This window comes from Orcinus orca, chromosome 6 (genome assembly GCF_937001465.1).
Source record: "Orcinus orca chromosome 6, mOrcOrc1.1, whole genome shotgun sequence".
Classification (NCBI taxonomy): Eukaryota; Metazoa; Chordata; class Mammalia; order Artiodactyla; family Delphinidae; genus Orcinus; species Orcinus orca.
This window is the reverse complement of record NC_064564.1, coordinates 101,536,151-101,680,329: the sequence shown is the minus strand read 5'-3', so window position 1 is coordinate 101,680,329 and position 144,179 is coordinate 101,536,151. Positions and strand designations below refer to the sequence as shown.

General features: G+C 42.1%; 1 protein-coding gene and 2 long non-coding RNA genes across 7 annotated transcripts; 2 read left to right on the top strand and 1 right to left on the bottom strand.

Moving 5' to 3' along the window:
* Nucleotides 1–33,524: 33,524 nt before the first annotated feature.
* On the bottom strand, nucleotides 33,525–67,613 carry LOC117201084 (uncharacterized). The gene is made up of 3 exons (XR_004483035.2): nucleotides 65,801–67,613; nucleotides 38,696–38,790; nucleotides 33,525–34,176 (listed from the first exon to the last, which is right to left on the bottom strand). It is a non-coding gene; the product is annotated as an uncharacterized LOC117201084 (long non-coding RNA).
* On the top strand, nucleotides 61,627–86,739 carry TNFSF15 (TNF superfamily member 15). Of its 3 annotated transcripts, XM_033427363.2 has the most exons (5): nucleotides 61,627–62,258; nucleotides 76,681–76,723; nucleotides 77,678–77,725; nucleotides 81,159–81,406; nucleotides 83,111–86,739. In XM_033427363.2, the coding sequence occupies exons 1-5, from the start codon at nucleotides 61,977–61,979 to the stop codon at nucleotides 83,201–83,203; spliced, it is 714 nt and encodes a 237-aa protein (XP_033283254.1). In that variant the 5' UTR covers nucleotides 61,627–61,976; the 3' UTR covers nucleotides 83,204–86,739. The 3 variants fall into 3 exon arrangements, with proteins under 3 accessions (XP_033283254.1, XP_004269344.1, XP_033283252.1); XM_004269296.4 differs by having other exon boundaries at nucleotides 61,634–62,258; nucleotides 81,159–86,739; XM_033427361.1 differs by lacking the exon at nucleotides 61,627–62,258 and adding an exon at nucleotides 73,484–76,119 and having other exon boundaries at nucleotides 81,159–86,739.
* Nucleotides 86,740–110,527: 23,788 nt separating this feature from the next.
* Nucleotides 110,528–128,840, top strand: LOC117201085 (uncharacterized). Of its 3 annotated transcripts, none has more exons than XR_004483036.2 (3): nucleotides 110,528–110,952; nucleotides 117,759–117,832; nucleotides 128,706–128,840. It is a non-coding gene; the product is annotated as an uncharacterized LOC117201085 (long non-coding RNA). The 3 variants fall into 3 exon arrangements; XR_004483037.2 differs by lacking the exon at nucleotides 128,706–128,840 and adding an exon at nucleotides 125,081–125,807 and having other exon boundaries at nucleotides 110,530–110,952; XR_007477934.1 differs by lacking the exon at nucleotides 128,706–128,840 and adding an exon at nucleotides 118,748–120,949 and having other exon boundaries at nucleotides 110,530–110,952.
* Nucleotides 128,841–144,179: the final 15,339 nt, after the last annotated feature.

Sequence of the window (144,179 nt, the reverse complement as noted above, 5' to 3'; positions counted from 1 at the left end):
TTGTGCCAGTACCATGCTGTCTTCATTACTGTAGCTTGGTAGTATAGTCTGAAGTCAGGGAGCCTGGCTCCTCCAGCTCCATTTTTTGTTCTCAAGATTGCTTTGGCTATTCGGGGTCTTTTAGGTTTCCATACAGATTGTGAAATTTTTTGTTCTAGTCCTGTGAAAAATGTCAGTGGTAGTTTGATAGGGATTGCATTGAATCTGTAGATTGCTTTGGGTACTAGAGTCATTTTCACAATGTTGATTCTTCCAATCCAAGAACATGGTATATCTCTCCATCTATTTGAATCATTTTAATTTCTTTCATCGGCGTCTTATAATTTTCTGCATACAAGTCTTTTGTCTCCTTAGGTAGATTTATTCCTAATATTTTATTCTTTTTGTTGCAATGGTAAATGGGAGTGTTTTCTTAATTTCACTTTCAGATTTTTCATCATTAGTGTGTAGGAATGCCAGAGATTTCTGTGCATTAATTTTGTATCCTGCTACTTTACCAAATTCATTGATTAGCTCTAGTAGTTTTCTGGTAGCATCTTTAGGATTCTCTATGTATAGAATCATGTCATCTGCAAAGAGTGACAGCTTTACTTCTTCTTTTCCGATTTGGACTCCTTTTATTTCTTTTTCTTCTCTGATTGCTGTGGCTAAAACTTCCAAAACTATGTTGAATAAGTGTGGTGAGAGTGGGCAACCTTGTCTTGTTCCTGATCTCAGTGGAAATGCTTTCAGTTTTTCACCACTGAGGACGATGTTGGCTGTGGGTTTGTCATATATGGCCTTTACTATGTTGAGGAAAGTTGCCTCTATGCCTACTTTCTGCAGGGTTTTTATCATAACTGGGTGTTGAATTTTGTCGAAAGCTTTCTCTGCATCTCTTGCGATGATAATATGGTTATTCTCCTTCAATTTGTTAATATGGTGTATCACGTTGATTGATTTGAGTATACTGAAGAATCCTTGCATTCCTGGAATAAACCCCACTTGATCATGGGGTATGATCCTTTTAATGTGCTGTTGGATTCTGTTTGCTAGTATTTTGTTGAGGATTTTTGCATCAATGTTCATCAGTGATATTGGCCTGTAGTTTTCTTTCCTTGTGACATCTTTTTCTGGTTTTGGTATCAGGGTGATGGTGGCCTCGTAGAATGAGTTTAGGAGTGTTCCTCCCTCTGCTATATTTTGGAAGAGTTTGAGAAGGATAGGTGTTAACTCTTCTCTCAGTGTTTGATAGAATTCGCCCGTGAAGCCATCTGGTCCTGGAATTTCGTTTGTTGGAAGATTTTTAATCACAGTTTCAATTTCAGTGCTTGTGATTGGTCTGTTCATATTTTCTATTTCTTCCTGGTTTAGTCTCAGCAGGTTGTGCATTTCTAAGAATTTGTCCATTTCTTCCAGGTTGTCCATTTTATTGGCATAGAGTTGCTTGTAGTAATCTCTCATGATCCTTTGTATTTCTGCAGTGTCAGTTGTTACTTCTCCTTTTTCATTTCGCATTCTATTGATTTGAGTCTTCTCCCTTTTTTTCCTTGATGAGTCTGGCTAATAGTTTATCAATTTTGTTTATCTTCTCAAAGAACCAGTTTTTGGTTTTATTGATCTTTACTATCGTTTCCTTCATTTATTTCTGACCTGATCTTTATGATTTCTTTCCTTCTGCTAACTTCAGGGTTTTTTCTGTTCTACTTTCTCTAATTGCTTTAGGTGTAGGTTAGGTTGTTTATTTGCGATGTTTCTTGTTTCTTGAGGTAGGACTGTATTGCTAAAAACTTCCCTCTTAGAACTGCTTTTGCTGTATCCCATAGGTTTTGTGTCATCGTGTCTCCATTGTCATTTGTTTCTAGGTATTTTTTGATTTCCTCTTTGATTTCTTCAGTGATCACTTCGTTATTAAGTATTGTATTGTTTAGCCTCCATGTGTTTGTATTTTTTACAGACCTTTTCCTGTAATTGATATCTAGTCTCATAGCGTTGTGGTCAGAAAAGATACTTGATACTATTTCAATTTTCTTAAATTTACCAAGGCTTGATATTTGACCCAAGATATGATCTATCCTGGAGAATGTTCCACGAGCACTTGAGAAAAATGTCTATTCTGTTGTTTTTGGATGGAATGTCCTATAAATATCAATTGAGTCCATCTTGTTTAATGTATCATTTGAAGCTTGTGTTTCCTTATTTATTTTCATTTTGGATGATCTGTCCATTGGTGAAAGTGGGGTGTTAGAGTCCCCTACGATGATTGTGTTACTGTCGATTTCCCCTTTTATGGCTGTTAGTATTTGCCTTATGTATTGAGGTGCTCCTATGTTGAGTGCATAAATATTTACACTTGTTATATCTTCTTCTTGGATTGATCCCTTGGTCATTATGTAGTGTCCTTCTTTGTCTCTTGTAATAGATTTTATTTTAAAGTCTATTTTGTCTGATATGAGAATTGCTACTCCAGCTTTCTTGTGGTTTCTATTTGCATGGAATATCTTTTTCCATCCTCTCACTTTCAGTCTGTATGTGTCCCTAGGTCTGAAGTGAGTCTGTTGTAGACAGCATATATATGGGTCTTATTTTTGTATCCATTCAGCCAGTCTGTGTCTTTTGGTGGGAGCATTTACTCCATTTACATTTAAGGTAATTATCGATATGTATGTTCCTATTCCCATTTTCGTAATTGTTTTGGGTTTGTTATTGTAGGTCTTTTCCTTCTCCTGTGTTTCTTGCCTAGAGAAGTTCCTTTAACATTTGCTGTAAAGCTGGTTTCATGGTGCTGAACTCTCTCAGCTTTTGCTTGTCTGTAAAGGTTTTAATTTCTCTATCAAATCTGAATGAGATCCTTGCTGGGTAGAGTAATCTTGGTTGTTCGTTTCTTTCCTTCATCACTTTAAGTATGTCCTGCCTGTCCCTTCTGGCTTGCAGAGTTTCTGCTGAAAGATCAGCTGTTAACCTTATGGGGATTCCCCTGTGTGTTATTTGTTGTTTTTCCCTTGCTGCTTTTAATATGTTTTCTTTGTATTTAATTTTTGATAGTTTGATTAGTATGCGTCTTGGCGTGTTTCTCCTTGGATTTATCCTGTATGGGACCCTCTGTGCTTCCTGGACTTGATTAACTATTTCCTTTCCCATATTAGGGAAGTTTTCAACTATAATCTCTTCAAATATTTTCTCAGTCCCTTTCTTTTTCTCTTTTTCTGGGACCCATATAATTCAAATGTTGGTGCATTTAATGTTGTCTCAGAGGTCCCTGAGACTGTCCTCAGTTCTTTTCATTGTTTTGTCTTTATTCTGCTCTGCAGTAGTTATTTCCACTATTTTATCTTCCAGGTCACTTATCCGTTCTTCTGCCTCAGTTATTCTGCTATTGATCCCATCTAGAGTATTTTTAATTTCATTAACTGTGTTGTTCATCATTGCTTGTTTCTTTAGTTCTTCTAGGTCCTTGTTAAATGTTTCTTGCATTTTCTCTATTCTATTTCCAAGATTTTGGATCACCTTTACTATCATTATTCTGAATTCTTTTTCAGGTAGACTGCCTATTTCCTCTTCATTTGTTAGGTCTGGTGGGTTTTTATCTTGCTCCTTCATCTGCTGTGTGTTTTTCTGTCTTCTCATTTTGCTTATCTTACTGTGTTTGTGGTCTCGTTTTTGCAGGCTGCAGGTTCGTAGTTCCCGTTGTTTTTGGTGTCTGTCCCCAGTGGCTAAAGTTGGTTCAGTGCGTTGTGTAGGCTTCCTGGTGGAGGGGACTTAGTGCCTGTGTTCTTGTGGATGAGGCTGGATCTTGTCTTTCTGGTGGGCAGGTCCACGTCTGTTGTTGTGTTTTGGGGTGTCTGTGGACTTATTATGATTTTAGGCAGCCTCTCTGCTAATGGGTGGAGTTGTGTTCCTGTCTTGCTAGTTGTTTGACATAGGGTGTTCAGCACTGTAGCTTGCTGGTCATTGAGTGAAGCTGGGTCTTGGTGTTGAGATGCAGATCTCTGGGAGATTTTCGCCATTTGCTATTACGTGGAGCTGGGAGGTCTCTTATGGACCAGTGTCTTGAAGTTGACTCCCCCACCTCAGAGGCACAGCACTGACTCCTGTTTGGAGCACCAAGCGCCTTTCATCCACACGCCTCAGAATAAAAGGGAGAAAAAACAGAAAGAAAGACAGACAGAAAGAAAGAAAGAAAGAAAGAAAGAAAGAAAGGAAGGAAGAGGATAAAATAAAGATAACACAAAATAAAGTTATTAAAATAAAAAATAATTATTAAGAAAAAAAATTTTTTTAAAGTAAAAAGAAACACAAAAAAATGGATGGACAGAACCCTAGGACAAATTATGAAAGCAAAGCTATACAGACAAAATCTCACACAGAAGCATACACATACACACTCACAAAAAGAGGAAAAGGGGAAAAAATAATATATCTTGCTCCCAAAGTCCACCTCCTCAATTTGGGATGATTCATTGTCTATTCAGGTATTCCACAGATGCAGGGTACATCAAGTTGACTGTGGAGATTTAATCCACTGCTCCTGAAGCTGCTGGTAGAGATTTCCCTTTCTCTTCTTTGTTCATATAGCTCCCAGGGCTCAGCTTTGGATTTGGCCCTGCCTCTGCGTGTAGGTCACCGGAAGGCGCCTGTTCTTGGCTCAGACAGGACGTGGTTACAGGAGCTGCTGATTCGGGGGCTCTGGCTCACTCAGGCCGGATGGAGGGAGGGGTACAGATGCGGGGCGAGCCAGCGGCGGCAGATGCCAGCGGGACGTTGCACCAGCCTGAGGCGCGCTGTGCCGCTGTGCGTTCTCCCGGGAAAGTTGTCCCTGGATCACGGGACCCTGGCAGTGGCGTGCTTCACAGGCTCCTGGGCGGGGCAGTGTGGATAGTGACCTGTGCTTGCAGGTCACTTGGTGGTGGCAGCAGCAGCCTTAGCGTCTCATGCCCGTCTCTGGGGTCCGCGCTTTTAGCCGCGGCTCGCGCCCGTCTCTGGAGCTCCTTTAAGCAGCGCTCTTAACCCCTCTCCTCACACACCAGGAGACAAAGAGGCAAGAAAAAGTCTTTTGTCTCTTCGGCAGGTCCAGACATTTTCCCGGACTCCCTCCCAGCTAGCCGTGGTGCCCTAATCCCTTTAGGCTGTGTTCACGCAGCCAACCCCAGTCCTCTTCCTGGGATCCCACCGAAGCCCGAGCCTCAGCTCCCAGCCCCGCCCACCCGGGCGGGTGAGCAGACGAGCCTCTCGGGCTGGTGAGTTCAGGTCAACCCTGTTCCTCTGTGCGGGATCTCTCCGCTTTGCCCTCCGCACCCCTGTTGCTGTGCTCTCCTCCGCGGCTCCGAAGGTCCCCGCCGCCGCCACCCACAGTCTCCGCCCGCAAAGGGGCTTCCTAGTGTGTGGAAACCTTTCCTCCTTCACAGCTCCCTCCCACTGGTGCAGGTCCCGTCCCTATTCTTTTGTCTCTGTTTATTCTTTTTTCTTTTTGCCCCACCCAGGTACGTGTGGAGTTTCTTGCCTTTTGGGAGGTCTGAGGTCTTCTGCCGGCATTCAGTGGGTGGTGTTCTGTAGGAGCAGTTCCACGTGTAGATGCATTTCTGATATATCTGTGGGGAGGAAGGTGATCTCCGCGTCTTACTCTTCCACCATCTTCCTCAACTCCCTATGCCTCTTCATCTTTACTTCTGTATCTACTGGATCTGCCGAAGTTCCAAAGGTGTATAACAAATGTTCCCACTACAAATTTGATTCTGTCAGGGGTTTTGCTCTTGTTGTTGTTGTTTGTATTTTCTGATGATTTTGTTTTCTATATTTTAGTGCCATGTTCATTGGTGCATAACTATTCATGCCAGTATATTTCATTATGGATCACACACTCCATCGCTATAAAAGGTTCCTTTTTGACCTGTTTAACACCTTGTATTCCAATTTCCTGACATTAATACTAAGATCCCTCTGGATTCTTTGGGGTTTCCTTGGCCTGTATACCTCTGCCCAGTCTTATACTTTCACCTCTCCATGTCACTTCATTTTAAATCTGTTCTCTGTTATCACTTTAGTAAGCTCAGTAGTGAATCTGTGGGCCTACAGGCTCTGATGAAAGAATCTTCTCTCTTCTACACTGTATCTACTGAGCCTTGTCTTCTTAATAACATTAATTCCCTATATATTTATAGCACACTGCGGCCTGAAAAATCACTTCCTTACCTATTATCCCCTTAATCTTCCCAACCACCTTTAAAGTAGAAAGAACAGATATTGTCACTCATGGTGAATCTGAACATACAGTGCAAGCTGCTCAAGTGTTATAGTCCCAGGTGTAAATTAGCTCAGGTGCTTCAGCAACAAACTATTTCAGTGGAAGGAAGGTGGGTCAGACAAACATGCAGATCGGGGAATAGGGTGACTCCTAGAGTGTTGTACCTTTCCTCTATTTTCTTAAGTATAGAGAGGTTTGGCTTTTTATTCATTCAGAAAACATGTATTGAGCACGCTGTATATTTAGAACTTTGTTAGGCAGTGGGAACACAGAAATTGAACAAGACATCGCCCCTGCTCCATGGCACTCACAGTAGTTTAGTGGTTCTCAAATTTGGCTGATTGTCAGAATTGACTAGAAAAAATATTTTTGATTATGGGCTCCCTTGGTGCCCCTCAAGACACTCTCAACAACCACAGGGCTAGAACCCAGAAACCTGTTTTAAAGCTCCACAGTCCCAGACAGAATTGAGAACACTGGACATGCAAGTGAAACAATAAACTACCGGTTGGTTCACTTAGAAATTCTTACAGTATTTTTCCTTATAGCAAGTCATTTAAGTCTCACAGAGAGGCAGAAGTGGGTTATATTCTCTTATAAAATTGTAAAGCAAAGTCATTTCCCAAATCCACAGCCAGTGAATGATGAAGTTGAGCCTGGAACAGAAGTTCATTTCTCCAAGTCCTATACTCTTTACTCTCCATCACACCTTATGAAACCAAAGAAAGGAATGGTGGTACATAAACAAAGAGCTGAGGAGGAAAGAGAGAGATTCCTATTCTTATTACCAAGAGCCTGGCCAAGAGCCACAGATACCACAGTATCTGGCTATAATAAGAGCTCAATAAATGTTTTTCAATTGAAGTGAAGGTCTTGTGCCTACTACCAATGGAAAAAGGCCAAGCTAGATTAATGCTGCAACTTCCCAAGCCCAGAACCCAAGCCCTGGGATGATGATAAGAGCCAGTCAGTCAGTCCAGCTCACCAAATGCCAGGTACTGTTAAAATGTTACATTAAATATTAAATACACGTTACATTAAATATATATGTTACATCAATATATATACATACATACAAACACAAATGCACATACACAAATAAAGTTTAATCCTCACAATAACTTTATGAGATGGGAAACATTATTAACCCCATTTTCTAGGTGAGAAAACTAAGGGACAGAGAAGTTAATTAATTCACCCACGGTCACAAAGCTAAAAACTATTAGAGGCAGAATTTGAAGGCAGCTAGTCTCGGCCCAGACACCACGTTTTTAACCATTTCACCATACAGGAGCTCTGTACTATATTGGATTTCCAGACTTCAGCCATTTTCACGGTTAAATTAAATTAAGGCAGTTTCAGGGTCTATAATTTTTTTTCAGTTGTACCATACTCTCCACAACCCTGAATCATCACTCAGCTAGGAGAATCACATTTAGTCACATCCCTTTGACCTTGGCCTGATTTCAGTACACAACAGGCTATGGCATGCACACGGGCAGGGTCCCACCTACGTGTCATGTAATCTCTCTGCTTTTTTGCCTCAGGGATTTCTCCAAAACCACAGAAGGCTGCTCAGCCTTAATTCAAGTGCAGCCTACTGGTCTGAGGACATTCACACTCCCAGAGGTAACCTTTATCCGGTGGGGGGGGGGGGCCGGTGAGAGTTGATGGACAGATGCCAGGCACATCTCCATAAGAGGGAGAATTCTGAGACAGGTTTCTCAACATTAGCCCTACTGACATTTTGGGCTGAATAATTCTTTCTGTTGCAGGGTCTGTCCTGGGTATTGCAGCATGTTTAGCAGCACCCTGGAAGCCAGTAGCCCTTCCCGGTTATCTCCATACACCGCCAAATTCCACTGCGAGATAAACCACGCAGTTGAGAACCACAAACTACGCAGATTGACAGAGGGTCCCCAAGGCATTAAGCCCAGCTGCCCACAACAGTGAGTAATTCAGTGACATAGTCTTTATTGGCTTTTCTCCCATCCCTCCTTTCGATAATACTTCATGGGGTCACCTTCCAAATAAACTTCTCACCTAAAAACTTTGCCTTAGGTTTGCTTTCAGGGGAACCCAAACTCAGATATTAGATTAACAGGTAGTCTTTAATTACATAAAAGATCCCAACCTATGGAAATTTATGTCACTAACCTCCTAAAAGTAAAATAAGACTCACATGTGATTCTAAGACCTTCAGGTAAACCCTCATGGCTCACTGGAGACCTGGAGACCACACTTCCAGAACCACGGCCTGGATGGCGACACTGTGCAAGAGGAAACTTGCTTGAGTTCTCTCACTTCCATCAGGAGGGTGAGTCATGCCACATACCATGAATGGAGGACATCTAGGATTTTACGGGGTCAGGAGCAGTGGCTCTCAACTCATCTTTGACTTTTCTGAACCAGGATCACTGAGAGTGAGGTCTGAAACTGTGTAGTTTTAATAAAATATTCTTCGGTAGTCCTGATGTATGGAAGCTCACATCCATTCCAACCTGCCCATTCACAGGTGCAGATTCTGAGTGAGGCTGACGGGGCAAGCAACTCACTCAAGGACCCACAGAAAAGATGAAGCTGAAGAATCAGCACTAAATCCCAAATCTGGACATCGAGGCCCAGCACGTGGCAGCTGTGTTGCAGCTGTGGACTCCCTGCTATCATTGCTCCATTCCAAGGGACTGGGGCTGGGAAGGTGAGAGGTGGAGAAAGACGGCAGGAAGGTCCTGACTGCTGCCCTGCTCTGGAAGCTGCCCTTAGCAAGAACCCAGATGTTCTTTGATTCATGCCAGTGGTTTGCACAGAAAGTTCCTGCTCAGGAAATGAAGGTCATAAAAGCACAGTGCTAGGAGGCAATCCTTCACCCAGAGACCTGTTCCCCTGCCAAAATTCTGGACTCTACTTCCGTCTCCATTTCATAGCACTAAATACAGGTAATTTTTCACCTTCTTTGATCTTACCATCCAGGTATACTCTTTGTTCTTTAAAACTTGACTTCATAAAAAACATTTCCTTTCTTCTTTCCTTAGGTGAACCAGGCCAAAATAATTATAGAGTAGAAAGAGAATAAAGATGCATTAACAAAACTAATCTAGAACAGTACCAAGGGATACACCAAGGAAAGGAGAAAACATCCACTGCAACCAAATTATAAAGGGAAAATAATGAAAGCTAGTTTTTATTGAGATACTAAGTAGATACATCTTATCTACTTGTCAGAACAACTTCATGACACAAGTTATTATTATCATTCCTATTTTATAAATGAAGAAAACGGATCCCATAGAGAATAATTCACAAGCTCAAGACCATACAACCCACCAGGGAGATGAATCAAGAAGGTCAAGTTTCAGAACCTTACTTTCTTCAGAATTTCAGATATGCTTTCCTGAATACTCAGACTCTTTTCTAAGTCCCTGCACAGATCCTGTTCCACTGGGACACATTACAAGCATAGTTCTTTCTAGATGCAGTTCAACCCTTTGGCTCTATAAACTGGGTGTCCTTTTTCTAGGAAGGAGCCAGAAAAATGTCATAATTGAGGCTTATATTTTTCCAAAGATGCAGCTAGAAGGGCTCAACAGATTAAAGCACACCTTTCTTCAAACAGATATGGAAGCTGAGGCCCAGAGGGTGCAAGAGCTTTGCTCAAGGTCACAGAGCAAGCCAGTGCCAGAGGCAGCTCAAAGTTCACTGTCTCCTGGTACCCAATCCAGCTGCATGAGGAAGAGCAGAGAGAGACAGAGTAAGCAGTAGAGCCAAGTGGCCTCTCGCATATTTTGTGGCTCTGTGACCTCCCAGAACTTGGAGTCCATGATTTCATAAATGGAAATATACACACACTTTCTCAGTAAAACTAAATTGATTTCCTGTGGGATCAAATGGCACGCACTTTGCATTTACTCATAAAGTTCTCAGGAACAATGAGAGCCCTGGTGTGATTTGTTTCTCTGCTTCCTCCCAAAGGTTCCAGTGAAGTGGAACCGGGAGGATAATTTCCCACGTGGCCTCAGTGGGATGCTTTTAACTTTTGCTGTGACCTGAACAGACACTGACAGCCCAAAGCAACCATAAATGTTTTTATTTTTCTTCAAAGCAAGTGATGTAACTCCCCTGCCTCCACCCCACCAATAAACACACCCCTAGTTCGCAGTGCTGTGTTCTTGGCCTGTTGAAACTAGAAAAACACTGTTAATGAAGCCAGATGTGATTTTCCTAGCTGATTCTGGGATTAAGGGAAATATGGTGCCACTGAAGGAATAATTATGGACCCCAAAACTCTCCTAATTTAATTCCAATTATTATTAGTCTATCTTTATTTTTATCATTTTGTTGTTATTAACTAGGTCACTGTGGGTAGGGCCTCAGCAGTAGTATTTTTTTTAAGTTTCCCAGTGTGCACCATCAGGGTTGGAACCATTGGTAATGAGATGAGTTACATTTCCCAAACTTGCATATAATTAAAAAAAAGAAAATCACCTTGTATACCTAATAAAAATTCAGAACACTAGGCCCCTGTCCAGATCAGCACATCTTGGATGAAGCTCTGGAATCCGTGTCCTTAACAAGTACTTCCAGATAACTATGCCATTTGGGAAAGTTTCAGATCTGGCAAGTTTGGGAACACCGAGTGATGGCACAGATTTGTAAGTACACCCAAGAGAGACATCTGATGACCAGCAGCTTAGAAGACATAAGGAGGTTTCCATCAACTACAGAAGCAAACCCAGTCCTAGACCAGGAGTTCCCCTCCATAAGACTCTTCCATTAGGCAAGCCCCTTTCCTTCCCTACATGCCGACAGTGAGCAATGATTCACCTCCACAACCCAGCCTGGCCCCTTCCTCTCAACTGAACTCTCTTAAGCCTGCCTATCCTTCTGGGTTTAAGTCCAGTCCCAGAATCCCTTATTATACCAACCCACACTGATTTCTCCCTTCTCTGAGCTCCTACATCATGAGAACTGCTAATGATGACGTCGTAACTGTATTCATCCTGATTTGCTTAAAGATTCCACACAGGTGTCTTGCCTTCCTAGATTATAAATCCTTTGGGGGCTCTTCTAAGACTAGAGTAGACCCTGGGTATCACTGACAAAGGGAAAGCTGCATGAATGAATGCCAAAGTTAAGCTTTGGGAGGGTAGGCTATCTTGCTCCCCACTATATCCTCAATGCTTCACCCAGCACCTGGCACACAGAAAGCGTTCAACAGATAGCCACTGTATACGTGAACAATTAAATGAATATATTTCAAGCTTTAAATATTTCAGCACATACACAGAGTTGAAATCATGATCTTAGAATCTAACCTAAATATAACTCATGACTTGGATCTGTTCTAGTCTCTTTATGCCCGTGGTTCTCACACTTTGTGGTCTCAGAACCCTTTTCCATTCCTAAAATGATTGACGATCTTAAAGAGCTTCTGTTTATGTGGGTTACACCTATTGATATGCACTGTGTTATGAATTAAAACGGATCACTTGAGAATATTTATTTTAAAATAACAGTAATAAACCCATTACATGTTAATGGGTTAACACAAACACCATTTTTATGAAAAATATTTTTCAAAAACAAAAATAACGAGAAAAATGGCAGTGGTTTCTGGTTTTTTTTACATTTTAGAAATTTCTTTGATGTTTGGCTTAATAAAAGTAATTTATATTGAATGGCTTCGAAATGACTATTTATCTCCTTAGTGGTCAGTAAAAATATAGCTCAGAGTTCACTTCGGGGTGCAAGTTCAGAAATTCAACTGCCTGAATTTAAATCCTGGTTCCTCCACTTACTAGCTTTGTGACTTAAAGCAAGTTACTTAAACTCCCTTGCCTCAGTTTCCCATATCTATGATGAAAATGATCATTGTACCTATCTCTTAAAAGTGTTATGAGGATTAAATTAATTCACACATGTAGAGTGATTAAAACAGTGCATGACGTATAGCAAATTGTCAATAACTACCGGTTATTATATACCTATTAAAGTTTCTTGAAAGGAACTAGAAAAGTAAATTTCTACAATTGATCCCATTCCCCATAACTTAGCATGACTTATAAAGACCTGTTTGTAGTTGTAATTTCCAGGCTGAATTCACTTAAAATAGCCGTATGCTAAAAGGATCGACTGATTGAAGTACCGTCATGGAGCCGTCTGCTAACGAATCGAAAATGCGGCTTGAAAATCCACACTACAGACAGACTGTGGAAACACCTCCTCTTGCAAAAGTGTTCTTGCATGCAGTGGTCATCAGCCTTGCTCCAGCAAGTGCTAAATGGCAACTAAATTTAAGTTCACCCCTAGGGTAACTGCACGCCAAGAGGAACTGTTAATGTCAAGCATTTCCTGAGCACTCACAGATTCAGCAAGCTCACACTGAACACCACTCCACGTAAACTCTAGGAGGTGATGCGGACTGGTGGAAAGCCCCACACGTGTGGGACAGTGATGCAGGTAAGATGTCCTACACACTCAGACACACACAGTAAAAATGCTTATGAAAGAGGAAGGAGAAGGTCATTCTGTCTTGAGGAATCTGGGAAGACTTGGCTTAGGTGGTAGCTCTGAGGTGGGTGCTGAAAAATGGGTGAGATTTCACCAAAAGGACATGACAGAAAGGGAAACGGCACTGGCAGAAAGCAGGATTAGGCATGGTAAACCGATATAATAAGAGCACAAGGCAACAGTGAAAAGGGATTATTTGGAAATGAATGGAGCAGGTCTTATATGCTACGCTTAGAAGTCTAGACTTTACTGAATAAGCAAAAGGGCAGCCTTAGCAACAAAGGGCGGAAAGCCGTGTCATCCACACCTTGGTGTTTCTTCACTGAGATACTGCAGGACGGAGGAAAAGGAAGGCACTAGAGGAGAGGAAAACAATTATGAGGCCATGGCAACAGTCCAAAGGCACATATACCTTCCTTCTATAGGGTGGGAGTGGGACAGGCCAGACGCCTTTCCTTATTTGGGACAGGTCCCGGTGCCCAGGTGGGCGTTGCCATAACCATGGCAACATGGTGGCGAGGTCGAGGAGGGAGATTAACAGTCCAAAGGGAGAAGTGGTTGGGGCATTTTCAATTGAAACAGGATATTTATTCTAAAAGAAGAATACAGTAGACTGGGGACTAACTAGATGGTGGTGGGAAACTATTCTGTGCTAGACCAGGGATGTGTGCATTATAAAGGTAAGAATTTTTGAAACAGCTCCAAGAAGGTAAATTTGGAAGGTATACGGGACTGCGGAAAAGAAAGAACTCAGCATTGCCTGACTCAGAGTGAAGGAATGGGGAAGGAAATAATACTCCCACTAGAAAAAAAATAAACAAAAAACTCTTACAAATCAATAAGAAAAATGAACATACCAGTAGAAAAACAGGCCATAGATATGAACAGGCTAATTATAAAAGAAGAAATAAAAATGGCTAAGAAATATGGAAGAAATGCCTAACTGAATAAAAAAGTAAACATAAACAAAAATATAAGATATCATTTTTTGCCTCTAAGATTGGCAAAAAATATAAAGATTGGTAAGGCAAACACTTGGTTGCCTACCCAACAGCATCCTTCCTTGCCAACAGAACTCTGGATCTGTTGAGTTATCCAGACTCTTCAGACTGCCTTTATTTTCCTAGATCCCAGCCAAGCCCCATCCAAGTAAGGAAGAACTTTGCTACAGTATGAGCCGAAACTGGTGATTCCATTCACTTTATCAGTGATTGACTTGGGAAGGGACATATGTTCCAATTCTGGCTAATGATATTTGACAGAAATGTCGTGGTCCAAACGCGGGTTGGAAAAGAATTTCCAGACACAAGGCAGAATGTAAACAAGACAGAATTCATTAGAGGGAAGGGTGGCTGCCAGAACAGCAGGCCGACTTCCTAGTAGTCTGGGAGAGTCGAGCCCAAACATGTGATATCGATTAGCTTTCACAGCCAGAAAACAAACGAATGGTCCAAGGTGAAAATTTTGTTTACTGACTGGTCGAGGCACATGTACCTTCCTTCTATAGGGTGGGAGTGGGACAGGCCAGATGCCTTTCTTTATTTCGGACAGGTCCCATTGCCCAGGTGGGCTCAGGAATTTCATAACCATGGCAACATGGTGGGGAGGGCAGGGAGGGCGATTAAGAGTCCGGTAGGGGAATCAGGAAGATGGTGGAAGAGTAAGACGCGGAGATCACCTTCCTCCCCACAGATACACCAGAAATACATCTACACGTGGAACAACTCCTACAGAACACCTAGTGACGCAGGCAGAAGACCACAGACCTCCCAAAAGGCAAGAAACTCCCCACGTAACTGGGTAGGGCAAAAGAAAAAAGAATAAACACAGACAAAAGAATAGGGACGGGACCTGCACCAGTGGGAGGGAGCTGTGAAGGAAGAAAGGTTTCCACACACTAGGAAGCCCCTTCGCGGGAGGAGACTGCGGGTGGCGGAGGGGGGAAGCTTCGGAGCCGCGGAGTAGAGCAAGGCAACAGGGGTGCGGAGGGCAAAGCGGAGAGATTCCCGCACAGGGAATCAGGGCCGACCAGAACTCACCAGTCTGAGAGGCTTTGTCTGCTCACCCGCCGGGGCAGGCGGGGCCTGGAGTTGAGGCTCGAGCTTCGGTCGGAGCGCCGGGAGAGGACTGGGGTTGGCGGCGTGAACACAGCCTGCAGGGGTTTAGTGCGCCACGGCTAGCCGGGAGGGAGTCCGGGGAAAAGTCTGAACCTGCCGAAGAGGCAAGAGACTTTTTCTTCCCTCTTTGTTTCCTGGTGCGCAAGGAGAGGGGATTAGGAGCGCTGCTTAAAGGAGCTCCAGAGACGGGCGCGAGTCGCCGCTAACAGCACGGGCCCCAGAGATGGGCATGAGACGCTAAGGCTGCAGCTGCTGCCGCCACCAAAAAGCCTGTGTGCGAACACAGGTCACTATCCACACCTCCCTTACGGGGAGCCTGTGCAGCCCGCCACTGCCAGGGTCCCGGGATCCAGGGACAACTTCCCCGGGAGAACGCACAGCGCGCCTCAGGCTGGTGCAACATCACGCCGGCGCAACATCACGCCGGGTTCTGCCGCCGCAGGCTTGCCCCGCCAACCGTGCCCCTCCCTCCCCGCGGCCTGAGTGAGCCAGAGCCCACGAATTAGCGGCTCCTGTAACCCCGTCCTGTCTGAGCGAAGAACAGACGCCCTCCGGCGACCTACACACAGAGGCGGGGGCACATCCAAAGCTTAACCCCTGGGAGCTGTGAGAACAAAGAAGAGGAAGGGAAATCTCTCCCAGCAGCCTCAGAAGCAGCGGATTAAAGCTCCACAATCAACTTGATGTACCTGCATCTGTGGAATACCTGAATAGACAACGAATCAACCCAAATTGAAGAGGTAGACTTTGAGAGAAGATTTATTATTTTTTCCCCTTTTCCTCTTTTTGAAAGTGTGTATGTGGATGCCTCTGTGTGAGATTTTGTCTGTATAGCTTTGCTTTCACCATTTGTCCTAGGGTTCTATCCGTCCGTTTTTGGGTTTTTTTTAAATTTTTTTTCTTAATAATGATTTTTTTATTTTAATAACTTTATTTTATTTTATCTTACCTTCTTTTCTTTTCCTTCCTTCCTCCCTCCCTCCCTCCTTTCTTTTTTTCCCTTCTCTCTCTCTCTCTCTCTCTCTCTCTCTCTCTCCCCCTTCCTCCCTCCCCCTCTCTCTCTCTTTCTTTCTTTCTTCCTTTCTACTTTTTCTCCCTTCTATTCTGAGCCGTGTGGATGAAAGGCTCTTGGTGCTCCAAACAGGAGTCAGTGCTGTGCCTCTGAGGTAGGAGAGACAACTTCAGGACACTGGTCCACAAGAGACCTCCCAGCTCCACATAATATCAAACGGCGAAAATGTCCCAGAGATGTCCATCTCAACACCAGCACCCAGCTTCACTCAACGACCAGCAAGCTACAATACTGGACACCCTATGCCAAACAACTAGAAAGACAGGAACACAACGCCACCCATTAGCAGAGAGGCTGCCTAAAATCATAATAAGTCCACAGACACCCCAAAACACACCACCAGATGTGGACCTGTCCACCAGAAAGACAAGATCCAGCCTCATCCACCAGAACACAGGCACTAATCCCCTCCACCAGGAAGCCTACACAACCCACTGAACCAATCTTAGCCACTGGGGACAGACACAAAAAACAAGGGGAACAACGAACCTGCAGCCTGCAAAATGGAGACCCCAAACACAGTAAGATAAGCAAAATGAGAAGACAGAAAAACACACAGCAGATGAAGGAGCAAGGCAAAACCCCACCAGACCTAACAAATGAAGAGGAAATAGGCAGTCTACCTGAAAAAGAATTCAGAATATGATAGTAAAGATGATCCAAAATCTTGGAAACAGAATAGAGAAAATGCAAGAAACATTTAACAAGGACCTAGAAGAACTAAAGATGAAACAAACAATGATGAACAACACAATAAATGAAATTAAAAATACTCTAGATGGGATCAATAGCAGAATAACTGAGGCAGAAGAACGGATAAGTGACCTGGAAGATAAAATAGTGGAAATAACTACTGCAGAGCAGAATAAAGACAAAACAATTAAAAGAACTGAGGACAGTCTCAGAGACCTCTGGGACAACACTAAATGCACCAACATTCGAATTAAAGGGGTTACAGAAGAAGAAGAGAAAAAGAAAGGGACTGAAAATATTTGAAGAGATTATAGTTGAAAACTTCCCTAATATGGGAAAGGAAGTAGTTCATCAAGTCCAGGAAGCACAGAGAGTCCCATACAGGATAAATCCAAGGAGAAACACGCCAAGACACATAGTAATCAAACTGTCAAAAATTAAATACAAAGAAAACATATTAAAAGCAGCAAGGGAAAAACAACAAATAACACACAGGGGAATCCCCATAAGGTTAACAGCTGATCTTTCAGCAGAAACTCTGCAAGCCAGAAGGGACTGGCAGGACATACTTAAAGTGATGAAGGAAAAAAACGTACAAACAAGATTACTCTACCCAGCAAGGATCTCATTCAGATTTGATGGAGAAATTAAAACCTTTACAGACAAGCAAAAGCTGAGAGAGTTCAGCACCACCAAACCAGCTTTACAACAAATGCTAAAGGAACTTCTCTAGGCAAGAAACACAAGAGAAGGAAAAGACCTACAATAACAAACCGAAAACAATTAAGAAAATGGGAATAGGAACATACACATCAATAATTACCTTAAATGTAAACTGATTAAATGCTCCCACCAAAAGACACAGACTGGCTGAATGGATACAAAAAGAAGACCCATATACATGCTGTCTATAAGAGACCCACTTCAGACCTAGAGACACATACAGACTGAAAGTAAGGGGATGGAAAAGGATATTCCATGCAAATAGAAACCACAAGAAAGCTGGAGTAGCAATTCTCATATCAGACAAAATAGACTTTAAAATAAAGACTATTAGAAGAGACAAAGAAGGACACTACATAATGATCAAGAGATCGATCCAAGAAGATATAACTATTGTAAATATTTATGCATTCAACATAGGAGCACCTCAATACATAAGGCAAATACTAACAGCCATAAAAGGAGAAATCGACAGTAAAAAAATCATAGTAGGGGACTCTAACACCCCACTTTCACCAATGGACAGATCATCCAAAATGAAAATAAATAAGGAAACACAAGCTTTAAATGATACATTAAATAAGATGGACTCAATTGATATTTATAGGACATTCCATCCAAAAACACCAGAATACACATTTTTCTCAAGTGCTCATGGAACATTCTCCAGGATAGATCATATCTTGGGTCACAAATCAAGCCTTTGTAAATTTAAGAAAATTGAAATTGTATCATGTATCCTTTCTGATCACAATGCTATGAGACTAGATATCAATTACAGGAAAAGATCTGTAAAAAATACAAACACATGGAGGCTAAACAATACACTACTTAATAACGAAGTGATCACTGAAGAAATCAAAGAGGAAATCAAAAAATACCTAGAAACAAATGACAATGGAGACACGACGACCCAAAACCTATGGGATGCAGCAAAGCCAGTTCTAAAAGGGAAGTTTATAGCAATACAATCCTACCTTAAGAAACAGGAAACATCTCGAATAAACAACCCAACCTTGCACCTAAAGCAATTAGAGAAAGAAGAACAAAAAACCCCTGAAATTAGCAGAAGGAAAGAAATCATAAAGATCAGATCAGAAATAAATGAAAAAGAAATGAAGGAAACGATAGCAAAGATCAGTAAAACTAAAAGCTGGTTCTTTGAGAAGATAAACAAAATTGATAAACTATTAGCCAGACTCATCAAGAAAAAAAGGGAGAAGACTCAAATCAATAGAATTAGAAATGAAAAAGAAGTAACAACTGACACTGCAGATATACAAAAGATCATGAGAGATTACTACAAGCAACTCTATGCCAATAAAATGGACAACCTGGAAGAAATGGACAAATTCTTAGAAATGCACAACCTGCCAAGACTGAATCAGGAAGAAATAGAAAATATGAACAGACCAATCACAAGCACTGAAATTGAAACTGTGATTAAAAATCTTCCAACAAACAAAAGCCCAGGACCAGATGGCTTCACAGGCGAATTCTATCAAACATTTAGAGAAGAGCTAACACCTATCCTTCTCAAACTCTTCCAAAATATAGCAGACGGAGGAACACTCCCAAACTCATTCTACGAGGCCACCATCACCCTGATACCAAAACCAGACAAGGATGTCACAAAGAAAGAAAACTACAGGCCAATATCACTGATGAACATAGATGCAAAAATCCTCAAGAAAATACTAGCAAACAGAATCCAACATCACATTAGAAGGGTCATACCCCATGATCAAGTGGGGTTTATTCCAGGAATGCAAGGATTCTTCAATATATGCAAATCAATCAACATGATACACCATATTAACAAATTGAAGGAGAATAACCATATTATCATCGCAAGAGATGCAGAGAAAGCTTTCGACAAAATTCAACACCCAGTTATGATAAAAACCCTGCAGAAAGTAGGCATAGAGGCAACTTTCCTCAACATAGTAAAGGCCATATATGACAAACCCACAGCCAACATCGTCCTCAGTGGTGAAAAACTGAAAGCATTTCCACTGAGATCAGGAACAAGACAAGGTTGCCCACTCTCACCACACTTATTCAACATAGTTTTGGAAGTTTTAGCCACAGCAATCAGAGAAGAAAAGGAAATAAAAGGAGTCCAAATCGGAAAAGAAGAAGTAAAGCTGTCACTGTTTGCAGATGACATGATACTCTACGTAGAGAATCCTAAAGATGCTACCAGAAAACTACTAGAGCTAATCAATGAATTTGGTAAAGTAGCAGGATACAAAATTAATGCACAGAAATCTCTGGCATTCCTATACACTAATGATGAAAAATCTGCAAGTGAAATCAAGAAAACACTCCCATTTACCATTGCAACAAAAAGAATAAAATATCTAGGAATAAACCTACCTAAGGAGACAAAAGACCTGTATGCAGAAAATTATAAGACACTGATGAAAGAAATTAAAGATGATACAAATAGACGGAGAGATATACCATGTTCTTGGATTGGAAGAATCAACATTGTGAAAATGACTCTACTACCCAAAGCAATCTACAGATTCAATGCAATCCCTATCAAACTACCACTGGCATTTTTCACAGAACCAGAACAAAAAAGTTCACAATTTGTATGGAAACACAAAAGACCCCGAATAGCCAAAGCAATCTTGAGAACGAAAAACGGAGCTTGAGGAATCAGGCTCAAAGCTACAGTAATCAAGACAGTATGGTACTGGCACAAAAGCAGAAAGATAGATCAATGGAACAGGATAGAAAGCCCAGAGATAAACCCACGCACATATGGTCACCTTATCTTTGATAAAGGAGGCAAGAATATACAGTGGAAAAAAGATAGCCTCTTCAATAAGTGGTGCTGGGAAAACTGGACAGGTACATATAAAAGTATAAGATTAGATCACTTCCTAACACCATACACAAAAATAAGCTCAAAATGGATTAAAGACCTAAATGTAAGGCCAGAAACTATCAAACTCTTAGAGGAAAACATTGGCAGGACAGGACACTCTATGACAGAAATCACAGCAAGATCCTTTTTGACCCACCTCCTAGAGAAATGGAAATAAAAACAAGAATAAACAAATGGGACCTAATGAAACTTAGAAGATTTTGCACATTAAAGGAAACCATAAACAAGTTGAATAGACAACCCTCAGAATGGGGGAAAATATTTTGCAAATGAAGCAACTGACAAAGGATTCATCTCTAAATTAGACAAGCAGCTCATGCAGCTCAATATCAAAAAAACAAATAACCCAATCCAAAAATGGGCAGAAGACCTAAATAGACATTTCTCCAAAGAAGATGTACAGACTGCCAACAAACACATGAAAGAATCCTCAACATCATTAATCATTAGAGAAATGCAAATCAAAACTACAATGAGATATCATCTCACACCAGTCAGAATGGCCATCATCAAAAAATCTAGAAACAATATAAATGCTGGAGAGGGTGTGGAGAAAAGGGAACACTCTTATACTGCTAATGGGAATATGAATTGGTACAGCCACTGTAGAGAACAGTATGGAGGTTCCTTAAAAAACTACAAATAGAACTACCATGTGACCCAGCAATCCCACTACTGGGCATATACCCTGAGAAAACCATAATTCAAACAGTCATGTACCAAAATGTTCATTGCAGCTCTATTTACAATAGCCAGGAGATGGAGACAACCTAAGTGTGCATCATCGGATGAATGGATAAAGAAGATGTGGCACATATATACAACGGAATATTACTCAGCCATAAAAAGAAACAAAATTGAGCTATTTGTAATGAGGTGGATGGACCCAGAGTCTGTCATACACAGCGAAGTAAGTCAGAAAGAGAAAGAGAAATACTGTATGCTAACACATATATATGGAATTTAAGAAAAAAAAATGTCATGAAGAACCTAGGGGTAAGACAGGAATGAAGACACAGACCTACTAGAGAATGGACTTGAGGATATGGGGAGGGGGAAGGGTGAGCTGTGACAAAGCGAGAGAGTGGCATGGACATATATACACTACCAAACGTAAAATAGATAGCTAGTGGGAAGCAGCCGCATAGCACAGGGATATCAGCTCAGTGCTTTGTGACCACCTAGAGGGGTGGGATATGGAGGGTGGGAGGGAGGGAGGGAGACGCAAGAAGGAAGAGATATGGGAACATGTGTATATGTATAACTGATTCACTTTGTTATAAAGCAGAAACTAACACACCATTGTAAAGCAATTATACTCCAATAAAGATGTAAAATAAATAAATAAAGTTATGGTAAAAAATTTTTAAAAAAAGAGTCTGGTAGGGGGTATAACTCTGAAACTTTTTCAGGCAGGGTTGTCCTTTGTCCTTGAAGCAACATTGTCCTTGGAGCACCACAAGAAATATATTGAGAAAGATGAGAAAGGCTTTAGGAACCGTTTCTTAGATCTTAAAAAGAAAGTCAAGGCATTTCAATACCCACTCTGTTTGCCCCTAGATACATGGGGATACAATGAGCTGCTGCAGCTATACTGAGAAAATTAGGGACCCAACTAACATGTTGAAAGAGGAACAGGGGAAATGCAGAAAGAGCCTGGTATTTGATGTCATTCAGCAGCTGAATTAACCTATTTTTAATCTTCCTATCTTGCGACATCTTGTTATGTAAGATTTTTTTTAAGTCTTATTATTTAAGCAACTTTTATGTGGGTTCTCGTTTTCCTGAAGGGCTTTCAATACATTTCATTTCAGTTAATTGTGAGAACAATTTCTATATATACAGTAGGTGTTTAATAAATATTTGATGAATGGATGAATGCCTGAAGGTCACAATGGGAAGTGCCCAGAAGGATCATGAACTTGAAGTTGGAAAGGATCTTAGAGATCCTGTAGAATTTGAGTATGTTCAAATTCACCCAGGGAATCAGTAAGAAAATGGAAATTAGAACAGGTTTTGGACTTCCCCCGACCAGCCTCCATCTAACTCCCCACTTTCCCCCAGGACTGTGGCTCCCAAGGTCCAGTTTCCATCTGGCACTGACTGAGCCAAATAAGGTTATGGAGTCAAGATTTCCATCATGGGTCCCAGGATTGGCTATTTGCCAAAGGCCTTAGTTACACTAATCATGAGAGGGGATGGACCTCCACTCAGGAAAATTGAGAAAGTCCCCAAACTTGCTATGCATAGGAGAACCCCTTGAAGGAATGAAGGAAAGGGTTCCTTCATTCTTCCCTGGGAGTTGCAGCAGAATATGGTGGCAGAAATCCAACTGGTAGAGTCTGCTGGGAGTGGCCCTGTGTGTTCCTCTTTCATCACATAAATTTGTTCAAACCAGTTCTGTTAAAAGTTGTGGATTCCACTGGTGAGATCATGAGTGCATTCACTTTCCCTCAGAAGCAGTTCTTTCTTGTGACATCCTCCGCATCCCCTCCAGATGTGGAAACTTCTCTTTTTATTATTGCATAATTAATTCTCTTGGATTCTGAAATTGGACATGAAATATGCTCTGTCTTCCCTCCAAATTTAAAATTCAAATGTAAGTAAGTTAACTACTCAGAAGAAAAAAGAACCTTATTTTATGCCATAAGTAAAAATAAATTCCATGGATTTAAAAATCTAGATCTTAAAAAACTATAAAAGCTGTAAGAAAAATATAAATGAATATTCATAACATCTTGTAGTGATACACTTCCTATTTAATACAGTATTTAAGGTAGAAGTCACAAAAGAAAAATGAATGGATTCAGCTATAATTTTTTTTTAACTCCTGGGGTAGAAAACTGAAGCCTTGGTCCAAGAGTGAGAAAGTGACTAACTTGTCACTGTGCTGCTTTTATGCCTGTAGATTAGCTTTTTGAATGAAATAATTATGCAAAAATTTAAACTTCCAGAGTCAAAAAATTAAAGACAAATAATATACTGAAAAGAAAATGTATTTGCAACATCTACCACAGGCATAGGCTACTATATTTAATATATGAACTAATAAATATTAATAATGTCATGTAGCCTTTTGTTCAGAAATGGGCTTTGCAGACAGACAGATCGAATCAGCTCCAAGGCTCCCTCTTGCCAAATGTATGACTTAGGCCATGTTCTCTCTTTGCCTCAGTTTCTTTCTCTGCAAAATGAGGATAATACCCTCCTGTAATATAACAAGTAAAATATCTGATCTTTGTCCCCAAGTCCTGGTACAGAGCTCCTTAAACCCTGAGTGATAAGGGTGAGAGAAGCATCTCTTGTTCTAATGAGGTGACTCTGGGTGGGCTCCTCGATGAGGATGGGGGATGGTCACTAGAAAGATCAACACTTAATTAGAAGTTTGAAACTTTCAGCCCCATCCCCCAATCTCCAAGGAGAGTGGGGATGGAGATTGAGTTATCACCAATGACCAGTTATTTAATTAATCATGCCTATGTAATGAAGCCTCCATAAAAACTCCTGAACAACAGAGCTCTGAGAGATTGAGAACTGGTGAACACATCAAGGTCTGTCCACGGGCACAGAGGCACCCGCACTCAGGACCATTTTGGACTTCACTCTATGTACCTCTTCATCTGGCTGTTCACTTACATCTTTCATAATAAACCTGTAACAGTAAGTACAGTGCTTTCCTGAGTTCTGTGAGCCATTCTAGCAATCCATCAAACCCGAGAAGGGGGTTGTGGGAAACCCCAATTTATAGCCAGTCTCTCAGTGACGTGATACTTGTAATTAGTGTCTGAACTGAAGGCAGTCTTGTGAGACTGAGCCCTTAAATCTGTGAGTCTGATGCTAACTCTGGGTCATTAGTGTCAGAATTGACACCTAGTTGGTGTCAGAGTTAGAGAGGTGGCCTTGGAAAAAACATCACATATTTGGTGTCAGGAGGAAAAAATTCTCTTACCTCCTCATAGAGTAACTGTGTGAATTAGATGAGATAACTGATGCAAGACATTTAGCAAAGAGTGGACGTCAATAAAATATTAGTATTATCATTGCTACTAGAAAAAAAAAGATGAACCCAGAAATTGGAAAATGGATGAAAATCATTAATAGGTAATTCTCGAAAGAAGAAAAACAAGTGATCAATCAACAAATAGGATGCTGAACCTCATCAATCATCAAAGAACTGCATCTTCAAATAAGATACCATCTTCTACTTGTTTAATTGCCAAATATTAAAACTAATGGCAATGCCCATTGCTGGGGTCACTTCAATGGTATGAACTTCCTCAACTGCAAAGAGGCAACATGTGTTAAAAGTCTTAAAAGTTATACACATACTCTTTGACCCCAGTATTTTACTTCTGAGAATGTATCCTAAAGCAGGAAAGCAAAACATAAATGTGCACAAATATTTAGCTGCAAAAATGCTCCTTATGGCACTAGTCATAATAGCAAATAAAGAAAACAACAGAAGCCATCTAAAAGGCCTGCATCCAGGCAAATAAGTGAACAAAGTATGATTCATCTTTAGCAGAATATCATGCAGCTATTACAATAGAAATATTTAATGGCAAGAAAGATTTCCATGATATAGAAGGTGATTAGAGGAAGGTTATATAACACTTTATATGGTATTTAAAATGATATACATATTTGAGAAAATGTAAAGGTATATATGAAAATATTACAGAATTATGGCAAAATTATAGGAGGCTGTACTTTGCTCCTTACTGGTAAATTCTGAAGTATTTACAATAAACAGCTATTTTTGAAATGATTTTTTTAAACAATAAACTTTTTAAGGCAACTTTTACTAAGCTATTATAAAGAGTGAAAATCTATCAAGACTATTCTCTTTAAAGTATTCTAAAAAACTAAGAAAAAACAATTACTCAGATGGGTTTTCTCAGCCTACTCCCAGTTTTTTTTCACTAATTCATTTATTTATGTATCACATTTTCTTTATCCATTCATCCATTGATGGATACTTAGATTGTTTCCATATCTTTACCATTGTAAATAATGCTGCAATGAACAAGGGGGGGGGTACATATATCTTTTCAGATTAGTGTTTTTGTTTTTTTCAGATAAATATCCAAAAGTGGGATGGCTATAAAGAAATAGCCAGAAAAGCTGGTTTGGTCAAGAGCTGGTTTGGCATTTTTCTTAATTTATAGAGAGAAGTAATGAAGCTTTACAGAGCTCCTACTATCCTATTCATGTTTGTGAGTAGGGTACTATTACAAACTGCTTACCTAGTAGTCTGACCCTAGTGCCCTGAGCTGAGGCTCCAAACCCCTTCAGAGAAGAGCCATAGAGGCCTCAGTGGGCTAAGTGAACACTAACAGTGGATAGCAAGTGTCTTTGTCTGGGCCGCTATAACAAACTACCGTAGACCGGGTGACTTATAAACCACAGCTACTTATTTCTCACACTTCTGGCAGCTGGAAGTCCAAGCTCAGGGTGCCAGCAGTCGGCTTCTGATGAGAACCCTCTTCTGGGTTGCAGAATTATTGCATCCTGCCATGGCAGAAAGAGGGCACGAGCTCTCTGGAGTCCTTTTATAAGGGTCCTTCCACCCACATGAACTAATCACCTCCCAAATGCCCCACCTCCTAATACATCACGTTGAGGGTTAGGATTTTAACATATGAATTTTGGAGGGACACAAACAACATTCAGTCTACTGCAGGCAGGTTCCCTCTCTAGGTTCTTTCTCTCTTGTAAAGGTTAAAAGCATCTCGTTAAACATTCTACACCCCCAGAGTCAGCCAATTAATAACTGAAAAGGTGAAAACCACAAGTTGAATTTGTGGCAGAGCAGTACTTTACTAAATGAAAAACTATTGCCTAACGCTCTTTCCTACCACCATCACTCCCAACATGCACATTTTTATTCTAGGGGAAAAGAACTGAGGAGAGGGGATTAAAATTGGAATAAGAACTGACAGTAGCCTTCAAGGACACATGTCTATCTGAAATCTCTCAGTCCAGGGTGAGGAACACCTCCCGGTGGGGGCCAAACCCCCATGTAGCCTTCTGGTCTATTTCACTTGAACCTGGGCAGGGCTAAGGCAGGGCTGAGGTTCATCCCTGTGGCTGAAACCTAGAGAATAATCTCCCTTCACCTCTATGCCTAGCCCTTGACTGCCAGGAATGGGCCAGGCCCTCTGCCCCGCCAAGGCTCTGTCCCGGAGAATTTCAGGACCCCCCAGTAGCAAACAGTGGCTACTGATCAGTGCATTAACAATTCAAAGGTAATGAATGGTAATGAAATCTGCCTCTTTCTGAGCTCTCTCTACTGTGCCAAGCACTGTGCTAGATGGTCTGCAGGCTTATCTCATTTAATACTCACAACAATGCTATGGAGCAGGGTCTATTGTTGTTATTGTTTGTTGTCCCCACTTGAAGACAAAAAGACTGAGGCTCAGAGATGAGATCTCAAGGCTAGTGAGTGGCAGACCTGAGACTTGTCACCTGCCCGCCTCCCCTCCCTCCGTACCCTCCTCCCTCCAATCTATTTTCTGGTCTGGCTGAGCTAGCTGTAGTTTCCTGAAGATACCAGGCAGGTCACCTCCTCTATGCCTTTGCTGGGCTGTGGTCCCCATTCAGAGAGTCCTGGCCTCCCACCCCTTGGTTTGGCTTGCTGTCTCCCACCCATCATTTAAGGCCAGCTCAGCAGTTCTGCAGCCAGGAAACCCTCCTAAACCAAACTCCTCAGATTACATTAAACACAGAGATATTCTTGGGCTTCTCTGAACATGCCACAACCATGCTTATTTCTAGGTTTTATGGACATGATCTTCCCTCCACCTAAAACAGTCTTTATTCACACGTGCAAGCATGCACATACACACACACACAAATAGCATGTACATGCATGCTCACATACGTACACACAAATGCGTCTTTCCCCTAATCCTACTCCTCCTTCAGGTGTCCTAGAAGTCAGGGACTCTGAGAAACCTTCCCTGAGCCATTGCCCACAGACGCCCTTCCCAGAAGGCAGCGCCTCTGCTTTGCAGCCCCGCACAGGGGACTTCTTTCATATCACACTCTTCATACTGGCTTTTCATTGTTTCCACATTGCAACTGAACTCCTTCAGGGCAGTGACCGTCTCACTGTCCTCTGGGTGAGAGCCAGGCACAAAACAGGTGTTCAATAAATTTTAGTTGGCTCAGTGAATGCTCCCCCTGACTGCTTCCTTCTTGTTTGTGCCCCTAGACTGTGGAAATAGAGAATTATATGTCCCAATATCTTGTTTCCACTTGGGTTGAATTGTTATTGAAACCAGAGGCCCCTTGCTTTTATGGCAGGAAATGAAGAATCCTGCAAGAATATAAAGAAATTCTTGCCAGGAGTTCTTTTGAGAATGAAACACTCTGGGGTAGACAATATCATTTTTCCTAAGACTAGAAGTAACCTGGGTGGGGGAAGGTGGACAGCATTAGTCAAGAGGAAGAAAGAAAGATCTTCCTGAAAATTAAAGCTCTGATCCTATATCCAATCATCATGGAAAGGAGTTGTTTATTTCCAGGAAACTCATATATGAGATACTCCTTCAACTGCATTGGTTCATAGTGACACTAAGATGCTTCCTTTGTTCCTTTGCTTTGGGGAATTGTATTTACTCACCTTGTATTTGTCATGAGAAATTAAACTTATTTAACACGCTTGTAACAGTTAACCCACTGACTTAAGTTCTCACTCATCTTGCCATATTTAATCCAAATGGTAGCTAAAATGGCACAAATTCTCTTAGAATTAGAAAAAAACATTGGTAAGTTTGTTCTTTATATAGTTTATGTACTTAAAAACAAATTATTATATATAAGATTCATTTTTAAAACTCAATGCAGGTTAATACCAACAGTGTGATAAGTTATATTGATAGCATGAACCCTTGATATGATGTGGTGAAGATGACACTACCTCTGTGGTTTTCCTCCCCCAAACCCATAACTCTAATCATGAGAAAAATATCAGACAAACTCCGATGAAGGCTATTCTACAAGACACCTGACCCTTCACCTCAAAACTGCCAAGGTCATCAAAAACAAGAAAAGTCTGAGAAACTGTCACAGCCAAGAGGAGCCTAAGGAGATATGATGACTAAAATGTAATGTGATACCCTGGAGAGGATCCTGGAACAGAAAAAGAACTTTAGGTAAAAACTGAGGAAATATGAATAAAATAAGAAATTTTGTTAATAATATTAAACCAATATTGGTTCATTAATTATGGCAAATGTACCATACTAATGTAAGATGTTAGTAAGATGGGGAAATTGGGTACAGGTATATGGGAACTCTCTGTACTATCTTCGTAATTTTTCTGTCAATCTAAAACCATGCTAAAATTCCTAAAATAAAAGGTTTTTTAAAAAAAACCTCAATGTAGAATTATGACATTTTTCTATGTCTTTCTTTCTTCCCGCTCCAAAATGATCACTGTCCTGTTTTTCTTCTCTTTGCTCTTCCTCTCCTTGCTTTAACAAGCACACTCCTCAAGCACGTCCTCCACGTGATCCTGTAAATGGCTTGTAGCAATTGACTGAGAGCACGTGAGTGTATATGGCAGACTGATTGGCTTAATGATCCACTTCTTCTCATGTTCATATATCATGCCCTTTGTCACATGCTTCTTAGTTTATTTCTCCACTGCTTGAATACTGGCTGGCCTACTGACATGCTTTGGCTAATGAGATGTTAGCAAACAGGATGCAATCAGAGACGTGAAAAAGGGCTTGAACATTCCAACTTGCTTCTTTTACTTCTGCCACTGCCATGTGACCTGTCCTGAGCTAGACCGCTGGAGGATGAAAGTCATGTAGAGCAGAGCAGAGGCACCCCAGCACAGATGACCCAACAGCCAGCCTACTCCCAGACATGTAAGCAAGCTCTTCCAAGTTCAGTAGAGCTACCTGACTGATTCACCGCTGTCCACAGTTGCACGAGCAAACCCAGATCAAGTCTAACCCAGATCATCTGAATTGCACTGACTCCTGAGCTAAATAAACATTTTGTGGTCGGTTGTCACATAGCATTTTTGTGGCAAGAGACAACTGATGCAACACCAACTAACATGCAAGTATTGGTCCATCTCAACTGGAAAGAGGTTCCTTGGCAGAAAAGAGAGATGAAAGGGAAAATTCCAGGAACCCCTTCCCACAGAAGAAAAGAGCAATAGAACCCCATGACCAGGCCTTTAATTACCAACTCCAGCTTCATCTCTAACCCCTTCCAGCATTTATCCTTATACTCATTAATACCAAACTCCCTAAATTTCCCTACCAGTATGGGGAGTCACTCTCAAATAACACTTAAGCTTATCAGGTCCTGGTGGCAGACTGTCTGGGTGCAGCTCACCACTACTCACTTGGTTGTGTGACCCTGGGCAGGTCACCTGATCAGCTCCTTCATGTGTAAAATACTGACAATAACAGTACATATCTCATAGAGTTGTGAGGTTCAAATGAGTTGGTAGATCTAAACTGCTAAGAACAATGTTTGGTACATATAGTATGTACTCAGTAAATGTTAGCTAGAGGTAGTGGTAGTAGCAGCAGCAGTATTCTGACTAATCTGTCTACCCAGAAAGTTCTTTCCACTCTTCTTCACCTAGATAATCTCTAGTCCTCCTTGAAGGCTCTTGCCTTCTCCTCCAAGAAGCCTTGCTTGGCCCTAGCACAACCCATCCTTGCACCCTTCCTTTGAACTCACAGAACTCAGGACTTTTACCTTCCCCTGAAGCTTGAGACATGATTTTCAAACGACCTCTATGTAACTGCCTTTCCCTCTAGACTGTAAGCTGCTTAAGGACAGAGTCTATACCTTGCTGTTCACTGAGCAATCCAAATATGAGGCTCAGAGCTACAGGCACTATGCCTCTTAAGACCTAGATAAGCTTGTCTTGAATCCCCATCACTCAACTTGAGGAAAGCTTGGGCAGCTCCTCAAGTTTTCCGACAATTCCCAGGGAACTGACATTGTCATGAACCCTCTGAGCCCCAGCTTCTACCAACTGAATCAGTTCATTTATGCCTGTCCTGCTTGCCGTATGCACTCCCTCACTTCCTTAAAAGTTGATGCAGATCTGGAATTTGCCTCATTTTCTTATTTGCAGTACATGAGCTCAAAGGACCCTGACACATGCAGCAGACTCTACAAGAGGTTTGCAGAAATTACAGGAATGAAGATGGTGTTGCATTACAATAGCCCAAGCATGTTAAAATTCTGTGGTAGACAACCCTGGTCTTCAAGAAGTCCCTCAGCTGCTGCTTCCCCTACCAACATCAGCCCTCATGCCTCTCCTCTCTCCTCACCCTCCATACCCAAATTCCTGATGATTTGTTACCCTGACTGCTTCAGCTCCTGCCTCCTTATCTCTAACCAGAGCCCTTGGGGAGGGCTCACTCACAACCCCAGGTGCTACTCATTAACTACTTTCCCCAGGAGGAATTCTGGGGCTAGTTTTTAATTTGCCTTTTACACTACTAGCCAGCACAGTCCCCAGCTCATGGTAGCTACCCTACCCTACCATAAGTATCAACTGAAGTCAAATTTTCAGGCGACATCTAGACAGACTCAGGTAAGAATGGACTCAGATAAGACATATGAGAAAGGAAACAAAAGGCCAAACAATAGACTGAGAGTTTTGCTTATGATTCTTACAAACCTTAGTCTTATTAAATTTTTCATCATCAAAAGGGAAAATTCATACCAAGCTACAGGCAATGGAGAGCAGGAGTTAAAAGCAAGGTCTTTGGAGTCTAGATGACCTGGGATCAAATTCTAGTTTTCTAACTAACCATCACCATCACCAAGTAATTAACTTCTCTGAGCTCCAATATCCTTAGCCTTAAAATGCAAATAATGGTACACAGGTCATGGCCTTGTTGGAAAGAGTAAATGAGAAGTATACAAAATGTCCCACACAGTCCTAGCCCATAGTAAGTGCTGCGACAATAGTTTCTCTCATCTAACGAGGAAATGGGTCTTCATATCTAGGAATCCTGGGAAAGAAAGAAACCCAAAAAGATAGAATAGAGGCCCTAAGGTATCTATCTGCTTCTCTCCTATGCATCCAGAATTGTGCTAGTTACGAACCACCCTTGGAAGAAATGAGAAAATCATTGCTCAAATCATTTTCTGTGTTCTGTGGCACGGATGAGGCTCCCAGTTGAGAAAGGCTGGGATAGAGGGAGGCAGGACTAAGGAGCTGGATTCCTAGAAACATGATATGAGAAGGAGGATTTCTTGGATATTTTAGGGGCCTGGGAGGAAAAGAATGATCTAGAACTTTAAATAGTTGAAGACCCCCTGTGATCTCCTCACCTAAGCCTCTCCTATGGCTTCTCTTCTCTCAGAAAAATCACATCAAGGTCCCAGCATGAAGGATCTCAGATAAATGGCAGGTCTCAGATTCATGAAGACTTTCTGACCTTTATTTCAATTATGGTTGTATATCACAGGATTAAATAAGGCACTCATTATGCAACTTTTAACTTGTGCCAGTAACCAAAATCTCTGCTTCCTAGGGAGCTCAATGAGTGCCATATATGACCACATATAAAGCAACCCCATATATAGGGAGAGGCCTTACTATCCCTGACAAAATATCAATAAAAAAGATTTTTGATCAAGCTGAATATACAACCTTTTAGGGTTATACAAGAAATAGTCATATTTCTACTCATAATATTTAGTACAGCAGTTAAGTTATACAAACACATCTAAGACAACCCAGTACATAAAATTATATTAATGTGGAAATATACTGTTTTCACCCACTCTCATGTATATTGTAATAACTTTATTCAAAGTCTTCATGTGCATCTTCATTGTCTTTGTCACCATCAGAGCCATTTTTTGAGTCATCTAACTCAGTTTTTCAGAGTGTATCATCTGTACTTCTGCTTCAGGACTATAAGTTGGCCCACAAATCATACTCACATCTCAAATGCAACCCAAAGCAACAATTCCCATTTTCAGAACTCTGGAAAAGTTTGTTTTTATTTGTCTTCTGGTGTATATTTGTGATGCTCAAAGCATAACCACTTTAATTCTCTTGGTTCATGAAAACATCTGTTTAACTTTCACCCATCACTTACGTTTGGGAAGGCAGAACCCAAGAAAATTTATTGAATTTGGGTTAGATTCCTTTGCCTATCATTCTAAACGACTATATCCGGTTGTATAATATTTGGGCATACAGAGTAATACTTTTTATGGAGTCTGTTTCATCTTATGAATAGCACAAATACATTGCAATATATTTTTGGTACTACAAGTTCTAAGTTGTTCAATATTTACAATTAATATAACACATAAATCCTGTATTTTTGCTTTTTAATCTTTGCTTAAACTATGAGGCCCTCACCACTGTAAATAAAACCTGCCTACATCATTCATTCTCCCCAAATACAAAGATCTCCATCCTTCTTGTCTTGCCTTTTTGCTTTCTCATTCACAACTCTGAAATTCATTCATTCGTTCATTCACGGAACTCATCAAGTGTCTTAGCTCATGAACATCAAAAGAAAGGCTGACCTCATGCTGTCACAAGTCCACGGCATGGGACGCAAATTCATTTCATAACACTTGTCATTTTCACTAAACTTATGTTTTTTTCTTGTTCTAATTCAAGTACAGTTCAGCAATTTCTCTTGTTCTCTAAATAGTACTTAAGTCAGGTTCCTTTAACAGTCTCTTGACTTTTCAGATAGCTCTCCTAGGTCTTTGATTCCTAGGTCTTTGATTCATATAAACTAGGGAAATAAATTATTGGTAGAAAACATCTTTCAAAACATAGAGTTTTTAAAAAAAAAAACATACAGTTTTGTTGGGCAGCAGAACTGCAGAGAAATAAAACTGTCCCTGAAGGGGAAGAGTTGGGAGCTGCTTGTGGCAGGGATTTCAAAGGAGAAGGGATGCATGCAGTCAAAAGCAACGAAATGGTCAAGAACTCTAGAGGACAAACACTGCCCCTCCCTGTGTGTGTGATTCCAGCTTGGGGAAACAATCCCATTTGCCTGAATTACTAAAACAGGACCCCGTTGGGATGGGGGGAGGGGTCTATCAAAGAGGATTTAGCCCATGTTCTTTTTTTTTCCCACACATACACACTGTATTTTTACAAGAGATAAACAGACTGACACCAAGCATTGTAAATGGATGACCATAACAAAAGCAACAATGACTGCAATTACCAAACAGGAAGCACTCATACTACAGGAAGCACTCATACTATGTCATAATATTGACATTCAGTCCAGTATTAGCCCTTTTTTTTTTTTTTTTTTTTTGCAGTACGCGGGCCTCTCCCGTTGCGGAGCACAGGCTCCGGACGCGCAGGCTCAGCGGCCATGGCTCACAGGCCCAGCCGCTCCGCGGCATGTAGGATCTTCCCGGACCGGGGCACGAACCCGCGTCCCCTGCATCGGCAGGCAAACTCCCAACCACTGCGCCACCAGGGAAGCCCTAGCCCATGGTCTTGACAGAAGGGAGATGAAGGCAGGCTGAGGCGGAAGATCAGTTCGGCTCCGACCACACCTGCCTCTGCAGCCCCTCCCCGCCAGGCTGGGAATCTCTGAGCTCACACTTCACCAGCTTTGCAGGGTGCTTTCCTTTCTTTCATTTCTCGACTCCCAGCCTGACATTTCCTAGTACCAATGGGCCACTCTCATCATTCCATTGGAATGAAGGCCATCTTCTGGGTATACTTTTCAAGTAGAATCAATACTCACCTCTCTTTACAAATGGCAAGAGGGGAAGATGATGCAGCCACGGAAAGCCCAAATCTTCTGATAACTGAAAACCAATCACAGTTGGATGAGGCTGTGGTCAGATATGTTCAACAATCAAGCTTCCTGAGGGACTTTCCTCCGTAGGTTTCTAGGCTTTTCAAGATGTTTCTATCATCATCACAACAGGAGAAATGACTCCAGGTAGCCTAAGGAAATCAACATTACGTAGATCAAAATGACTGCATCCCTTCTACCTACCAAAACAGTGCTATTGTATGTTTCCCAGCCAAAATATAGGCTTCAGGAAATATCTCCGTTAGTAACTTCAGTGTGGCTGCAGTAAAGCACTCTAGAATGGCCTGACCTTGCCCATGAAGAAGAAGAAAAAAATTCCCGAAACAACTAGCTTTGCTTCTCCTCCCCCAAAAGAAGGATGAAATAATAATAAATCACACACCTCTCCCCTCTAACATCAAAATCTGTCCCAGGGGGTGTAGAACTGACTCACCTGTGTGACTAGCTGGTCTATAGCTGACGTAACTGCCAAACATAGGGATTTAAACCACAAACCCAAACAGGAAACCACGATTTGAGGAAACCATGGACACATCCCTCTCTGATCCCCTCACCCGGAAAGGGAAACGATCTTCAGACAGTGTCCAGGGCCACTTTTCCTATTCTGCAGCAGTACCAAATTTGACAACTGGTGACCAAGCTTCTTTCGAAAGAGGGGAGAGAGAGGGAGTTCTGCTAACCCCAAAGGCGGATATTGCCAGATGTAGGCAAGGCCTGGTGACGGCAGGAGAGCACATGATTGTTGCCCAGTTTTCTGAACACAATAACCTCAGAATAAGACCTGTGTGTCACCAGGCCTAAAGTTGACTCTTTGCTGGTCCATTAGCTCCTCAAAAGCACGGATATTGTCTGTCTTGTCCACTGCTGGCTCCCAAGCCCCTAGATAGTGCCTGGTACACAATATGCACTCAAAAACTTGTTTGGATAAATGAATAGATGCCTCAAATTTGGCTTCTATTTGGAATTAGTGATTAATCTTAATGAAAGACACCTGAAATATCATTGATCCACAGCAACAAAAGAGCTTCTAGAGGCAAGAACAGATGTATAGGGTGGTCCCTAGGGTGTCGATGACTTCCCTCCTATCAGCATTTCAGAAAAAGCACTGATTTGGGATCAGACCAACCTGGCCTCAAAGCCTGGCCCTACCTCTTTCACTCTGGGTATATTTGGGCAAATTATTCCACTTCCCTGAACTGTGGGTTTCCATCGCTAAAATGGGAACAGTAATATTCACCTCATACGGCCTTTGTGAGATTTAAACAGTCTAGGGTGTGTCAAACGGCTAACACAGTACCTGGCCCATAGCAGGTGTTAAATGTTATATACCTTTGCTGGTGTTATTATTACCACCAAGGTAGAGGAAGGAAGGGCAAACAGTGAGTGACCGCCTAATGTCTATTTTCTCCATTCTTCTCCATTCCTCTCTAGACATCATTACCCTTCTGCCCAAGTTCCTGCTGTCAGGGAGGAAGACCAAGCTGGGCACTCAGGATTCTGGAGGCCCACTTACCATAAACTTTCACCTATCCTAGCCAGTGCTGGGCTAGTACATGTTTAATAACTGGTTCTCTAAGGAAGAAAAAGGGCCTTGATTTGTAGCTTTTGCCAATTTCCATGGTGTAAATATTCCCATGGCCAATTTCAAGCTGCCAAGGTGATGATATGGAGCACAGAGTTGGTAAGAGATGAGTAATATCATTATATCATATTTTTACCATTCAGCTACAACAGACGTAAATAACCTCAAGAGTAAAATAATCATAGTAACAGTAAAATGTAGTAAAATAATTAAGAAGTGCTGTCTTGAATATTCCCTTACCTTTGTTTTCATTATAATTCATTTGATTATAAGTTTATATAATTTTCAATAATGGCTGTGTTTCACAACCAGCTTGCAAAATTCCTGAAAATTTAACAAACAGACCAGTATGAACTGGCTCCAGCACAATGCTGATTCTAGTCTACTTCTGCCCACAGTGTCAGTATCATCAGAATGGAGTTTGGGCAAATGCAGTGGGCCTGGACATTAAAAGACTCCGATGGCCAGTGAGACTTCCGCAGAATTCAAGAAAACTTTCAGGGAGACAAATTCTCCTTTGACCTTCTCTAAAAATCTCTCCAGAAGAAAGCAATCATCCTTTGGGGTCTTTAAATGAGGAGATCATTCGGTTTCTTATGTTCAGGGAAGATCCAGCATAAGTCAGCACACTGGAATACCAGAGACTTAATCTATAAAGTTGGCGTGATGGAGTGACATCTGGAGAAAAGAGCAGGAGTCATCACCTGCCTCTGGCCACCACATGGCTATGCGTCTTTTGGCAAGTGACTTCATCTCCCATAGCCTCATTTTCATCATCTGCAGAATGGGGACAGCACCTTCCTATAAGTGTGGCTGTGAGGTTTTTGAGATCATGTATTCCAACTGACTCTGTGAACTGCAAAGCATCATAAACACATAAGGCATTGCCTCTATATGAGGAATGAGACAGAGACCTGGAGTGAGAAAGAGCTGGATGGGAAAAGGAGGGAGAAGTTAGCCAATTTAGACAGGGGACTATGGGGAAAAAACAGGAAGAAGAGGTTGGGAGTAGGAGGAAAATAAGGGAAGTAGGGGTGAGAGATGGCAGTAAGCAGTCCGTTGCGTTTGGAGTCATTGCCTCAATGGTTTTCCCACCCTCTAGTCACACTCACTGCAGCAGGTTCTTCCTTATTTCTTAACAGTTCCCATGTTCATCCTAGGACAGGGCTTTTACACCATCCCTAAAATACCAAGAATGGATTCTGGCTTTCTCAGCCTGTACCCTGTGGCCTTCCTGACCCACGTGTACTCCTTCCTCATCACAGATGGACCCACCTCAGCTACAGCTGGCATTAGAATTATCTAACACCCAGAGCTCTATTTTGACAAAAATCCTCCTTGAGCTCAACCATGTTTCTGTCTCTCTCTGACATGAAGCTAGAAATACTACTGGGTCTCAAAAGAGAAAAAAATGAAAATCAATTTCAATCAAGGCAATGGCTTGCTTTTGTAATGCCTTTGTTAATCAGGCATTTTTGTGCAAGGATTCTTAAGAAAGTCTCTTTCAAAAACACTCCATTCCCTGGCCAAGGCGGGGTAGAAATGGGATAGATGGGTTGATGTTCAGTGTTGAGACTTTTCAGCAATGAAACAGGCAGTTCAGGAGGTGAATATCTTCTCATTACAGGAAGGACCAAGAGGAGGTTGGGCAATGTCTTTAGTAATCATGTCGTAGAGAGGTTGAGAGCACTCAACAGGTTGTCTTCTCAAGATTCTTCCAAACTTAGACTCTCCTACAATCGTTCAAATATACCCAGCCTCAGCTCCCATTCTTCGAGTTTCACAGCATGGTTTCCCCACCCTTTAGCAGGGCTGTTATGAAAACTGGAGCACTCCCTCCCCCCAGTACACTCAGCCAATGGAATTATGGAGTCTACAAAATGATATTCCTCCTGAGGACACTCATTTCCCAGGTATCTCCAACCTCCAACACTTTATTTTTGTCTTTGAGGCTACCATAGAAACTTGGGTTCAAAAGTATTTAACTTTATTTGACTTTATATATGGGGAATCTGAGGCCCCCATCCCATATCCCTGGCTGCTGCCTTAATCATCTCTCACCTGGACAAGTGCCACAGGCACTGGTGGCCCTCCTGCCAGCCTCTCTCATTCCACCTCATCCTCCACACAGCAGTGGAATGATCGTTTTGAAATGTAAATGTGACCGTGTTCCTCTTCTGCCTACAATTTTTCCATAGCTTATCACTGTCTACAGGTACAAAAGTCCCAGTGAGCCTGGTTTCACTGGATCTTTATGATCTGTGCCCTCCCTTCTTCCCTGCTTTCTTCTCCGTATTACCTATGATGGAGCTGTACCCAATCGCAATCGATTGCCCAAAGACACCATGCTACCTCCTGCCTCCAGCTTTATGCAAGTAATTCTCTCCTTTGAGAACAGTGCCACCTGGCCCATCATCACTCCTACTCCACCTGGTAAAGGTCTCTTCTTCCCGTAATGCCTATCTCAAACACCACCTCCTCTTTAATACCTTCCCAGAACCACTTAAGAAGGTTTAATTCCCTCCCGTTTTTCTATTCCCACAGAATCTTATACATCCTTTAGCTCTGCAGTCATCACTCATCTTTGCCTTGCCTGCCTGCATCTCCGGGGGCTGTGAGGGCTGAGACTGAGTTATACTCATCTCTACCCCCCAGAGGGCCTGAAACAACACTTGGCTCTTCTCAAAATGGCTTGTCCAAGGTCATACAACTAGAAGAGGTCAAGTGTGAATCAACTCTTGATAACCTCATTTCCTTACTTGCTTTCTCTCGGTCTCTCAGCCCTATATTATTCACCTTTCCTCATTTTTTCTCCCACCCTTTTGTGGATACAAATCTGACCTGAACAACCCGAAGTTTCAACTTTAACTTTTACTGATATGCTTTTCCAAAGCAGCTCAACGAACTTCTGTGCTGCTCTCTCTGCCTCTCCAGCTTCCTCGATGGTTTCTGGATGCAGCTCTGAGCATAACCCATCAGGGAGGCACACAACACTACCCCCAGTACAAACTTCCAGAAAATACCTCAGTCTTTGCCACTTACACATACTTGATCTGATTATAACACACCTGCCATAAACCATCCAGCAACGTCTTCACAATCCACCCTGGTGCACAGCTGGTTGTCCACAAGAGTCCAAAAATAAACATATCTGGAGAGTCTCCTATAGAGAAAGTTTTAAGAAAGGAAAATGATGAAAGCAAAGTATTTTTCCCAAATACTTTCATATCCATTACTGAACTCAATCCTCTTCATATCCACTCATCCCACCCACTTCATTTTACAGACCAATCAGCAATCCAGAGACGTGAGGATGCTTGCCCAATGCCGCACAATTAGTTATAAGCAAAAGTACAGATGTCTTCAGGATCTCTCAGCACCAGTCTTTAAGGTTCTTCTGCACGCTCAAGGAACAGCAGATTCATTCACTCATTCATTCATTCATTTCTTCCTTCCTTTCTTTCTTTCTTTCAACTCCCACCAACATTAGGGCCACTATTCTAGGTACTGGGGACACAGTAGCAACAAAACAAAGTTTCTGCCCTCATGAAGCTTACATTCTAGTTTCTTATGTAATTCTTTATGGACCCATCTGAATCACAGGAAAGACTTATTTTTCAGAAAAGCCATGAAGAAAAGGAAACAAAGTGAGTTCAGAATTAGAAAACCAAAACAGAATTTGACTCTAACTAACTATTGTGTTGGGCCACACAACATACCTTGATGCTTTGTAAGGCAAGACTCTGGTTCCCAAGGAGAATGTGCCTAACTAGCATAACTAGATGGTTTAGCACAACTTGGGGGAAAAAAAAAAGAGGCAGAATCTGGTTGTAGAACTCCACATGGTAAAAGTCAAGGCACACAACGAAAAAATAACCAAGACTCAGTTTGATTTAGGAATGCACTGAATCTCAGCCCAAAAAGAACCCCTCGAATGCTTTAGTCCCCTTTATCCTCTGGTTTGTTCAGCTCCTGCCAATCACTGAAGCGCATGAGAATTAAGCTAGATTCAGTTCTGACTGGCCACACAGAGTCAGTCTTTGTCAACCAAGAGCTATGGCTGTACCAGGTTATAGAAAATCTTATATGCCAGGTATTCTAAACTACCTGCTGCTGAGTCCCTGTGTGAAACTGGGCAGTCCTTCCCCTTCCCTGGGCCTCAGCTTCTCCTTCTGAGACTAGGTAGGCATCAGTCCAAGTGAGCTCCATGGACTCTGATAAGTTAAATATTCCTGGACCCCATATTCATTTATTCAGTAGGCGTTTGTTAAACTCTGGCTATCACCTGTCCCTGTGCCAAGTGATGAGGACACAGCTGTGGACCAAGGTAGACTTGATCCCAACCTTCAGAAGGTGATTATCACAAATTCCTCTTTGGAGCAAATTTCTCTTTCATCTATTCTGTTTCTTAATGAACTATTTATTAACCACTTCTATATAAGGCATGGCCCTGGTGGACCAGGAAGTCAAAATCGAGTCTGCTATGAGGCCTCTCTTCAAGGAGCTCAGAGTAGCAGGAGAACATCTGTACACATCCAGTTTACCACAACCAAGGTGGAAAGTGTTCAGTGGCTGGAAGAGATATAGAGAAAATGCCGTGAGGTCAGATCAGAGAAGAGCAACTCATGGTCCCACTATGATTTAGCAAACATCTGCTCCGATCAAATACAGCAGTGTCAAGTGCTTTTACAGATGACAGATGTGGCCTTTTTGGATCTTAACAACAACCACATTGCTGTCCCTACTTTACTGGTAAGGAAACTGAGGCACAGAGAGGTTCAGTATAACTTGTTTCAGACCAGAGAGATAAGAAGTGCTGGGATTCACACCCAGGTCTGTCTGCCTCCATACCTTGCTTGTGTGCCATGTGAAGTTTCCTCTTTTATCACCAGGCACTTATTAGGGCCTACAGGTTTTGGCACCATAGTGAGCTCTTACAGATAAAGAATGAAGAGAAAATTGGCTTCCAGTCTCATCATTTTGGTCTGAAAAAAAATGTGACTCTGACCCTACCCAACTTTTTCACACTTGCAGGCATGGGTTTGGAGAGAAGAAGTTTGAATCAAATGAAGACAGGTTTGTTCCGAGCAGAGGAACAGGGATCTGACAGGTTAAAGGGCTCAGAGGAAGCTAGGATTCGCAAGGGGGCTCCAGGAGGAGAGAGTATGTTGGGAAATGAGGCTGGCTGGGTGAGCTGGGTGCAGACCATGAACGGTTTTAATTAGATCTCACTGCAATTTGGCTGAAGATTAGTCTGAAGTCCCTGAGGCCATATTGGGCAGGATGGAAGAGGGATGGATATGAGTCTGAATTAGACATTCACCGAAGATAAAGCAAGAATTGACTCCAGTATCCTCAAGGCTTAATAGAGCTCAGGGCTTCCCTGGTGGCGCAGTGGTTGAGAGTCCACCTGCCAATGCAGGGGACGCGGGTTCGTGACCCGGTCCGGGAAGATCCCACATGCCGCGGAGCGGCTGGGCCCGTGAGCCGTGGCCGCTGAGCCTGCGCGTCCGGAGCCTGTGCTCCGCAACGGGAGAGGCCACAACAGTGAGAGGCCCGCCTACCGCAAAAAAAAAAAAAAAAAAAAAAAAAATAGAGCTCAGATGGTCCTCAAGGCACCAACAGTAAGAGATCTACTAATTAAGATGAAATTTGCATTTATTTTAGTCTCACAAGGTGAAAAGCATGCCAAGGGGACAGCTTGGGGCATCTGAGATTTTCTGAAGCTCAGGTGTGGCTTTGAGCAGTTAGAAGGGTGAGCATAGCCAAGGGGGCAAGAGCACTGCTTTGGAGTCAGCCAGGCCTGAATGCGAATCTTGACTCTGCCATTTCCTCACTGGTTGACTCTGCAGTTTCCTTCATGTCTCTGTGCCTCAATTCATTCAGTGGGAATAGGGGGAAATGATACTAACCTCCTTCACATAACTTTTGCAAAATTTAGTGAAATTACGTCTGTAAACTTACTTAGCACTTTGCCCACGCCAAGTTAGCACTTCATAAATCATAACTGACATTAAACTAACATGAGCTAAAGAGAAGACTAACCATCTATCAAGCACTCAGTGGGTACCGGGTGCTATACAGGCATTATTTTATTTAATCCTGCCAGCAATACTTCTAAGGAGACATTATCAATGCAATTTAGCATATTAAGAAACTAAAGTTCCAGGAAGTTATGTTATGCCTAATCATTTGTTTTTAATCTCAGTTTGGTCATTTATAATTTGGACCCGGATTGCCCTGGGTTAAACTCCTCACACCACCACTTCTAACTTTGTTAGTCAATGTACCTTTGTATCTTAAATCATCTGAGACTCAGTTTTCTCACCCATAAACTCTGAACCCTTCTGCCCACAGCTGTCATAAGAATTAATAAAATAATATATGTAGGGGCTTCCCTGGTGGCGCAGTGGTTGAGAGTCCACATGCCGATGCAGGGGACACGGGTTTGTGCCCTGGTCTGGGAGGATCCCACATGCCGCGGAGCAGCTGGGCCCGTGAGCCATGGCCGCTGAGCCTGCGCATCCGGAGCCTGTGCTCCACAACGGGAGAGGCCACAACAGTGAAAGGCCCATGTATTGCAAAAATAATAATAATAATAATAGTAATAATAAATGTAACGTGACCAGCCCACACGTGCCATTCAAAACTGGTGTTATCCTTGTGATAAATTCACACAGCTATGAAGAGGTGGAGCTGGAATCTGAACCTATGTCCACAGCCCAGGTTCTTTCCTCTAAATCACATGATGGGAAACAACCCCAGTGTGCAGCTCTATGTGAAAGGGTAGACTACATGACCTCCAAAGATGGGGAATTTCCCAAAAGGATCTAGCTGTTCCAAAAGTCTTTCTAAACCTAGCCCAGTGCCTCAAATTCCTACTATTAGTTTCATTTCATTAGCTCAAATTTGAGCTTTCATTTCAAAGCTCAATTAAAAGCCAAATGTTTCTGCTGGAGGTAAACACATTATTTCTTGCTAAAGCGTTATGGTCCTATGTTTGCATTAGATGGCTATCACCAAGCAGAAATCAGGATATAGGAAGCATAAAACCAAAGACATGTTAAGTTTCAATGAAATAAAGACTTCCACCAAGAGTTGAACAGACACGGGTAAGCTCCCAGAGTTAGCACAGAGCGGGAGAAGGAAACTTGGGTCATAACTGACACTGACAAGTAAGTTTTAGAGCTCTACTAGTTCTAGAGCAGAGCACCTATGGCTAACAATGCTGTATTGTATACTTAAAATCTGCCAAGAGTATGGATCTTAGTTAAGTGTTCTTACCACCAAAAAATTTAATAATAATAATAAAGGGGGCAGGAGTAAACTTTGGAAGGTGATGGATCTGCCTATGACCTTGAGGGTGGTGATGGTTTCACAGGTGTATACTTTATCCCCAAACCCACTGAGTTATATACACTAAATATGTACACCTTTTTACATGTCATCATACCTTAACAAAGCAGTTTAATTAAAAAAAAAAAAAAAAAAAAAAAAAAAAAGGGCTTCCCTGGTGGCGCAGTGGCTGAGAGTCCGCCTGCCGATGGAGGGTTCACGGGTTCGTGCCCCGGTCCGGGAAGATCCCACATGCCGCGGAGCGGCTGGGCCCGTGAGCCATGGCCGTTGAGCCTGTGCGTCCAGAGCCTGTGCGTCCAGAGCCTGTGCTCTGCAAACAGGAGAGGCCCACATACCGCAAAAAAAAAAAAAAAAAAAAAAAAGAAAGAACGAAACTTGGTCAGTAAGAGGCCTTTACTCGAACTCACTGTGTGACCTCAGCTAAGTCTCATCCCTCTTCTGAGTCTCAGATTCCCCCTCTCTAACAAAGGGCTCAGACCAAACGTTCCTAAGCACTCTCCAGCTCTGGCAGTCTTAGCTGTTGGGGAGGGAGAACAGCCAAAAATGACTGAGTGAGACAATGCTTCCTGGGAGAGACCTTGAGAAGCTCTAGGAAGAGAGCCGAGTTGGCCTGTGGAAACAGGCCATATTGAGCAAGCAGAGGCCTAAATCTCATCGGCTGATTGGAGCTGCCAGGCCATAGGTCCTCATTCCCAGTTCTGAGCTCATTCCACCTCCCTGATCACTCCTAAGTCCAAAACTGAAATTGGAAGGATCCAAAACATTCTGAACTTGCATTATTCTATTACTTCAGATGAGGAGGCTATAATCCACGGAGATCAAGCTGATTTCCTCAAAGTCAAACATCCTACTTTTGGATTCGTATAGAATTTATGAGAAACATCTTCTGTAAATGGCAAAGTTGGCAATGAACTTTAAACGCAACTCTCATCCAGTGCTCCTTTGCCTCCTTCAGATGGACTCCCGTTCTAATTCCTCTAGTTCCATGATTCTCAACCAGGGCCAATTTTGTCACCATAATGTTGATAAATCCTGCTCTAAAGCATACCAGAAGCTCATCTAGGTTTTCAAGTTACAGCATCCGAAAGACACATTCATAAATTCTCTGACAGCTAAGCTGAAAGTGAATCCTAGGTCATATCGCTCCTGGTTCTTTGACCCTCTCCATCTGACATTTATACCACAAAAAGGAACACAAGTTCCTTGTCAGGTACGAAGATGGTTTCTTATCTATCTTAATGTCAAAGATAAAGGTACCTGAGTCACATTTCCACCAAATAGGATAATCTTCCTGTTGAATTCCTGGAGATTTCAAGATGGAAAGAGGGGTCTCTGAGCTAGTTTCAGGACCAGTTTCTGTTAACTCACTGCCTTGGTTTCCTCCCTCCTCTGACAGCCACTCTTTAACTTATGCAACACTGAGTACCATTCATTTGTGCTACAAACATTTATTATAACAAGGCCTGTGCTGGATACTGGGGATTATAGAAAAAGGCACACCGGCCGCCCAGAAAAACTGCAGTCTAGTGGGGGAGACAGACCTGTCCACAGGTGGTGACAGCACAGTACAGTAACTGCCTTAGTGGGGAAGTCCAAGGAAGTGCTTGACCAGGTTTAGGGAATCAGAGAAGGCTCCCAAGGCGAAGTGAGCTCTAAGCTGAGGCTGGGTGGAGTTATCTAGGCCAGAGCAAAAGGGGCAGGGAAGTGTTCTCTACTAGGCGAAAACATATACAGATGGCTAAAGAGAAGGGAGAGCATGGCCCCTTTGAGAAATTATGAGTGGCTCCACATGGCTGAAACTGAGAAAAAGATGGAGAGAGAGGCCAAAGGTGAGGATGAAGAGAAGATGGAACCAGAATGAGAAGCGCTTCAGTGCCAGTTACGGAACTGGGCTTTATCCTGAGAATAAGGAGGGAGAGACTTGGTCAGACGCACAAGCACAACTGAGAAGGATTATTCTGGCCACATTTTGGGGATGGATTGTGAGGGCAAGTGTGGAGGAAGCGAGACTGGCTTGAAAGCACTGTCAGCACCCTGGTGCAAGGTATGGTGACTTGGCTGGCGGGGTGGGAGAAGGGGGTTGCGAGGGGCATAGGCAGAGGCAGAGAGGACGAGAGATGCAGATAAATGCAGGCAGGTCTCAGCAGGTGCGATGGACAGTACCTGGTTACTGCTTGGCTACGGGGAGTGAGGAGCTGGGAGAAGTCAAGAATGACTCCCAGAGTCCTCTCTTAGGTGACTGGGGTCACTGAGGAAGGGGACACAATGGAGAAGTAGATTAGGGACAGCATGACTATTTCAGTTCTGGTTGTACTGAGTATAGATTTTCTGAAGACCACTGTCTACGTTGGTCTGGAGCTCAGAAGAAAGGTGTAGACACCCAAATGAGGGTGGGACCAGTAATGAGGTGATACACTATGGCATGAGGTTTTCATCCACCCCAGGACTGCTGACAGCACACCCAGGGCTGCAGGGAAGGAATGAAAGAAATGTCAACAGTGTTCTCCATCACTGTCGAGCCTATCATTTAGCTGGAGAAGGACCTGGAGTGCCAGGTGTCTCTCTCCTCCAGCAACCTACGAGGCTGGTATTACCCTCGATTTAACAATGGAAGAAATGGAGCTCATTGAGGAGATGATGATGAGCTCATCAGCTTGGAGCTGATATTCTAAATGAGGTCTGTCTGTTTCCAAATTCTGTGTTCTTACTAAATAAACCCTATTGCCGTACTTTTCAAAAGACTGCCCCTGTGTTTCTAAACATTTAAAGTGGTGAAGCATTACAGGTGCTGATGTTGGGAAAACATGGGTTCAAATCCCAGTTTTATCATTTATTAGTAGCTCAACGCCCTCATTTGCTAAGCAGAAGCTATCAATACCTACTTCACAAGATATTGTGAGGATTGGATAAGATTCCAGCATGGAAATCTCAGCACTGTGGCGAGCATAAAGAAGTACTCGATAAAGGTGACCAGCATTATTACATTTAAGTACTCTTAAGTCAGTGGTGTACAACTAGGACAATTGTGCTGCCCCTACCCCTCAGGACGTTTGGCAATGTCTGGGGGCATTTTTGGTTGTCACAACTTGGGGGAGAGATGTTACTGGCATTTGCGGGTGGAGGCCAGCGCTGCTGCTAAACATTCTACAATACACAGGACAACAAAGAATTATCTGCCCAGTAATGTCAATAACGTCAAGGTTGAGAAATCCTGCTTTAATTTAATGCAAAATATCTAAACTGGGGTGAAATGAAATACGTTAGATTAGAGATGATCTAATTTAACCTATTCATTGCACAAAAAGAGAAAAGGGAAAGCAACTCATGTCCCAAGGAGGGATTACATGGAGAGGAAGAGGATTCTGCAGATTAAGAGCTGGACTTCTGGAAGCTTTCCATGAGGATGTTTCTATGCCCTTCCTGCTCCCCATTTGGGGCACTTCTTTTCCGACCTCTTTGAAGAGGGGAAAGGAAGGTCCAAGGGGCCCAGGGTGAGGCCATCCTGACTCAGTCCTTCTGGTGGCCACACTCCAATCCAGCAGTGTCCTACCCAATTAAGGGAAGCAATCACGAATACATGTTGCATAATGTGCCCAGCACTTTACGAGTAATATGTCATTTACTTTTTATGACACGTGGTTCTATTGTTGTCATCCCACTGTGGCTAATGAAGACACTGGGGCTTAAGGAGGCAACGTGGTTTGCCCAAGATTACACAACTGAGAGATGCAGGAGGGACTGGAAGCCAGGTGGTGGGGCCCCTAGGTTCACGCTGACCCACTTCTCAAAGCTCACCAGAGAGACCCTGGCCTGGGCCTCCAAACCCAACATTTTTTCCATGCTTACAGGGAGCAGAGCTAGCTTCTTCTGAACACACGGTTTGGGTGTCACTAAAATTCCACTCAGCCAAAGTCATCAGAAAGCACATTTCACCGATTAGCCTACTCTTTTGGTACACAGACGAGAACTGTGAAGCTGGGTGGGTTCTCAGCCCACTTTTTTTTCAGAGATCAGAAACGGCGAGTTTGTGACTGGTCTCCTGACTCCTTGACTGTTTCATATTTGGAAACAGAAAAGCAAAAGGAAAAACACCAACTCTGAATGCTGCTTTCTCAGGAGCGGACAGAGACTTAACCTCAGGACAGCTTCCTTCTGAGACAAAGACATTTGCATGCAGTGATTCCCCAAAAGACTTTGGAGAAAAGGTTTCCTCGTCTCCCTCTGCCAGCTGAAGCAAATGGGAGTCTGGGTTGTTAAAACAGCAACTCAAAAGGGGTAAGTAAAACCGCAGAATGAAAAACAAAAGCTATTTGCAGATCCCAAGCCCAAACAACAGTTTCAATTCTGAAAATTTTCAAGCTAGGGCCCAAAGCTCCACTTTCCTTTTTAAAGAAGGAAAGGGATACTTACTCTTTCCCTAATTTCCCTTTAACAGCAGCCATCTTCCAGCAAGAATGCTTTTGAGTCACTCATTTACCCTATAGCTCACCTCATCCCCAAAGGTATTTTGGTATTTTGAGGCAACAAACAAAAGTACATGCAATGTTAGGGGGCGGGGATGGAAGAAAATCGAAGTCATGGGCAAATGAGTGTCAAATCGGAAGATGAGCCAGGGAACGTGAGTAAACAGCAATGAACAGCTGTTATGATGAGCTTCCTTGTAGCCAACTCAAGGAGGAAAATCAATCTATTACTGGGCTCACAATGCCCCTAAGAAAAAAACATATTAGTTGTTCGGGAGAAAAACAGGTTTTCCTTGACATGATGCGAAAAACACACTTTTATTGTTTAAGACACTAAGACTCAGGGAGGTTGTCTACTGCAGCAACTAGCACTAATACCTGACAATTCCCCACCCCACCCCAACTTTGCAGGCACTCAGTTAAGTGTTGAAGGAAGGAATGTGCACCAACTCCACTTCAGGCTTTCTTATTTGCAGGTGAAGCTCACTAATCTTGCTATTAGGTCAGGATGCTACAACTTTTATTCCCTAGACCAAAGTGTATTCCCTAGACCTAATATTGACATTTCAGACTGGACAATTCTTTGTTTGGGGGTGGGGGGGGCCTGTCCTGTGCATTGTAGGATGTTTAGCAGCATCCCTGGCCTCTATTAAAGAAATGCCAGTAGCATCCCTCCCCCAGTGTGACAATCAACAATGCCCAGGTACTGCCAAATGTTGCCCAGTTTAGAATCACTACCTTACACGTAAGATCTAAACGGACAAATTATATATCCCTCTCTCCCAGCCATCCCTCTCCCCCAACATACACACCACTTATCCAAAATACAATGGGCTAAAAGGGGCAGGATAATCACAATCAACATACCTGCTATAGAGCACAGGGAGCTCAGCTCGGTGCTCTGTGACAACTTAGATGGGTGGGATGGGGGTGGGGTGGGAGGGAGGTCCAAGAGGGAGGGGATATATGTATACACATAGCTGATTCACTTCACTGTACAGCAGAAACTAACACACCATTGTAAAGCAACTATACTCCAATAAAAAATAAAATAAAGTAAAATAAATTTTTTTTAAAAAAACATACCTGCTTGGAAAGAATGGGAAACATACAAGAGTCACAGATCCGGAGCAGTTCTGAAATCCTGCTGGGCAGACTTCAGGAAGCCTCCTGCTCTGGGTAAGGGGGAATAAATTTCCTCTCAGAGCAACCAATGCTTATCCACTGTTCTCATGACCCCAGGGTCCCCCTTTTAGGAGCCATGACCTGCCTTAGACACTTATGAAGTAAGTATTAGGGATTTATGCCCTCCTGGGTGTTGTATCTTTTTCTTAGTCTACTTTCTGTTCGTGGAAGGTTGGCATCCCAAGGGTTGTTTTAAGCCTCAAAGATTTTCTAGACCAGGCTCACGGTTTCTTTGGCATTGCATTTCACCCAGTAATGTAATAGGTTTCTGATCTATTTCCACTGACCACAACCAAAGTTCTTTTTAAGATATAGTTCTCAAATCTGTCCTTTTCCTTGCTTTCTCATGCCTTGCTTCTCTCTCTCTTAAGCCAATGGCAGCTATCTTGAGACTATACGGAAAAATCCATGAGAAGTCTGCTCTTTTCACTTGATCTATGCCCTGCATCATTTTTCCAACTGACAGGTTTTGCTGGGCCTTTGCCATTTAAATCCTTATTGAATCCCATCTCTTATTGTGTGATGTCTAAAGCAGTATGCTATTCCACCCTCAAGGCCTCACATTTCTGGACTCTCTCTCCTTAATTTCTGCTTGCAATCCACCTTAGAATTTTCTGCGCTCATCTCATACTTATAAATACCTTGCCAAATGCAGCCATGCTACCATCATTCTATCTTCCTACACCTTGCCTGGAATGACAAGTACAGTAAGTGCAAGCTCTGCATTTTCAAGTCACCACAAGCAACAACGTTACAAATACCTTGTCACTGAATACTCTTACCTCCATCTTTCCAGTCTCCAATTCACTTCCCCATTATCTGTCCCCGATCACTAAGATATCATATATTTTATGTTTTTGTTATGGAGCACTCCACTTCTTACCAATTTATGCATTAAAATAATTAACAGTAGCTGTCAAAACAGATAAATCCTAAAATTTCAGTGGATTAAAACAATAAAGGTTTATTTCTCATTCATTCAAAGCCCAAAGAAGATAAGATGCCCTTTTCCATCTTGGAGCTACAGAAGAGCCAATTGCTTCTAGACCCCAAGTGATGAGATTTTTAAAAGGCACTGAATGGTAAAGCCCAGTAGAACTTAGGTAGAACGATCAGATTAAAGGTGCGCTTCCTCTGGCGGTCGGCACACGGCAGCGCCTGGCTTGGGGCCGGGGACGACCCGGAGGGCGTCCGCGTGCTGCGTCACATCGCGGACGGAAGGCAACGCGCATGCTCCGCTGTCCTGTGCGCCCAGCCTCCTCTCCTAGGTGGACTCCCAGGAGCTCAGAGAGAGGCTGCTTGACCAGCCTGGGTCCTGGAATGAATATGAATTGGAGCCGTTGTTCTGGCCCACAGTGAACACAGAGCGTGAGCAAATGACAAAGATTCTCTCCTCGGCCAACTCTGTTCAGGCTCTAGGGAACTGTCTTCCCAAGTAGACTCTGACTTTCGAGCTTCAGTGCTCATCTTTGCATTGTCCAGTTTTAGCAAGAATCCTGCCAAGTCAGTTTAGCCAGAATCCTCCATCCTGCATATCTGATGGCTCTCAATATTTATTCAGGTCTTCATCCTCCACCCCCCACCCAGGTGACGGTGTGGTCACCCTGGCCCGCCTTCAGTGAGAATCCTGTTAGGTCCTGTCAGCCAGAATCCCCCTTACTCCTGATATTTCTCCTTAGCAACTTTCCATCCACTGATCCCCACCCTGCTCCTTGGCTATAAATTCCCACTTGCCCATATGCTATATTTGGAGTTGGGTCCAGTCTCTGCAAGGCTTTGTTGTGGTGGCCCCTACATCCATCGAAATACCACCACCCTCCTTGAATAAAGTCTCCTTACTATTCTTTAACAAGGGTCATGAATAATTTTTTTTTCTTTAACAGTTAGAAGATTATTTTTTCTTTACTATAAGAAATAACTATTTGTTCCTGAGAACGCCGGAGATCTTGGGATTGTTTGTTACTACAGCATAACTTAGCCTGTCCTGACCGGTAACACCAGTGAAGGAACCAAAGATCATGGTCCTGAAGAAGAGAGACCATGTGGGAACACAGTCATTGTCATCAACAACCTGAAGAGCCAAGTGGAAAAGCAGCACCAGATTTGCTCACGTGATGCTCCCAAACTGAAAGTCGCGGGGAGGTGGCTCAGCCTAAAGAATAATATTCTGAGAGTTAGTACTAAGTGGTTGGTCTTTGCAGTTCACTGGAGGGCTGTAAGCAGAGGTGTGAGATGGGACGATAGGAGACAGCACTGAGGCCTCTTCCGGGACTGGGATGCTGTGGTTACAGGGGAAGTCTATATTGTAGGTGGCCTTTTACCCCGGCATTTCCACCTGTCAGTGAGGAAAGCACAGAGACTTAGGACTATCCAGCACCTCAGGTAAGCCAAAGAACCCTTCCTCCCAGGAAGCCCAAAGGGCCAGGATGCAGTCCTTCTCAGGAAGTTTATATGTTTTTTTCCATTAAACACAGCTATCCATTGGGTAGATTCCCCTTTCTCTCTTTGCCTCTGTCCCTATCTCTCTGCTTCTCTGATTCTCTCTCTCTCACTGCCCTGGTTTCTATGTGCATCTGGATCTCCAGGGTGTTGTCTCTGTGTCTTTGTGTTTTCCTTTTACCTTTGTATGTTTCTGCCTCCACCTCAGTCTGTCTCTCTACTCCTGTGAATCTTTTCTCCTCTCTCCCAATCTTCACTCTCTCTCTCCCCCACATACACTGTCTCCATCAATATACCGCTCAGACGTTTTCTGGCGACCCCTTGAAATTAGTCCTTGGGCTTCTCTCCCACCAGAACTGGACTAAAACCATCTACTTGTTCAGCCACATCTTCTGCCTCTGATTCTCTTTTTTCACTTCCTTTTCATCCCTGGATTGTAGCTCCTCCCCCAACCAGACATTACTCATCTCCAGCCCCAAAGGCTGAAAACCTGTGCTCAACCTCTCCCTTCTAAATTCCAGAATCATCTCTGGCCCCGGTTCCAGGGCAGTGCCTTGCCCTCCTTCCCTGCCCAAGCTCTCTGTCCAGTTCCAGAAACATTCCCCAGAAAGCCCATGACAAGGGTGTGGCCACTGCGGACTTTTTCGGGGATGAAGGGTGAAGGTTTACAGACTATACATAGAATGTCCCTGACCACGGACACCCACCCCGGCCTCAGGAGCGGCCCAGCCCTCTGCTGCAGCCTCACTCCTGCCCCTCCTCCACACAGTCCTCTGGATGTGTCTAATGGCTCCTGCCTCATGCCTTGGTGCTCACCCTGACCTCCACTGGCCACACCCTCCACACGTGGCAGTGTGACAGGATGGCAGAGGGAGCAGAGCACACGCTAGGAACTTGGGGGTGTGGGTTCAACTTCAACTCCAGCTTTACTACTCACTTTTGGGGTAATTCTGAGCAAGCTGCATCACCCCTCTACTGTCTCTTTCCTACTTTTAAAAATTGGAGTCATAGTGCCTACCTGCCAAAGTTGTGTGAGAATCAAATAAGATCATGTATAGGAAGTTCCTGATGCAGAGCTGGAACAAAGATGCTGATGGGGAAACATTTATTCCTGTTCTACCTCTTCACCACCCAAACCCCAGGCCCCTCCTCGTCTCCCTGGCTGACCTGCAGCTGGTAGACCCCGGGACAGCAATATTATTGATATTTGCCACCAAATATGATGGATCAGCAGGCACGCAGTTCCAGTTGTTATTTACTTTGAATATCCCCACCCCACGATCACCACCACTCCTCCCCATTTTCCCCTTCCATCTCCATCCATGAAATCCACTTCAAAGGCCAAACCAAACCACCCCCCACTTATCTCTGAGCTTCCCTGGACTCCTCCAAACAGTGACAATCTGTCCGCACTTTGAGGTCCCAGTCACTGGGCGCTGATGGCAAGGTGAAATGCATGATGCTCCCTCAACATTCATGTAGCATCTACACTCTGTCCTGAACTTGGGAGACTTGGCAAGGAAAAACGCATAGTCTCTACCCTTAAGCCGTTCACAGGCTAGTGGGCGGGAGAGCTGTGTAAATGCACCATGACAATGCAGTGTGGTAAGACTTCAGTAACTGAGGTGTGGGCTAGACATACTGAGAGGAGGGAGCTCTAACTTTGCCTGGGGCTACCACTGTGAATGCAGCTGCATAGCTGAGCCCTCTGCTCCTCTACTGCAAGATCCACTTGATGCAATGCTGCACTAAGAGCCAATGCTGTCCGTGTTGAGAGAGAATAAGACAAGGGCAAAATAATAATGGTGTTCAGCCTCAGATCTGGGTCACATCTGTGTATCCAGTTTCTGGTTGAGTTTGGGCCACAGAGTAGGTATCCGAGGAATCAGAGAATGCCCACAGCCACAGCCAGGCCTCACAACTTAGCAACATTATTGATTGAATACTATAAAAGCCAGAGAAGGAAGAAAGAGTTCAAGGGAAGAGTCTAGTTGTTTGGCCAAGACAACTCAGTGTCCATCTTGCCTGCTCCAAATTTGCTCCAACCCTCTCTTCACCCAAGCACTCTCCTCCCAATCAGAACATGTCATCTGTCCAGAGACAGCTCTCCACCATTTTCTTACCATAATCAAGTGGTCAACAAATACACAATCATAACTCCTGGCCCTTTTAAAGGAATGCTGATTTAAGGAAAGACTTAACAATGGGACCAGGTTCAACAAGACTTCATTTATCTAGCAACATCAGCTGCTGGACCAGAATCAAGAACTAAGAAGAAATAAAAACATTCCTCTGTGAGGCCAGAACAGATACCCTGAAATCTATGTACTAACACCCATCCACGTGATTCGTTGGAAAGTCTATTAGGATCAGACGCAGCACCCACTGATTCTTATTTCTTGTCTATTTTTGGATCTCAAAAAGACAGAATTGGAACTGTCATAATCCCTGGATCATGTCACACACATCATGGTCCATGCTTGGACTGCCTTGTAATTAATTAATTAGTTATAACGTTGTAAATACCAATTAACCAATGATGTAAAATGAAAGCCAGGACCTTGAGGGGATCATATGACACTACATGAAACCTCTTGCAGCCACCCATTAACTGCCCCAGCTCAGGTATCCATCATCCTGGGTCCTGTGTTCATCATTGCTTTATTCTCCTTTTTAATTAGTTGTATCGTATGTATTTCTGTGTGTGTACAGGCACATGCATTGTTTTTAACTTTATATAATCTTGCTGGATATAACCTCTTTATATAACCTTGCTGTATATAACCTTTCACTTTATATCATTTTGCTAAGATTCATCCATATTGAGGCATGTTGCGTTGTTCCTCCATTTGGAAGGCTGTATAATGCCCCACTGGGTGGCTTTGCCATACTTTATTCACCACCTTTCCTGGTGACACCCAGGTTTTTTCTACCGTGGTGACTGTTATGACAAAGGTCATTGTACGTACCTCCTGTTGAATGTGTGCAAGAGTTTCTCTCGAGCAGGTGCCTAGGAGTGGACCAGTTGGCTCTAACCTGCTTGAGAATTTTGATAAGTCTAAAGGGCATAAAGGTGTAAATGTAAGACTGGAAACCATACAACTCCTAGAGGAAAACACAGGCAGAACACTCTGTGACATAAAATAGTATCAATATTTTTTTGGATCTGTCTCCTAAAGCAAAGACAATAAAAGCAAAAATAAACAAATGGGACCTAATTAGACTTAAATCTTTTGCACAGCAAAGGAAACCATTGACTAAATGAAAGACAGTCTAATGAATGGGAGAAAATATCTGCAAATGATATGACCAATAAACGGTTAACATCCAAAATATATAAATAGCTCATACAACTCAACATCAAAAAAAACAAACAACCCAATTTAAAAATGGGCCAGGGGCTTCCCTGGTGGCGCAGTGGTTGAGAGTCCGCCTGCCGATGCAGGGGACACGGGTTCGTGCCCTGGACCAGGAGGATCCCACGTGCCGCAGAGCGGCTGGGCCCGTGAGCCATGCCCGCTGGGCCTGAGCGTCCGGAGCCTGTGCTCCTTAACGGAAGAGGCCACAGCAGTGAGAGGCCCGTGTACCACAAAAAAAAAATTAAAAATTAAAAAAAAATTAAAAAAAAAAAATTAAAATGGGCGGAAGGGACTTCCCTGGTGGTCCAGTGGTAAAGAATCCGCCTTCCAATGCAGGGGACACGGGTTCGATCCCTGATCTTAGAACTAAGATCCCACATGCTGTGGGGCAACTAAGCCCACAAGCCATGACTACTGAGCTCATGCGCCTCAATGAGAGAGAGAAAACTCGCACGCCACAACTAGAGAGAAGCCCGTGTGCTGCAAAGAAAGAGCCCACGTGCTGCAACTAAGACCCAACACAGACAAGAAAATTAATTAATTAATTAAATATATTTTTTTAAATGGGCAGAAGACCTGAATAGACATTTCTCCAAAGAGGACATGCAGATGGCCAACAGGCACATGAAAAGATGTTCAACATCACTAATCATCAGGAAAATGCACATCAAAACCACAATGAGATATCACCTCACACCTGTCATAAAGGCTATCATCAAAAAGAACACAAATAACAAATGTTGGCGAGGATTTAGAGAAAAGGGAGCCCTCGTACAGCGTTGGTGGAATGTAAATTGGTACAGCCACTGTGGAAAACAGTATGGAGGGCTCGCAAAAACCTAAAAATACAACTACCATATGACCCATGTGATACATACTCCTGGGTATATATCTGAAAAAAACAAAAACACTAATTTGAAAAGATACACACACCCCAATGTTCAGAGCAGCATTATTTACAATTGCCAAGATATGAAAGCAACCAAAGAGTACATCAACAGATGAATGGATAAAGAAGATGTGGTGTATATATATATATATATATATATACACACACACACACATATATACACACACACACACACACACACACACACACACACACACACACACACAATGGAATAGTACTCAGCCAAAAAAAATTTTAAAGAATGAAATTTTGCCACTTGTAACAACATGGATGGGCTTGGAGGGTATTATACTAAGTGAAATAAGTCAGACAGAAGGACAAGTACTGCGTGATATCACTTATATGTGGATCTTACAAATACAACAAACTAGTGAACATAACAGGAAAGAAACAGACTCACAGAGAGAACAAACTCGTGGCTACCAGCAGGGAAAGGGAAAAGGGGAGGAGCAATATAGGGATGGGAAATTAAAAGCTACAAACTTATGTATAAAATAAACTACAAAGATACACTGTACAACACAGGGAAGATAGCCAACATTCTATAATGACTATAAACCTTTAAAAATTGTGAATCACTATATTGTACACTGTAACTTATATAATATGGTACATCGACTCTACTTCAATATAAATAAATAAATAAATATTTTTTTTAAAAAAAGAAAAATTATTTCATCAAATAACTCATTTCCCAACAGAACTGGAAAGGGGAGGCCCTGCAACAAGAACACCATTCCAGGAAGGTGAAGCTGTGCCCTGGATTAGCGATCTCCCAGGAAGACTGCGGATGCTGCACAAGTCAAAACACACTTAGAGGTCAAGAAGTAATTCCTGAAAAATGACTTTTTCCCAATTTGGGAAGCAACAGGGGAACCTCGGCCTCCCTTTCCCAGCTGCCCACGCTAATCCCTCATTGCACATCGTGGGGAAATTGCCATGGTACAGTATGGACAAGGGTTACTTAGCAGACAAGGATGTGTAGAGATGGTGTGGGGGGGGAAACCAGTGAGAAGATACAGAGAATCAGAGAGACCCTGAAAACGTTAATGCCAAAAGCACCTCAGCATTCACAAAGTTCAACTCCCTGTCCCCATTTTACAGATGCAGAGAATGAGGCCTGAAGAGTAGAAAGGATTTAGTCATCCTGTCTCAGTGAGATCAAGAACTGTAAAAGACATCAACTCCAATCATCTCTCGAATGATTGAATTTCTCCTAAAATATCCCCCAATAAGTGGTTATTCAGGTCTTGTATTTACTGATAAGACAGAGAGCTCCCACCTTTGGAAGCACCACGATTTATCATTGAAGAGTACTGACACAGGCTTAAAATTGAGCTGAAATATGCCTCTCAGTACCTTCCACTCATTCAACTCTGTGGATGCCACACAGAATGGTAAAATAATAATAACAACAATGATAATAATACAAGTTCACAATCCAAAATCTAAAAATGTGAGACACAAATGTAAAACACTGTTATGATGCCTTTGGCAGCAAAGCTGACCTGCAAGGGTGAGTGTGTGTGTGTAGATAAATGCCACTCAGTATGAGTACGTTGGACTTACAGAAATACCTCCATGCTTGACTATAGAGTACTTTTCCAGACCGCACTGGGAGTGTTACATAATATAAGGCATTTGGAATGTACTATTACAGTGAAATAGTACAGTGAAATAATAAAATTATTATTATTGTACGTCAAGAATAGTCAGATTTTGGCAATTTCATATTCAATTTAATGCTTTTCTAAAACCTGGTCCCGAGGATTTTGCATTAAGGACATGAGGACCTGTGATTACAAAAGAAGCCTCCATTTTAAATCACTAACTATGTGATAGGTACTGCCTCAGAAGTGACCCAAAATTTAAAATCTCCACCCAAGCCTCTCCCCAGGACCCCAGTCATCCAACTGCCTCCTCATCATGTCCTCTCCACTTGGTGTCTAAATCACCTTAAAGGATGCACATTCTTTTTTTTTTTTGCGGTACACGGGCCTCTCACTGTTGTGGCCTCTCCTGTTGCAGAGCACAGGCTCCAGATGCGCAGGCTCAGCGGCCATGGCTCACGGGCCCAGCCGCTCCGCGGCATGTGGGATCCTCCCGGACCGGGGCATGAACCCGTGTCCCCTGCATCAGCAGGCGAACTCTCAACCACTGCGCCACCAGGGAAGCCCCAAGGATGCACATCTTGATCCGAGATCTTGAACTCCCTCCCCCAGTCTTCCTTGTCTCCATGAAAGGCATCTCCATCCTTCTGATGTTCCAACCAAGAACTTGGACTCAGACTTCTCTCTTATCTTTCCCGCTCATTCACATTCAGCTCAATAAGAAATTATATCTGCTCTACTACAAAATATATTCTGAATCTGCCATTTCTTGCGATCCTCCCTGCCACCACCCTATCCAATCCACCATCATTCCTCACCTAGGAAACTGCAGTAGTTTCCAGTGTGGTCTCCCTGATGCCACCCTCCTGTCTTCAGGCCACTCTCAACAGAGCAAACAGGATCATCCTTTTGAAGCTGAAATCGGAACCTGCCACCCTTCTGCACCACACCTTCCAAAGCCTCCCCAACTCACTGAAGGAGAAGCCAAGTCCTACCCAACTCTCACCCCAGAAGTCCTGTGTGGTCACCCTCCTCCAACACTGCTCCAGCCATCCTGGCCACCTTGATGCTCCTTGAACACACCTGCTTCAAGGCCAGGAGAAATCTTCTACCAGACACCCACAGAGCCTCCCCTCACTCCAGGTCTTCACTCAAATGTCCACTCTCAGGAAAGCTTGCCTCTTCTGACCACCCTATTTTAAACTGCAACTAAGGTAACTCCCTGGCTCTCTTTTCTGTTTTTTAATTTTTTTCTAAAGCACTAAGGTCATCTACTATACTATAAATGTAACTTATTTTTGCTGTCTACTGGCCATCTCCACCCACTAGAATATGAGCTTCATGAAACCAGGGATTTTTATCCGTTTTCATCACTGCTTTACCCCATCACCTAGAACACTATATTGTACCCAATAGTAAGCGCTCAAGTACAATAGCTCATTATTTATTTGTAAGCTATTTACCTCTGCCTTAGAATCCACTGAGAGTCAAGAAGGAAGGGAGAAGTACCTTGTAGCAGCCAAAATAGATGTCTGTATCACCAAAAAGGTTATACAGATGGCAAATGAGTGCATGAAAAAGATGTTCAATGTTGTTAGCCATTAGGGAAATGCAAATTAAAACCACAGTGAGATATCACTCTACACTTAACAAAATAGCTAAAATAAAAAAGAGTAGTAGGGGCTTCCCTGGTGGCACAGTGGTTGGGAGTCCGCCTGCCGATGCAGGGGACGCGGGTTCGTGCCCCGGTCCAGGAAGATCCCACGTGCCGCGGAGCGGCTGGGCCCGTGAGCCATGGCCGCTGAGCCTGTGCTCCGCAACGGGAGAGACCACAATGGTGAGACGCCTGTGTACCGCAAAAAAAAAAAAAAAAGAGTAGTAACCCCAAATTCTAGAGAGAGGGTGCTGAGAGGATGTTGGTTCTTTCACACATTGCTGGTGGGAAATAAAATGATACAACCACGCTGGAAAAGAGTCTGGCAGTTACCTACAAACTAAATATGCGCCAGCTGTATGACCCCGCAATTTCACTCTTGGGCATTTACACTAGAGAAATAAAAACGTGTTCACACAAGAACCTGTACAGCAGTATTCATAGCAGCTTTATTCATAATAACTCTAAACTGGGAATAACCCAAATGTTTATCAGTGGGTAACTAGTTAAACAAACTGTGGTCCATCCATACCATGGAACACCATTCAGCAATTAAAAGATATGATGTATTAATCATACAATAACTTGGATAGACCTCAAGGAAGTGATGCTGAGTGGGGAAAAAAAAGCCAGTCCCCAAAAGACACAGACCACATGATTCATTTATATTACATTGGCAAATAAGGTAACTCCAAGCTGTAAAGTAGATTTGTAGTTGCCCGGAATTAAGGGAGGAAGAGGGGGAGGATAGCAGCTGTGACCATAAAATGCAGCGCGAGGGATCTTTCTGATGGAGATTTTCTGTATCTTGACTGTGGCGTTGGTCACAGGATTCTATACATGTGATAAACATCACAGGACTAAATACATATACACAAAAAAGCGCATATAAAGCTGATAGAATCTGAATATCAGTGTCAACTTCCTGGTTGTGGTATTATATCAATATTATAGTTATGCAAGATGTTGTCTTTGGGGAAAGCAGAGTAAAGGGTATACAGAATCTCTCTCTATTTTTTCTTACCTCTACCTCTACAGTTATCTCAAATAAAGGTCTGTAGGTCCATGCCCTAAAACTCTTATCCTCTTCCCACAGAAGTTCCCCAGGCACAAACTCAGAATCCACTGACTCTCGCTTTAAACAGAATTATAACAAGCTTAGTTACCACATTTTGCAGATAGCTAGATACATTAGAATGAGGAGAGCCTGCTAGAGTTCTCAAGGTCACACAATAAAGGGACTAAAACCCAGGTATCCAAATCCCCAGTCTGGTGTTTTTAGTATTCACCATCTTTTAAGGCCTTCTTGCATTATGGATGAGAATACACATCTCTTCATTTGAACCCATACATTTACCACGTTTAAGACCCTGGTTTGATCAAGCACAGCAACTTTCTAAAAAAGAAATACAAGGGTAAGAACACACCTGTAAATCCCTTCAAGATGATTTGATGTTAAGTGTGATTTTGTGTTTAAAAGTTACAACAGCAAAGAGTTAGGTTAGTTTCAAGGAAAAGTTTCTTATTTGATTTGTTAAACCAAGAATGGGTAACCACGGAACACAAAAAAAATCATCCTTTGCTGGAATTCTTTGAAAATATGTTAGATGCTTATTTCAATAGATGTTGGTTAAGAGTCTTCTGTGTGACAGTTACTATGTTAGAAGCTACAGGGAAGGCTTGTGACTGCCCTCTTAGATTTGCTACCTTAATCAGGGTGATGAAAAACAATCAATCACAGTCTAGTATGAAGTAGTCAATCACAGAGGAAGAATGGGAAGCTGTAAGAACATAGATGAGCATCTCACCCCATCTTGGAGGCAGGGAGATGCAGGAAAGTTTTCTACATGAAGTTGAAAAAAATATGGGAGCTTGGTGATATGAAAGGAAAGGAATGGAAGATTTCCCAGTGGAGGGAACAGCAGATATAACAGTGCAGCTAGTCCACAGTGCATTTGGAGAAACTGCAGCTTAGAACGTAGTAAGAGAAGAGCTGGATGCCGAGGAGGGATGATGGTGGGCAGGTCATGAAAGGCTTTTCCAAGTAGCCTGAAGGGTTTAGGCTATGATATAAGCAGATACAGCCACTGAATGGAGGCACTAGTCAGACTGGTTTCTACCAAATGCCACAGGACATCCTTAAGCTTTCCTCTTTCTGTAACCCATCTTTTTGCAGGGCCCTCTATTCTTGTCCACTATCACCGTCCCTAAGTTTCCAGACCTTGTTCCAATACACCTCTTTCTCTAGGAAGCCTCCCAACCCCTAACTGGAAGGGATGGCCTACTCCGGGTAGAGTGGGTATGGGTGTGTGTGCAGGTGCGCTGTATAGCATCACATACAGTATAGCGTAATCATCAGGATGCTCTAGGACCAGCTTGCCCCAGTTCCGAGCCTGGCTTTACTGCGTACTCTACGCTCCAGTTTCCTTATCTGTCAGGTGGAAATAACAACATTTCTATGTCAAAAGATTATCTCAGGGTGGAATAATTTCATGGATACATTTAACTCACTCAGAAGAGTGACTGGCCCAAAGCCAGCGTTTAATCAGTCTTAGCCTTTGTTACATGTTGTGGCCCCCGTACACACCCAACTGTAAGCTCAGTCAACTTTGGACTCATCAGAGAGTAGAAGTCAATGTCCTCCCCTTATGGACAGTCACCTCTATGACCTCATACTCTTTCCTCAGGCAATTGGTCAACACAAGCTAGAAATACGCTTTCCTTTCACAGGCAACCGTGTAGTAGAGGCAAGAACCTTAAACCATGATTTGGAAAAACTAGATCCTCTTCCTGGCTCCTCCGTCTTAATCCCTGGCTGACCTAGGGCAAGTGCCTTCTCCTTCCAGAACGTCAGTAGTCCCATCTGTGCAATGGGAACGAGCTCCTAGGAGACTCAAAAAGACAGAGGGCTTGGCGGCACTTAGCAAACTGGTGATGCAAACGTGGTTTCCATCTCCCAGTCTGCAAGCCACACCACCCATACTCACTTTCACTTCCGGAAGAAGCACACTCCCCAGACTGGCACACTGGCAGGCCTCCAGTTCAGGGAGCAGGTATATTTTCATTGGCCCCTCCCACTGACTTGATGAATTTATTTTCTCCTCCTCCAGGGACTTTCCTAACTTCCTTCTGTAAATGAAGGAAGGTGCACATGAGCACACTGTATATATAAATATGCTTGGGAAAGCTTTCCTCTTCTTCTCTCCTTCTCTTTTTTCTTTTTCTTAAACCAAACTTGGTTTCTGTTGTAGGCGGTGCATTCCCTAGCAGGGTAGGGTGGGGCACAGTGTGCTGTGGAAAGTGGAGTGGGGAGGGCAGGGGGAGGAGTAGGCAGTGATTAATTCACCCACTGTGAGAGCTGGGCTTCTATTTAATGGGGGGGTCTCTCTGCTCTGAAGGAGTTAGAGGCAACTCTAGGACCATCAGGGGCATGGCAGAGGATCTAGGGCCGGGCTTTGGGGAAACAGCCAGTGTCGAAATGCTGCCCGAGGACGGAGGCTGCAGGCCCAAGGCCAGAGCTGGGCTAGCATCCAGGAGCAACAGTGCACGCTGCGCTCTGACCTGCTGCCTCGTGTTGCTCCCTATCCTGGCAGGACTCACCGCCTACCTGCTCGTTGGCCAGCTCCGGGCCCAAGGAGAGGCCTGTGTGTTTCAGGTAAGCAAGACTCCGCAGTGACCTGGGGGATCAGCAGACCCCCCTGGGGCCACCTGGCCGCTATCGCAGCTCTGGACAGACCTTCTTGGTCCATCATGGTCCCTGCTTCCATATGCAAAGGAAAGGTAGAATGTGAAAGGTGGAGAACTCCAATTTGGTTTTTATTCTCAGTATTTCTGGGGGATGAATTGTGCCTTTTTAGGTTTATATGGAAACAACCACAAGCCACTTATTTTAAATAATTATAATCATAGTGCACTGATAATTTGGGAACATTCATTTTCTCTAAAAAAAATGAAAAACTAAAAAAAAAAACCTAAATTACAAAACTAATACATAGTCATTGAAAAAAGGTAGAAAACACAGATAAGGAAAAGAAGATAATTATCATTACCCATAACTGCGTAGAGTGACCATTATTAACATCTGGGGATATATAATTCCATACTTTTTAATAAGATGGGATTGTTTTGAGTCTCCTATTATGATTTTGTTTCTTGTTAGTAAATTCACAGCAGCATGATGATACAGATGGTTGTATTGTATTCTTATGTATGTAGATGCTGTAATTCAATCAACTCCCCTTTCTTGGGTTTAGAAATATTCTTTTTCGAAGCCCAAGAAAGAATCTCCTACCTGATTATTTATCTCTGGTCTTGGTAGGGGTGGGATGTCAGGGAGCTTAGTCAAAAAAGAATACAGGGTCTAGGGAAAACAATGGTGCAATGGTGGGCAGGTGCTGACAGGTGATGGGGAAAACTTAGTTCTAGACTAGGAACTTCAAAAACCTTAAAACCTGAAGAATGTGTCATTCAAGGGATACCCTTTAAAAAAAAACAAAAACAACTCTCCTACATAATCTCTGGTAGGCAATTCAACCTCGGTCCAAAGTATTAAAGTCCAGAGGGGAAAACAGGTTTTTCAGTTGGTTTAATTGGAAACCTGTTTTCTAAGCACTGCTGGCAACTTCAAAGCAGAGACCATGAGCAAGCCATGGTTAATGTGTAACTTTCACCACCCATGAGGGTCAGCAAACAGACTGAGATTCAGACAGCAACATCCATGGCCACATGCCATCATTCAGGAAATGTAGAAATATGCAGACAACTGGAAATGCTGTTCATGTTCCAGGAGAATGGGAGGGCACGGGGGTTCAGGCTGTGATGCCTAGACCGCCATGGGGCTGGTTCCAACAAAGTCAAACTGCAGCGTGCAGTCAGCATTCTGGACTCAGTCCCTCTTTAGCCAGAAAGAGATGGCTGTTCTTGAATGAGGCATTAAGTGGCTTCCGGTAACCTGAGCTCTCCTGCGTTCTGATGAAAAACACTCCCTCTGCCCCAAACGATGTCTGAGATTGCCCATGTTGTGTTGATCTAGAAGTCCATCAGGTGCGATGCCACGGTACAGTGGAGGCCAGTGATGTGCTTAGGAAGAGAGTGTGAGGCACAAGCTGGCGCTGCACAGGAAGCCCCTCGAGGGAAGGAGCTGCATGCCTGCCCTGTTGCAGGCACTCAAGAGATGCAAAGGCTGGGCTTCCCTGGTGGCGCAGTGGTTGAGAGTCCGCCTGCCGATGCAGGGGACGCGGGTTCGTGCCCCGGTCCGGGAGGATCCCACATGCCGCAGAGCGGCTGGGCCCGTGAGCCATGGCCGCTGAGCCTGCGCGTCCGGAGCCTGTGCTCCGCAACGGGAGAGGCCACAACAGTGAGAGGCCCACGTACCGGAAAAAAAAAAAAAAGAGATGCAAAGGCCAATACCCCATTCTGTCATGGGGACCTTTGGAGCTGTGGTTTGGCCAAGCTATATAACTTAGTCAGAAGAAAAAGAAAGGAAAATGGGGCTAAGGCTGGGGCACATGAAACAATGGGAGTACTGAAAAGAAACACCTGGCCCATTCAAAGAAGAGATTTAAGTAAGAGTGCTTAAAGAGTTCAAAGAAAGGTCAATTTACTGAGTTGCAGACAGATTAATGAGAACCGCAGGGCCGGAAGCATCCTGGGGTTACCACAGTATGAAGCTGGTCACCACCCCTTGGCCTGAAGAGGCAAATAGAGGGAAAAGTTTTAGAGGAACCCAAGGAGACCTAAAACGTAGGAGAAGGCCTGCCTGGAGGAGCTGAGGGTTGAGTTGAGGAAGGCCATCTGCCAAAGCAGCAGGGAGGGAACAGAAAGCAGCGAGGGAAAACTCTGACCAGTCTGCCCCCAGCCTCTCATCCCCTTGGCCAGACTCAATTGGAAGCCGGGCTCAAAAGAGCCAAGGAGCAAGTGTGCCAGGAGGTCAGTGAGGGCTCAGGGCATGGAGTGGATCCGCAGGGGCTAACAGACAATAACCAGCTCAAAAGAGATGCAAGAAGATGGGATTCAAGTGGGAAAACCAGGTCACCGAGACAGCTTGGGGACATAACAATGAAATGTCAGGACTCTTAGTCACCTGAGTTTGACTCCCAGCTCCATAACCTCCAGCTGTGTAAATAAGCACATGGCTTTTTTTTTTTTTTTTTTTTGGAGTCTGTTTCTCTTTCTACCAAAAAAAGATACTAATATCAGTTCTCTGACAGCACTAATAAGGTATGTGCAGGAGCAGTTTATATGTTGGGAATGTGGGGAGAGCTACAATTACGCAGTAACAGGACTCGACAGCACCATTTGTCACGCAGAGTTCGTCCAAACTTCTCCTCTTAATTGAAGTGACCATCTGTGTTAGGTAATTGGCTTTCTCCAGGGGAAAAACCAACTTCTAATTTCCTTATGGTAGTTTGGCAAATTGGAGCAAGGTGCCCACCTAAATTAGGCACCTGTCTTCCTACAGAAACTGGGAGGTGGGGGCATTACCTCTCCTGGTGTTCACATTTCAGAGAGATGCTCCCAGGTCACGGGGGCAGGGGGGGAAGAAAAGGCCTATCTGTTCTTCAAAAGGATTTAAATACATTTCAAAGCAAGAAGAAAGTACTTACAAGTTTTCTAACCTAAATGCTCTAGGAAAAAGGAAGGGAAAGAAATCTCGTCCCTTATTTTCAACAGGGGGAACTAAGCCTCTTATTTTTCATTTGCACTTGTTCTTATGATCTAGACCCCACAGTTAGTAAGACCTAGATCCAGAACTCAAACTCAGATCTGTCTCCCTCAAAGCCTGGAACATTCCACGAGCTCTGCAAATACAAAGCCCCACTGTGGTCTGCCCGCGTGGACTCCCCCAGACTCACCTAGGGGCCAATAGCCACCTTCGCCGCCACCTACACCCGCTTCCCCCGTGTCCCAGCCTTGCTCCCCCCTCCTCTTCACCTCCCGCACGCAGCCCCACAGTCCTCCTCTTCTGCCCACAGCCTTCATGAGATCCATGGAATCTGAGATTGTTTATGGAATGAGGTTTCCATTCCCACAGTGGCCAGGCAAAAGGCAATTCAATCCTAACACAAGAAAAACTGAGAGAGGAGGGCCACACAGACCTTCAGATACATTCACAGGCCTGAAGAGCTGGCTCGGCAGCAGCAGAGGATAAGCTGATGATAATAATGACAATAATAACGACACGATATGAGCTCCCACCTCAGACTCGTAGAGAGCTCTCACAAACATGATCCCGCTGGATATTCACACCAACCCAGAGATGCAGTAAGACGGTGAGCAGTGGCGTGTGGCAGACGAGGAACTTGGAGAGAGAGCGTCTGCGTGAGCACCCAAGGTCACAGCGGGGAGGGACGGAGCCAAGTCTCAGTTGGCAAATCCGGTTTCCCTCGGCTTCCCTGTTGCCTCCCTTCCACCTCCTCCCCAACCACAGTCAAGCTCTCGATCAACGAAAATACTTTCCATCTGCCCTTTTTGTGGATGAATGAGGGGATCACCCTCATGTGTTGAGGAGGACAGGAAACAGGAGTATTCTGTGAAACAGGAGATTCTGTAAAGATGGGCCTGGTCTTGATTCTCCACACAGGAGCCAAAATTATTCCTTGGAAGCTTTCACTGCATTGTGTCACCTCTGTGGCTTCATCTTCTACCCCTTTCCCTTCTCTCCTGCCTCTGGCCTTTCAGCCACCCCGGCTTCCCTCAGTTCCCTCAGGACTCCAGTGCTCTCCTGTCCCCAGTCCTCAGCGGGGCCGTTCCCTCTGCCAGGGCTGCCCTAAGGGACTTCCTCATTCCATCCTTGTAGCAACCAGAGGAGGCCAGCATCCCTGAGAATCTTTTCTACTCTAATTTAGGAGGGAGTTGAGGCTTGAGAAGAGAAGGCTCAAAAGGACTTGAAAGGAAGAGAGTGAGCAAAGTACAGAAGCTCCCCGAGTTTCAGTCCTCCCATAATACCCACCCTACTGAAGTGCAGTGAGGGTTCTAAGGAATCTCTGTAAAGCCCCTCACAAGTGCTTGCAATATGGGCACTAGCTGGGTATTTGTCCCTTTCTTTCCCCTAAGTGGAAAAGCTCTTCACAGATTTATAGAAATTAAGAGATGGAAGTGCCCTTAGTCCCAGGGCCAGCAACTATGACCCATGGGCCAAATCTCACTCACTGCATGTTTTATAAACAAAGTTTTATTGAAACACAGCCACACCCACTTGCTTACGTACTGCCTTGGCTGTTTTCACACTAAACAAAGGAGTTAAGTATTTGTGACAGAGGCCATATGACCTGCAAAGTTAATATTTACTATGTGGCCCTTTACAGGAAAAGTTTGCTGACCCTTGATCTAGTCTAATCTCCTCGTTTTACACTTGAAGAAGCCAAGGATCAGAGAAGGGAAGGAAAAGTTCAGGGTCACAGAGCAGGTTGGGGGCAGACCTAGAACTAGATACTATTTCTATGTTGCCTGGCCTCGTTCTACCAGAAAACAGGACCAACTCCTTTCCTGCTGGGTCCCTAGACCAGACTGTGGAAAAGCAACAGCAACTTGTGAGTAATGTTCCAGGATTTTATTAGCAGCAACAAAAACGGTCACCAGGACTGTTAAAAAATATTTTAAACTGGACTCTTCCTTCAGGGGTTGTGTAAGGAAAGATTCAACATGACAAACTTATTATCCAGTAAGTTGCAGAGCAGAAATCAAAGTTAGATTTGAGAAGGTTGGGTTAACTGCCTTTAGGTGAAGTGACCATAAATATAGCATCGATTAAATATATCATGGTCCTTTCATGCAATGGAAAATTAAAATGAAGCATCTCTACGTGTAAGGATAGGGAATTTCTTGAAGATGTATATTAAATGAAAAAATCAAAGCACATTAACAGCACACAGAATGTGAGACACTTCATTTTCTGAAAAAATAATGCACATTAATATACATGAATGTATTTATAAAGGCACAGACTGTTTCAGGAAGATGAACAAGGAGTCTGGTAACTGTTAGCATCCAGATGGGGAAACTGGGTGGCTGGGTAACAAGGGAAATGGGGACACATTTTTGAACCTATATCCTTTTGTACAAAATGTATATGTTACCTATACAGAAAAATACATATATATATATATATATATATATATATATAAAATAGAGAGAGAGCGACACAGTAAAATGTTTTAGGATCTTTAGACTCCTGGAGAATGCTAGATAGATTTGCAACGTGGAAAAACCATGGGTCAAAAGTTCAAACCCAGTTTGATTTCTGGCTTAGCCACTTCTTAGCCATGTTACCTAAGCTTCCTGGCCTCCGTTTTTTAATGTATGAAACAGAGATAATTAGAAATAAAACCCTTAAAGTATCTGGCAGGGGGTGGAGGATTAGCAAGTGTAACAGTTATGTCCTCGGAACTTCCCTGCTCATGGAAATTATGTCAAAGAGAACGAATTCTGCAGCTGCCCTGGAATCTGCCATCACCAGTCCAGGGAGCAGGTTCTGGCACTGGAGGGCTTTTCTTGGCCCCTGATATTTGTGAGCTATCTTCGTGCCTCCTTCTCCACCCTGGTCTTGTACCCTCAACCCACGCTCCAATCCATCCTTTACCGGCTGCACTTGACCATGGCCTGGGCCTTCTTTTGGTCCTTAGTGGCATCCATTGCCTTCAGGACAGGTCCACCGCCCCCGCTCTGGCCCACAGGTCCCCAGAGGCCAGGCCTTTGTCTTCCCCGAGCACTGCTCCAGAACACAGGACTCTATGCTCCAGGCATAACTGAATGCACCACACTGGCTCAGCCCAAGCCCAGCACAGAACGGGGACTCAGCACTGTGCAATGAAGAGTCAGGGATGCCAAGGGAGGCACTGCTTCCCAGGGCTGCACCACTGTCAGTCTCTGCCCTTCCCTCCAAGTCCTACTTCTAGAATCATCTGCACACATTCTCCTCACCTCTCTTTGGTCCCCTCCAATCTCACTTTCGACCCTTCCCGAAAATCCACGCAAGGCTCCTAGTCCTTGTTCCCTGCACCTTCTTTCTCCTACACATTCCCCTGAGACGCCCTGGTTTCCATCCAGACCAGCAGGACCCCACAGTGAGGCCAGCTCAGGCTTCAGAGGTACACAGTTTAGAAGGAAAGCCATGGCCCCACCACATCACAGCTGTGGCCTTATAATAATTTATTATATATCAGACTCCATTCTAAGTTTTTTCATATTTAGCGTTTTGAGAAGAGTACATGAGATCATGATATAAAGTTCTTAATGTGAGGTCTGGCATATAACACGTGTACTACATGTTTACCGTTGGTACTTCATGCATCATCTCAGTTAATCCTTGAAACTGCACAATGAAGAAAGTACTACTGTTATCTCCACTTTAAAGAAGATGAATCTCAGGCTTAGAAAATCGAAACCACATGTCCAAAGTCACACAGAGTGTGACACTGGGATTCAAACCCACGTGTATGCTCCTCCTAGCCACTACGCTAGTGTGCCTCTGAGTATAAACCCAGCAAATTATTCACTTGCTGGCGGTGGTCAGGGGGATTTAAAAATGATACCCTAGAAAATACCTTTCACATAGTAAGTGCTCATAAATGCTAGTCCCCTTCCTCCCCTGGGGACACCTAGCTATCCCTGGCATACAGAGGCACTCACTAAGCATTCCCCGGTTGGAGAGAAGGATGGAGAGGTGCACAAGGTACCTGACCTCCCTAAGTCATACTACCTGTCTACAAAATGGGGAGTGTAACACACTTTCTTCATAGCATTTTGCTGAGAATTCTGCAAGGACAAGTCCGGAAAGCTGTTGCCATAAGGTAGATGCTCCACAGACATTACTTCTCTACAGACTCCACATCTGAGCCTTTTATTTCACTCAAGCTATTCCCTCTGTTGGATGAGGATGGTAACGATAAGCCCCTTTGCAAAACACTGAGCACTCAGTGGCTGCCTCTGCTGTAGCCTCAGGGAGCCCTGGCACAGCTGGAGGAGAAGCCCAGCTCACTCCCAAGGTCAGGCCAGGGGCAAAGGACAGAGAGTCCAGAGAAGGTGAGGGTGCGCTGTCGAAATGAAATGAAGGGAGGGCAAGCGAGCAGGGAGAGTGAATCCCACACCGCCGCTGCAGCTCCTGGCTGGTGATTCCACGATCCATTCATTCCCCCTTTAAAATCAACACGCACATCGCTCAACCCCAGCTTCCTCATCTAACAGACCACAGGCAGCCCAGCAGCCGCAGCACCGTGGCTGTAAGAGGTCATCTCCCAGCCTGGTGTCCTTAATGAGGCCCAGGAGCTGACAGCGGCAACAAGCATGGAGTATGAACGGGTGGAGGGATATCCCATTCCCTAAACTCCTGGAGACTGTGAAACGGCAGGAGTCCAGAAGCAAACTGTGGACTGAGGAGGCCCCTCCTGTTGGGAGAAGCGGGAAGCCATCCAGAGCTCCGAAATGATCTCTGTGCCGCTGGTCATAAAGAGACACACAGGTGGCTTCTGTTTACCACTACAGTGGTGGGACCAAGGGGAAGGTATATGGAACCAAAAATACATACCACAAGGATTGATTGAGCACAAACACAGAAGGAAAATGAATTGGCTATCCACTCTATGCGTCTGGTCTTTCTTAGCCATCACAACAGTCCTGGGAGGAAAGAATCATTGTTTACTGTGTGTGTGTGGGGGGGGGCGGTATGCGGGCCTCTCACTGCTGTGGCCTCTCCCGCCGCGGAGCACAGGCCCCAGACATGCAGGCCCAGCAGCCACGGCCCACGGGCCCAGCTGCTCCACGGCACGTGGGATCCTCCCGGACCGGAGCACGAATCCACATCCCCTGCATTGGCAGGCGGACTCTCAACCACTGCGCCACCAGGGAAGCCCCATTGTTTACTTTTATTGATGAGGAAACTTGAGCCTTACTGAGGTTAAGTGACAACTAGGAAATAATAGAGATGGGATTTCCACATTTGCTGGGCTGCAAACACCACATTCTTTGCTCTGTACCACTCTAAGTGTTGCATGTAAAGACCCGTCCAGTTAAAGACCTAAACGTAAGGCCAGACACTATAAAACTCTTCGATGAAAACACAGGCAAAACACTCTATGACATAAATCACAGCAAGTTCCTTTTTGACCCACCTCCTAGAGTAACGGAAATAAAAAGAAAAATAAACAAATGGGACCTAATGAAACAAAAGCTTTTGCTCAGCAAAGGAAACCATAAGAAAGACGAAAAGACAACCCTCAGAATGGGAGAAAATATTTGCAAACGAAGCAACTGGCCAAGGATTAATATCCAAAATTTACAAGCAGCTCATGCAGCTCAATATCAAAAAACAAACAACCCAATCCAAAATGGGCAGAAGACCTAAATAGACATTTCTCCAAAGAAGACATACAGATGGCCAACAAACACATGAAAGGATGCTCAACATCACTAATCATTAGAGAAATGCACATCAAAACCACAATGAGGTATCACCTCACACCAGTCAGAATGGCCATCATCAAAAAATCTACAAACAATAAATGCTGGAGAGGGTGGGGAGAAAAGGGAACCCTCTTGCACTGTTGGTGGGAATGTAAATTGTTACAGCCACTATGGAGAACAGTATGGAGGTTCCTTAAAAAACTAAAAATAGAACTACCATATGACCCAGCAATCCCACTACTGGGCATATACCCTGAGAAAACCATAATTCAAAAAGATACATGTACCACAATGTTCACTGCAGCACTATTTACAATAGCCAAGACATGGAAGCAACCTAAATGTCCATCGACAGACGAATGGATGAAGAAGATGTGGCACATATATACAATGGAATATTACTCAGCCATAAAAAGGAATGAAATTGGGTTATTTGTAGTGAGGTGGATGGACCCAGAGTCTGTCATACAGAGTGAAGTCAGAAGGAAAACAAATACCGTATACTAACACATATATATGGAATCTAAAAAAACGGTACTGATGAACCTAGTGGCAGGGCAGGAATAAAGACAGATGTAGAGAATGGACTTGAGGACATGGGGGTGGGGAGGGAAGCTGGGATGAAGTGAGAGAGTAGCATTGACATAAATACACTACCAAATGTAAAATGGATGGCTAGTGGAAGCTGCTGCATAGCACAGGAAGATCAACTAGATACTTTGTGATGACCTAGAGGGGTGGGATAGGAAGGGTGGGAGGGAGGCTCAAGAGGGAGGGGATATGGGGATATATGTATACATATAGCTGATTCACTTCGTCGTACAGCAGAAACTAACGCAACATTGTAAAGCAATTATACTCCAATAAAGATCTGGGGGAAAAAAACACCACCGTCCAGTGCACCTTAGAGGAGGATGAAATGAAACCACCTTGGAATCAAACACGTCCAGGTTGGATGTATCCTTGTGCAAGTATAAACAGGAAATTGCAAGAGGAAAAGGCAAATGTCTGTGTATTTCTCCTAGAAGTGCTGGGAGGATGTTATGGATCATAAAACGTTTATGCCTTTGCAATTGTGGCATTTATGACGGCAAGAAATAGCTATCTCTTCCTGTTTATGAATATACTAGAGAGTGAGTACAGAATATGGGAGAAAGGCTAAATGGGTCATTAGTTAAAATACGCTCAGGGGATTTTTCTGGGGAAATGCCAATAAGAGAATCTCAAAGACCACATCGCTTCAGGCTCATCCATTATGTAGTCAGCTAACGTTTACGGGGCTCCTGATATGTGCCAGTCTGTACTTGGTCTAAAGGTTTAGCTCCCAGGCCTTTCATGTACTCTTTGCCTTTGGCTTACAAAGACTATTATCAGGTGATAACCTCTTCTGAGAGCAGCTGGAGTACTTACTAGCTGAGAAGCCCACACAAACACCAGAAGGACCTGGCACAGGGAAACCCTCAGCTAGACAGTAGTCTCCTCCTTCCCTCCATCCTTCTTTGTTCCCTGTTGGAAGTATTAGAGAATTCCGAAAATGCTTAAAGTAATAGGTCATGGTTAGTTTGAGTTGGGGTTTACCAATCTATATGCAGCCACCCCCCCAAAAAAAAGCAAGAAGAAAAAAGGAAATAAAATCAAGTGAGACTGAAAATTCCCTGACCTGTAAGAACTAAGGGGTGAAAAGCACCAGCTTACTTTGCTCGGGCTAATAAATACCAGGGTGGCAGGCAACCCACTCTCCCACTAATATGTATGCCCATCGGCAGACACATCTGCCTTTTCTGGCTCTGATCCTGGCCAACTGTCACGACTCTCAACAAGCATTTCTAGAGCCATGGCTATGCTCCAAGCAGAGCCTGATGAAAAACTCTGGAGGACCCAGTACTAAAAGATTATGGCTACCCACCTCTACATAATCACGTTTTTAAATTGAAACAAAAACTCAAAACTCTGCATGTATTCTAAAATTACAGGGTCTCTTTCCTAGTTTTTTTAATTGTAAAACTCTGGCTACAGTCACTGAAGCTGAATTTGACTCCATCTTCTGCTCTGTTTCCTGCCTGTCTCACTGGTGCCCGAGCATCAGTGTATTTTGCCAACTGGCTAATCCAGTGGGAGTGCCAGGCACTGTCTGAGGTGCTACAAATATAGTGGTGAGCAAGACAGGCAGAATTCTACAGGCAGCTGGAATTCTGCTAGAGAGAGAAAATCAATAGCACAAAAATAAGTCATATCACTTGAGGGAGTAATAAATGCTCCGAAGGGGAAATAAAATTGGACCCTGGTTCTCAGCCAGTGATTTGAGAAGGTATGTAAGGGGAAATAAATCACATTCTTCAGGGGTGTTCTTGGACTCCATGTCTATTCAGATTTGGAAGCTAATGTTGCAGTGACCAGCATCTCTCGGGAGCCATCATCTCCTTGGTATCCCAGAATAATCAGAAGTGATGGACATGAGTCAGAGCTGGAAGACAGTAAGCCATTTATTGACTTTTTTTATAAGCAACCATCTCGAGAGCAGGCATTGAGCCAGCTCACATGCATAAACCTTTCCTCAAAGACCTACTAGCTCATCCTCTCAAATCTCCTCTTCATTCATTCCTGCGTCTTATCACAATAATCTTCCTCCCATGACAAACAGAGTGATTATTAAGAGAAACAGCAATGGAAGCCTTTAGATGTTGTTCTTGGAAACAGGGTCCCAGCTGATGTTCTTCGTGGAGACTCTTGGAATGTTGTGTTCTTCAAACCTGCCAACAGGCACTATCTTAGCCTCCAGAAGTTTAGTAGTATTCCGGGTGGGCCACTTAAAACCCACACACATCCATCCATATATGAAAATAAAATGTGTCTAAGTTACAGAAATCCAGCAGAGCAAATAAGGAAATGTGTTCACTCTCAAATTCTTGCTAATGACAATGGGACTCTGAACCAGAAGAAATGCTCCAGACTCTTAGCTGAGGGTCTGCTTAGACAAAAATAAGTAGGATGTTCAAGAAGGTTTCTCAGCAGAGAACTAAATGAAGTAGAAGGTGGCCAACCAAGGCAGCCATTTCCTACACAAGGGGATGCAACCAGGCTCTTCCAAATTTTTTGAGTTCACCTTCAGTTTTCTGCCTTGCCAAAGGATCGAGTTCTTTGTCAGCTCTGTCAATAGCAAGTAAGGAAACAGTCTACAGAATAAGGCCATTTCTAGGCTGCTTCTCCACCTCCCAAGATCATCAAAGTTACTGATGCTGGATAAGCAGTCATGTCGATTGGGTTTAGGTTTTCAAAGACTATGGTACTCATGACCCTATGCTAAAAGCGTATAATATATTCACTTGGCAGCAGAAATTCTTGCAGTTTCCCAACTGCTCCTGTGCTCTGTTGGGCCTCCTAACTCTTGCACAAGCTTTTAGCCTTGTCTGAAATGGTCATTATCTTTATTACCTGGTTAATACCTGTGAGTATTATATACCTGTGAGTATATATAAGATGCAGTTCAGGTGTAATCCCCCCTGATTCTCCCACTTCTGGGCCAGGTTCCTGTTTTCTGGTCTCTGTGTTTCCCCCACTGTCACAGTGCAGGGAACCACTAGTACTTATCCATCCACCTCAGCGGATGAGGGGCTTGCCTGGAAGTTATAAGGAGCAATGGCTGAGGGCTTGGGATTCTGGAGTCAGTTGACCTGGGTTAAAATCCTGCTCCTCCGCTTTCCAGGTATAAGACACTGGGCAAGTTTCTTAATGTCCTAGGCCTAATTTTCAGTATGAGGATATAAACAGCATCCACCGTGGAGGGTCACTGCCAGGCTGAAGGAGATAAGGCACGTGAAGGGCTTGGCACGGCCCAGCGCCGCTACTCGGTGAATAAACGGTAGCTACACTTACTGCCTTTTTCATGTCCCTTGAATCATTCACCGTGGTCGCCTCTCATGGCTGGAGTACAGAGAACCTGGAGAAGGATAAACAGTAGGTACCAAGACTGGGATGGCAGTTGGCACTTTGAATGCCAACATAAGTATTCGGGACTGTGTTAAAGGTTATGGGGAGCCATTGAAGGTTTATGAACAGAGACGTGTCTCAAAGGGATGCTTTAGAAAAAGCCCTCTGAAGGCAGGCTAAGAGACGGGTTCAAGAAAAGGAGGAACCAGGTGGAGGAAGCTCTGTTAGGAGCCTGTGGGAAGAATCCCGGAGAGCAGCGTGCTGAGGCCTGGGGTAGAGGCATGAATGAGAGAAACTCCAAAATAGAAATGACAGCTTGGGTTTGCGGAAGAAGAAAGAAAGAAATTTCAGGCTTGGTAACTGAGGAGAGGCAGTAGTGTTGCCACCAACAGAACTAGGAAGTGGAAAAAAGAGCACTGGAAAGGGAAGAAAGTCAGTTAGGCATTCAAAGACAAGATCTCTGCCTTCAAGAGGGCTTCCAATAGAGGTTAGGTAACATGTTTTGGAGTAAAAAGAGCCTGGTGCTCTGGGCTCTAATAAGATCACTGTTATCACAGGACTGCTCGCAGACCTAGACTCACCAACGACACAGCTGCATCCACACAACCACACATGCGTGTAGAGAATCCATGCACACAACACCAGACCACAGACACACGTAGACACACAGATGCAAAAACACATTGACTCATACCCTCTTCCACTGATGTAGCTGTCTTCTCTCATACTCACATGGACATACAATTTCTCATTCACAAGTACACACACACACACTCACACAAACACACACGAATTTTAAGATGTAAAATGACAGGTGTTCACGGTGACATGAGGATCAGTGGTCTTGGGGACTGTGTAGTTATGAGGATCAAATGAGAAGACTCTGGATTGAGTCAAAATTGTATCAGAGAAGAGAACATTGGAAAATGTAAGAGAGTGATGTCATTCCTAAACTAAGAGCTTGGTTTTGCTCCTGAGTTTATACGCAGGTCTTGTGAATGGTGGTTCTTCATTTTCCATGCATTCTTTGCATTGACTCATACATTTTCTTCATCTCAAATCTGGGAGTTATCTATCGCTGGGGTTGTTATTATTCCCATTTTTCAGATGACGACACCAAAACTCAGAGCGGAAGTGTCTTGCTCAAGATTATATTGTTAATAAATGGTGGAACCAGGATTCAAATTCAGGTCTGTCTACCCCCAAAGCAGTTACTCTTTTTAACTACCATGTGGTATCTGAAATGGCTCACAAACTAGGGTTGCAAGAATAAAAAAGTCTTCATATATTGCATGGAAACAAGGCAGGATTTTGGAGGTTGATGAGAAAGAGAGCATAGTCATTATTCCTTTTTTGGTATCACTTTTTGCAACAGTTCCAATTTTTAAATTGTGCTGAAGAAAAGAAAATAAAGCAAGTGAGGCTATTTGTTCAAATAAAAGAAGCAATGATAAGATGACAGAGTGCCCTAGAATGGAACAGGAAAAGCTCTCAGGACAAAACTTTAAAGTTGAGCTTCAGAGACAAGCATAGGAGAGAGAAAGGTCATTGGGGTGCTGGAAGATGAAAGAAGAGAGCTTGGGTGCAAGATTCCCATCAACTCAATATTCTCATTCCCATTTCCCTTATCTCTGAGTACTGAGGCTGGGTAGCAGCAGCATCTTAAACACGCCCATAACATGGGCAGCTGCATGGGTATGGGGTCAAAAGGACCACAAGATAATATGAACCATATCTTTCTTTCCCAATAGACTCCAAAAGGACAGGAGCTTGGACCTTCATATCAGCGATCTTGTAAGTGTGTTCATATTTCATGCCTTTTCTTGTGGGGGACAAGCACATTTCTCATAGTCTGATACATGGGAAGTTAAGAGGCAGGACCCAGAGGAAAAGAGAGGCTCCTCCCCAGTCACTAAGAAGGCAAAATGGTGCCCTGGCCAAGTGCATGGCCTGTGGAGCTGACAGCCTTTAGGCAAATAATTTCACCTTTCTCTGTCTCAGTTTACTCACCAATAAAAGTGGTTATAATAGTACTTACCTCCCAGGGTTAGTGTGGATTAAATTAGTTAATTCCTTTAAAGATACTAGAACAATACCTAGCACATCAAAAGTATGCAATAATTTTTCCTTTTATCATCAATAACATCATCTTTATCACTGTAGTTAGAACACACTTGTCCAGTATAGTCATCTCTGAGAACCAAAAGGAAATGCTGAGGCCTTCTGGAGAACTGATAGGGAAACAGAGGTCCAGAGAGGGAAAGGGATTTGCCAAGGTCATATAGCTACGGAGTAGTCCCCACCTAGTTCTGTTAGGACATCCAGATGGCTCAGTGGATATGGTTAAAGGGACTACGAAGAAGGCAAAAGGCCAACCAGCTCCCACAGAACCAACAGAAGCAAAGGAGAGGCGAGGTGAGCTTTGCTGAACACCAAGCATGTGCCAGGAATCGTTCTGAGCACCCATCATCCATGGAAGGAATTGATGTACCCATGTTAGATACGAGAAAACAGAGTCTCAGACAGGATGGATAACTTGTCCAAAGTCATGGGGCCAAGGTTCATTTGTGTTCAAGATTATTTCTCCTGAGGCTGCCTTGTCCCTGCCCACCCCCAAGAAAGACCTGGACCAAACTGCAGGAGAGGAATGTTTCTCTCCAGCTGCAGGCACCGCGCAGCTCACCAAAGGCTGTCTTCACTCCAGTCACCCTCTGACTCATACAAAGCATTTTTCTCCTTTCCTTACAGATGCACCTCCTGGAGCCGGTGGGGATAAGCCAAGGGCACACCTGACAGGTAATTCTTCCGGGTGTGTTTTCCAGGAGACTATGGGCCCTGGGCTTGAGATTTCTTTCAGTGTTTGCCAAAACTCATTCTTGTAGCTTTAAACTGGAAACCACACCCTTTGGTAACAGACTCCTCCTCTCAGTCAGGGTCTTCAGATGTCTTCCTCTCTCGAAGTGTCCAAAGCCCCATGTTTCTTGGGCATTTTCTTCCAGATTCTATCAGCTCTCTTCCTTATCTACTGTTTCTCTCTTTCATTGTCACACTCAGTCATTCAGAAATGGCTTTCCTCAGATTCAGAGATTCATGTAATTTTGAATCTAGTCAAAGATGAAAGCTCCCCTAAGCCAATTTATTGAGTCCATTCAAGAAGTTATTGGACACTTAGATTCAGGTAGGTATTTCTAAAGAATTTTCATTGATGTAAAGAGATTAAGAGCAATCTCTTAACATCACCGGTTGGCCAGATTCCCAAGTCTAGTGTCGAAATTCCTGACACCTCACATCTGGAGTCACATATACTTCTACTACTCCAGAGAAAAGAGCAAGACAGTGCAGAAATACGTGTTAAAAATCCATTGATACTACATATAAAATAGATAACTAATGAGAACCTACTGTATAGCTCAGGGAACTCTACTCAGTACTCTGTGGTGACCTAAATGGGAAAGAATCCAACAAAGAGAGGATATATGTACACGTATAGCTGATTCACTTTGCTGTACAGTAGAAACTAACACAACGTTGTAAAGCAACCATACTCCAATACAAATTTTAAAATAAATAAATAAACTTTGCTGAATCCATTGAAAAACTAGAAAGTTAAAAAACAAGCATATTCTTCTGAGCTGTAAGAAAACCTGCAACCCAGAAGGGGGATATCCTTGTGGCCCACAACACCTGTCTTAACGTTTGACCAAGAGGGAACTGCGGTGAGTCCTGAGTGAGGATTAGGACCAGGGAGATGCCAGTCACCATCACTTACCACTTGCATCTAAGAATGGGGGTTATTGAACAGGCTGGGCAGGAAAATCCTAGAAACTGAGTATGGAGATGCCAACCCTCTTCCTACTGAATGGGGGGAGTGGAAATGGGGAAAGGAATCTAGGTTCTACTGAGCTTTTAATATGTACCAAGCACTGTGGTAGGCAGTTTACATCCAGGATCTCTTTTAATCTGCGTATCAGCAAAACAGGATGGGGAAACTGAGGCTCAGACAACTAAATTCACTTATCCCAAGTCATAGGACTAGGAGGGTTGAGATCTGAGACTGACTCCAACTGTTTCCATTACAAATACTTCCTACCCAATCTCCTACTTGCTGCTGTGTTGGCCTAATTGCATACCAAGTTAATAGAACTTGCTTTGTCTAGAAAATACATGATTTTTGCTTTTAATCATCTGAGATGAATTTGTTAAATCTATTGCATCACCCACAAAGGAGTAGAGACTATAAGAGGTGACTAATAAAAATGCCCTTTACAGATCTTGCAAAGAAGCAACAGAGCTCTCCAGGGGCCACTTAGTACAGGGGCCAGGGGAGACACACACATTCTGAACATGTGTCATAATTGCAAAAGAAGCCATAGTCTAGTCAGCAATGGGAAAGACACTTTAGAAAAATCCAGGAACCAGGTTTTTGGTCAATTACCAGGTGAGAAGTTTGCTGAACACTTACTTAAATATGACCTATCCCAAAACTATGGCCAACGGTGCATAATGGTAATTGCTATGGATTTCAAAAGAGGTTGTAGGAAATTAAAATGTGTTTTAATTTTTTCTGAAAAGTATTAGTTTTATTGCAGGTTATCTTATTTGGTTTGAATCAATGGTGTGATTCTATTCTTTTTTTTCTGCTATAGATATAACCTCACAAAAAGCATTCATTCATATGTTCTATATAACATATACTTGTAAATAATGCAAACATAAAAACATATAAAAATATATAAAATGAAACAGGCTTATTTTTTAATCTGTCAAAATGAAAGATGTTAGTTTATTTGAGGAAAGAAAATAAATATGTATTGAGTAACACTGTATCCAGCCACCATGATAAATATGTCCATGTCTCTTTCACTCATTTGATCTTCAGAACAACACTATAAGGGAGCTTTGTCTCCAGTTCACAGACAGGAAAGTGAGACTCAGAGAGAAGAACCTACATGATACAGAGTCGGAAGCCCGGAGCCCCAGTCCCTTTCACTCCACAACTCAATTATATTTTGTCTTACATTTTGGCCCTGTTGATGTGGGAGAAGCATTTACAAAATCTTCTGGATCTCTGGTGTTCTGCAAGCTAATTTTTTATTAATTACTACCTGTGTTTCATGTGGCTTTGGACCATGCATTGGAAGGGAGTAACAAGGAACATGACTCTCTCTCTCTGCAATGCCCTCTGTCTGTAGCAGAGCATTTCTGAAACCAGAAGCCTAACAAAAGTAAATGTAGTTTAGAGGATATTCCTAATTCCACATTAAAAAAAAAAAAATTAACCATCTCTTAATCCTTTCCACAGGTATTATTATCTCCTTTTCCTTTCTTCTTTTTTTCTTATTTGTTTGTTTTTTAAGGAAAGGTACATCAAAAAAGCAAATCTTTGCTTAGTAAAGAAATACTTTAAGCAAAAGGATTATCACAAGGTGGGGAGGTAGGGGAGGTGAGGGACTACTGCAGGCAGGAGAACCTCTGACCATAAAGTCTGCAAGTGTCTCAAGAGTTAGGCTAAAAGGGTTTTTCTTTTATAGAGAGGAGGACACAAAGCTGAAATGAACCAGGTGTGGGGAAGTGGGATGAAAGGTTGGCTTGACAGGCTCAGAGAATGTTTCACCCTGAGGCCAGCCTATTTTCAGGAGGCTGGTTCAGGTTGAGGGTCAGGTTGAGGGTGGGCCAAAGTTCAGGGGCCTGGAGGAAGGAGAGAAACTTAACTAAAGTTTGGTTAAAAAACATTTTGTTCCGATGAATCAGTGAGGATAAAACAGTCCAGCTAATCACTTATGAAGCAAAGAATGGGAACTGGGAGGGGCTGGCATCTGGCCCTGGCACAGCTAAACAAGGGAGGTCATCATCAGTTTTATCTAGGTCACTGGGGAGGAGGAGTTCTTTGTTGTAAGCTGTTTTCCAAAACACAGAGGAGTAAAGAGATTTTTTAACCTTAACTCTTTTCCAGGATCACAGGGCTCAGGAAAAAATTCAAGATTTTCAAATAAGAAAACTCAGGCTCAGAGAGGCAAAGCAATTTGCTTGAGGTCACCTACCTAAGATGCTACTCTCTGAACAGATGTGTATGTCCACTCACACATCCTCTACTCATTCCTCCTCAAGGAACTTGCTAGCTGTTGGTTTTATCCAATCTCTTTACTCTTTGAAAATGATTTAAGACTCTTTTTAGCAAATTCCACAGGTTCTGACACAAGCAAATGAAACCTCCCTCTTGTCTTTGCAGTTGTGAGACAAACTCCCACGCAGTCCTTGAAAAATCAGTTCCCAGCTCTGCATTGGGAACATGAACTTGGCTTGGCCTTCACCAAGAACCGGATGAACTACACCAACAAATTTCTGCTGATCCCAGAGTCAGGAGACTACTTTGTTTACTCCCAGGTCACATTCCGAGGGACCACATCCGAGTGTGGTGAAATCAGCCAAGGGAGCCGACTAAACAAGCCAGACTCCATCATCGTGGTCATCACCAAGGTAACAGACAGCTACCCTGAGCCGACCCAGCTCCTAATGGGGACCAAGTCAGTGTGTGAAATAGGCAGCAACTGGTTCCAACCCATCTATCTAGGGGCCATGTTCTTCCTGAATGAAGGGGACAAGCTCATGGTGAACGTCAGTGACATCTCTTTGGTGGATTACACAAAAGAAGATAAAACCTTCTTCGGAGCCTTCTTGCTATAGTGGCAAGGCAGATGTCGTTGTGTGAAGGTCCTCTGCCTCTTAGCTCCTAATTTTCCTCATTCATATGTAATTATAACTAGAAGGTTTTTTTGGAACATCCATAGAGACAGTGGTTAAGCCATGAAATTTAGGGGCCCAAAGTTCACACTTTATGTGCCTTACTGATGAGAATACTAATTGGAAAAAGGCATAAGAGAACAGACCTATTATCATGGTTTCTTGGAAGAGTGGTGAGTTTCTAAACATTAAAACACTGATCACCAGATGAACGGAACATTTCCACGCCTTCCTACTACACATTTGTCACCAGAGGGCCCAGATACTGTTCAATTTTATTATGAAGCATTTGCTTCGGTTCAGGAACCTTGAAAACAAAACCTAATGCCCTAGAAAACAGTGTAAACCCTTGAGAGGCAAAATCCTACGTCAGTTCCTCTAAACACATACTTTAATGCCTTGCCTACAAAAATGGAAAGAGAGCTGATATTTCTCATAAATGTTCTCAAAAAAAGAAACTGATTTTCACGCCATCTATGGCAAGTGAGAAAAACTACCTTTCTCTTTACTATGTACACATGCATCAAAACAAGCAAGTGTGAGTTCCACATGTGTATGTCGAAATACATATAACAATAGCATCTATTCAGAACAGTGTTCTTGAGCGCCTTTTATGTGTGTGCTACCTTAACCCAAAAGACCCTATGAAGACTTGAGACAGACTCTACCCAAATGTATATGAATACACTAGATGGCTTCTGGTCAAATATCGCTCTACATATTCCAAGGACTAATTCTAAGTTCTAACAAATCAGACACTGTTACAGAAGATTTCTGAAGCTCTCCTGACTATGTAATATAACCAGCTGATTAGGTCACTCAAAAAACTTGAAGACAGAGTTCTAGCTAACAGACCAATTATATAACAAACTTGACTGATGCCAAGAGACAATGGATTTATTCCCTGGGGGGGAAATATCAGTCACCACATCTGGAGATGTTAACCGAGATCTGCTCTGAGGTTTGATTCACAACTTTCTATGCAGAGCGTTATATGGGTATTTTTCTCTTAAAATATTCAAAGGGATTTAAATGTGGAATTGGCTAATCAGCCCAGCCAAGGCATCTTTCCTGAAGAAGAGGCTGAACATTGAGAAGGTCCTTCCATTGCTTCAATGAGTTCATATCCTCTAATCTGTATGAGTTTTCTGCACTCATATGTCAAGGGTTGGAGAGGCATTTCTGCTCTCTTAGCCTCTGTTGACTTGTCTGTAAAGGAGGAATCCACCAATCTGTTTCCCAGGATCAAATGAGCTCATGGGGATGAAACATGCTAACTTCAAGCATTCTGTGAAGTCTGAGAGCATGTCAGTGTGACATGCGGAGTGATCTCCAGCACCTTGGTCTCTATAATAAATGTTCCCTATTGTGAGAGACCTCACAGGTTGGTCTGAAAGCAAATTTGGCAATGACATCACTCTTACTTACTCTTTTCACCAGGAGACTACAGCGGCAGAGACATGCATTATGGGGTTCCTGAACATGATGACTGGTGTAGCAGTACTTGATCAATATCTGTTGAGTTATAATTAAATAAAAATTAACTTCTAATTTCTGAGTTGGGAGGTTAAGGTTCTAAAGCCCTCAGCTTCTCAAAACAGCACAGGCCCAGCATGAGCACAGAGCAGGGCACGGTCACCTCCACCTGGTTCAGAAGTGACTTCACAAGGGGAGTGAAGCCTGAGTGACTCCTGAAAGGAGGTGGGCAGGCAGCGGATGGCCTCAGGGAAAGGGCATCTCAGACAGACTAATTACCCTTTACTTAAAGCAGAAAGGAAAGGTTCCTCAGTAACTACAAACTCAGCTTGATGAGAGAATGTTTCCTCAACCAACTCCTAGAACAATATTTATTGTTAAATCAGGAATGCTTTATCAATGACTCCAGTCTGGCTCCAAGATCAGAACTAACACCCTATTAGGGAAAGAAAATGCTCTGCCTGCATCTCCATGAGCACACCCAGCAACCTGGGATATGGCAAAGGATCTGCATGCATAGAAGAGTCCAGAGTCCCCTCCACTGAAAGGAACCCCTATACCAAGGGCCCTCAAACCTTCCCTCTCTTCCACAGGGAATCTGGTGAATTTGGAAGTTTATCCAACAAATAGGAATTTCCTACTATCCTAGAAGACTTGAGGCTTTGGAAAAATCCCTGCCACACATTTGTTTTGCTCCTGTCATAAGCTTGTTTATTGAAGATTGTATTGTGCTCAAGTCTTCACTGCTGAATTTGTTAAATTCTCTCTGATATTTCTTTTACTGTTCAGATAGGCCCAGCCAGACATTCCTAGTGGAACTCAAGTCAGAACTTCTGTTTCCTAGGCATTATGTCCATAGCAAAACTTAGCATACTAGTTGGGAGAGCGAGGTGGGAGAATGCTTTTTAAGAATGTGATGGTCCCCTAAAAGGAGTAAATGGGGTGCATCCAAAGATTTGGAAGGGAAAAAGGAGCATGCTTATGTGCTTTAGAAAATAGTTAATTTAGGGAGAAAATGTTTTACCGATTCCACGTCTCTGAAAAGGCTGAATTCAAATCAATTCCACAAACACTTACTGAGTACCTACTTGCCCTGGGGATACAAAGATAAATTATTTTAGTCTCAGGCATATTCGTTCTAACTGCTTAGCACCTCCACTGTCTGCAGACCCTTTATTATTTTGGTTGTGTTAGCTAATTAATTAGCTAACATTAGACACATGGATATTTTCTCATTACGAAAATGGGTGACATTTGATGAAGGATGATCATTAACAAAATGACTTGTGTTTACTCTAAGTGTTTTTTTAAATAGCTATTCAACGATAGTTCTCCATAAATAAAAGGGGGGAAAATAAAGGTACTTTCTGTGCTAAAATCCATTATTTAAGCCACATGTAGAGAAAGGTTATTATCTCCTGGACTAGAGTTTGGCCATCAACACCCATGAAAATATTAGAACTTTATGGATAACCCAGATGTTTTGAAAAGCCTGTGTTTCTCAGCCAATACAGAAGCCATGATCAAAATGCATGGGGTCACTAGTATTTTGACCCTGGTTTAGATCTATTTGGAACAAAATTGCTTAAGCTACTAAAATTCCTAGCTTTTTTTGACTAACATACTGTAGAATGTGAAAAAGTACACTTTCACATCCAGAAAGGTGTCTGGTTCAGTTCAATAACTAGGCATGCCAGAGCCCTTGCCTCTATTTCAGTCTAGGCTATGTCACCCCAGAGGAAATTCCACCTCTGCGATCGTCAATAACCCCTCTGGCTTATAAAAGTTCAACTAGTTCACTGTGCACACGGCAGGTCTGTTACCAAGTTTCTCTCGCAAGGTGTTTTCCCAAGTCCTCTCCCTGTCGTGTTTCCATGATTGTGACACTGGGGATTAATTCTTCAGCACAGGACTCTTTACACGTTACACCTTGCAAAACACATGCAGAAGCCACTCGCCTCAAGACTTCTTACTCTCCCAGGACCCAGAGTCCTGGAAGTATTCTGCCATTTTTAGGAGAAATTTTTTAAACAATGTACCACTGTCCTGGATATTAAGAGCTATTGCATCACACTGACAGCTGGGCCTGGGAAGAATTCAGTGGACTATTAACCCCTGAATGCTTTTGCTCCAGCAGTGAGAGAGTGAGGGTCAGAGTAGTCACATCTATGCCCTGCTCCACTCTGTTAACCATATTTACAACTTTCCAAGCTCTGAGACACATTTACCCCCTGCCATCCATTCCATCACCCATTTTAAGAAGAAAATACCATACCAGCTCAGACAGGACTTACTTGTTCAGAACCACACAATGAGTTAATGGTGATCTAGAGCTAAGATACTGTTCCCCTGAATCATAATCCTAGGCTCACCCAATTACCCTCTGCCCTTATTAAATAGTAATTAATAATAACTGGAGGAGAAATTGGAGGAAGACATGAGAAATATTATCAAATATCTATGGGGTGACGTAGAAAGGGGGAAGAAATTTCTTCCATGTCTCCCTAGAGGAAAAAGCTAGGGCTAATAAGTTGGAGTTACAGGGTTACCATTTCTGGCTTGATATCCAAATGAACTTTCCACCCCAAAATAGAATGTCCCCAGATAGTGATTGCTCAGTCCCAGGAGACATTCAAGCAAAGGGCTCATCTCAAGGCTTTTGTAGAAACCATTCCTTCATTGAGGTGAGAGAAAGGATTGAGCCAAAGGATTTCTGAGGTCTTTTCCAAATCTTTGATTACACGGTCTTTTCAATTGACTTCTGTGTGTTCTATTTGATCATTAAGAACCTGACAGGTCTTGTCAAGAGTTCTGGACTTCTAGCTTAGAAGTGGTTGCCATTTCCCACTTGTTCAGAGATTGTCCAACACAAGTGACTCTGAGATGTTGACCAATAGAGCACATCATGGAATTTTAGAGCTGACGGGATCTGCAGAGCTTATCTGCTCCAAGTTACATCATTTTAAGGATGAAGGAAGCAAGGCTCAGAAAGGTGACGTAAATGGCCCAATGCCAGACAGTAGCTAGTAGCAGCGTGAGGCTAGAATGCATATCTCCTGACACCCAGCCCAGCAATCTTTCCATGTCATCCACGACTCAGTTATTTTCTTGAGCATATGTCACATGGCAGCACTTACCTAGATGCTGGAGAGCCAAGGCAAGAGGGAGTATGACAGGCAAGTCCCACTACCATGTTGCATATGTGTTCAGGAGGAAGGAGACACACAATGTTGAGTAAATAAAGTAGCTGAACTTAATCAGATGACTTTATTTGTAAAGTCATTAAAATATGTAACTTCCCCTCTTTTGTTTCAGGGGTGAAAAGATTAAACAAGTATAGGTGTTTATGTGGTTTTAATGATAAGCCCCATGTGCTTTTACTGATTTTATGTTTTATGTTAAAACATCACAAACCCAAGGTAAATTGCATATTGTATGTTGTTGGATATGTATTTAACTGATGTAAGTGCCCTGTCTTCCAGCACTACTGTATGGATTCCAATCACTGTGAATGAAATGTTGTACGTGTTTAAAGTATTTAATAGATGTAACTTAATAAATTGGCATTGAAAGCTGCAGAATTTTAATAATTAGATCAATTCTTTTGTCCATCTGTTCATTTATTTTTCTTTCTAGATTAAGGTCTAAGGACAACCTCTTGGGGTTTTAAAATGCCTCTAGTTCTCCATGTATTTGAATTCAAAATGGCAACTGATTTTCACAGGTCATAATAAATCCTATGACAAACTGACTATGAAACCCCACAGATTGCGCCACTCTGGTCAGATGAGGGAAAGGAAGAGAAGGAGGGAATATACTTAGTTCCTTTTATGAATTAGGAGACTCTGTGGTTAAGTGGCTTAAACTCACAGCAAACAACCCTAAAAAAAGAGAAAGAAAGGCCAGAGAGAGTCATATTAGTACTTGATGGAGCCAGAATTTGGACCCAGGTCTCTCTGAAACTATACATGCTGCCACTCATGAAATGGCAATCAGCAAGAATTAAAAGGGTTCCACTCATCCATCTCTTTCCATTTCCCAGAGCAGTAGTTAGAGTCACCATTGACGCTCAGCCAATAATAGGGTGGGACCATATTAAATTGCCATTTCTGTGGGTCAAAAAGGGTCACATTGAAATTTCATTTGTTTCCAGCTAATAGCTGTAGGTAAAATGAGACATGGATTAAGGGAGAAGAGGATAACGCTCTCCAAAAACTCAGTCTCAAAATTTCCCCTCCCAGTGGGAAATCTAAGCATGTAGTAGTGTCCTTCTGAAATTCAGTTCTCATTTTTAGCTTGTACCCAACTCCTGGGAGTGATGAGAACAAAACATTTTTTACCCTTATGTAAAGAAATGAATTATTTGCCCTGAATTTATTAAAAGCCAAATGTCTACAAAAGTCATAATGCCAGTTCTCCAGATGAAAAAGATTGTTCTCCTAATCCAGCTCACCAAACACAACTTTTGCACTCAGTTCTCAGAGATTCTTCAACCCTAGGAACTTTAGATCAAGGAGACAAAACTGACCAACTGTTAGATAGTCTGACTATCTTTATTTACCATCCCTGTTCACATTGCTTCCACTCACCCACATGTACACACCAAAATAATAGTAATAATAATAACAATGCTCCAGGGTGGAATTGTAGAAAACACAGTGGATTGGAGTCAACAGATCTTCGTTCCAGGCCCAGGTCTGCCAGCTGGCAAATTCTGAGGCCTTGGGCCAACCACTTCATTCCTATGAATCTCAACGTCCTCCTGTGAGAATCATGAGTAGCAGTGGATAAAGTGAGCTAAAGCCCCTTCCGTTTGTAGTTTAGAAACTGGTCTCAATATTCTATGCTTATAATGCTTTCAAACGAGCTTCCCTTTTTCAGTGTGTGGGGGTAGAGGAGAGGGTTTCTGCAAGGGAAAGCAAAATTCCCCATGTACTGTACACTTCATGTACCTTACACTTGGCACACAGGGACTTTTTACCCCTTCGGGGCATGAAATGGAAAGGTAGCTGGAACTGAGACCTCAACTCCAGGGTCGGTGAACGCTGTTCCATGCTGACAACACTCTCCATGCCCCTCTGCCCCTCCCACCCCAATTCTCCACCGGGTATGGCAGCCCACTCACCATTCCACATAACAGGGATGGCCCCTCACGGGCTGAGGTTGGACTTTAACACTAGTGCTTAGAGCAGGCATTTTTTGTGTTCTTACCTTATGGAACACATTGAACTCAACTCTTCAGACAGTTCATCTTACTTCCCAATGTGATGAGATTGCACTATTACCCCATTTTACATATGAGGGAAATGAAGCCTAAAAGATTAAGTTTACCTGCCCAGAATTACTCAGCTAAGTCAACATTTGAACCCAGGCAGGATAAAAGTGCCCAACTCTCAGGGCTTATTGTTAGCAGTAAATAACAATCACTGACATTTAGTGGGCACTTAGATAAGCACTGCATCATCTCATTTAATCCTCAGTCAGAGGCTGATTTCCTAGTCTCAAATCAGTAAAACACATCTGCTCCCACAGAGATTGGCATTCTCAGGAACGGACCTCCAAAGATGACTGGGTCTTCCGTTCAGTGTAATACCACTGATTGAACAACCACTCTAACCTGAGAAGGGATCCAAGGATGCCCTCCCTTCCTGAATACCACGTCCCACTTGATGTCCTAATCCTGCTACCTGGAATAGGAACACTGGCAGCACCACTGTCCTGTCAGCTCAAACTTACCCCGGCTGGGAGGCCCTAAATCTGGACACATTCATCCCTCACGCCAGCTCCAGCTCACTTGATTTCCTTCTCTACTGGCCCCAGGGTCTTGGCAATATCACCACCTACCACTAGAGCCCCATTTTGCCTTTGTCTTGATTCTCCATTCTGCTTTTGTCAACCCCAGAAAGATCTGAGCACCTACCCAGGGCCAAGCACGATGCTAAGCATGTTGCAAACACAATTTCCTTTTAGTGTTTTCACAAAACACTAGAGGGTAGATACTATTACCAGTATGGCTAGGTTGTAAATGAGGAATCTGAGGCTCAGGGAAGCACAGTGACTTTCTCAAAGGCACACAGCCAGAGTGATAAATCTGGATTTGGATCCATCAGTCAGCCTAATCCCAACCTCTTATCCACCGTCATGTTCTGCTTCTCTGTTTTGCCCACGTCTCTACCTCTTACCCACTGCATGGCCTTGGGCAAGCCATCTAACATCTCTGGGCCACAACGTGAATTTCTAAGTTCACTTCCAGCCTAAGATTCTCGGAATCCCAGCTGAGCAATGCCAGAATTGTCATCATCCCCATATTATAGATGAGTAAGATCAGGTCTTTCTTTTTAAGGGGACATCCTACCCAGATCCCTCTCCTCTCCAGGTTGTGCGCTCATCCCAGGGGACCATGATGAACCGTCATCAAAGCCTTTCCCAGGGGGCTCTGTCCCCAAGCAAAGCGGCTTGTCTGGCTGTATGTTTATCTCATGCTTTACAGGGCAATAGTTCTCAATTTTGACTACGCTTTGGCCAGAGCTGGGGTGGGGGATGGGGCTAGATTAACAAAACCTGATGTCCAGGCACTACCCCAGACTGATTAAATCAGAATCTCCAACAATGCAAGACAAGCAACTGTATTTTTTTAACTCCTAGGTAATTCCAAGGTGCAGCCAGAGTTGAACCAGAATTTTTGAAGCACTGGCGTATGAAGCAAAAAGCAAGGCCCTGAAGCTAGACAGATCCGCCTTATGTTCTCAACTCCACCCTGCTCCAGCTGTGAGCCCTCAGACAGATTAGTTAGTCTAGCTGAGCCTGACCTTCCTCATCTGCAAAATGAGAATGATGATCGTGCATGCCTCAGGTGTCCTTGTGAAGATAAAATGAGATATTGCCCATGAAGGTGCATGGCCCCTGCTCAGAGCTCAATAAATGGCGGCTGACATTCTGTCAGAAAACGACCTGAGATTCTGCTCCCTGTATTTCTTTTCTTCCACATTTAAGGAAGCAAAAGCAAATTACGGAAGTTATAAGATTATAATGAAATGGGGTAGGGTAGATGAGCTGCAGATTTGGTTATTCATTCATTCAACTGATATTTAACAAGCACCCTCCATGTGTTAGGCTCCTGCTGGGAGTTGTGAGTGAAATCGACATGGCTATTGAGCTCACCAAGCTTCCAAGCTATTGAGTTGAAATCGTGGGGGGGGGTGGGGGTACAATAAAGGAATTACAAAATAATAATACATTCTGATAAGCCATCATCTAAAGGAAACAAACAGGGTGCGAAGACAGAGAACAAGAGGGACCCACATAGGTGATTCAGTGTGTCTGATTTAGTAACATTTGGACTGATGGCTCCACAACACAATTACTGACTGATAGCAAGCATGACTCACCCAGCGGGGATTGCTAATTACTAGGTTCAGGGGCAAAGAAAAGATGACTGAGCACTGGCCAGCTGCCAGCTGTCCCTGAGCCAAAAGCAAATGAGCTGCACCTTGGACTCCTCTGGCACGGCTGGTAACAACCACCCCAGCAATCCCTGGAGCTCCATTCCATGCTCTCAGATGGGAAACATTTCTCCTGTACCACTGCGTGGGGATCAAGAACGCTTCTTGGCACTCTCTGCGGTTTTTTAGAAGTGACACCCAACTGGACTTTGCTTCCTGTGCTAGGGAACTCTCCCAGTTATTGCCCTGGCACTAAGAAACACAATCTGACACCATAAAAAAATTAGTGGCATGTATCCCTTCTCCCAAGAGTTCCATGGAGAGGAGAATAGGGTCTGGATGACAGTAACCATTTTATAGAGAAGTAAACTGAGGCCTAGAGAGGAAACCATCAGGCCCAAGGATTCATAGGAATAAAGGGAGCGATGTCTGAGCAACACCAATACAGTGTTCCCAGCCCCTATAGTGCTTCCCTAGAGGGTGTGGTCCCTGAGCAAAAGGGCCAGACATGTCCCACTCTGGAAGTCTACACAGCAAAATTAAATCCCTGTAAGTGCTTGCAGATATGATGCAGGCAGGAACAGAGGAGTAAGGACCAACACACTGTGACCTTCTCACGTCTCCACGACCTTGTCCAGTATTTTCACTGTGAGCATTTTTACCATAGACATCTTTGCTGCAAGCTTTTTCGCCACATAGCCAGTTGATTGTAAGGCAATTTTGCCATAAAAGATAAAATAATTTAAAAAAGAGGGACATTTAGGGCTTCCCTGGTGGCACAGTGGCTGAGAGGCTGCCTGCCAACGCAGGGGACACAGGTTCGTGCCCCGGTCCGGGAAGATCCCACATGCCGCAGAGCGGCTGGGCCCGTGAGCCATGGCCACTGGGCCTGCGCGTCCGGAGCCTGTGCTCCGCAACGGGAGAGGCCACAACAGTGAGAGGCCCGTGTACAGCAAAAAAAAAAAAAAGGGACATTTAAAAGGACATGACATGTATGCACTGATGTGTATAAAATGTATGACTAATAAGAACGTGCTGTATAAAAAAATAAATAAAATAAAATTCAGAAATTCAAAAAAAACCTAAGAAGAAAAAAAAAGGACATAATGACTTATTTACAAAACAGAAACAAACTCACAGACTTAGAGAACATACTTATGGTTACCAGAGAGGAAGGGTGGGGGACAGGGAGGTAGATTGCGAGTTTGGGATTGACATGTACACACTGCTATATTTAAAAAGGATAACGAACCAGGACCTACTGTATAGCACATGGAACTCTGCTCAATATTCTGTAATAACCTAAATGGGTAAAGAATTTAAAAAAGAACAGATACATGTATATGTATAACTGAATCACTCTGATGCACACCTGAAACTAACAGCATTGTTAATCAACTATCCTCCAACATAAAATAAAAATTTCAGGGCTTCCCTGGTGGCGCAGTGGTTGAGAGTCCACCTGCCGATGCAGGGGACACGGGTTCGTGCCCCGGTCCGGGAAGATCCCACATGCCGCAGAGCGGCTGGGCCCGTGAGCCATGGCCGCTGAGCCTGTGCGTCCGGAGCCTGTGCTCCGCAACGGGAGAGGCCACAACAGTGAGAGGCCTGCGTACCGCAAAAAAAATAATAATAATAAAAAAATTCCAAAAAAACTCAAATCTTAAGAACATAATGAAACATGAAAAATGAATAACAAAGTTAAAGACTTTATTGCAAAATACAAAATATCTGAATATATTTAAAATGTGCGTAGATTCATGGCAATACTGCACAAAGAACTGATTTTATTTTGTGGGTTGTACCTAAGAACTTGTCTTCCAAGTCTTTCATTCATAGTAATATACATTTTTTGGCTTATTGATTCGTCTCCTCGTTCACCACGTCATACATTTTCCTTTTTGCTAAAATTTCTTCTGTCGTTAAGAGAGATTTCCAAATACTAGGACGCATATTTGTGACGGAGCTCTGTATTGCATGGTGAAAGCCTGTTGCTTATTCTTGACATACTGGCACATGTCCGTTGATAGACATCCCATGGGAAAGGTGGGTTCAACTCTGTGCCTTCAAAGCCCTTGGCCCATTTCACCTCCAATGTAGTGTGTTTCAAAATAAGAAACCAACTCTTGGGGCAAACCATCACGCTCTGTCAACTTGATAAAGCCATCAATAACGTCGCTAACTGGGAAGAACGCTATTCATTCCAACCATTTGAAACCAAACTGTCAAAACAAACTCAGCCAGTTATCTTATCTTTCACAGCAAAACTGCCTTACCATCAATTTGTTATGCGGCAAAAATATTTTCGGCAAAAAGGCTCATGGCAAAGATGTTTATGGCAAAGAAGCTCACAGCAAAAATACCTAGAACCCCCTAGGATATTCTCCCCGTCCATATATTCATGAGCCCTAGCACTTCAGAGGCACAGCCATCCTCCACCAAGTGTCCAAAAGAAGAAAGAAGGACAGGGGAGGGGGAAGGGGAGAGGAGGGAAAGGGAGGGATATCTGCCATCACTGAGCACCTCTCCTGAGGCAGGCGTGACACAAGGCGCTTTACACTTGTTAACTCATTTAACCTTACCTAGAAGATAGGTATTAATATTCCCGTTTTACACGTGAAGGAACTGAGGCTTAGAAAGCTGTAAGAAAATTGACCACTGCTGTTCACCTCATAAGCAACAGAACTCAGCTTTCAGAGGCCTTCTTCCTTCCAGGGTTTACATTTCTGACCTGACACAATCTTCTAACCCGACTTCCCCCACAGTCACTCCCAGGAAATGGCTTAAATAGAAATTGATGGCTCAGCGTTAACTCGAAAGAGTGTGAGCCAGTCAATAGCTGCTCCAGATGGACCAGGCTAATCATTAGGATTATTCAGGAAGACAGAAAAGCAGCCCCTGATTGAATCACACAGATGCTCTAAGCAATGTTCCATGGCTTTGGTAAATGAAGAAGGAAGCTATGAAGAGAGTACTGAAAAACACTGGACATTTGCCTGTGCTTCCCCCATAGTCCCCCAAAGTGAATCCTGAAAGGTTAAAAGTGGTTTCATCACAAGTGTGGTTGTCAATTTCATAAAATGGGGAAGAAAAAGTCATTCGGGGGGAACTTAAGCCTTCTTTCTGCAAAGGTGAACGCTGGGCCCCAATTCATAACCACAGAGAGAAGAAAATGAAGCCCCTTACAATACAGCATAGAAAAGCAAGAGGCTAGAGACATGGGGTCCCTGTAATGCTCCACCGCATGCCCTTATCCAGGTCACTTAACAGAATTATTGTGCACTCATTCAACCAACATCAGCACCTAGCTCTAAGCACTACCCTGAGAGAACAAAGATAAAGAAGACATTGGGACTTCCAGTTCTAGCCACGCAGAGTAATGACTAAAAGACTTCCTGTCATCACAGCCGTAAAACTGGACTAAGTATATGAAGCAACTGCTTTTGGGCATTGGACAACAGACAACATAGGGCTGTGATCTTGAGAGAAAGGAAATATGTGAGATGTGCTCCACATTCATCTCAGCTTCCTGCCTATGCAGTTTCCAAACAGTGACCCAGGGAAGTGGTACCCAAAGAGAAAGCAGCAGTCTTACAAGGTAGAGGAAACAGCAGGTTTGGGGACAGCTAGAATTTGTGCGGAAGGATACAGGAAAGAAGGATGTTGTATAGAGAAGCTGCAGGAATCTTCACGCAGGTCCCTTTGGTTGAATATTAAACTGTGCAAATGCAGAAGCATCACAGCAAACAGCTACAGGGAGCTTAAGAGCTGAATGGAGATTACAGAAGTCACACACTATTGTGATAGGATGGAATTCTGACCAACCAGAGTAGAGACAGATGACTGTAAGCCCAGGCATTCAGCTGAGACCCTAGAAAGACCACATTTAGGAATAGGATAAATGTTAGTAGACATGAGTCTCATCCTAACAAGCCCTTTGAACATGGCTTGACAGGATCAAGACTTCCAGAAACAAAACAAAACAAACAAACAAAAGAAAACACAAAAAAGCTCAACATTTTTCAAAGACAACAAAAATCCAGGCTCTCAGCAACCTAGCATCCATAATATCCAGCATACAATAAAAATCACCAGACATGTGCGAAAGTCAGGACAAATGTAACTTGCAGCCAGAAAGAAAAAAAATCACTGAAACATACCCAGAGATGGCAGAGCTGTTGGAAATAGGGGACAATATCTATTTGATATTATATATATGGTCATTGCTTTAAATCAAAAGATGGACATGACAAGTAAACATCTGGACTCTCAGGGAATAACTGGAAACTACAAAAACAATCAAAAGAAGATTCTAGCACTGAAAAATACCACATCACGAATTTCAAAGTTTGCTGGATGGGTTTAACAGCTTAATGGACATTGCAGAAAAAAAAATATTGGTGAACTCAAAGACAGGTTAATAGAAATGAACCAAATTAAGACAGAAGAAGAAAAAATACTGAAAATATTAACAGAAACCCAGTGACCTGCGGGACAAAATCAGGTCCAATATATGTTTAATGAGAGTCCCCAAAAGAGAAAAGAAAATTCACTGAAGCAGAAAATATACATGAAATAATAGCAAAATTTTTCCAAATTTAATGGAAAAAAAGCAACACATGAACCAAAGAAACTTAAAGCCACCAACAGGATATGTTTTTTAAAAAGAAAAAAAGAACACCAAACGAAGGTTATCATATTCAAATGAATGGAGAAGAGAAAAATCTTAAAGCAGTCAGAGAAAAATACACATTACATTCAGGGAAACAATGATAGGAATGACATCCGATTTCTTAACAGAAACAAGACAGTGGAATAACATCTTTAAATTGCTGAAGGAAAAAATATATCAACACACAATTCTGTATTCAGTGAAACTCTCCTTCAGAAATGAAGGCAAAATAGAGATTAGATTTCAGCATGGGAGACCTGAGAGAATTGCAGTAGTCTAGGTTTGTCTGTGGATGAAATGAACCATGACTCTCAAGCTCTTAGGTTAAAATCTCAGGTTAAAATCTCATGATGATAACTTTACTGACACATGACCAGAAGGGCAATTTCTTCTACTTGTTCACCCAGAAATAGCTTTTGACTACCAAAATTTTTTGAAAACTTTTTCTATGGAAAAAGATTCCTTGGGAGCCTTAACAAAAAGCTTTAACAAAAGACAAAAAGGCACATTTCTTGGGGGACAATAAATGAAGAGAGACTGCATGGGAAACTTCTCATCATTCAGTGTTCCAGTTTATGGTACAGAGAAAATCTGGACAGGGTTTTTTTCATGGAAACAATGCAGTAAATGTGATACTGCCTCTGCGATCAGAAAGCATTGTGTGAACTGAGTAACTAGGATTCCCTTTTTAAAATACTCCAGAGAATTTCACTAGGGTGAATTTCCTGTGATTGACAACATATGAACAGAAAGGACATATGGGCTTGATATCGTTTTAGGAGGCCAATGCATTCAGCTCATTCATTCACCCAGTATTTGTTGAGTGCTTACCTTGTACCAGACAGTGTTCTATGTGTCCTGACTATAACCATTAACAACATAGGCATGGTCTCGGCTCTAAAGAAGCTAACATTCTAGGGCTTCCCTGGTGGCGCAGTGGTTGAGAGTCCGCCTGCCGATGCAGGGGACACGGGTTCGTGCCCCGGTCCGGGAAGATCCCACATGCCACGGAGCGGTTAGGCCCGTGAGCCATGGCCACTGAGCCTGCGCTCCATAACGGGAGAGGCCGCAACAGTGAGAGGCCCGCGTACAGCAAAAAAAAAAAAGAAGCTAACATTCTAGTAGGGTGGGAGTGGAGAATCTTTTAAAAACACAATTTGGATAGTACACATGCTCTATATGGGCAATAGGAGCCATGGAGAAAGTGATGGAGTTGGGGACAGAGATCTTAAAAAAGGAGATGATGACAATGATTCTGGGGGTCGGGGAGAGGGACAGATTGGGAGTTTGGGACTGACATGTACACACTGCTATATTTAGAATAGATAACCAACAAGGACCTACTGTAAAAAAATAAATTAAAAATTTAAAACAAAAACAAAAAATAAATAAATTTTAAAAATCTATCAAATGGAATGGAGGTTAATTGCAAAGATTTAAGTGTACTCCTAGAAGTCATCAAGTCTCTCAACTGAAGTAGTTGAGCATCTGGGCCCCAGTACTAACCCCCCAGATGAACTGTGGCCTCTTCCTAATTCTATAGGTAATAAAGCCCTAGTTGAAGAATTTTCAAATGCTGAAACACAGAATCTGGACACCTGGAACAAGTTGATCTGGACTTTTTATAGTTGACAGTCTTGGTATTCAGGTACCAGTGGACTCTTCAGAAGCTACCCTAGGTCTTTTGGACCACAGTTCCCAGCAGCAGCTCTTTCAGGGCACTGATGAACTAACATTTCAGCAGGTAATACAGCTCAGCTGTAGCAATAGGCAATAGCTCCAGTTCAGCAGCCACACATAGGAACGCTTCTAAGACTGAACGAAAGGAAACTAGATTCCATATGGCTACAAGTAACCTGAAATGAATCTACTGTTGTCTCAGATGGCCCACAGAGACCATCCCTCTCACCCATGTTTTTATCAGTCATTATTCAAAGTCGTCCAATTCATTGATTACCTTAGTGAAGAGTTCCCTGAAACTCTACATGTAGCCCTGCATCTCTTTTGTTTCCTTCATGTCACCTTGCATAGTTTATTTTTAAGTGCTTATAAGGTAGAATATCTGCCGTTTCACTGAAGAATCCCAGCAGTTAACACAGCGCCCTAACTATAGTGACTATGTAACAAAAATGTGTTGAATGAATATTCAACTGGAAAATAGCTTCCTGAAAGGCAGGAATGCATATATTATACACCTTTAAATATTTACACTAAGTAGTTTTATAGTTTTTAATTATAGCCAGTCTGTAAGATAAAATTTTAAGTTGAAATTGAAGTATAAACATTCTACAAAAAATATTAATTCTATTCCTGAGGTATATGAAAACTATGAAACATACAAAAATATTTCAGCTTAAACTTGATCACCAAAAAAAGTCTTTAAAGCCACTGCACTTTCTTCTGCACTTTCTTCTCCTTAATGGAGAGTTCCATGTGCTGAATTTTAAGCACACATGAATTTTATTTTGGTAAGCTTAAGAATTTGAATTTTCATCTAACTGAATAACTTCAACTGGTTGATAGTTATTTAAAAAAGAGTTAAATTGAGAGCAGAGGAATATAATGTTTTGGAATTAAAGCAGACCTTAGCTTCCACGAAGGCTTGATGAAGATGGAGACAACTGAGAGGGTGTAACACAAAAGAAGATCCAGAAAAGAGGAACTCCAGATTTTCTTGACATTCGTAAACTTGTGGGTAGAGGACCAAAACATGCATGCACATACCACACACATACACCTATTTACACACACCTCTTGACATGTGCATTATCACATAAACAAATGTACCAGCATCATGTTGGAACTAAAGAAAGGAGAAAAATGTATCTAATAAGCAGTGTGAATGCTAATTGGAAATTAATAGTATTGGATATTATGACGGCCAAGATGGAATATAAAGAGTGATTACATAATAGAACTACAAATTGCTTCTAATTTCCTTAAAATGTTATTAATATTGTCATTATTTGGTGTACTGCTTTTTTCTTTTGTCTTTGTGAAAATAAAAATACTTAAAAGGGCATAATGGGGACTTCTCTGGCAGTCCAGTGGTTGAGACTTCACCTTCCAGTGTGGGGACAGGGCAGGAGGGTGGATCCCAGGTCAGGGAGCTGGGATTCCACGTGCCTCACACCCAAGAAACCAAGGCATAGAACAGGAGCGGTACTGTAACAAATTCAGTAGAGACTGTAAAAATGGTCCACATCAAAAAAAAAGGGGGGGGTGGGAATAATGAAGGCAAAATAAACCATTTAAAATATACTGAAACTGAGAATTTATCAGTAGTAGATCTGCACTGAAAGAAATATTAAAGGAATTTCTTCAGGTTTGTGGAAGATGAAACCACAGGAAACAAAGATCTATGCAAAGAAATGAAAACACCAGAAATGGCAAATATAAGAGGGAATATAAAAGAAATTTTCCCTTATTTGTTAATTTTTTAAAAGACCATTGACAGTTCCGTGTTCTGTGATGGTCTAGTTGGGTGGATGGGTGGGAGGGAGGTCCAAGAGAGAGGGGACGTGTGTATGCATATGGCTGATTCACTTCACTGTGATGCAGAAACTAACACAACATTGTAAAGCAATTATACGCCAAAAAAAAAAGACAATTGACTTTAAAGTAGAGCTCGTCAAGCTACAACAAGCAGGTCATATCTGGCTTGCTGCCTACTTCTGTACAGCCCACAAGGTAAAATGGCTTGATAAAGATAAAAATTTTTTAATGTTGCATAGCTGAAAATAAATCAACAGTGTAATAACATTTCACAACATGTGGGAAGTTATATGAAATTCAAATTTCACTGTCCATAAAAACACTCACTGCATAGAACACAGCTATGCTCATTTGCTTAGGCAGCATCTACGGCTGCTTTTGCACAATAATGGCACAGCAGACCAACAGAACCGGTATTTGCCACTCCCATCACCTCTAACGGCTGTGCAGTAAACTGTAAATCACAGTAATGCAGTCATAACTTAGAGCATTTTGAGTTTCATACTTATACCTGTAATGCAGCTTTTCCTAATATTACCAATGCAAATCTGTCATGTTAAAAAAAGAACAAGTGGACTTCCGAGGTCTCGCTTTAAGATACAGTGGAGGATTATTTTTTTGCCAAATAGATGGCAATATAGTGTGTTTATTATACAATGGCACTATAACTGTATGAAAAGAATACAATATATGTCAACATCACAAGACTAAGCATTTGTCACAATATTCCCGATGCGTGAGCTAGCAATGGTCAGAAGAACTAGAAAATTTAGAAATAACAAATGTCCTCACAGCACAATGTCCTCACAAAAATGAGAAATGAAAATGAAGCCACAATAAAAGTAAGTTCCAATTGGCTCATATGTTAGCCAAGCAACGATAAATCACTCACCAATGATGAGTTAATTTTTTTATTACGTAGAAGGCAATTTTTTTTAAATCTTTATGGTAGTATAATTGCTTTACAATGGTGTGTTACTTTCTGCTAGATAAAAAAGTGAATCAGCTATACATATACATATATCCACATATCTCCTCCATCTTGCGTCTCCCTCCCACCCTCCCTATCCCACCCCTCTAGGTGGTCACAAAGCACCCAGCTGATGTCCCTGTGCTATGCGGCTGCTTTCCACTAGCTATCTATTTTACATTTGGTAGTGTATATATGTCCATGCCACTCTCTCACTTCATCCCAGCTTACCCTTCCCCCTCCCTGTGTCCTCAAGTCCATTCTCTAGGTCTGTGTCTTCATTCCTGTGCTGCCCCTAGGCTCTTCAGGACCACTTTTATTTTTTTTGAGAATCCATATATATGTGTTAGCATACTGTATTTGTTTTTCTCTGACTTACTTCACTCTGTATGACAGACTCTAGGTCCATCCACCTCACTGCAAATAACTCAATTTCGTTTCTTTTTATGGCAGAGTAATATTCCATTGTATACATGTACCAAACCTCCTTTATCCATTCATCTGTCAATGGACACTTAGATTGCTTCCATGTCCTGGCTATTGTAAATAGAGCTGCAATGAACATTATGGTACATGACTCTTCCCGAATTATGGTTTTCTCAGGGTATATGTCCAGTACTGGGATTGCTGGATCGTATGGTAGGTCTATTTTTAGGTTTTCAAGGAACCTCCATACTGTTCTCCATAGTGGCTGTATCAATTTACATTCCCACCAACAATGCAAGAGGGTCCCCTTCTCTCCACAGCCTCTCCAGCATTTATTGTTTGTAGATTTTCTAATGATGGCCATTCTGACTGGTGTGAGGTGATACCTCACTGTAGATTTGATTTGCATTTCTCTAATGATTAGTGATGTTGAGCATCCTTTAATGTGTTTGTTGGCAATCTGTATATCTTCTTTGGAGAAATGTCTACTTAGGTCTTCTGGCCATTTCTGGATTGGGTTATTTGTTTTCTTGATATTGAGCTGCATGAGCTGCTTGTATATTTTGGAGATTAATCCTTTGTCAGTTGCTTCATTTGCAAATATTTTCCACCATTCTGAGGGTTGTCTTTTCAACTTGTTTATGGTTTCCTTTAATGTGCAAAATCTTCTAAGTTTCACTAGGTCCCATTAGTTTATTCTTGTTTTTATTTCCATTTCTCTAGGAGGTGGGTCAAATAGGATCTTACTGTGATTTGTGTCATAGAGTGTTCTGCCTATGTTTTCCTCTAAGAGATTTATAGTATCTAGCATTACATTTAGGTCTTTAATCCATTTTGGGTGGATTTTTGTGTATGGTGTTAGGGAGTGTTCTAATTTCATTCTTTTACATATAGCTGTCCAGTTTGTGCAGCACCACTTATTGAAGAGGCTGTCTTTTTTCCATTGTATGTTCTTGCCTCCTTTATCAAAAATAAGGTGACCATATGTGCGTGGGTTTATCTCTGGGCTTTCTACACTGTTCCACTGATCTATATTTCTGTTTTTGTACCAGTACCATACTGTCTTGATTACTGTAGCTTTGTAGTATAGTCTAAAGTCAGGGAGCCTGATTCCTCCAGCTCTGTTTTTCGTTCTCAAGATTGCTTTGACTATTCAGGGTCTTTTGTGTTTCCATAAAAATTGTGAAATTTTTTGTTCTAGTTCTGTGAAAAATGCCAGTGGTATTTTGATAGGGATTGCATTGAATCTGTAGATTGCTTTGGGTAGTAGAGTCATTTTCACAATGTTGATTCTTCCAATGCAAGAACAAGGTATATCTCTCCATCTGCCTGTGTCATTTTTAATTTATTTCATCAGTGTCTAATAGTTTTCTGCATACAGGTCTTTAGTCTCCTTAGGTACGTTTATTCCTAGGTATTTTATTCTTTTTGTTGCAATGGTAAATGAGTGTGTTTCCTTAATTTCCCTTTCAGATTTTTCATCATTAGTGTATAAGAATGCAAGAGATTTCTGTGCATTAATTTTGTATCCTGCTACTTTACCAAATTCATTGATTAGCTCTAGTAGTTTTCTGGTAGCATCTTTAGGATTCTCTATGTATAGGATCATGTCATCTGCAAAGAGTGACAGCTTTACTTCTTCTTTTCCAATTTGGATTCCTTTTATTTCCTTTTCTTCTCTGATTGCTGTGGCTAAAACTTCCAGAACTATGTTGAATAAGAGTGGTGAGAGTGGGCAACCTTGTCTTGTTCCTGATCTTAGTGGAAATGCTTTCAGTTTTTCACCATTGAGGACGATGTTGGCTGTGGGTTTCTCATATATGGCCTTTATTATGTTGAGGAAAGTTCCCTCTATGCCTACTTTCTGCAGGGTTTTTATCATAAATGGGTGTTGGATTTTGTCAAAAGCTTTCTCTGCATCTATTGAGATGATCATATGGTTTTTCTTCTTCAATTTCTTAATATGGTGTATCACGTTGATTGATTTGCATATATTGAAGAATCATTGCATTCCTGGAATAAACCCCACTTGATCATGGTGTATGATCCTTTTAATGTGCTGTTGGATTCTGTTTGCTAGTATTTTGTTGAGGATTTTTGCATCTATGTTCATCAGTGATATTGGCCTGTAGTTTTCTTTCCTTGTGACATCTTTGTCTGGTTTTGGTACCAGGGTGATGGTGGCCTTGTAGAATGAGTTTGGGAGTGTTCCTCCCTCTGCTATATTTTGGAAGAGTTTGAGAAGGATAGGTGATAGCTCTTCTCTAAATGTTTGATAGAATTCGTCTGTGAAGCCATCTGGTCCTGGGCTTTTGTTTGTTGGAAGAGTTTTAATCACAGTTTCAATTTCAGTGATTGTGATTGGTCTGTTCATATTTTCTATTTCTTCCTGATTCAGTCTTGGCAGGTTGTGCCTTTCTAAGAATTTGTCCATTTCTTCCAGGTTGTCCATTTTATTGGCATAGAGTTGCTTGTAGTAATCTCTCATGATCCTTTGTATTTCTGTAGTGTTAGTTGTTACTTCTCCTTTTTCATTTCTAATTCTATTGATTTCAGTCTTCTCCCTTTTTTTCTTGATAAGTCTGGCTAATGGTTTATGAATTTTGTTTATCTTCTCAAAGAAGCAGCTTTTAGTTTTATTAATCCTTGCTATTGTTTCCTTCATTCCCTTTTCATTTATTTCTGATCCGATCTTTATGATTTCTTTCCTTCCGCTAATTTTGGGTTTTTTATGTTCTTCTTTCTCTAATTGCTTTAGGTGTAAAGTTAGGTTGTTTATTTGAGATGTTTCTTGTTTCTTGACGTAGGATTGTATTGCTATAAACTTCCCTTTTAGAACTGCTTTTGCTGCATCTCTCAGGTTTTGGGTCGTCATGTTTTCATTGTCATTTGTTTCTAGGTATTTTTTGATTTCTTCAGTGACCTCTTGGTTATTTAGTAGTGTATTGTTTAGCCTCCACGTGTTTGTATTTTTACAGAATTTTTTCCTGTAATTAATATCTAGTCTCATAGCGTTGTGGTCGGAAAAGATACTTGATACAATTTCAATTTTCTTAAATTTACCAAGGCTTGATTTGTGACCCAAGATATGATCTATCCTGGAGAATGTTCCATGAGCACTTGAGAAGAAAGTGTATTCTGCTGTTTTTGGATGGAATGTCCTATAAATATCAATTAAGTCCATCGTGTTTAATGTATCATTTAAAGCTTGTGTTTCCTTATTTATTTTCATTTTGGATGATCTTTCCATTGGTGAAAGGGGGGTATTAAAGTCCCCTACTATGATTTTGTTACTGTCGATTTCCCCTCTTTGGCTGTTAGCCTTTGTCTTATGTATTGAGGTACTCCTAGGTTGGGTGCATAAATATTTACAATTGTTATATCTTCTTCTTGGATTGATCCCTTGATCATTATGTAGTATCCTTCTTTGTCTCTTGTAATACTTTACTTTAAAGTCTATTTTGTCTGATATGAGAATTGCTACTCCAGCTTTCTTTTGGTTTCCATTTGCATGGAATATCTTTTTCTATGCCCTCACTTTCAGTCTGTATGTGCCCCTAGGTCTGAAGTGGGTCTCTTGTAGACAGCATATATATGAGTCTGATTTTGTATCCATTCAGCCAGTCTATGTCTTTTGGTTGGAGCATTTAATCCATTTACATTTAAGGTAGTTTTCAATATGTATGTTCTTATTACCATTTTCTTAATCGTTTTGGGTTTGTTGTTGTAGGTCTTTTCCTTCTCTTGTGTTTCCTGCCTAGAAAAGTTCCCTTAGCATTTGTTGTAAAGCTGGTTTGCTGGTGCTAAATTCTCTTAGCTTTTGCTTGTCTGTAAAGGTTTTAATTTCTCCACTGAATCTGCATGAGATCCTTGCTGGGTAGAGTAATCTTGGTTGTACGTTTTTCCCTTTCATTACTTTAAATATGTCCTGCCACTCCCTTCTGGCTAACAAGAGTTTCTGCTGAAAGATCAGCTGTTAGCCGTACAGGGATTCTCTTGTATGTTATTTGTTGTTTTTCCCTTGCTGCTTTTAATATTTTTTCTTTGTATTTAATTTTTGATACTTTGATTAATATGTGTCTTGGCGTGTTTCTCCTTGGATTTTTCTGTATGAGACTCTCTGCGCTTCCTGGACTTGATTATTTCCTTTCCCGTATTAGGGAAGTTTCCAACTATAATCTCTTCAAATATTTTTTCAGTCTCTTTCTGTTTTCTCTTCTTCTTCTGGAACCCCTATAATTCAAATGTTGGTGTGTTTAATGTTCTCTCAGAGGTCTCTGAGACTGTCCTCAAGTCTATTCGTTCTTTTTTCTTTCTTCTGCTCACGGTAGTTATTTTGACTATTTTACCTTCCAGGTCACTTATCCATTCTTTTGCCTCAGGTATTCTGCTACTGATTCCTTTTAGAGAATTTTTAATATCATGTATTGTGTTGTTCATCATTGTTTGTTTGCTCTTTAGTTCTTCTAGGTCCTTGTTGAACGTTTCTTGTATTTTCCCCATTCTATTTCCAAGATTTTGGATCATCTTTACTCTCATTACTCTGAATTCTTTTTCAGGTAGACTGCCTATTTCCTCTTCATTTGTTAGGTCTGGTGGGTTTTTACCTTGCTCCTTCATCTGCTGTGCATTTCTCTGTCTTCTCATTTTGCTTAACTTACTGTGTTTGGGGTCTCCTTTTTGCAGGCTGCTGGTTTGTAGTTCCCGTTGTTTTTGGTGTCTGACCCCAGTGGCTAAGGCTGGTTCAGTGGGTTGTGTAGACTTCCTGGTGGAGGGGACTGCAGACCTCTGGGACAACACTAGACGCACCAACATTCGAATTATACGGGTTCCAGAAGAAGAAGAGAAAAAGAAAGGGACTGAGAAAATATTTGAAGAGATTATAGTTGAAAACTTCCCTAATACGGGAAAGGAAATAGTTCATCAAGTCCAGGAAGCACAGAGAGTCCCATACAGGATAAATCCAAGGAGAAATACACCAAGACACATATTAATCAAACTGTCAAAAATTAAATACAAAGAAAACATATTAAAAGCAGCAAGGGAAAAACAACAAATAACACACAAGGGAATCCCCATAAGGTTAACAGCTGATCTTTCAGCAGAAACTCTGCAAGCCAGAAGGGACTGGCAGGACATATTGAAAGTGATGAAGGAGAAAAACCTGCAACCAAGATTACTCTACCCAGCAAGGATCTCATTCAGATTTGATAGAGAAATTAAAACCTTTACAGACAAGCAAAAAGCTGAGAGAGTTCAGCACCACCAAACCAGCTCTACAACAACTGCTAAAGGAACTTCTCTAGGCAAGAAACACAAGGGAAGGAAAAGACCTACAATAACGAACCAAAAACAATTAAGAAAATGGGAATAGGAACATACATATCGATAATTACCTTAAATGTAAATGGACTAAATGCTCCCACCAAAAGACACAGATTGGCTGAATGGATACAAAAACAAGACGCATATATTTGCTGTCTACAAGAGACCCACTTCAGACCTAGAGACACATACAGACTGAAAGTAAGGGGATGGAAAAAGGTATTTCATGCAAATGGAAACCAAAAGAAAGCTGGAGTAGCAATTCTCATATTAGATAAAATAGACTTTAAAATAAAAACTATTAGAAGAGACAAAGAAGGACACTACATAATGATCAAGGGATCGATCCAAGAAGAAGATATAACAATTGTAAATATTTATGCACCCAACATAGGAGCACCTCAATACATAAGGCAATTACTAACAGCCATAAAAGGGGAAATCGACAGTAACACATTCATAGTAGGGGACTTTAACACCCCACTTTCACCAATGGACAGATCATCCAAAATGAAAATAAATAAGGAAACACAAGCTTTAAATGATACATTAAACAAGATGGACTTAATTGATATTTATAGGACATTCCATCCAAAAACAACAGAATACACATTTTTCTCTAGTGCTCATGGAACATTCTCCAGGATAGATCATATCTTGGGTCACAAATCAAGCCTTGGTAAATTTAAGAAAATTGAAATTGTATCAAGTATCTTTTCTGACCACAACGCTATGAGACTAGATATCAATTACAGGAAAAGGTCTGTAAAAAATACAAACACATGGAGGCTAAACAATACGCTACTTAATAACAAAGTGATCACTGAAGAAATCAAAGAGGAAACCAAAAAATACCTAGAAACAAATGACAACGGAGACACGACGACTCAAAATCTATGGGATGCAGCAAAAGCAGTTCTAAGAGGGAAGTTTATAGCAATACAATCCTACCTTAAGAAACAGGAAACATCTTGAATAAACAACCAACCCTTGCACCTAAAGCAATTAGAGAAAAAAGAATTAAAAAAAAACCCAAAATTAGCAGAAGGAAAGAAATCATAAAAATAAGATCAGAAATAAATGAAAAAGAAATGAAAGAAAGGATAGCAAAGATCAATAAAACTAAAAGCTGGTTCTTTGAGAAGATAAACAAAATTCATAAACCATTAGCCAGACTCATCAAGAAAAAAAGGGAGAAGACTTAATAGAATTGGAAATGAAAAAGGAGAAGTAACAACTGACACTGCAGAAATACAAAGGATCATGAGAGATTACTACAAGCAACTCTATGCCAATAAAATGGACAACCTGGAAGAAATGGACAAATTCTTAGAAAGGCACAACCTGCCAAGACTGAATCAGGAAGAAATAGAAAATATGAACAGACCAATCACAATCACTGAAATTGAAACTGTGATTAAAACTCTTCCAACAAACAAAAGCCCAGGACCAGATGGCTTCACAGGCGAATTCTATCAAACATTTAGAGAAGAGCTAACACCTATCCTTCTCAAACTCTTCCAAAATATAGCAGAGGGAGGAACACTCCCAAACTCATTCTACGAGGCCACCATCACCCTGATACCAAAACCAGACACAGATGTCACAAGGAAAGAAAACTAAAGGCCAATATCACTGATAAACATAGATGCAAAAATCCTCAACAAAATACTAGCAAACAGAATCCAACAGCACATTAAAAGGATCATACAACATGGTCAAGTGGGGTTTATCCCAACAATGCAAGAATTCTTCAATATATGCAAATCAATCCATGTGATAAACCATATTAACAAATTGAAGGAGAAAAACCATATGATTATCTCAATAGATGCAGAAAAAGCTTTTGACAAAATTCAACACCCATTTATGATAAAAACTGTCCAGAAAGTAGGCATAGAGGGAACTTACCTCAACATAATAAAGGCCATATATGACAAACCCATAGCCAACATTGTTCTCAATGGTGAAAAACTGAAACCATTTCCTCTAAGATCAGGAACAAGACAAGGATGTCCACTCTCACCACTGTTATTCAACATAGTTCTGGAAGTTTTAGCCACAGCAATCAGAGAAGAAAATGAGAGCTAATCAATGAATCTGGTAAGGTAGTAGGATCCAAAATTAATGCACAGAAATTTCTTGCATTCCTAAACACTAATGATGAAAAATCTGAAAGAGAAATTAAGGAAACACTCTCATTTACCATTGCAACATAAAGAATAAAATACCTAGAAATAAACCTACCTGAGGTGGCAAAAGACCCGTACACAGAAAACTACAAAACACTGATGAAAGAAATCAAAGATGACACAAACATAAGCAGAGATATACCACATTCGTGGATTCGAAGAATCATTATTGTGAAAATGACTATACTACCCAAAGCAATCTACAGATTCAATGCAACCCTTATCAAACTATCAATGGCATTTTTGGCAGAACTAAAACAAAAAATTTCACAATTTGTATGGAAAAACAAAAGAGCCCGAATAGCCAAAGCAATCTTGAGAACGAAAAACGGAGCTGGAGGAATCAGGCTTGTGGACTTCAGACTATACTACAAAGCTACAGTAATCAAGACTCTATGGTAGTGGTACAAAAACAGAAATATAGATCAATGGAACAGGACAGAAAGCCCAGAGATAAACCCACACACATATGGTCACCTTATTTTTGATAAAGGAGGCAAGAACATACAATGGAAAAAAGACAGCCTCTTCAATAAGTGGTGCTGCACAAACTGGACAGCTACATGTAAAAGAATGAAATTAGAACACTCCCTAACACCACACACAAAAATCCACTCAAAATGTATTAAAGGCCTAAATGTAAGGCCAGACACTATAAAACTCTTAGAGGAAACCATAGGCAGAACACTGTATGACATAAATCACAGCAAGATCCTTTTTGACCCACCTCCTAGAGAAATGGAAATAAAAATAAACAAATGGGACGTAATGAAACTTAAGAGCTTTTGCACGGCAAAGGAAACCATAAACAAGACAGTAAGACGACCCTCAGAATGGGAGAAAATCGTTGCAAAGGAAGCAACTGACAAAGGATTCATCTCTAAATTAGACAAGCAGCTCATGCAGCTCAATATCAAAAAAAACAAACAACCCAGTCCAAAAGTGGGCAGAAGACCTAAATAGACATTTGTCCAAAGAAGATATACAGATTGCCAACAAACACATTAAAGGATGGTCAACATCGTTAATCATTAGAGAAATGCAAATCTAATCTACAGTGAGGTATCACCTCACACCAGTCAGAATGGCCACCATCAAAAAATCTACAAACAGTAAATGCTGGAGAGGGTGTGGAGAAAAGGGAACCCTCTTGCACTGTTGGTGGGAATGTAAATTGATACAGCCACTATGGAGAACAGTATGGAGCTTCCTTAAAGAACTAAATATAGAACTACCATACGACCCAGAAATCCCACTACTGGGCATATACCCTGAGAAAACCATAATTCAAAAAGAGTCATGTACCACAATGTTCATTGCAGCTCTATTTACAATAGCCAGGACATGGAAGCAACCTAAGTGTCCACCGACAAATGAATGGATAAAGAAGATGTGGCACATATATGCAATGGAATATTACTCTGCCATAAAAAGAAACAAAACTGAGTTATTTGCAGTGAGGTGGATGGACCTAGAGTCTATCATACAGAGTGAAGTAAGTCAAAAAGAGAAAAACAAATACTGTATGCTAACATATATATATGGAATCTAAAAGAAAAAAAAATGGTCTGAAGAACTTAGGGGCAGCACAGGAATAAAGACATAGAGAATGTACTTGAGGACACAGGAGGGGGAAGGGTAAGCTGGGACGAAGTGAGAGAGTGGCATGGCCATATACACACTAACAAATGTAAAATCGATAGGTAGTGGGAGGCAGCCGCATAGCACAGGGAGATCAGCTCTGTGCTTTGTGACCACCTAGAGGGATGGGAGAGAGATGCAAGAGGGAGGAGATATGGCGATAAATGTATATGTATAGCTGATTCACTTTGTTATAAAGCAGAAACTAACACACCATTGTAAAGCCATTATACTCCAATAAAGATGTTTAAAAAAAAATAAGCTACAAGGATATATTGTACAACACAAGAAATATAGCCAATATTTAATAACTATAAATGGAGTATAACCTTTAAAAATTGTGAATCACTCTATTGTACACCTGTAACTTACATAATATTGTACGTCAACTATACTTCAATTTAAAAAAATCATGTTTGTTTGTTTTTATTGCCTCTCTCCATCCCCACTAGAATGTAAGCGCCTTGAGAGTTGAGACCCTGCCTATTTGTTAATGGTTATAGCCTAATGCGTATAGAACACTGCCTGGAACAGGTAAGCACTCAACAAATATTGGGTGAATGAAGAAATGAATGCATTGGCCTTCTAAAATGCATAGTCAAGCCCATCATCAAGTCCTTTCTGTTGATATGTTGTAAATTTCAGGAAAATTTCCCTCCTGAAAGTCACTGAGGTATTTTAACAAGAGATTGGAAATCCTAATTACTCAGTTCACACAATGCTTAGTGAAGCTGCTTTCAATTTATTCAATTGAGAACCTTTTTTTTCTTGACCTTGCCGATTTAATAACCTTACATTCTGAGAATTTAGAATAAAAAGGAAAAAAAGCACCTCGATAGCACTCTTTTTAGCCCAAACAGCTGGATTTAATCCTATGTATCCACATTTCTCATGGCTGTAGTTATAGCACAAGGTGATGAATTCCCTGCTCCCATAACTTGAAAGCAATAATTTCACTGTGGGCCTCAGATCATCTCCAAGACATACTACATATGCATATTGCATAGTGCAAATTCAGCAATTTGCTGAAGTACAGCTATCAACATGTGGTTGCAACATGTTAATAGCAGAGCCCTATATTTAAATGAAACATAAGATGCTTTGAAAGCAAGGCAGTCACTGGGCAAGATCCCAAACTACTTTGGTTACTGCCCACAAACACAAAATCAGCAAGTCTCATCGTGTGGGGCTCTGCCAGTCATTCCACCAGGTGAGCAGGTGTGATGCTGCTGGACCCGTGGGGCAGGGGGTGGTCTCAGCCCACGCTTCCTTTAAGAGTGTGAGCTGAAGGCAGCTCCGTCATTTAAAGGTATAGATATGCACTGTCCATAAAACATGCCCAGTAAGTGGAGGACAGTGCTGCTCAACTAAAGGGACAGCGGCTCTACCGGAGATAAAACTGGCTGTTCAGTGCTTAATGAGAGTTTCTCTCCAGAGCCATGCCTTCTGAATGGGTTTTCACAGGCTGACTTTAAAATCCCACCCTGGTTAGGATCGGATTCTACTATACAACAGATAAAGCAGAGTGGCTCTGATGAAGTGACCTGGGAGAAACTCCAAGAGCCTCCCCCTCCCTGATGCAGCTTCCCCTGACTCTCTTCACCTCTCTAGAGACCAAGTCCTGGGCCATCTGTTGAATGCAGGTAAGGTGTGGCTGCCACTGTTGAGTCTGCCCAACAGCAATGACTAAACAGGCCTGACCTGTGGTGAGAGCTCAATAAAGGTGTGCCAACCTGTTGAGGTGGGGCTGAAGATGGATTTGGCAGGATATGTTGAGACAAAAGGAACAGGCATTTCGGTTTGGGGACCAATGGGAAAAATACAGAAACAGGGAGAAGAATTGGCTATTTAGGGAAGAAGATGAGTTTACTGGGGAGAGAGAGTGACACAGAGCAGCAATGGTGGATAAGATCGAAGTGGCAGGTGGAACTGGGTGTGGCCCTCCTTGATTCCGGGCTTTGTTGGAAGAGTTATAAGAGTCAAGGCAAGATGGTGCGTCCAGGAGATTCCCTTCTTCTAGTGAGCTCTCTGCCCTGACAGCTCACTGCTGTTTTCGTTTTTAAACAGCATTTTATTTATCTCTGGCTCAAAGGGAGCAGAGAAGAATGAAAAAGAAGAGTTATTTTAATGAATATTTGTTGAGTATATACTATATGCCAGATATTAGTGGAAGTACTGGAGACACCATAGTGGGCAAGACAGATAACATCTGTGGTCTCATGGAGATAATATTCTAGTGGGGGAAACTGGTAACAAAGCAGCCACTACAAGGAGAACTAAAGATGGTGATGGATGGAATCAGGAGTGATTGAGTGGGCAGAAAGGAACCAATTAGAGTTGATCAAACAAGAGACAATTCCAGGCACAGAGAATAACCAGTGCAAAGACTTTAAGTGTGATGAGCTTGAAGTGTTCAAGGAGCCAAGAGAAAGCCAGGGTAGCCCTAGAAGAATGAGGAGGGAGGCAATGCAGTGGGAGATAGGGTCAAAGAGGACGATAGGGGCCAGGTCATGTAGGGCTCTGTATAAGGAAAAAGAGTTGGGGTTTAATCTATAGGCAGTTGGAATCCATTAACAGTAAACAAGGTAGTGACATAATCTGAGTTATATGTTCAAAGAGCAATCTGTCTGCAGTTTAGAGAATAGATGATAGAGGTGCAAGAGTAGGAGAGAAAGGGCACCAGTTAGGAGATTGTTTGGACGATCCAAGGCAAGAGAAAATGGGGCCACAGTCTATAGATGTAGATTCAAGAGAAGGAGATTCTTTTGGATCACGTTTTTCAAACAGATCCCACATGACTTAACACTGGGTTGGATGTGGGTGCTGAAAGGAAGAGAGAAGTCAAGGTTACCTTAACACCTAGTTTTCTGGGCTTTAGCATCTGGGTGGCTGTTGCTGCCATTTCCTAGAGTCAACAGATGGAGGAATGGCCTTGGCTGTGGGGAGAGCCCAGAGTTATATTCCACTGTGTAAGTTTGGGGACGCTTACTGAACAGCCAGGTGGAGGTGGCAGACAAGCAATGGGCAACATGAATCCACAGTCCCAGGGAGAAATCAACACCAGTCTATATGTCGGGGAGCCATCAGCACAGAGATAGTTGTTAAGCCACAGGGCTAAATGAGGTCACCTAGAGAGACTCATATAGATATAGATGGAGAAAGAAGCCCAAGACTGCTCTGAGACATCCCAAGATTTAGAGGTTGAGTGAAAGACAAGGCAAAAGAAACAGAAGTGTCACCCAGTCAGGTAGGGAAAAAGCCAGGAGAGTGAGAGGTCACAGAAGCCAAGGGAATAGAGCGCTTCAAGAAGGGATACTTCTGGGAGACCACACAACGTAAAACCCAAGAAATGCCCACCACTGGATCTGACAACATGAAGATGGTTGGTACACTTGAAAAGCAGTGTCTCAGTGTAGTGGTGGGAATCTGTTTCAGTTGTCTGTCACTAAGTAACAGATCACCAAGTACTTACAAAGAACTTGAAAAGAACAATTTATTATTTCTCATCATTCTGTGTGTTGACTGGCAGTTCCTCTCTTCCACGTAGTATCGGGTGGTGAGTTGGGATGATTACAGTCATCTGGAATCAAGCTGGAACATCCAGCATGGATGGAATTTAATGCTGGCAGTCAGCTGGGAGCTCCACTTGGGCTATGGACCAAACTGACTACATGTGGCCTCTCCACGTAGCTTAGGCTTCTCACGGCATCTCAGTTTTGAGAAGGAGTGTCGCAAGAGGGACCAGACCACGAGACACACCCAGGCAGAAACTGCAGGGATTCTGATGAGCTAGCTTCAGAAGTCACGAAGCACTGCTTCTACAATGTCCTACTAATCAAAGTAAGCCCAGAATCAAGGGGAGGGAAAATAGTCTTCACCTTCCAATAGGAGGTTAGCAAAGAAACTGTGGCCATCTTTAATCTTCCACAGGACCACAGCCTGATGGAAGTGACAGGAGAATTTGAGGCAAGGAAGGGGAGAGAGAAACCACAAATAACTCAAAATTACCTGCACTCAAGTTCACGAACTTGGCTTAAAAAGAAAAAAGAAAAAAAGGCAAGGCCTTCATTATGACCCTACTAGTAATTCTGCTAAGTTTAACTTTCCATTTTACAAACCTACCAAAACTAAGAAGTATAAAATTAGGTAGGGATAAAATATAAAACAGCAAAAGTACTAGGAGAAAATAGGGATAAAGTCATATGAAGATATAGCGGGCGACCTTCCTATAAACTCTGACAATGGGAGCCACAAAGGGAAAGACATTTTGACCAGATGAATATTTTAAATTTCTATTCATCAAAAACTAGAATTTAAGAAGTCAACCAAAAACTAGGAAGTGTATTAGGAACATCACTATTTAAATAATTCTTGCAAAGCAAGAAGAAAAACAAACACCCCAATGGAAAATGGGCAAAGGATACATATATACAAAAGAAGAAAATAAAATAGGCAATAAACAGATTAATAAAACATTTCAACTTCATTGGCAATCAGAGAATGGCATGTTTTGAAAATCTCACGGGCAGTGTCTTTTATGTGAACAGCAAAATAGGCAAGGTTCGTGGGAAAAGGCACTTCCATACACTGCCAGAGAAAGCATGGAGAGAAATTTAGCACATACGTATCAAAAATCCAGCTGCGTAAGATGTACTGTTGCTCTACAAACACAGACCATTGTTCTTCGGCATCATCCGACCTTTGCCAGACCCCCTCCACCTCTCTGGGTTTCCTGACTCCAGCACTCTTCATTGCAGGAAAACGCTCTTCGTCACTCTAAAGCCAGCTTAGATGTTAATTCTTCCAGTTAATTCTTCCACTCCGCTCCGAGACAGGAGCAATCCCACCTTGCGCCTTTCTCCAGTGTGTGTTGCTGTCACACTGTAATATGATTATCCGCCTTTCAGCTGGGTGATCTTCAGCAAGTCGCTTAAACGACGCTCAATTTCTATCTCTGGAAATGAAGGCGATAATACCTATGCTGCAGGGCTTTGGGAAGGATTAAGAGCCTCTCGATTTATTGGTACATACACAGTGAAAGATTTTATTTTTCTAATTCTTGCTACTTTTATACTCTGTCCAGCTTTCCCTTCCCTTTGGATAATAAGCTTCCTTAAATATGGTTCACTTCTGTTCTACTACTTCTCAGTCACCTTAAATATTAAACATGGCCTAGTTTCTATTTTTACAGCCTGGTCCACCTGGTTTTGAAGCCACCTCCTAAAAGTTCTCTTCCTGGGCCCCAGCCCAGGTTGTGCTCGTGCTTTCAGTAGCCTGGGGCAGGAGTTGCATGCGGTACGTACTCTGCTCTTCCTTCTTCCCTGGCTTTCTTCCTCTGTTGGGGTGGGAAGGAGGGAGAAAGAGGTTGATGTTTGTTCTCACCCAACTATTGGTGAGTGAGTGGCTGTTCTCTTCTCTTCTACATTGCTCATAACTCTTGTTCCCTTTTGTGAGCAAACCCACAGGGATCTTTCGAGGTGAAGGTGGGTGACCTTCTTTTTGGTTGTCTCTGCTTCTCAGTCTGATTCTGGAAGTGCTGGCTGTTTCTCTCTAGGGGCCAGTGTCCAAATGCAGGCTCTCTTGTACAGGCTGTTTGTAGTTCTTTGCGGAGGGGGGCTCTCTGGGGACTGCTCTCTACACAGGCCCCTGGCTGGGAGGCCCAGCTGAGGCTTGACATCTTCCTCTTCCTTCAACCCTCCCACCCCCGGGTAAGTCCATCCTACAGCCCCTGTGGGCAGAGGTTTAAGCCCCAGGCACCTTTCTGAGGTTCACTTCACCCAAGAGAGAATCCCCTATCGTTACAGTGAGAACGCAGCTCACCCACACTTCCTCTCTCCGACCCACCAACTCTCACCTACCCCTTTCTCTACAACCAACAGCATCAGCCTTAGAGTTCTAGGTTCTACACAGGTCCAGATGTTCACAGAGATTTCAGAAGTGAAATAAACTGCCCTCCCAACTTTGAGAGGAGGGTGAGGGAAAAGATGCTGGGCTTTCCCAGTATCTTCCCATTCCCAAGTCAAATGGCCTTCCATGACAAGGGGGAGAGGAAGGAGAGCTGAGAGCACACAGAATCAAGATTCCCCTCCCAGTACCTCTCTGGACTCTATGCCCCATCCCTTCACTTCTCACTGATGAAGGCCATCAGACTTGCTCTGCTCTGGCACCTGGAAGCACACGGGAAGTCCTTCACCAAGAGCTAAACTTTCTTGAAACGAGGTTTGGAGGAATCTAGCAACTTAACAGGGTGCTATCTCTACTGCAAACCCAATGTTACCTGGCAACTTCCAGTGACATGAAAATATGCTGTTTCAGACCAATCTGCTTCATTCAGAAAGAGAAAACAAGTACCGAGCGCAGTGTTAGCGTATGATCATTAACACCAGCAGTTATTGTCCTTGTCTTGACTGGGGACCCTTTCAGAAAAGAGACTATAGGTTGTTAAATTCATTTCAGTTCACTCTAACAATTATCAGTTCAAGACCTTATGTGCCCTAGACACATGGCTAGCCATGACCTCAAGGGGCTTATGCCCTAGTGTGGGAGATAACAAGGAACCAGATGATTCGGGAAAGAGTGAAGGGAGCATCACAGGCAAGTTTCCCAGCAGAACGGACCATGAGCTAGTCCTCCCAGCCTGAATAAGAGTTAGCCTGGCAAAGAGAGTTTTAAGTAGAGGAGAGAGCCCAGCCAAAGGCCTAGAGGTACAAGGCAGGCTGATGTGTTTGGGAAACTGACAGGGATTCAATCTGACTGAGAGAAGAGCACTGGGGTGAGAGGCAGAGATTGAGGGCACAAAGAAAGATGAGGCTGAAGAGGTAGATGGAACCACGGATGAGAAGTACTGTGGGCCATGTCAATGACTGTGGACTCTCTCTAGGAGTCCTAGGGAGCCATGAATGGGCTTGAAACAGGGGTAGAACTTGATATGATTTCCAGCTTGGGAAGATTATCCTGGCTGCACTCAGGAGAAAGAATTGGTTAGGAACAAGAGTAGAGTCAGGAAGATCTATTTGGAGGCTAGTGGCCTGGACTAAAGTATCATCAGAGAGACCAAGAAAAGCATGAAGACCAGAGACATGCAGAAGGCGCATTCAGCAGCCTTTGACAATTGATAGAATGTAGTGGTTGGAGGAGAAGAATATGCAAGTATGATGCCCAGGTTCTGGCTGGAGCAACTGAAGCATAGTAGTGCTACTTTCAAAGCTAGATGGTGCCAGGGGTAAAACGTGTTTGGCTCAGGGAATAACAAGGTGGTGTATTTAATATCATACATTATTTATATACCACTCACGACAACCCTGTAAGATAGATAACACTCTTCCCATCTCATAAATGGAGACACTAACAGTCCGTGAGGCGAAAAGTCATAAAGTCAGGAGGACGTAGAGCTGGGACAGAACTCCTCTTGACTGTAGGAGCCCCCAGGAACAAGGGATCCCCAACAGGCCAAACTGCCAAGATCACCTTGGGGCTGGTCGTCATTAACATCACCCTGGAAGCTCGCACTTCCCCTTTAGGGGAGCAAAGGAAGAAAATCTAAGAGACATCACCCGGAGTCATTTCTGTCCAGCTCAAATTCCCCACCAGACTGGGTTGGGGCCTGGACTTTCTTTATCTCCACCACACAATTTGCCAACCCTTCACCCACAGTTAAAACAGTCCCTGTACATAGGGAGGAAACATCAGGCAAAAGGTAGCATTTCCTCTTATGGGGGAATTGTCCCCACCTACTCCCTAGCCTCGCCTTGCACACCCATGGTTCCTTGGTCACTGTGGTCTTGGTGTCACAGCAATGTTCATCCCCCTTGCTTCTTCAGGAAAGCATGCCAAAAAGAAGTAACATGCCACCACAATTATTAAACCACTTCTCTCTGCTCAGTGCTGGGCTTAGATCAACTAATGCTCTCTGATGTCTGTAACTCCTGGAGTTCTGGAGTTTGCAGGCCTCAACCTTCTCCCTTTCTCAGCAAATGCAATGAACTACCAGATCTGTATCAAACACCTACCATATGCCAGTCATCGTGCCTGGCACAATGGAAAGCTCAAGGATAAAGAAGACTCATTATCGGCCAGGGCAGTTTTGTCTACAGAACCCAAGTTAAAGTCATAAATTCAAAAGATGGGGAAACCAAACATTTTTGAGCACCCACTATACTCCAGATACTATATTAGTGCTTTCCATGTGGCATCTCATTCAATTCTCACAACAAGCCATGAAATAGAAATTATTTTCCATATTTTATATACAGTGGGAGAAGAAACTCAGTGTAGCAAAGACTGACAAACCTTGAGGAAACTCATTTCTCTTTTACCTGTTCATACATGTAGACTACATTTCCCAAAATCCCTTGCAGGTATGGCTATGGGTATGAGTCCTGACCAAGAGGAACTCTGGTCCACAGAAACTCTGTGTGATCCTTCATTTTCCCTCATCTCTCTGTCACAGCCAGAAGAATCCTGGAAGCCACATGTTGAAGAAGACAGAGACACCTTGGGTCTGATTCCTGGAATCTCTGCATGGTTAGTGAGAAAATTCTATTGTCATAAGCCACCAATGTTCAGGGGTTTATCCACTACTGTAGCTAACATTTGTTAATGAACACAAAAGATTTCAAAGACACCAAATTACCTGCACAAAGTCAACCAACTTGTTAGTGGCAGAAAACAGATTTATTTAAATTTAGGTTTACCGAAGCCACATATTTTACCTATGGTTTGGGAGGTCTGGAGAGGTTTCCTGAAAGAGGTATAACTTCATCATGGCCATAGCAAATAAGGATGATTTAAAAAGACAGAAAGGAGGGTGGCAAAGGGTCAGAGAAAGGAGGCTATAAAGTATTCTTAAGGAATACGAATGGAGTAAAGGTTCTACAATGGAAAATTACAGGAGGGAAAATGGGAAATGTAGACTGAGCTGTAACCATCAGAATTAATTAGGCTACATTGCATTAACAAACAGAATCAAAATCTCAATGGCTTAACACAACCAGAGTTTATTTCTGGTTCACACGACATGTTCAGTGTGGATCTGCAGGCGTCTGACATGCATCACTTCTGGTCATATTTCTTTGGTCAAAGAAAGTAATATCACCACATTTAAACTCAAAGTTAGAGGAAATATAATTCTACCATACACCCAGAAAGCAAAGATCTGGAAATATTTGATAAATAGCACTAATGGCTACTAAAAAATAAGAAGGTCCTAGATATCAAAGTAGAGAAATATATGTTCCTTTGGGAAATATTTTTATTAGAGGATTAACCATGTAAGTTTTATCAGAAGCAGGAATTCTTATTTTTGCCAGATATGGAGTAGAATTATAGACAGAAAGACTGGATAGAGCTTATAGAAAGGTAGTTTGGATATGGATATGTACTGGGAATTTTAGGAATGTGTATGTATCTTTTTCCCTTCAAATTTCTTTGTTTTACAAGAATTGCACCCAGGGATGCAAGGTTTCTTCAATGTATGCAAATCAATCAATGTGATACACCATATTAACAAATTGAAGAATAAAAACCACATGATGATCTCAATAGATGCAGAAAAGGCTTTTGACAAAATTCAACACCAATTTATGATTAAAAACTCTCCAGAAAGTGGGCATAGAGGGAACCTACCTCAACAAAATAAAGGCTATATATGACAAACCCACAGCAAACATCATTCTCAATGGTGAAAAACTGAAAGCATTTCCTCTAAGATCAGGAACAAGACAAGGGTGTCCACCTTTGCCACTATTATTCAACACAGTCTTGGAAGTCCTAGCCATGGCAATCAGAGAAGAAAAAGAAATAAAAGGAATCCACATTGGAAAAGAAGAAGTAAAACTGTCACTGTTTGCAGATGACATGATACTATACATAGGAAATCCTAAAGATGCCACCAGAAAACTACTAGAACTAATCAATAGATTTAGTAAAGTTGCAGGATACAAAACTAACACACAGAAATCTTTTGCATTCCTATACACAAATAATGAAAGATCAGAAAGCGAAATTAAGAAAACAATCACATTTACCATTGCAACAAAAAGAATAAAATACCTAGAAATAAACCTACCTAAGGTGGCAAAAGACCCGTACACAGAAAACTATAAAACACTGATGAAAGAAATCAAAGATGACACAAACAGATGGAGAGATATACCACGTTCTTGGATTCGAAGAATCAATATTATGAAAATGACTATACTACCCAAAGCAATCTACAGGTTCAGTGCAATCCCTATCAAATTACCAATGGCATTTATCACAGAACTAGAACAGAAAATTTTACAATTTGTATAGAAACACAAAAGACCCCGAATAGCCAAAGCCATCTTGAAAAATAAAAGCAGAGCTGGAAGAATCAGGCTCCCTGACTTCAGACTATACTACAAAGCTACAGTAATCATGACAGTATGGTACTGGCACAAAAACAGAAATATAGACCAATGGAACAGGATAGAAAGCCCAGAGATAAACCCACACACCTATGGTCACCTAATCTATGACAAAGGAGGCAAGAATATACAATGGAGAAAAGACAGCCTCTTCAATAAGTGGTGCTGGGAAAACTGGACAGCAACAATGTAAAAGAATGAAATTAGAATTCCCTAACACCATACACAAAAATAAACTCAAAGTGGATTAAAGACCTGAATGTAAGGCCAGATACTATAAAATTCTTAGAGGAAAACATAGGCAGAACACTCTCTTGACATAAATCGCAGCAAGATCTTCTTTGACCCACCTCCCAGAGAAATGAAAATAAAAACAAAAGTAAAAAAATGGGACCTAATGAAACTTCAAAGCTTTTGCACAGCAAAGGAAACCATAAATAAGATGAAAAGACAACCCTCAGAATGGGAGGAAATATTTGCAAATGAAGCAACTGGCCAAGGATTAATATCCAAAATTTACAAGCAGCTCATGCAGCTCAATATCAAAAAACAAACAACCCAATCCAAAAATGGGCAGAAGACCTAAATAGACATTTCTCCAAAGAAGACATACAGATGGCCAACAAACACATGAAAAGATGCTCAACATCACTAATCATTAGAGAAATGCAAATCAAAACTACAATGAGGTATCACCTCACACCGGTCAGAATGACCATCACCAAAAATATCTACAAACAAATGCTGGAGAGGATGTGGAGCAAAGGCAACCCTCTTGCACTGTTGGTGGGAAAGAAAACTGATATAGCCACTATTGAGAACAGTATGGAGGTTCCTTAAAAAACTAAAAATAGAACAACCATATCACCCAGCATTCCCACTACTGGGCATATACCCAGAGAAAACCATAATTCAAAAAGACACATGCACCTCAATGTTCACTGCAGCACTATTTACAATAGCCAGGACATGGAAGCAACCTAAATGTCCATCAACAGAGGAATGGATAAAGAAAATGTGGTACATATATACAATGGAACACTACTCAGCCATAAAAAGGAACGAAATTGGGTCATTTGTAGAGATGTGGATGGACTTAGAGACAGAGTGAAGTAGGTCAGAAAGAGAAAAGTAGATATCATATATTAACACATATATGTGGAATCTAGAAAAATGGTATAGATGATCTTATTTGCAAAGTAGAAATAGAGACACAGCCATAGAGAACAAATGTATGGATACGAAGGGGGAAACGGGGTGGGTGGGATGAATTGGGAGATTGTGACTGACATATATACACTATTGATACTATGTATAAAATAGATAAATAATGAGAACCCACTGTATAGCACAGGGAACACTACTCAATGCTCTGTGGTGACCTAAATGGGAAGGAAATCCAAAAAAGAGGGGATATATGTATATGTATAGCTGATTCACTTTGCTGTACAGCAGAAACTAACACAACATTGTAAAGCAACTATACTCCAATAAAAATTAATTTTAAAAAAGCTATAAAAAAAGAATTGCATGATATTTAAGTCTTTGGTTCTGGACTCAGACAAATCCAGACTCTGCCCCCTACCAAGTAGGTCATACTGAAGAAGTTACCTGGCCTATCTTAGGCTTTCTCACCTGTAAGATGAGAATGATAGTAACTGCTATCTTATAAACTTGTTTGAGATTAAATATGATTTAATACATGTAAAATCCCTTAGTAAATTCTTTTAAAAAATATTAGCCACTGCTAAACACTCAAGAATTCACAAAGGTATACACATTCTTCGTAATAGTAGAAAATTTGAAATTCTCTTTTGTTCCATCAATGTAAAGATTATCACGTGTGTGCAGAGAGACAGAGAAGAAAAAAGAATATGAAATTGTTATTTTTTAATAAGACAGAATCATATATATTGATCTGGAAAGATATACATAATATATTGTGGAAGTGGGAAAAGCAAGTTGCAGAACACAATGCATAGCTTGGTTTCAAGTGTGTGTGTATATATACAAGTCACGATAAGTATATTAAGTCGTGGTAAGTCCTATAAAATATTTTAAAGATTATGTCATAGAGAGTGATTGGTTGGGGATGGGATGCTATTTTAAATTGGGTGATCAGAAAGAACCTCGCAGAGCAGAGCTGTGAATGACAAAAAATTATGTATAAAAAAGAAATCACAACCCAGCACCCAGATATTGGTATGTAATACTATTCTCCAATAAAAAAACAAAAAACAGGGCTCCTTGCAGAAATGGCTGATTCTCCAATGGCAGAAAATAGAGAGGATGAGCCTACAGCACCTTGTAGTGCCAGAAAGTAAGAAAATGCTCAAGAAACAAAAGAATGGAGGCATGCCCCAGGGACACAGGAGCTGACTAAAAGAGCTCCTAAGGACCAAAGTTGGAACAATTTAGCAATGAAATAAGTAAGGTAGTATTGGATTCACCCCAAAGTATAAACTAATATTTATAAGTCCATACTGATAGAAATAAATGAGTAAATAAACAAATGCAGGAGGATAGACAAATCTCCGATGATAAGAAATTCCAAGTAATTTATGTAGATATTCTGCCCTCAAGGAAGTGAAGGATAACTCCATAACTCTTTGAGTTTGGGCTGAGCAAAGCGACTTCCTTCCTGAGAGCAGAGTATGGAAAAGCGGGGGGTGGGGGGGAACGGTTAACTTTATAGGAGAGAAATCTGACAAGTATTATCTCAGCCAAGAGATCAAGCTTAGCATCATCAGTGATAAGTCACGTCGATAGCAGGTATCCTTGACATGATATGATGAGAAGGGCACTTCACCTCTGTGGTCTTCCTCGCTAAACCTATAACCCCAGTCTAATTATAGAAAAACATCAGACAAACCCCAGTTGAAGGACAAACTATTAAAAAAAACCTGCCCTCAAAATTATTTAGATCATCAAAACCAAGGAAAGTCAGAAACTGTCACAGTCCTGAGGAGTCTTAAAAAAACAAAACCAAAAAAACCCCCCAAAAACCACTAAATGTAACATGGTATCCTGAATGGGATCCTTGAACAACAAGGAAAAGTCCTCGGGGGAAAACTGAGGAATTTAAATACATTACAGACTTTACTTAATATTGTTTCAATACTGCTTCATCAGTTGCGACAAATGTACCATACTAATGTAAGACATTACCAGGGAAACTGTACTATCTTTGCAACTTTTCTATAAATCTTAAATGACTCTAAAATAAATACTTTATTTTTTATTGAATTGATGCCTATGAACAGAAGAAAACTGTGGTATATTCACGCAATGGAATACTATTCAACAATTAAAAGGAAAAGATTAGTAATAGATGTTATAACACAGTTGTATCTTAAGGATATTGTACTAAGTAAAAGAAGCCAAACACAAAAAAAGTACATGCTGTATGATTCCATTTACAGGGCATTCTAGTATAGGCAAAAATAACCTTTGGCAATAGATGTGAAAACAGTGGTTATTTGGGGATTACCAATAAGGCGAGAATTGACTAGGAAGAAACATGAGGAAATTTTCTGGGTTGATGGAAATGTTTGGTGTCTTGATGCGTGTTCATCAAAATTGCTTGAATGGTATTCTTAAGATCTGAATTTAAAATATATATTAAATATGGGACTTTCCTGGTGGCACAGTGGTTGAGAATCCGCCTCCTAATGCAGGGGACACAGATTTGATCCCTGGTCCAGGAAGATCCCACGTGCCGCGCAGCAACTAAGCCTGTGTGCCACAACTACTGAGCCTGCACTCTAGAGCCCGCGAGCCACAACTACTGAGCCCGCATGTTGCAATTACTGAAGCCCGTGTGCCTAGAGCCCGTGCTCTGCAACAAGAGAAGCCACCACAATGAGAAGCCCACGCACCACAACAAAGAGTAGCCCCCGCTCGCCGTAACTAGAGAAAGCCCACACCAAGCAACAAAGACCCAACGCAGCCTAAATAAATAAATAAAAATAAAATTAAATTATAAATGTAAAATACATATTAAATATACGTATTATAAATACATCTAAAATATATAAAAATGATTTAAAATGTAAAGTATATAAAATCAATTTTAAATATACATTAAGTTGTGAAAGGAAATAAGAAAGAAAGTGAGGGAGGGAGAGAGGAAAAAGATGTTTTAGAAGCCTAGGACATTTGCATTACAAGAAAAATTAAAATCGTGTTTAATTAATTCACTTAGAGAAAAGCATTTGTTTTTAACCTTCCAGACACAAACACAACAAAAATGGGATCATACTGCTCATATTAGTTTGTAGTCATTTTCTAAATTAACAATATAGTTTGTAATGTGTCCTTCAATAACACGGCACCTACTGGAATACAACGACATTGTACAGCACAATTATATTGTATAACCTTGTAGAGACACGTGGCAAAACCTGCTAGCTCTCTCACTAGGGATTTTTCCAAGGGGCACTTAGGCAGGAATAGTCTTAAAGAAACTGATGACTAGATCATCTCTGTCCATTTGGATACTTTCCTAAAACTGACCCGCCTGAGAATACATCTTTGGGCTTATCTTCTGGGTTCCCACTTTCCCTTTCAAAGTCACTTTTTTCTCTCTGTACAATAGAAAGACACAATTTTCATCCAACCTGAATATGATGATGAAGATGGTGGTGGTGATGATGATGATACAGGTTGTCAAAAGGGATAATTCAAAATGTAGGTGTCAACTTTGAAAAAGCAAGCTAAGAACTAGATAACAAATTCCTTCACAAGTCAGATGGTTTCCAATTCTTGTTTTCAACAAAACTGATGGAGTGAGTTGTCAACTGAGAGATGATTAAAAATAATATTTGATGGTAGACTACTGTGTGATTTTTCACATTCCCTCAAAAAGAGTTCAAGGAATTGAGAGACATTGCTATAAAATAATTCCTTCCATTTCCATTTATTTATTTATGGAACAAGGTTTTTCGGTGCTTGAATCTAGGAAAATAAAATCAGAAATATAATTGATGGTTATGCCTATACTTCCTATCACTAGTAACCATACACAGACACATAAATTAGTTTTTTAAAGCCTCATCCCTCTCTTTAAGAGATAACTTTTTGTTTCACATTTGCCAAAATATATGCTATGCTTACATTATTTTAATCAATTGTATAGTATCAATAATTATAATGATAATCTGAAGAAAACATTTAATACTTTAGAGTCCCGTAGCCACTTTAAATTAAAATTTCCACTTCTATAAATATTATTGTGGCTGAGAGGTATGATAAAGTGATCAATAAAAAAAAACTGTTCAAGCAGGAAATATATATTAGAAAAAAATCTGTAGAGGAAGCAGAATGAGAAAAGGAATGATAGAAAATTTCCAGCTGTTTAAAACCATGTTTATTTATTTTTTAGATGGAGGATGGTGGTTATTGTATTGCAATGGTATTTATATTCCATTGGATGTATCTTAAAAGGTGACACGTTATAAAGCAGAAACTAACACAACATTGTAAAGCAATTATACTCCAATAAAGATGTTTAAAAAACAAAGGTGACACAAGAGTTTTATTTTTTATGTCAACATTTACAATAGGCCAGAAATTTTATCCTTCATATTCATATATGCCTGTGATAAAAAATAAAAAGTTTCAGAGACAATCTAAATGTGTACAAGGTAGTCTATAATTTTTCAAAATTCTTTTAAAGGATATGTGAGCAAAAATGTTTGAAGACCTTAGGCCTACCCAATACACATTCATTCTTTCTTCCTTTTGTTCCTTATACCAGAACTGCTGGCAATGTGCCCAGCTAAAAATCTAAGTCTCTTTGCAGATAAATACAGACAGGTGACTAAATGCCGGCTAATGACATGCTCACTTTTGCCATTTCTGCCTTCCACATGAGGTGTGAATACAATGGCAGGAGCTCCAGCAACCACTTTTGGCCATGCACTAAGAACAGCAGTACTGAAAGACAGAAGGAAATTGGGTTCTAGATGACTTTGTCACTCCTCCCTACCAACCACAAACTCCCTACCTCCAGGTTTCTTTTAGGAGAGAAAAATAAATCCATACATCTCTAAGTCACTATTATTTGGGGGTTTCTGTTATACAAAGCCAAATATAATCCTGCCTGGTAGAGTGGCTATAGCATGTTTCATATAATCAATCAATCATCAAACATTCAGGTTTTTTCAGATTATGCTATTTATTATAAACCATACTGTGATCCTTATAAGGTGTACCTTCGGATACATGCATAGTCATTTTTCTAGGAGACAGTCTAAAAAGTAAATTCTGGGTCAAGAATGTCTTGATACATAGTCAATTTTTTTTCTTTACAAAGGTTAATTTACACTCACATCAATAGTATGCGAGGGACTTCACTAGTGGCGCAGTGGTTAGGAACCCGCCTGCCAATGCAAGGGACGAGGGTTCGAATCCTGGTCCGGGAAGATCCCACATGCCACGGAGCAGCTAAGCCTGTGAGCCACTACTGAGTCTGTGTGACACAACTACTGAGGCCCAAGCACCTAGAGCCCGTGCTCCGCAACAGGAGAAGCCACCACAATGAGAAGCCCGCGCACTGCAAAGAAGGGGAGCCCCCGCTCGCCGCAACTAGAGAAAGCCCACACACAGCAATGAAGACCCAGTGCAGCCAAAAATAAATACATAAATTTATTTTAAAAAATAGTATATGAGACTACAAGAACTCCACATACCTTCATCATCATTGGGTAGTCTTTTCTCTTAAATACTGCAATTTGATAGAAAGGAAAAAGGTTTATTTGTACTGTTTGTTAACTAATAAAGTTAAGCTCTTCTCCTGTGACATTTCCTAATGGCATTGTTTTTTATTATTATTTTTAAAAATTAAGAAAAAGAGCTAAAAGTATTTTTGCTCCAGATTAAGATAAGGTTGGAGAACTAGAGGCAAGCCTACCTCTGGGGTATCTGTAGAAATAAAGCTCCATGGCAACAAGGAAGTTGTCTGTCTTATACCGTGTTCTGTGTCTGGCACATAGTAGGCACTCATTAAGTAATTGCTGGATGTATGAAAGCCACAATCTTACTATGTGACTTCCAACAGTTAATTCCCTGCTCTGGGCCTCATTTTCCTGATTAATAAACTAACAGGATTGAATGAGTCTCTGTCATGGTCTTTTCCAAGTCAAACAACTTTTTATTCGAAGAGAGTCAGATCCAAGCAATGCCTATAGAGTATCAAGTGGGAAATACTCCCTTCCTTTGGGGCTATTTCTATTCGTCAGAAAGACCAGAGGCACAAGGGGATAAAATAAATAGAAAAGGACAATTTAACATTCTTTTTTGTTCTTCTTCTTCCACATTACTAGAAAACAAAAGCATTACAAAGGCAGTGGGAAACACCAGGAATATCTCTCTTCTCCTAAAATCATCCTCTCAGGACTGGGAGTAGACCCTAACTCTAGTCTAATGTCTATATCCTCTCATTCTGTTTGAGCCCAGACTTTGAAGTCAGAGAGGCCTGGGTTTGACTGAGCAAGTATGGGTAAATGAGAGATAATGATATCAGTACTGCAGGTATCAATTGAGATTAGGTATATACCCTGTACATAGAAGGGGCTCAATCAGTGGTAATTCCCGTGGTGGTACCCAGTCCCAAGTACCAAGTAGCCAAGCAGTGGTGGCAGTGGTTTTTTCCTAGAAAAGCCCTCACGGTGTACTTGGTCATGGTTTTGGCTACATTCATTTTGGATTCTTGCTCTCTGGCCCTCCTGGAGAGTCTGAGAGTTTCCTAAAACCCTTTCAAAAATTCCTTTGCTACTTAAATGAGCCAGAGTGGATTCTTCTGTCTGCAGCGCAGAACCAGGACTGTAGTAGCTTCTGTCAGCCACCACGTTTTATAAATCATTTAGTCTAAATCCCAAAAGAAGAGTTTTATTGGAAAGAAGCTTTAGTCTACCCATGCAGCTCAGCAACTATCCTTGACTTTATCGAATATGGATTCAAATTCTGCCCTAGTCAACTTGTGTGTAAACTGTCTTCTCAGCTCAACAGAAGCCCCTTAGAAACAGAGGCAGCCTGTTGAAGCCCAGTGGAAAATGACCAGAGGAATGAGTGGGGATGAGGAGATAAGGTCCTGAGTCCAGCACTGGAAACCCATGTAGCCCAAGGCACATCCTTTCCATACTGTGGGCCTTGGTTCCCCAGTCCGTGAAATGGGAAGACAGCATCTAGCCCAGGAAACTGATAAGAGGTCAAAAGGACAAATAGATATGAAGACCCCTTGTCAACTGAAGACCTAAGGGACACTTTAAATAGTGTCTTTTTCCATCTACCTCCCATGAAAGGCAGGGACTGGGTCAGACTTTCCTCTTTCTGGACCCTTAGCTTGGTGATCAGGTCTCTCAGACCAGGGGCAGGGCCAAAACATGAGTCACATCGCCCCCTGGTGGATTTAAAGGGAAAGGGTATGGCTTTCAAATGGGTGACAAAGCTACAAAAACAGAACTCACAGAATCCTAGAATTCCAGAAGTGAAAGGGCTCTTCGAGACCATTTAATCTAACATCCTCATTTAAATATGGGACACTAATAAAGGGCCAAGAGGAAAAGTGACTTTCCTGAGGTCATACCAAGAACAAAGGTCAGAGCCAGGGCCAGATCCCAGACCCTAATGACCATCCAGAGCAGAGGTCATCCTCTCTGACATGAAACACAGAAACCCTCAGTGGTCAGTGTCCACATGACCTTGAACCCTCGGCACAGCTCAGCTATGCTGTCAGCAAGTAGTGCTTTAGCTGAACTCTGACCAAGATTGGGTAATTTCCCCACCCAGTTATGCTGTCAAAAAGTTTTACTTCTTTTTAAAACCTACCGTGTCAATGTTTTGATTTCAATACAAACAAACCAAGCTCTAACTATGGCAACTTCTTAGAAACTTAGAAAATATTCTCAAGCATGACTGGATAATTCTAAGAGAAAAGAACAGCAGAATGTTTGACTTCTCCATGAACTAGAGAAACCCTTTTTTTCAGACACCAATCTCTCCCACAGGTGATTGTCTATGAAGATAGAAGAGTCCAGAGGAATTGAATGCAAATCACCTTCACATCAATGCAACTGCCAACCTGAGTTTGACTTATGTAAGACGCCACATTCTAATGGTGCCCAATTAGTCATCATAATAAATGCTAAAAGAAGTGGGTCGTGTTGGGTCTTTGCAATGGAGTGAAAATTTCCCATTCAAGACAATTCTTAGAAGTCTTATTTTTAGCCTCTAAATCCCTTTGGAATCTGAACCGGCCACAGGGAAGACTTCATTCAAGGTAGGGCTCAAATAAGCCACCTGAGTTCTGTCCCCAGAGACAGCAGGTGGGACTTTGAGTGAGTTACCCTCCCCCCAGCTCTCTCATGGGTAGCAGGGGGCCATCCAGTAGGTCCTGCCAGCCTTGCAGGGTTACTGAGAGGATCTAGTGGACTTCATCCCAGATCACACATTTTAATCCCCCACTCAGGAAGAGCCTGAGTATTCGTACCATGTCTAGACAGGATCCTGAAGCTTAGCCTGATTCAATCCTCTATTTATTATTTTTACTCAACAATAACAATATCTGGTATTGAGTGATTACAGTAACACTATTCTAAGACGTTCTCATGGCTTAACCCAACTTCCATGAAAACTCTGTACAGAAGGCACTATTAATTATCCCCATTTTCGAGATAGAAAAATTGAGGCTCACAGAGGTTAAGTAACTCATCCAAGATCAAACAGCTAATAAGTGAAAGAGTCAGAATTTGAAGCCAACTCCACCTGACTTCGTAGTCCATTCTCTTAAATCCAACCCCACTCGGAAGATTATCTTTACCATCCATTAGCTAAATCCTAGTAGGGAGTGGGACTTCAATCCAGAACTGAAGGTCAAAATCACAAAAGGTTCTGTTTCAGTTTGAGCCCAGTGTCCTCCCAAAGGCACCTCTAAACTGAATTTTCATGCTTATTCTAAGCATTTTTGTCCTCACTCAGCTTCCTTCTAGCAACATAAGTATATATCTGTAGTAACAGCCAGATAGGAAGTGACACCACGTTGGGAGCCCATTAGGTGTTTCCTCCTTCTGAAGGCAATATGAAATTTTTAAGAAGAATAAAGGCTTTGGAGTCAGACAGGCCCAGATTTCAGACCCAACTCTGCCATCTCTGCTACCTGCTTGTCCTTGGAGATTTACAGCGGCCCCCCCTTATCCATGGCGGATACGTTCCAAGACCCCAGTGGATGCCTGAAACCACTGATAGTACTGAACCTTTTTTCTGTTCATGTCTTCCACCCACAAATTTAATGCCTTTTCCATCTTGACTAAGTACTTATCACACACTGTGGCCGTAACTTCTGTAGTCTGAGGTGCTACAGCAAAACTAGCACAAATTTCTTTTTCCTTCCTCACAATTTCACAGGTAAGATTCTGTCTTACCGTAGATCTTAGCAATTTCAGCATCTGATTTTTTTTTTCTCTGTTAAGTCAGGAACTTTATCCTTTTCACCTATCGGAGCACTTTATGGTTTCTCTTTGGCAGATCCAAACTGCCAGCATTACGCCTCTTGTGCTTTGAGCCATTATTAAGTAAAATAAGGGTTCCTTGAACACAAGCACTGTGATACCATGACAGTCAATCTCATAACCAAGAGGTGCTACTAACTGATTAACAGACGGGAATGAGAATGGCTGGACAAAGCGATGATTCACATCCTGGGCAGATTCATATCCTGGGCAGGTCAAGGCAGACAGCTCGAGTTTTTATCACACTGAAGTCTAAAACTTATGAATTGTTTATTTCTGGAATTTTCCATTTAACATTTTTGGATCATGGTTGACCATGGGTAACTGGAACCGTTGAAAGCAAAACCACAGATAAAGTGGGGATTACTGTATTCCCTCTGGGAATCTTGGAAAATGTGGATAATAATATCAACATTATACTGTTGTTATGAGAATTAGTTCAAACCCATCCATGAATACCTAGCAGTGTCTGGCAGGCACACAGTAAGCATACAAAACATAGTGGCAATTAGCAGACAATCAGCCTGCATTCAGAGACTTATTTTCTTCCTATGCCAACCCCAGTAGCAAGAGGTGATGGTGGGCATCTGGGTAGGAGGATGCACACCTGTGACCTGCAGCATCACGCAGTGAGATGTGCATTGGCTTTAGATTGATTCCCAGTTCTGCGATGTTAAGCAGATTGCTTAATTTTGCTGAGACTCAGTTTTCTTCCCCATAAACAGAGGCAATAAATTCTCATTATATTTTATGTATCTTCATGATACTTACCATCCAGTCAGGAAACCAGGGTACAGACATAAAAATAAAAGGAAGATTAGAGCATCTCAAATAAAAAATGTGAAAAGTCCTTCAATGATGTAAGCTACTGAGTTAAATATTCTGAACTACCTTTATTTATTTTAAGAAATGAAATATTTATAAGAAATACTAATAATACAATAAAATATCAGCCCTCTGGATGTCCTAAAACTGGGGCGTTACAGTTAAGATATTTAGATTGTTTCAGACAAAAGAAATCCATTTGTCTAATTTTAATCAAATCGAGTAGAATTATTTTCAAGCGTATCTTACATTTCTACACATTCTTTAAACTTTTCTAATTGTAAAAGCATCATAAATACACAAGAGCGATTCTTGCAATATACAAAAAAAAAAAAAAAAGAGGCGTGCACAAGAATGTTCAAAACAAGACTGTTTGTAACAGAAAACTGTAAAGAATTCAAAAGTCTACCAACTGAGAATGATTAAATTTATAGAGCATCGATACAATAAAAATAACTATATAGCAAGAAAAAATGAAATTAAAGCTATAAGCAGCATGGATGAATCCTCAAAGCATAGTATTGAATGAAAAGAACCAACTCATGGAACAATGCATGTAAGCGTTATACCACTTTTATAAAATTCAAAGCAAGCAATCCTAAATTAGATAATGTTTAGGGATACACAGAGAAGTAGTGAAGACATATTTTTAAAAAAAAATTTTTTTTTTATTTTATAGTAGTGATTACTGCTGAGAAATATGTGAAGGAATAGGATTAGGGAGCAATATATGGATCAATTCAATAGTATTGGAAAAGTTCCCTGCTGGGTGGTAGGGTCACCTATTTGAATATGATTTTTCTTGATTTACTATATTTAGAGCTATAATTATAGATACACACATGCATATGTATACTATTATATATAACAATGTTACATAATAACACTTTTAAACCCCATGCTATTCAATATTGGGCCAGAAATCTGATTCCCTTGCTCCTGATCCTGTACTGTTAATGTCTTAGGAAATTTTTCTTATGTCTATTCTATGAGTAGATTGTACTTCTCAGTTACTTATTAAAAAAGAGGTCCACTAAGGATCTGAGAGTAAGGCTGTAAACTTAATTACAGGAAGAAAGCAATCCACAAAGGCAACTCTGTATCCATCCCTCAAAGGTCAAGTGATAGAGGGTGGAGAACGGAATAGCACTGGATATCAGGGATGACATATCAATACTCAGAAGGAGGATATGAGTTAACACCTATTCCAGGGCTATCAGGACTAGTTTATTTCCACAGGCCACGACTGGACAGAACTGCATTCCCAAAGAGTTCAGTGCGCTCTCCTGTGCTATAAGCAGGTCCAAGTCACTGAATTCGTTTGCCCAGGCTGCCATTAAAAAAAAAAAAGTACTACAAAAGCATCATAGACTGGGTGCCTTAAACAACATAAATTTATTTTCTTACAATTCTGGAGCCTAAAAGTAAAAGAAAAAGGTGTTGGCAGAGTTGTTTCTTCTAAAGGCCTTTCTGCTTGGAGATTGCTCTCTTCACCCTGTGTCTTTACATGGTCTTCCTCTGTATGTTTGTGTCCTAATCTCCTCTTTATAAGGAAACAAATCCTATTGGATTAGGGTCCACTTCAATGACCTCAATTACCCTTAATTACCTCTTTAAATGTCCTATCTCCAAATACAGTCACATTCTGAAGTAGTGAGAATTAGGACTTCAATATATGAATTTGGGGGGGACACAGTTCAGCTCATAACAGTCACCAGGGGTTCTTTGGAAAATGACGGGCTTGATTATATTTCAAATTAGCCCAGTGTTATCCAAGAAAACTTTGCATAATGATGGAAATGTTTTTCTCTCTGCGCTATCCAATAAAGGTAGCCCTAGGTAGCTTGCTACTGAGCACTTGAAATGTGGCTAGTGTAACTGAGGAACTAAATATATTTTCTATTAATTTTAATCAATACTAATTTTAGTTTTACTTGTCACATGTGACTAGTGGCTACCATTTTGGACATCTTCAGGATTAGACAGACCACGAGCACAGGGGAGGCATACATCTGACAGACTGGGAAAGATCAGAACATCAGATTAGAAGGACTTTTTAGAGAACCTTCAGGAAACCCACCCACTGCCCAGAGATCTGTACCCCAGAGAGAAAGAACATTTGGTCCAGGGTCCTAGAGAAGTATGAGAATCCTCATGGCAGATTTATCTGTTGTTCTTTCTTTCCTTCATTCAAATTCTTCTTTGACATCCTCAGAGAATTAGTTCCAGACACTTGTTCTATATTCCCTTACCAATAACTAGCAGCCCTTATGTCATCCTGCAAAACACCATCTCCCTCTCATCTCAAGGCCTTCATACTTCCTACTCCTTCTGCTGGAGGCTTGTCCCCCAAGATCTTTGTTCAATGACTTCCTTCTTGCCAACCAGGCCTCAAATCAAGTGTCAACTTCCTTGATTGCCCTGTCCAGATTAGCAGCCCCCTCAATCCTGTTGCCCAGTTTTATTTCTATCATGATACTTCACTCTATATTATATCATCTTGTTTATTGATTTTTTTGTTTATTACCCATTTCCTGCTCTCCACCCCTACTGTACTGTGAGCTTCATAAGAGCAAGAACCTTGTCTGTCTTGCTTGCTGCTTTTATCCCCAGTTCCTAGGGATAGATCCTCAATAAATATCCCATGACGGATGGAAGATGGATGGATAGATGAATGTTTGTCCTCCTAAGGAGAAGGCCCCTGCCATGCTTTAAGTCTTATGAAGCAATAAGGACCTCCAATACCCATGCTCTCACCTTCCGCCCCCTAGAAAGCCAGCCAATAGGATGGCCTTGGGCCTCAGCCAACAGGATTGAGGAGACCATCCTGCACCCAGGAAATCCAAGAAGCCATTCATAGGGTAACTGATTACTTGTATAGAGCCCTACTGCTTGCTCACCCTCACGGACTCATTCCAGCAAGACAGCATCATCATAAAAGTTCCCCTCCCTGGAGTGTAGAGGGGGTGACCATGAGTGGGTAAAAGTCACAAACCTGTGTAGGGGGCCCAACCTGGCACCAGGCCCAAGAAGTATAAAACTGTTCCTGCCTGCTGATAAAATAATTCCACTGTGAGTGTTCCCAAGAAAATATTCCCAATATGAGGAGGGGTTGGTGAGGAGGGACACAACATATGATAGTGTAGAGCTGAAAACATCTCAAACACACAGCAACAAGAGAACAGCCAAGCAGACCATGTGGTCCATTACACAGGTGAACAATCCCTTACTCCAAACCCTTACAGCTTGATATATTTTGGAAATCAAATATTTCCAATTTTAGAAAAGCTATACATTGCTTCTATTCTTTTGAATTTTATTTTATTTTTTTATATAGCAGGTTCTTATTAGTTATCCATTTTATACACATTAGTGTATATACGTCAATCCCAAGCTTCTATTCTATTGTATATCACACCCAGCAAAGTCGGGGGCAGCCCACACTCAAACACACTGATACTGCAGCAAAACAGATGCATAGTCACCCTGGGTGGGATAAATAAAGAATACAAAGAGCCTCAGATCAATTCAGGTGACGTTAGGAAAAAGAATTTGCCCAGCAGAAGAGCTTCTGGTTTATGGAGCATCATAGATTTCAGAACTGCAGACAAGAGATAAGGACCTACTCTATTAACAAGAACACAACAGACTTTCAGGTTAGTCTGTTGAGACTATCAAGAGACAGGCCCACGTTATGTGGTGATACTGAAAAACTTATTTAGGAAAAGAAAAATAGATTAGTCAATAAAATGTGTTCCACCAACCTGTAAACTACATGCTAACAAGGACTGGGAGAGGATGGGGGTCACAGGAAGGTCAGTCCATGAAGCTATAAGTACATGATTGAAAGGAAAAGCAAGAACAGGGGCAGTGAGAGCAAGAGAGGGTAGGAAAGAGAAAACAGTGTCATCCAAACTGCGCCTTCTTCCTGACCTTTCTCCCTACTCAGGGCTCACCTAGCATGGAGAAGTGGCAACAAAGTAACAGGACCCTATACAGCAGAAGAGAAAGAGGTCCAGGGCACATCTATATGACATGCATTACAAATCACCTGCAAAGATTTTTAGTGGGACCCCTGCTGAACACCAAAGAAATGTTCTCACCAGGGCCCAAACTCATTGTCTGTGGCTCAATCCCTACTGCAGTTAAAACCCCAGGGACTCCATTCACAAGGTCAGAAGCCCTGTTGGGCAAATCACCTGCTATTTTTTCTGGTGCAGACAGAATGGGTAGAAACAAACGATGCTGAGAAAACTGCTCTGATCTGGAATTTGTAAAACAAGAGCATTCATCCTGGGTCAGCTTTTCAAAACATTGTTTCAAAATGCATGGTCTCCCATCTGTTTCTCTTCAGCCTCTCTTTTTCTCAAGAAAGTGAAATTCCACAAGCTCTTTTATTTTTCCTGTTGTGATAAGAACACTTAGCATGAGATCTATCCTCTTAACAAAATTTTAAGTGTGCAATATGGTATTTTTAACTATGGGTATAATGCTGTACAGCAGATCTCTAGAATTTATTCATCTTGCGTAAGTGAACCGTATACCCAATGAACAGCTCATTTATTCCTTTCCCCAGCCCCTGGCAACCTCCTTTCTACTCTCTGCTTCAACGGCTGACTATTTTAGGTACTTCATGTAAGTGGAATCATGCAATATGTAATCTTCTATGACTGGCTTATTTCACTTGGCATACAGTCCTCCATCCACGTTATCACATATGGCAGGATTTCTCCCTTTTTTAAGGTTTTATTCCATTGTGTGTATGTACCACATTTTCTTTATTCATTCATCGATGAACACAGAGGTCATTTCCTTATCTTGGTCATTGTGAATAAAGCTGCAATAAACATGAGAGTCAGATATTTCTTTGAGATCCTGATTTCAATTCCTTTGGATATATACCCAGAAGTGTAACTGGTAAATCATATGATAGCTCTATTTTTAATTTTTTAATTAACTTCTATACTGTTTTCTATAATGGTCGTACCGGTTTACATTCCCATCAACAGTGAACAATAATTCCAACTTTTCCATATCCTTGCCAACACTTGTCCTTCGTTTTTTTGACAAGCACCATCCTAACAGGTATGAGGCGATATCCCATTGTGGTATTGATTTGCATTTCCCCGATAACTAGTGATGTTGAGCACCTTTTCATATACCCTTTGATCATTTGTATGTCTTCTTTGAAGAAATGTCTATTCTAGTCCTTTGCCCATTTTTAAATTGTGTGTCTTTTTGCTATTGAGTTACAGGAGTTCCTTACATATTCTGGATATTAACCCCTTGTCCGATACAGGGTTTGCAAATATTTTCTCCCATTACATAGGTTGCCTTTCCACTCTGTTCGGTGTTTCCTTTGAAGTGCAGAGGCTTTTTTTGTTTGATGTAATCCCACTGTTTATTTTTGCTTTTGTTGCCTATGCTTTTAGTGTCACATTAAGGAAATCGTTGCCAAGACAAATGTCAAGAAGATTTTTCCTTATTTGTTCCTTTTAGAAGTTTTACAGTTCCAGGTTTTACATTTAAGACTTTAATCCATTTTGAGTTGATTTTTGTTACACAAATAAATAAATGACATCCTGTGTTCAGGGATCAGAATACAATATTGTTACTGTCCATTCTATCCAAAGCAATCTATATAAATTCAACACTATCCCCAGCAAAACTCCAATGGCATGTTTCACAGAAAAAGAAGAAACAATCCTAAAATTCACATGGGACCCAAAAAACACTGTGAATAGCCAAAGCAATCTTGAGAAAGAAGAACAAAGCTGGAGGCATCATACTGCCTGATTTCAAAATATATTCCAAAGCTACAGTAATTAAAACAGTATGGGGCTTCCCTGGTGGCGCAGTGGTTGAGAGCCCGCCTGCTGATGCAGGAGACGTGGGTTCATGCCCCGGTCCGGGAAGATGCCACATGCCGAGGAGCGGCTGGGCCCGTGAGCCATGGCCGCTGGGCCTGCGCGTCTGGAGCCTGTGCTCCGCAACGGGAGAGGGCGCAACAGTGAGAGGCCTGCACACCGCAAAAAAAAAAAAAAAACAGTATGGTACTGGCACAAGCCCTTTTGTTAGAAATCATCCTGCTAACAGCCAGGAATTGAACAAGAAGGCTATTCCTGACAAGGAAGGGAACTTTGGGGCTTGAATAACACCATCTGGGTACTACTTTCTGCTGCATCGTCCCCCAGTGTTCCTTGGTAATCCATGAAGATGCTCCAAAGATCCCTAAGATTGAGACAAGAAGGTGCTGGGACTCACCTGCTGAAGAGGTCTGATCTTCAAATGCCTACTTGGACACAAAAGCAGAGAGGAATGACAGCCCTGTGGTTACATGCAGGAGCAATGGAGCCAGCAGGCCTGGATGCAAATTCTGGCTCCTCCTAAGAAGCTGTGTGATCTTTAGCAAGCTGCTTAGCCTATATGTGCCTTAGTTTCCCATAAGTAGAAGGGATAATGATAGCATCTACATTATAGAGTTGTATGAAGATTAAAGAAGAAAGTCCACCAACTGTGATAAGCACAGTGATTAGCACATAGTAAGGGTCTGAGAGAAGCTAGTTTTCTATGTGCAATGTGCCAGTACGTGAAGACTGACTGTGTGTTGCCATCTTAACTAACGCTTATGTCCAGTTCCTCCCAGCTGGGTCCTTTTCTTTGATTTCAAGTTTCTCAAACACAAGGAACATCTGCCATGTTACAACAACCCTCAGATTTGGGGATCCTTGGCCCAAATTGTAGGAGTGGAAACTGACACTCAAACAAGGGAAGTGACTGGCCCCAAATCACACAGTTTCTCAGGCAAGACAAGGATTTGAACCAGATTTTCTGACTCCAATAAACAGTGTTCTTTTTTTTTTTTAACATCTTTATTGGAGTATAATTGCTTTACAATGGTGTGTTAGTTTCTGCTGTATAACAAAGTGAATCAGCTATACATATAACAGTGTTCTTTTCATAGAACAATTATCCCATTAAAAAATCTTTTTGGTGGGGAATCTATGTCCTTGGAAGGAAAGTTTTTTAGAAATACACAATAGATAGCTGAAGTCAAGATTGACAAGTGAGGTGGATCTGTGCGTAGACTACATAGAAATTTGACCTTGAAATAGAGAAACGGATTTTGGGATCTTGGGCAAGACCTGTTGCTAAACTGGGCCTCAGTTTCCTCATCTGTGAAGTGGGTTTGTTGGACAACATGACCTTAAAGGGACCTTCAGGAAAGGTTTGAATAATGGAAACCCCAGTGGCATTATGCTTGTTGCTGGATATATGAGTTTAGCTAAGTTTTGTTTAAATTATAGTTAACTTTATTGCATAGGTGCTTCTGAAACAACAAAGACGATCACTTCATTTTACAGAGAAAAAGAATAGTACCCAGAGAGGTATTAAATCTCTTTGAGGAAAAACAACCTCTGACCATCTCCTGCCTCATCCCCGGAGATACTCTCTGAATTTGTTTGGAGACATAATCGGTAACATCTAAAATTAGCACCCAAGCTTCTTCCCTCTCCCACTTCATCATCTCTGAGAGGTTCCACAGATTGGAGAATTGCTTATAATGATGATGGAATAACTCATTTTAAAAATCGCAAACTGAGAAAACAAGTTTACTGCCGTATATTTGAATGGTTTGGGCCTGAAAGGAAGACTGTGTCTTCCACCAAACAAAGGGGAAAAAAGCAATTATCTGAGACGAAAACCCCCAGCCCACCACTGTGCCTTCAAAAGATGGAATTCATTGATCAGAGTCAAAGTTCCAGGTCTAGATGGAGAAAAATAAGGTCCCTGCATCATTAATTTCAATAGAATCTAAAATAATGGGATGCAGCCAGGCAAAAATACAGAGAAATCTAATGTTCCCTTTTCCCTAAGTCACCTGCTCTCAGAGTGCAACGGGGCAGAAGACACACTCACACTTAACAGCTGCCCAGAAACAGTTTTCAAAGCCTCTGGGCTTTCTTCTCTTTTGATTATGATATATTTGAAACATTCAGAAAAATTCAGAGAACCATACAATAAGTACTTACATACTAACCCAGATTTCATAAAGTTTGACATTTTGCCATATACACTTCAGGCATTCTAAGGCAATAACATGTTACAGATAAAATTGAAACTTGCTTCTCTCCCATCCCCTTTCCTCCATCCCCAAGATAACCACTATCCTGATACTGGTGTATACAGTTCCATGCAGATTTTTTTATACACACTACATATGTGTTGTTCTGTATGCTTTTTCTTATTATGATAAAACACTTGAGAATAAAATTTACCATTTTAATCAACAGTACAATCTAATGTCATTTAGCATACTCAGTGTTGTACAACCATCACTGCCATCCAATTCCACAATGTTTTCATCACCCCAGAAGGAACCCTGTGGCCTTTAAGCAATCACTTCCTCTTCTCCCCAGCCCCTAACAAACACTCATCTTATTTACATCTCTACAGATGTGCCTATGCTAGACATTCCCTACAAATGGAATCATACAATATATGGTCTTTTGAGTCTGACTTCTCTCACTCTGCATGATGTTTTCAAGGTTCATCCCTATTGTTCCATGTATCAGTACTTCATTCTTTTTATGGGCAAATAATATTCCATTTTGTGCATATGCCATAATTGTTTCTCCACTTATCTCTCGATGGGCATTTAGACTGCTTCTACTTTTTGGCTATTACGGATAATGGTGCTAAGAATATTCATATGCAAGTTTTTGTGTCAACAATTGTTTTCAGTTCTCTTGGGTAGACGCCTAGGAGTGAAATTGCATATGGTAACTCTGTTTAACATTTTGAGGAATTGCCTGTTTCCAAAACTCTACATGTTTGTATGCTGGTATCATCCTGCATCTAATTTTTTCACTCACCGTTATGTTTTGGAGAGTCTTTGGCTGCGGTTCATTTATTTTAATGGAGGTATAGATGCCACTGCAGGAACAAACCACTGTTCCTTTGCCATTACCCTCCTGCTGGATATTTAGGCTGCTCCTGGTTACCATAAATATCACTGCCATGAAGGGAGTTTCAAAGGTTTCAGTCTATAGACCCATTCTGTAGAGCAAGAGACTCTCACAGACCACTCATTGTATCTATTCTTAGTTGACAGCCCCCCAAATCTCCCAGAGTGACGCTTCTGGGATGTGGGTGGAGAATCAAGGTGAGCAAGCTGAAGGGATGCATCAGAACATGCCCCCCAAATAGCTAAAGCTCTCAGACCAGGGGTGGTCAGTGTATTAGCAGTCCCTGTTATTGGCTTCCCTCCCTGGAAGAGGATTACCCATCCCACTCATTGCTCTGTGGTCTGCAGTGCATCCTTGAAGGATAGTGGTACACTCCCCACCCCCCCGCCCCCGCCCCAGAAATGAGGCTTGGCCATGTCATTGGTGTGGCCTCGGGATGTGAGCAGTAATGATGTAAGCAACATAGAAGAGGGAGCTTTGGGAACCATTCCCCGCCTCTTCCTTCCACCACAGCAATGACACATCACAGATGAGGGCTGCTTCCTCAGCCTGGACCCCAAATGAAAAAAGCAACTTGCCCACAAGGACCTACAACATGAGCAAAACAAACGTTTATTGTTGCAAACCTCTGAGATGTTGGTGCTCTTCGTCACTGCAGAATAACTCAGCAAGAGCTAATGCAAAGGGCCTCTTCTTTATTCTCATCATGACTGAATTCTCTGCAATTTTTACCTAAAGGTCCACCTACCTAATTTTTAAACCCTTTTAGGCATCATTCCAACTAAAATGCATTTACCAGGTTTGGACCCCACCCATTACCCAACCCAGAGCCTGGGATTGAAAAACACAGGAAAAAAATAATAGCAAGTATTCATGAGAATCTGCTCTGGGCCAGGCACATTCTTGCAGGCAGCATATCATTTGTCCTTGTGTAGCCAAACAAGGTAAACCTTGCCATTATCCCCATTTAATTGATGAGGAAATGGATGCTTCAAGGTGTTAAGTAACTGTCCTCAGGTGACACCTGATCTAGCAGAGACAGCTGGAGGAACTGAACCCAAGGACTCTCACTCCTCTGGTCCTTTGAGACACAGAGCCTGCTTCCATGAGCTCACTGACATGTGATGGAGAAAACATCCTCCTGTCACACCACAGCTGTTTGTTTGTGCCAGGGACTTGGTGAAGATAAACCAGGCAGACAGCCCCATTTCCTACCCTGCGGGAGGTGACAACATAGGAAAACAAATTTTTAATACTAATTTCATTCCGTGAATATGAAATATCCAAAATAGGTAAATCCACAGATACAGAAAACAGATCAGTGGTTGCCAGGGGCTGGCGGTAGGGAGCATGTGGAGCGACTGCTTAAAGTGTGCGGAGTTGCCTTTTGAGATGATGAAAATGTCTGGAACTAGACAGCAGTGATGGTTGAGCAATATCGCGAACGTACTAAATGTCACTAATGGTAAATGTGATGTGTATTCCACCTCAATAAAAATAAAACTAACTGTACAAGTGTGTATCATTGCAGTAAGTGCTGCAGAGAAAGTGTTCAGGGAGCTATCCGGCCACAGGACAGGGAGGCTTGCCTTAGTCTGGGGATCAGGGATGCTTCTCAGAGGAACCCCCATTACGACCCCACAGTCACGAGTGCCTCAGTGGAGACTCGGCAGAGGTCAAGGCCCCGCAGAGCGTGCCCTCGTGAGTGCTGTGAACCTCCCTCACAGCAGTGACCACAATGCACAGTGATAGACCCATCGGATGGAGGCCTTGTTAATGACTCTTTTGCCCACTGGAAAGCAGGCTTATCCATTCATTCAGTCACCAGGTATATTTTGAGCACAGAGGCCATGCAGACACCGTGGTGAAAACAACAACAGAGTCCCTGCCTTTGGTGGGGCTTAGCACCAAGAGGGGAAGGGACGATGAGCAAGTCAATCAGTGTAAGCAGAGATGGTGATGGGGAATAAGCAAAGGAAACAAAATGAGGCCACGAGAGAAAGAAGAGGGAGCCATTGTGTATGTGGCAAAGGGCTGGAATCAGCTTCCCTGGGAACAAAGATGTGAAGGAATAGGATGTGCACAGAGCAGGGAGAAGAGGCTCCAGGCACAGAGAACAGCAGGGACAAACGTTTGGAGGCTGAAGAGTGTTTGACACATGAGGGTGGACAGGAGGCTACCGAGGATGGACCACAGGAGAGGAAGTACATCAGCATGGTGGGTGTCTGTCTTTTCCCTGCTGGGAACAGAGCATCTGGCACAGTGCCTAGCAGGCAGTGTGCTTGTACTGGGAGGGATGGGGGTTGAGAAGCTGCTCCTGGGAACCATAAGATCCGAGTTCTAGTCCCAGCTCTCTGCCCACTTGCATTATGACCTCAGGCAAATCCCTGCACCTCTTTGGACCTCAGTTTCGTCATCTGTAAAATGGTGGGTGAGGGCCCCATGATCCAGGAGAGGTTGCCACCTCTCTGATTCTGCGTCTATGTTCACATGGCCTCTGCCAACAACCTATGCACAAGCCATGGTTTCCTGAAAAGGGGAGGATGGGAGCAGAGAGGAGAAACAGAAGCCATCGCCACCCACTATGAAGTGAGCTCCCCAACCCCCCTCAGCCCCGTTCCTGCTGGAGGAGGTCAGTAAGCCAGCAAGGTGCATCCTCTGTCCCTCCCTGGGCCCCCAACCCTCCTCCTTGGCCAGACTCACAGACTCCAGAATTGGAAGAGGGGACTATGGGGGAATGTGCACCTCCTTCCCTGCCGCTCCCAGGGAAGGAGGCGCACATTTTGCCAGACATCTTGCCTGATAGAAAGTTCTTTCACTGAGTTGAAATCTGCTTCTTGGAGAGTCTACCCTCAGCCTTTATTCTACTCCAGAGAACCCTCCATTTCTCCAGAAGAAAGCACAGAACTTGGGATCACAAACTTGTATCTGCGACAGACCTTGAAACCTTGAATGACCTGTTTCTCCATGCCATGTAAGATGAAGATGATGTTGTTATGATGATGATGATGACTTTAGATAATGCCTATTGGAAGTTTACTGTATACAAGACAATGTTCTAAGCACTTTGCTTAGAAATAATTCACTTTATTATCAAAACCAACACCATACGATAGGTACTATTATCCCTCATTATACAGAGTAGGGGACTGAGGTTCAGAGATGCTAAGTAACCAGCCCAAGGTCACACATCAAGGATGTGATAAAAACTAGACAGAATAATAGTGTCTGTTTCTCCAAGTCATTGCTAGAACTAAATGAGGTTAACATAGCTAAACTTACCGAGCCCTCACTGTGCTAAGCACTTGTGGTATGCAGAATAATGGCCCTTCAAAGATGTCCTTGATCCCTAGAACCTGTGACTATATCATCTTACATGGCAAAAGGGACTTTGCAGATGTGTTTAAGGTAAGGACCTTGAGGTGGGAAAATGATCCTGGACTATCTGGGTCTAAACTGTATTATCAGTCTAATGACATGGGTCCCTGAAAGCCAAGAATATTTCCCAGCTGAAGTCAGAGGGAGATGTGACCACAGAAGAATAGGTGATCAGTAAATGGAATCTCCCCTCCCCGTTTTCCTTATAACAATCTTTTGAGCTTCATCTTTAATGCTCTGTCATCTCCACTGGAAATCACTTCTTGGACGCCTCACCAGCAGCCCAGGCCCACCCACAGAGACTCTAAAGTCATTGGTCTGGGGTGCAGCCAGAACACTGACATTTTATAAAACTGCCCAGATATTCTAACCGTCAGCCAAGTTTGCGAACCATAGGTCTGCAGCAATATCATCCAAGACACACATTGTTGACTTTCATTCCAGTCCTGAATAGATGCACAGAAATCAGACACAGACAAAGATTTCCTCCAAATGCATTCATGAGCAAAAAGGCTTTGTGACAAGTCCTCTCTCTCCCCCTCTCCCTCTCTCCCTCTCTCTCTCTCTCTCTCTCTTTCCCCCAGCCTTAGACAGTACCTCTTGGAGTCAGCAATTTCCAATTACAAGTGTCAAATTACTGAAGCCATGTCCCTAGTAAGCAACAGGACCATGCACTTCTACTGTCACAGCATCTTCCCTATGAGGCTCCTTACCCTTTCCTTCCACACCTGTTACCCCATTGCTGGCTCAAGGCACCCATGTTTCCATTTTACAGACCAAAATACCTGGACTCAGAGTGACA

Bases quoted from the DNA above. Each gene is read 5' to 3' on its own strand.
- TNFSF15 (XM_004269296.4), top strand. From the start codon at position 61,977: ATGGGGGGGTCTCTCTGCTCTGAAGGAGTTAGAGGCAACTCTAGGACC. The intron at 62,259-76,680 runs GTAAGCAAGACT...CTTTCCCAATAG, and splicing joins GAGAGGCCTGTGTGTTTCAG to ACTCCAAAAGGACAGGAGCT. The intron at 76,724-77,677 runs GTAAGTGTGTTC...CTTTCCTTACAG, and splicing joins ACCTTCATATCAGCGATCTT to ATGCACCTCCTGGAGCCGGT.